Raw genomic sequence first — 144179 nt, 5'->3', positions numbered from 1 at the left:
CAAACTGATCTACAGAGGGCGCTATATAGCGAGATCTTCATATATTGCGGCTGTACAATGAATAAAAGTCACTTTTCACAGACACGCTTATCAATCTCAAAATGAAACTAGAGTTTTCTATTAAATGGACGTCTCGTAATTACCGATGAAATCGTTAAAATTTTTTTTAACATTTATATGTTTATTAATGAATCCATTATTTTTATGACATGTTTACATTCACCTTGGGCAATACCGTTGTCGAAAACGCCGCTGTGAATGAATTTTCCATGAGAGAACGGAAGATAGTGGATGATATGTAAATCTACAGAGTTCTTTGACTCGACAAGTCCTTGGTATTTGATAAAATTAATGTTAACCTTAACATGGTGTGTCCTTGTTTATCGAAAAGTGACAATGAACGACGCAAGAACTGTTCAGTTTATCGATACTCTTCATTCTCAAATATTTGTTTACCTTGAAACTATCGTTGCACCCGCATCTGTCAATGTATGTATGTGTTACCGTTTCGGTCACCTATAGCAGAGTCTATCCTAGTCTTGTTCTCTGTTTGTCAGTCTCTCTCTCTCTCTCTCTTCATCCTTCTTCGTATCTGTCTAGCCGAATGTCTAGCCCCGACTTGCCGTCTAACGTTAACTCTACATTACAGTCTCTATCCCTATGCCCTCTGCGCCCTCTCTCTCTCTCGAAAAAAAAAAAACAACAACAACAACAAAAAAACCAACATTTTCATGATCAATTAGACTTGCAAGGATTATCTCCAAATGTTCTTGTCACGTGTTGTTTCGGGGGCAGTGTCTTTCCCTAATAAATTATGTGGTTTCGCGGTCTTGGCCTAAATAGTTGGGTGTTGTACAAGCATCGTGGATGTACTGTCCACTTCGTTCAACAAATGCTCGATTGCAGGAGTTGTGTGTCGTTACTTTGGTAAAATACTGAAGCATGGAGGCTTGAGAAAGTTCGGATCATCGAGACAAATAGAAGGGAGGTGTTTATATAGAGTAATTATGACAAAGCAGATACCAAACATCACTCTTAGTGAGGACCTATTATTTATCCCGTCATACAAAGCATTTGAGATGTGTTATATATTGCCTTTAACAGTTTTGAAAGGATAAAGTGACCAGCATGGTCACTGGGACACCCTGGGGCAATGATTAAGGTTAAAATCTCGCTATCAGAGGATGGTGAGTTCGAGACCCGGTAAGTTCGATGTAACGGACTCACTGTTGGAGGATGGTGAGTTCGAGACCCGTAAGTCCGATGTAACAGACTCTCTGTTGGAGGATGGTGAGTTCGAGGCCCGGTAAGTCCGATGTAACGGACTCGCTGTTGGAGGATGGTGAGTTCGAGACCCGGTAAGTCCGATGTAACGGACTCGCTGTTGGAGGATGGTGAGTTCGAGGCCCGGTAAGTCCGATGTAACAGACTCTCTGTTGGAGGATGGTGAGTTCGAGGCCTGGTAAGTCCGATGTAACGGACTCACTGTTGGAGGATGGTGAGTTCGAGACCCGGTAAGTCCAATGTAACAGACTCACTGTTGGAGGATGGTGAGTTCGAGACCCGGTAAGTCCGATGTAACAGACTCTCTGTTGGAGGATGGTGAGTTCGAGACCAGGTAAGTCCGATGTAACGGACTCACTGTTGGAGGATGGTGAGTTCGAGACCAGGTAAGTCCGATGTAACGGACTCGCTGTTGGAGGATGGTGAGTTCGAGACCAGGTAAGTCCGATGTAACGGACTCACTGTTGGAGGATGGTGAGTTCGAGACCAGGTAAGTCCGATGTAACGGACTCACTGTTGGAGGATGGTGAGTTCGAGACCAGGTGAGTCCGATGTAACGGACTCACTGTTGGAGGATGGTGAGTTCGAGACCAGGTAAGTCCGATGTAACGGACTCGCTGTTGGAGGATGGTGAGTTCGAGACCAGGTAAGTCCGATGTAACGGACTCACTGTTGGAGGATGGTGAGTTCGAGACCCGGTAAGTCCGATGTAACGGACTCGCTGTTGGAGGATGGTGAGTTCTACGATGTTATACGAATGGGCAAGGGCCTTCGCCTGTTTGATGATAAGTTTAATAAAATAAAATAAAAATCACTGTTCTGTGCAAGTCCACTGCAGATTAGTGATATCTATGGATTTATTTAAATACAAGTTACAGGGCCGTTACTATGGTAGTGTGTCAAGAGAGCAACAAAAAATATCGCGAAAACCTTATGGCAATCGTGTATGACTGATAGCTCTATGCAGAAGAGATATGAATTGAGAGAAGAATAGAAACAAGAGTTGACAGGGTAAAAGTATTGAGACGTACACGAGTATATAGACACAGACCGCCATAGACAGATCAGTGTTCAGATAGTGACAGAGGCACAATAGGACGAAATACATGTACCTCTAAGAAAGACAAAGTGACGGACGGATACCTACTGATGGGGGAGTTTTTTAGGAAAATTAATTAGAGGAGTGACGTGTACAGTGACCCTACTAATTATCATATCATTAAAATCGACGTGTTTCATGTTTGAGAATAAAACACAAATATATTGAAAAGTATGATAAATACAGGGCGCTATTTCTCACACGATGTAAACAATATGTCACATGAACATTGGAAACTCCGTGATGCAGGCACGGCAAAGGTATGATGTGAAGTAAGCTACACCTATAGATATTTGAATGTGTTTGAACTTCAGTTAGATAAAAGACTGGTTTCTGAGTCAATGAGACGAACTAATAACACCAATAATGTTTTCATTTATTGGAAAGTATACAAAGCTGCGCTTTATATTGGAACTATTGTGATGTCAGTTGGTCATATTACATGCTATGAACTTCTGAGAAGCATGGAGTATCTATCTTAATTAATTTTGACAGTCTCTCAAGTGGTATTCAGATATAAAACACCCATTCGGTATCACACCTACCGGATATGTTCTGGTTAGATATAAAACACCCATTCCGTATCAAACGTATCGGCTATGTTCTTGTCAGATATAAAACACCAATTCCGTATCACACCTATCAGGTATTTTCTGGACAGATGTACCACACCCATTCCGTATCACACCTATCGGGTATGTTCTGGCCAGATGTACCGAATTCGAATAGAGTCGGACCCTTCGGCATCGACACAAAAGACGATTTCACTTCAGGTTGTATGTTTCATTAGTTGGCAAGAAAAAATTAATTTTTCGCCATTTTCGTTTGTTACGTTGTTTGTTTGTGTGCTTGCTTGTTTGCCTATTTGGTCAACTTCTCCTGTTAATTAACTAAAAACGGAACATCTGTCAAGGGAAAGTGAACGGATAACTTTATCGACAGGCAACGTAAGTGACGTCACCATAAAGAAACTTTACTCATGTATATCTAATGAAAATAAAAATGTAGTTGAAACGAAAGCTATAAAAGACTGGCATCATCACGAAAGCTTAACAACTCTGTAAAAATATTTAAACGCTCAGCAATTTGATTATATTGAACAGTCTCGTTCCTTTCCAATCAAGAATTGGCATTAAAATTTCATCGACAAGGATAAAAATTTGCAAGATGAGCAAAGTAACGTTTTTAGAAATGATCATCTCTTGCTTGTGAAATGTTAAGAGTTATTTGTTGATAGCCGACTTCGTTTAATGCAAAGGGAGTCTCCCTAAAATTAATATCTATCTACCTACCTACCTATCTATCTATCTATCTATCTATCTATCTATCTATCTATCTATCTATCTATCTATCTATCTGTCTATCTATCTATCTATCTATCTATCTATCTATCTATCTATCTATCTGTCTGTCTGTCTGTCTATCTATCTATCATTTATCTATCTATTATTTATCTATCAATCAATCAATCAACCAATCAATCGATCAATCGATCGATCAATCGAGCAACAGTTACACGTTAAGATCTAGATATACACAAACATAAAGACGAAATCGTTGCATATAGATTACACGGATCTTGAGACAGATAATAAGTTGCTACATTAACATGGGGGTGGGGGGAGAATAAACACACATTTGGCCTAAGGTACTGGCATGTAGGAGTGAAACAAATATTACACTTGTAGTTATGGTGGCATTTAGACAATCCGATTAAGAAACGTAGAGGGAAACGAAACTAACCATTACACTCAAAATTTAAAAGACGCCGAAACACGTGATCTGAATTATTTACTTGTATAATTCGCACATATACTTTTCAAAATACGACAGCCGAAGTCTCCAGAGTCTATCGTGTCTGGATTTAGATTTTGCTTCAAGCGTCTTGACAAAAGTTTACAATCACTTCGGGTATTCAACAATTTGTAATAATGTCAAGCTTTCCTTCAAGTACCATAGTTTATCATTACGCATGCGCAAAGGCTGTGTCAACGCAAGGGACATAAAGCCACCGCTGCAGTGGAAATGAGATAATCTGCCGGGAAATCGTTTGGGGAATTACTTCTCAAGCTTATTTCTTATAACAACAGAGAAAAATACTTGATAAATAACCAGGGTCATTAAATTTAATGTTAATATTCCGGCAACCAATCCTGATATAACCTTGGGCTAAAATGTAATCAACATCGAGTCGTCAATTTCAAACCCGGAAGCCATGATGACACTGGTACTCCACGGGTACAATTCATTTGTTGTAAATACGTAGACAATCGTTAGCCATTCTCAATAACGTGTGCTATTACCACTAACTACCCCCATGTAAAAAACAATACTGTACCTTCAATGTCGGATTAGATGCGTATATTGTTACTGTGGGGAATGATCGGCTCTCAGTAGTCTTGTAATAACTTGTGATTTTTTTCTTGTAAAAGTTTTGCGGGACAAATCTTTGCTTAAGGCAAACGAGCTCGTCAATCCTTTAAACAATTTCAAAACTTTTGAAATAAACCAACCATTCAGTCTGAGAGAAAATCTAGAGAATTTCCTTATCTTCTTTAAATATTATTTTAAACAGGAATCTTTCAGATTTTCAATGATTTCGCTAAATGTAGACTAATTTCTGGCTTTGCAATATTCATTCATTCTCAATAAAGTCCATATATACAAGGCGCTGAAATGTTTACTTTATATCAGCCTACTAGCTCTTCTAATACTGTGGTTTCACGCCATTAGGCGCGTTCTCACAAATCTGAGAACTACTGAAGTAATTGTAAATAATGAGCGAATCGTTTAGCCATGGTGGGCGTCTACGTGCAAACATGCTAGTTCGTGTTTCTCAATCAACCAAAACAAAAAAGACATGTTCATAATACGCAGATGCATGCATTCACACACACGTTCATGACACATACATATATTGAAAATATTTATACATATTATATGACAATATACTATCCTTATAATATGAGTAGAGAAACTCGATAATTTGAGTACAATAAATGATTGAAAGTTGATAATTTGGGTACATTGAATGATTGATAACTGGAGGTAATTGCTTTGGGACGTTGAGCAGTGCGATGCCCTTAAACTCATTTCAAGTGGAAGCCAATGACGGTCAAAATTTATTGGAAAAATTGCTGGAGGTATCCCGAGCAGGATGTATAAACCATCTTTGAAGAGAACGGACCTGTCTTGTCATCAGTGTCTGTGATTCATAATAGTCGCGGGAAATAGAGACAATTATAGAGAAAATAGAATATAATGACGAACGGGCTTCCAGACCATTGGTGCGACTTGTTTGGAACATACTTCATGTCGTTAATTTTCTAATTTTCATTGATACAAGTTGCTGATGTCTCACGTGTAAATCACACACACATTTAATTACCGGAACAGGCCCTTAGTAATTATGTGTTGGTGTGTAATACAGCAACTCACTGGACGATTGTGAACTCCAGATGCGTTACGACAACTCAGTGAAAAGGTACAGGCCTCTCAGGTACATAGCCACAGATAGCTGTCTCGTGTTCTGAAGGAGATGAATAGACTCGTTTTTACATGTCGCATCTGCTGTTTATTAATCTTAAGGCGGCCATAATTAGGTAGACTTCTCTGGTGGAAAGTAAAAACCCACGAAAGCTTGATATTGAAACTTGTGACGTTATTGTCTGTACGATTCACCACATTGTTAATGAAGTCATTCTGAACAGAAGTCTGTACCATGACACGGCGCTCTCTAGAGTGTTGTTGATCGATCATCACGTTGGGTACAAATCTCAGTCTAGTCGATAAACTATCATCGGAACGTTCCTCAAAAATTCATCTCCCGTGATTTTCATACACCTTGCTCATCATTGATGTGAATTTATTCAGTTTACAGGGCGTAATGAAAAGTTTGCACATAACGACTCCAATCTGCTCTAACATTTGCTTGGGTAACTGTATAACGGTATTTGCCTGTACATGTCTTTTATATTTGCGATCTTTTCACCCTTTTTCCGGGAAGCATGTCATTTTAACACAGTCTGCTTTATCGCATAGGTTTGAAAATTCGGGACCTATTTGTTTTACTTACTCCACCATCCAACATGTGAAAGCAGCATACAAATGCCTTGAACGAACCATTCTCTTATTTTAAGTCCGGTACATTGGCCATGCCGCGATAGGGTACTCACTATCTATAGATTATGCGTCACTAACTGCTTTAAAAATGCATCCTTTCTTTTATAATTGATTTGACCGACACTGTCAAAAATGATAGACAGCATGTTACTAATTGTGTCGGTTGTAAGCTGACATAATATCAAAATCTTATGTAAATGGTAGGTCGTGCATTACCCAACGTCCGAAATAAATTCAAGTCTGAGAATAATGTGTTTCCAACATTTTAAGCTCCGCGAATTTAAGCATCAGCGTATGGTATATAAAACTCGGGTTAAAGCAAGGCATACAATGTATTCAGATAGATAGATAGATAGATAGATAGATAGATAGATAGATAGATAGATAGATAGATAGAATTAGATTACTTGTGTATGAGTATTTTTTGTGTCTTGATGTGCAGCTTACAAGAAAAATTGCACTTTTTACAGATATCAAGAAATGTATAAACACGTGGTACACATATACATAGAATTTAATTATCAATGCCCTGTTAGATTCATCGAATGGTACTAAATACACTGTTGTCTGTTTAAACTGATGTGTTTGACACAATAATTTACTTCCTTTTGATCGGCAAATCGTATCAATCAATTAACAGTTTCATTTATAATGTCATTTGGAGTGCATTGACTTATTAAAGAAATAAACAAGGGTTGTATCACGTGTTGACATATCCGGATTGACTCAGCTTTGGGTGTTAATCTGAACGAACACATATTGAGTTATTGTTTAAAATAATATGATTATAAGTGATTCATCCAATTTGTTAGTCACTTAGTCTCCTATATGGGTCAAATACTTAGCAAACAATATTTGGCGCCTCGTCTACTTGTTTAGAGTATTGGGAGGTACGTATCGTGATATATTGTACAATAATTCGTCTATAGTGAAAAAGTGACGTCATAACAAAGTCAGTTGCTTTTATTCGAAAGACTGCACCATCACTGTATTTCTGTAGAAGATTCGAGTAATGTTATAACATGTTGTTAATATGACGATTCAGTATAAACTCGATTTTAGGTAGCTTTACGTTTCGATAATAACTTAACGTGATTGTTTGTTGGTGAAAAAACTGGTACTGTTGTCATTTTGGTCTAATTTGTCTCCTTCATCATTCTTTGTCTTTCTCTCACTCTAGCCATGTTTGTAATTTCCGGTTTTGTGTCATTTTCTCTTTGTGTATGTCAAATGTCATTCTGTCTCTCTGTCTGTCCTCTCTGGCTCTCCATGTCTGTCTTATGCCTGGCAGTGCCCGTATTTTCCTCTGTCTATGTTCATACTTGTCTTGGTCTCTATCTATCTGACTGTCTACCTATCTGTCCTTGTCCATTGCCGTCTCTCAGTCTGCCTCTCCCTAATGTATCTCATTATCTGTCTGTCCGCCTTTGTCTGTCTTTCGAATGTTATGATTCATTATTACATAGTGCGGCAGATCACAGAATTGGTTTGAATAAAGTAGTTCCCTTAATTCTTATATAGTCACTCTGACACACGCTGGTTTATCACAATAACTGTGATCACTATTCCTAACAAACTTAAATAGACGTAAATGGTACAGAGAGGATTCAATTTTCAACAATTCCCTTTCCAAACAGAAAGTGAGCAAACGATGATCCCTACCTCGTATTGGTATTAGCGACACGTACACGCAGACAATGTGTAAGTGATCTTATCGATCGCCAGATGGGGGCCGACGTTTTACTTGTTAATGACATCTAATTTGGAAAACAAGAACGATCCATATCCGCCTTTGCGGAGGAAGGAAGCGGGTTTTAAGATCTCTCAGCGATGAACGCTAACAGCATCTACGTTTTCTGCCAGACACGTTTGTTGATTAAAATGATAAGAAAGGAAGGTATTTGAAAAAACATTATAATTCATTAGATTAGTGCTAACTCTGCTGATACGCAATGTCAAATCATAGAAAGGATATCGCATGAATCATCCCAGAAGTTACTTTTTGCAAGACTTCAGATTTTGTCTTACCCTATTACACAATCTTAAAACACGCCCACTCAGAACAACGTATTTGCAAACGTAAAAGCAAGGCATACTATGTATGCAGATAGGTAGGTAGGAAATACTAATTGCTTAAAAATCTCTTTTGAAATTTAAATCACTGCGCATTCAAAGAGACAGATATAAATAACAAAGTATTTCAAATCATGAAACAATGTTTCAGAATACATGTAGGAAGGGTACCCTCTAAACTACGTCAAAGTTGAGAATGTTAACGTTCACATTAAAATGTAATCATTGTGGCATACATACCACAAACACTTTGCAAACTTTACTTACTTAAATGTTGTGGTAGCTTAATTGCCCATCTTTTGTTTTTATTGGATGTATATTTACCACACACACGCATTTTTCCGTTATTTAGAATAATGGTGGAGGTGATCATCATACTCACATCCTTGGTGGTCAAAATGTAAAATACGGTGATGGAAGTCAAAGTGAAGTTAGAGAGTAAAACAGTTCTAAGTACAATTCGTCCCGTTTGCCTTATGTACTTGAAATGCGAGTGGTTACTTATGCAAAGGTCATAGCAATATTAAACCAGCGGGTAGAACAACACGCTGAGCAGATTGAGTTAATAAGAGTGAGGAGAATGAAGACGTGTGCTTTTAGAATTACTGGAGAGGAGGATAAAGTTACAAGATAAAGTTATAACACTCAAGGATGTCCGCCTAGCTGAACAGGATTTGCGTATTCAGCATCTGAACAAACATCATATGATAGCACCCTGACATGGAAGATATCTGAGTTTGCTCAGATGCACACTGGCACGATAAAATCGGAAGAAAAATTGTTGACATTGCACGAAAACGGTCACTACTCTGACAATTTGATGCCCCAGTCAGGAATGTGAGATGTATAATAATAAGGTTATTACGAAAATACCGCAAAGGATGCACTCGGACATTGGCGCCGCGCATCGCCCTCCGCTTCGCGTCGGGCGATACGCTGCGCCAATGTCCTCGTGCATCCTTTGCGGTATTTTCGTAATAACCTCATAATATTCTTAGTAGACTAAGTCAAACTGCAACTATTGAAATCATCTGGAAGGAGCAGGAGTGCAGCAAAGTCTTGAAAAAGTTAGGGGAACGATGGACATCCTTAACCAGTAATGCAATCTTCATACGGTCTTTACTTTGAAACCAATGTTTCAGTAATACACAGATTGTTTTCCTCAGGGTAGAACCTAATAAAAGTGGATAAAGTTAAACCTGTTAAAGCAAAGTTGTACAGCTACAGAAAAGTAAAAAACAACACAATCTTCATAATATGGTAAAATACAAGGATGAAAAGTATATGTTTGATGTAAATAATGACATAAACAGGGGAACAAAAGTACAATATTTTGTCGTGGAAAACCTTGTAAATATATATATTTTACTTTAAAAAAATGAAATAGTAAATAATACCAAAATAATGAGATTGCTTAATCTTTATAAATACCGTATATAGGAATGATTGATGCTTAGAAATGTTAAGGTTTGACATAAGTTGTTCTACGTACAACTTAGATGTTAATGTATTTTCCTAATTTATATTTTTGTAGGTTGTTAGATGTTCACTGATATCTGATTGTGTGACAGTCACAACAGAAAATGTAATCTTTTTAAGAACTCACATAGTCTACCACAGACCCCTCATTTGGAGGTATGTCTGACACAAGTAGCAATTTAGCTGGACCTTTGACAAAGACAGTGTTTCATGATACCTGTTGTGTCATTACAAAAGGGGATGTTCAAATTTCATCACACTAATTACATTTTATTGGATATCTCTATTACTGTGTAATTCGTTTCCTTCCATTCTTTTTAAAATATCTAAAAGTTATTTAATCTTGAATATTTGAAATATTTATGCAGTTACATGTCAACCGTATTTATTTGTTACACAAGATCAAAAGAAAAAAAAAAATATTTAAACCAGCATTGCACCTCACAGAGCTCTGACGATCACATTCTGAACAAAATCATAGACAGTAGAAGCAAGATCAATTACCCACATCTTTCATAATTTATAAAATGATCAGAAAAGAATGCATTAACCATTAGCCTGTTTGACAATTAAGAGCAGCCATTAAAATACTCAGCAATAGCTGAAAGTCTGTGTGACCTTGAAGGACACTGTTACTTTTCAATAATGCAAATGGGAACTGACCACAAAAATGCTCCTAAAAATGTACGCTGTTTCATAATCTATACAATTATCTATGAACATTGCCACATATAATGGTAATGTTTGATGTTGTTGCCTACTTGACAATTAATTGAAAAATATGAGGAAAATTCTCTGCGAATCTGGGATCCAAGCACAGGGCTGGTCTCTATGATGCATTCACTGCTTGGAATTGTCAACCGATGGCGATCCATAAGTGTGTCATGTGATATTCTTAATGAGTATCTATCGTTGACTTGTGAGAATTTCCTGACACTGCAAAAAAGGGAAGAGAAACTGTTCCGAATCCTTGATTTTTTACAAAGTTCGCAGACTTGAACCACGTGTATGATAACCTGAAATTTTTATACAAAATTTCATGATTTGTCAAAAAATGGCTTCTACGAAAGAAAAGAAAGATAATTCATAAACACATAATCTTTGTGACTTCCATTACATACATTGCCTTGCCTTGACTGCAATTTGTTGTTTACTCTAAAACAGAGTATGCAGAGTAATTCACTGACTCTCACTTGAACTGGTACAAGTAATAAATATCTTCCAAAGGTCATATGCTATCTATAACTTTGTTTTCAAGTGAGTCTATGTGTGTCTCGTTTTTTCTAGATAGCGCCCTCTGCAGGTGAGTTTGCTAGACATTTTCCAAGTGGGGTTTAATGGAACTGTCATATCACAGGTGCTAACAGAAACTTGAACTAATTATTTGAAAGAATAGAAAAAAATACCAACAGCAAATACTGTAAAAAGGGTGACATTGACATGTGCACCAACCATAGCTTAGTCATCAAAATATACATATAGCTCATGGAAAAGCAGAGAAGAATGAGTATTTAATTTCTGTGGAATTTTTTGGCCAGACAACATCCATCACACTCTAGATACATTTGTCGTAGCATTGCAATGCTGAACACAAGATTGCCATGCTGTGAAATGTCACAAGAGAAATCACTATAGATTGATATGAATCTGCATGTGAATACTTCATGAAAATGCCAAATATATCGAGTCTAGATAATGTACCGGTACAGTGGTCACGTCTTTTCTGAAATGGTCATAAAATCCGATGATGGAAACAGTCAACAAATGGGCATGAGCATTTTCACAGCAACTGGGTCATTTTTAGTGAACGGTGGAGCTGCAAAGTAGCTTAATATGCAAACACAGGGGAAGACATATATTTAAGAAATGTATTGTAAGTTTTGTTCCAATTGCTTGCAATTTTGTTGTAGACTTTAAAACAGTACATTATTAGTTAATGTCATCTATGGTAGACTAATACTAGAAAATAATTGAATAAATATTTGCAAAAAGTGATATTTGAGCAAAATACGCTACGCTGGTGCAGTGCCCCCTTAATATTAAACTTTAAGAAAACTGCTCCTATAAATTCAAATGCCTTCAAAACAATAACTTCTGGAAACACATTGCCTAGTCCTGATTACTAAGCATGTATTACTATTATTAATTTTATTTCTAACACTTTCTATGAAACTCAGTGAAACCCTGATACCCAACATGACAGTAGCGAATGTGGCATTTTTGTTTTTAATGTGATGCCTGTATTCAAACTCTGGTACCCAAAGGCACAGTTGCCGGAAAGATTTTTGTGGATTACAAATTTGGTATATTGATTTGGTATCCGTTTGATATACAATACATCAACAATTATAATTAAAATTATATTGCCTGTTAAAGATGCATATCTCAGGTATGTTAATGCATGGTGTTATGTAGGTCATTCCCCCCACACTCATCATGACCTGAGTTCAATTAGTCTAGAACATTCTCAAGGTCACTGCCCTTGATGACCTCACAACCTTGAATTCAATTAGTCATGTTTGGAATGTTCTGGAAAGTTGATTAGTTGTGTAAGGGAGATAATTTTAGAACAGTAATTAGCATGTCAATAAAAGTTCTAGATTGTTCTTACATGCCTTTATAAAAGGGACGTGCACAGCTTCCAGTCTGACTTTTGGGATCGTGTCTCTTGTGTGTTACTAAACTCCAGCAGTAGTCATTCTCAAGACTTTTCAAGACCTTCACTGCCAACGCTGGATTTACACTGTGGACTTTGTGCAACTGCAAGCCTGCAAGCCAAAGGACTGTTCATTCGTCCGACAGACTGTTACAACTCTGAGACTGGAGCTTTGCCGTCCCAGCTGAGATAAGTAATCTGTACACTTTTAAAGCTTGTACTCTATCCCTGACTTAGCAATTAGTTTTATTTTCGTAATAAATTTTGCTCTAAACGTTAACTGCTGAGTTCACCCTTTTGTTCGTTTTCTCTGCACGTAACAAAATGGGGGCTTGTCCGGGAGACGAATATTTTGAGCCGTTTGACAACATTTTGACAGCCTTTTCAAACTACTGTATACTGTGAACTCAGCGAAATTTAATCATGGCGGAATTCAAGCCAGACGAATTTATGGATGACCTTGATCAGGACACATTTAATTCCCTCAGAAAAGACAACCTCATAGCACTGGCAAATTTCCTTAAAGTAGATGTCAAAAGATCTATGCGCAAGCGAGAAATACAGTTCAAGATTGCAAAACATTTAGTTAATTCTGGCCATTTTGAGGAGTCTGCCTTAAAAGATTATGAACCTGAGTCTTCCTTTGAACTCAGAAAATTAGAGTTAGAAATACAGGCAGATTTGGCACGTGAAAAGTTGCAAATGGAAGAAAGACAGAGAGAGAAAGATAGGCAGGAAAGATTAGAAATGGAAGAAAGACAGAGAGAAAAGGAATTGCGATTAGAAGAACAGCGATTACAGGTAGAAATAAAACGTTTAGAGCTTGGACAGTCAGGAAAATTCTTCCCTTCAGACAAGTTTGACATCACTAAGCATTTCAGGTTAGTTCCCCCTTTCCAAGAAAAGGATGTTGATAAATATTTCCTTCATTTTGAGAAAATTGCTCAGAGTCTGAATTGGCCTAAGGAGTCCTGGTCTATGCTTTTGCAGAGTGCTTTGGTGGGTAAAGCCAGAGAAATTTACATTCAGTTGTCAGTAGAGCAGGCTTCAAATTATGATTCTGTGAAGGAATTAATTCTCAAGGGCTATGAGTTGGTGCCTGAAGCTTACCGTCAGAAATTTAGGGATTGTGAGAAGGTGAAGGATCAAACTTATGTTGAATTTGCTCGAACAAAAGAACAACTGTTTGATCGTTGGTGTTCTTCTGAAAAGGTCAGTCAGAATTATGACAAATTACGACAACTTGTTTTGATTGAGGAATTTAAAAGGTGCATCCGGAGTGACATCAAGACGTTTATCAATGAACAAAAGGCAGATACATTGGAGGTTGCTGCACGTTTGGCCGATGATTATTCATTGACCCATAAATCTTCATTTCTCAGCAAACCATCCCAGTCCTTTTCATACAGAAACAATGCAGGTAAATTTAACTCGTCCTTTTCATCTAAGAATTTTTCAAAGGAGAGTAGGAAATCAAATGACAACAGTTCACAAAATTCAAGTAACACTTCCACATCATCAAATCCCAAGTCTCAATCTCCTTCTGACAAACAGTTCGGTACACTTTCTTGTAATTATTGCAAGAAAGACGGCCATTTAATGTCAGAGTGTTTCAAGTTGAAAAGAAAACGTGAAGGTCAAAGTGGTCAAAGTGGATCTAAGCCGACCGGCTTTATTTCTTCATCAACTCAATTAGAGTCTAAAAATTTGTGTAACACATTTTCTGAGGTTAAACCCCTCTTATCCCCAATTAATGAGGTCAAGGTCAATTCTTCTCAAGATAGCATTATGGGTATTTTCGAACCATTTATTCATAATGGTTTTATATCACTTTCTAGTGATTTTTCTTCCGCTACCCCTGTCAAAATTTTAAGAGATACCGGGGCTTCCCAGTCTCTTTTGTTGGCAGATACCCTGCCGTTTTCTGAAAAGTCATTTTCAGGTTCTAAAGTTCTTATTAAGGGGGTAGATTGTAATGACTACATTCCTGTTCCTCTCCATAATGTCTATTTGTCTTCGGACTTTGTTTCTGGACCTGTGGCTTTAGGTATTAGGCCTTTTTTGCCTTTTGAAGGGATTCACCTTCTTCTTGGAAACGACCTTGCTGGGGACAAGGTCATTACTAATCCACTTGTGACTGATAATCCTAGTTTAGATCAGGATCCAGAGCCAATTGAACAAGAGATACCCGATTATTTCCTTCATGTGCCATTACTCGAGCCATGTCAAAGAAAACTTCCGAGAATCAAAATACTCTCAAAAATAATGTCACAGATGTTGACTTAAATGACACCTTTCTCAGTCAGGTGTTTGACACGGATCATTCCGTTATCCCTCGAGGATTTGAAACTTCCAGTAAAACTTCTGCTGACCAAAGTCAGACATTTTCTAGATCAAATCTCATTGCAGAACAACACAAAGACCCAGATATTTTGTCTTTGTTTGACAGGGTAGATGATGAAGGTAAAACTTCAGATAGCTCTGTTTCCTATTATACAAAATCTGGTATTCTCATGCGTAAATGGAGACCTCCAGATGTTTTGGTTGATGACGATTGGGCTATAAAACATCAAATTGTGGTTCCAAAGCCCTACCGTGCTGAAATATTGCGCCTGGCCCATGAAACCCCCTGGGCTGGTCACTTAGGAGTCAGGAAAACTTATCATAAAATTCTCAGTCACTTTTATTGGCCTAATCTCAGGCAGGATGTAGCACATTTCTGTAAAACTTGTCACACATGTCAAATGGTAGGAAAGCCAAATCAGACCATTCCAAAGGCCCCTTTACAGCCAATTCCTGCATTTCAAGAACCATTTAGTAGGATACTAATAGACTGTGTTGGGCCCTACCAAAAACAAGATCAGGAAATGAGTACATGCTGACAATAATGTGTACATCAACTCGGTTCCCAGAAGCCATACCACTGAGAAATATAAAGACAAAGACTATAGTGAAAGCTTTAGTCAAATTTTTCACTTTATTTGGCCTCCCTAAATGTGTCCAGTCCGATCAAGGCTCCAACTTTATGTCTGGAATTTTCAACAAGTAATGGATCAGCTAGGCATTAAACAGTATAGGTCATCCGCCTATCATCCAGAAAGTCAGGGTGCTCTTGAGCGATTTCATCAAACTTTGAAAACATGATTAGGACCTACTGTTTTGACACAGAGAAGCAGTGGGATGAAGGAATTCATTTTCTGCTCTTTGCTGTTAGAGAGTCAATTCAGAGTCTCTTGGTTTTAGCCCATTTGAGCTTGTATTTGGACATACAGTCCGTGGCCCACTTAAGCTCGTTAAAGAGAAATTCTATCAGACGATGATGATTGTCTGAATATTTTGCAATATGTGTCAGATTTTCGTACGAAACTCTCTAAAGCATGTGAATTAGCCAGAGAAAATCTTGAGTCATCTCAGCAGTCAATGAAAACCAATATGATAAAAACACCTCAAAACGGAAGTTTGAACCAGGTCAAAAGTTCTTGTTCTACTTCCAATTCCTGGCAAACCACTCCATGCTCGTTACTTTGGGCCATACCTAATTGATAAGAAATTAAGTGATTTAAATTACATCATAATAACACCTGACAGGCGAAAACAAAACAGCTATGTCACATAAATATGCTTAAGCCATATTTGGATAGGGATAATCCTACTATAACTCAGCCTGTCAGTACCGTCAGTTCTGGCCATTATGAAGATAGTGATACTGAAACTGACTTGAGTGAAAATACTCTAAACTCAAAGCTGGGCTCGGTCAAGCTTCAGAACTCAGAAATCCTGGAGAAGCTGGAAGTCTACAAAGTTGGCACACCTCCAGCCAGAACAACAACAACAGGTGAAAGAACTGCTCCATGAATATAAACACCTGTTTCAAGATGTTTCAACGAGGACAAATGTCATCTATCACGACGATGATGTTGGGGACAGTACGCCTGTAAACAACATCCATACAGACTGAATCCAACAAAAGCGAAATATCTCCAGGAAGAAGTCAAATACCTGCTGGACAATGACTTTATTGAACCCAGTAAAAGTAACTGGAGTTCGCCGTGCATACTTGTTCCCAAATCAGATCACAGTTCTCGTATGTGCACAGACTTTGGGAAGGTCAACACTTTAACAAGACAGACACTTTCCCAATCCCGAGGATTGATGACTGCATCGACCGAGTGGGAAAAGCCAAGTATGTGACGAAATTTGACCTACTGAAGGGATTTTGGCAAGTCCCTTTGACGGATCGTGCTCGTGAAATATCCGCCTTTGTTACACCAGACGGATTGTTCCAGTACAAGGTGATGCCATTCGGAATGAAGAACTCTCCGGCAACGTTCCAACGGATGATCAACGACGTCATATCCGGGCTAGACGGGTGTGCAGCCTACGTTGACGACGTCGTCCTGTATAGTGACACCTGGGAGGAACACATCAAGCTCATGGGGAAGTTCTTTGAGAGACTGAGCAAAGCAATGTTGACTGTCAACCTTGCCAAATCTGAGTTTGGTTGGGCTAGGGTAACTTCTCCTCGGACATACTGTAGGACAGGGTGAGGTAAAACCTGTTGATGCTAAAATCAGTGCCATTTCAAGTTTTCCCATACCAAACTGCAAACGACAACTGATGCGCTTTCTCGGTATGGCTGGTTACTACAGAAAATTCTGTCCAAATTTCTCCACAATTACTGAGCCTTTGACTAACTTACTTAAAAAGAAAGTAAAGTTTGTTTGGTCAGAGCAATGCCAACAGGCATTTGATACACTTAAAGCCATACTGCAAAGTGCCCCAGTATTGTCTGCACCAGATTTCACTTTGCCATTCAAATTAGCTGTAGATGCTAGTGATACGGCTGCTGGTGCTGTTTTATTGCAAGAGGATAGTCATGGAATAGATCATCCTGTTTGCTATTTTCACGCACATTTAACAAATCCCAGAGAAACTACTCTACAATTGAAACATAGTGTTTATCTTTGATATTAGCTTTACAGCATTTTGAAGTTTATGTTACTTCTTCAAATCAGCCAATAGTGGTTTATATTGATCACAACCCTCTTGTTTTTCTGCAGAAATTTAAAGGCAAAAATCAGAGATTGCTAAGATGGAGTTTAATGTTACAGGAGTTTAATCTTGACATTAGACATATCAAAGGCAGAGACAATTTAATTGCAGACTGTCTCTCTCGTATTTAGAGTTTATTGTTGTTCACTTTCAAGAAATTTTATTGTTGTTCACTTTCAAGAAACTTTACTTTAGAGTAAAACAAAATTTAAATACTTAAATCCTTTTCAGATTACATTTGTAAAAGAAAGATTTTTCTTTGAAAAATTTTCTTTTTTTGAAGAGGGGGTGTGTTATGTAGGTCATTTCCCCCACACTCATCATGACCTGAGTTCAATTAGTCTAGAACATTCTCAAGGTCACTGCCCTTGATGACCTCACAACCTTGAATTCAATTAGTCATGTTTGGAATGTTCTGGAAAGTTGATTAGTTGTGTAAGGGAGATAATTTTAGAACAGTAATTAGCATGTCAATAAAAGTTCTAGATTGTTCTTATATGCCTTTATAAAAGGGAGTGCACAGCTTCCAGTCAGACTTTTGGGATCGTGTCTCTTGTGTGTTACTAAACTCCAGCAGTAGTCATTCTCAAGACTTTTCAAGACCTTCACTGCCAACGCTGGATTTACACTGTGGACTTTGTGCAACTTCAAGCCTGCAAGCCAAAGGACTGTTCATTCATCCGACAGACTGTTACAACTCTGAGACTGGAGCTTTGCCGTCCCAGCTGAGATAAGTGGTCTGTACACTTTTAAAGCTTGTACTCTATCCCTTACATAGCAATTAGTTTTATTTTCGTAATAAATTTTGTTTAAACGGAAACTGCTGAGTTCACCCTTTTATTCGTTTTCTCTGCACGTAACAATGGGCATAGCTTACATACATGTAAAATCAGTTTGAACATACTTTTTAATCAGACCTAGTCAGAAAATTGTGAAAATTGCCAAAAATACGTTTCGCATTTGATTAAGTTGAAATTTATCATAATATATTAACTAAGTCAGGTCACTTGACCATAATATGTTATTTTCCCGCCAAAATTGTATATTTCAAATAACTGAATATTCCAACCGTTAAACATCAAAATATTTAAAATATTATGACCAATTAATGTAAAATAGGATGGGAACTTGTGTTAGAACTAGTGGCAAATGCAAAATTATTGAATTTTGAATAACATTTCTTCACAAAAAACAACAATACAATATTTTTGACGTTTACATGAATATTTAAATATCAGAGAGAAGTATAGATAGAGTTTCATGAGTGCCATGTATTTTTGAAAGAATATGATAGATGTGTTTTCCAAAAATGCAAAGAAAATCAAGAAAATTTAACGGGTTACGGTTGGAATATTAAAATTAATAAAGACGTAAATTTTGGCGGGAAAATATCAGATTTGGTCACGTGACTCAACTCGTCAAGGTTTAGACAGACATTTTTTAAAGATTTAATAATTCCAATAATTAGGCCAAATATCAATGAAATCTGGTGGTTTTTAAATATAATTGATCATTTTCTTACTTTTGGGCTTGATGGGTACAAACACCCATGCATTAACTTACTTGATTGTTATGGAACAGCCATGAATTCATTACTTCAATTACAATTTATGAAGTTGAAGTGTATGTAACTTTTCCAGTTCGTATGATCTTCTAGAACGCTGGCCAGTATGGTACAGATTCAGACTATCCTATTATCTTTAAAAGGGATGATTTAATATAAATCGACAGCCACAAACTTAGTTTCTCTACTGTCTATGCTTAAATTTAACATATTCATGGATGAATCTGCACTAGCTAAAAGTTCAACAGGTCACAATAAACAGTTCAATATTGAAAATTTATGTAAAGTTGTTAAGTTGAGGTAATGTTACACCCCTAGCCAAATATTTGGAATGATCCATTGCAAGAGTGCCAGGCATTGTCTTGCTTGGAGGTAGAATCAAGTAAGTTTAACTATTCCATACAGTCTGCTTTGGTTAAACGTCAGGATATAAAAGTTGTGGTATACACAAATAGAGAATTTCTATTTTCAGAATGCGACCATACAGTATACATCAGAATGTAGTTCGTAGCTTACATTGTGAGTGGAATGATATGCCATTGTGCCTACCTATCTAGTGTGAAATTTATCATTCATCAGGACACTGTAGGTAATGTCTTTATCAGTAATGATTTACAAGATGACATGACTGCAAACAATCACCATGTCATACACTGGTTAACAAAACTGAACTTTAAACCCATTGCTGTTACAAATTAACACAGTCAGTTTGATATCAATCATGTGACAGAGTAATTTCAACATAGCTATGTGTAGTGAGCAAATACAGAAACCAAACTAAATTCTGGACAATTCTTTAGTCAAACTCTACCAAATTCAGGAATATTTCAAAAGTTTCTTGTTGTATTCTGGTACTCCAAGCTTCAATAGCACGATCGATCTATTCAGTAATTTCTTCTGTTGATAGAATCCATCAAGCCATATCAACCAAGGTATGTTATGTTCTCTCTACCAAGTGTCACTCATTTAATTATATGTTGGTGTTTTCATCAAAAGACAGCCTGGTTAAAGATCTCTCGAGGTTTCTTGATGAATTTTACTGAACATAAATTATTGAATATCTAGACACATTCAAAATGTAGACATGACTTATGACAGAATTATTCTATCATCTCTACATGAAATTCTCTCTGAAAATAAATTATAATCAAGTCATACATTGTAAATATGTTATTTATAAGAAACAATGCAGTTTGATAAAAAATCCTGTTTACTAATAGATTAATCAAACCCTATTGCAGTTGGAATTTAAGGATGTTGTTACAGAAATGGGAGTGGATAGATTAAATTCAATCACCAACTTCTGCCTAGGATATGGTGTGCCAACATAATGTCAGTTACTGTAAAAAGCATTGTCACAGTAGAGGAAATGACTTGATTATCCCATCTTGTTCATTTTCATATTTTGAAATCCGGCCACTCCAAACACTTTACTGTAGATATATTTCTAGTAATTATAGCAATCAACACAGTCAGGTAATAACAAAGACACAAATGGGCAAATTTGTCACATAAAAGTGTGCCCAGGGAGAGTCAACTTACAAACAGTATAGTGATATCTAATATGAGTTACAACAGACTGATCTAAACTTATCTTTCCTTGTGTTGACTCTGGTCCTTGCATTATGTTTTGCAATACATCAGCAAAAACACTAATCTCAAAAGCCACATGTGTGTACTAATTGTAAAGTAGATTTGCACAGCTCGATTTCTTTGAACAACAATAATTATTCATAAAGTAGTATTGGTACCAGGCACTATCTTATTTAACTGCTATGTTAGTTTTATCACTGGCAATAGACATGACCTTAGATACCCTTTCCACCTCACCTGTCTTTTTGTGTCTATATTTATCTGATTTGATGGTACCGGTAGTTTGACGGAATGTTGGCAAGCAAATCTTTTATGATAACCAAGTCGTCTGTACAATTTAATGAAAAGCAGTAATTTTGTGAAAGCATATTTCGGCTAACTTTTTCAAAACTACCTATCAGAAGTCTTTACATTACTGTTTTTATGCAATTCCCTTGTGATGACATAGTTTATAGACATGTGCAAATTGTGATGAAATCTGAAATGTGTTTAAGACTTAATGTACAGAATCAGCAAATTCTGAAGTTGCCATGTTTAATCATTATTCGCACACACTTTTTAAAACTTGTGTTGTCAACTCTATGAGTGTCGCCGTAATTACCATGATTTTTATTGAACCAATCTTTATGAGATTGGGGATTTTGTCTGTAGCTTTCTCTGCTAGGTGATTGGGTACCGTGCGTTGTGGGTTCGAACCCGGTTGAAACCATCGTATTCTCTAACATGGTTTGATAGTTCTGCTGGTGGACAGAATTGTCCCTGAGACTGTCTTCCACCCAGTAAAAAGATGTATTCATTGCTTCGCTTCGATAAAGTTTGTGTGTGCAATGTATTATAGTGTGTGTGCGAACGTGAATGCTTCACGAACTCTACAGCCAGTAGAGAGGGCGCAGTGAGAATTGTACCAACTTTAGCTCGGTTATTGATCCATTATTAATCTTTATGAGATTGGGGATTCAGCCGAGCGTTTTGTCTGTAGCTTTCTCCGCTACGTGATTGGTTGCCGTGCGTTGTGGGTTTGAGCCTGGTTGAAACAATCGTATTGATAAAGCTGCTCTTGATACCTTTTACAGACATACCAGTATCGTGGCACATCTTTCATTGAAAAATGACCACAGTCCTAAAAATTGAACAGTCCAGTCAATACTCTTTGACCTCAAATGAAAGTTTCAAGCCCAGTGACCATGTGGCCTTCATAAAACTGTACTTGTGTTTACTTAGGCTATATATCATAAGCATTAATGCATACCCTGTAAAAGTGGCCAAACTTTTATAGCAGGATGACGTTAATTCCTTTGTTTGTTTTCTGTTCTAGTGACAAGTAGTGAAAACAAGGATACATGATCATCAATGACTGTAGATATATTCAGCGTTCTCACCAGGCCGCGATTCCGCGACATTCTCGCATATATTTTTTTTGTCACGGATTTCTTGGGTGTTGCGCCAATAGTGGCGCACCTTTGAAATTCTAAACTTTCGTGGAGCCAGCCGTACTTCTCACCATGGACGTAAATGATTGACGCGAGTAATTGAAACCGAGGCAATCTGGAAGCAATGCCCATCAGAGGGCGTACTTAAACCACAGACACTTGTGATTCGATACACGACGGCCGATGTGTGGTATGCATTGTGTATACCACAGCGGCTATTGTGTAGTGAACCACAAGAGACTGCGGTAGTCTGAGGCACTGGACGTGTTGGCGTTACGTGCACACCGGTATGTCAACGGAATTTGCGGAAGCTGGAGGCGTCATTGGTCATATTTTCATAGGCTACGACAATAATAATCCAAACTAAGCTTGTATATCCCTAAGGAATTACATAAACATTTTTCGAAAACAACGAACTCGAAGCTGCTCGCATTATACCGTCGGTTACGCATGGCAACCAGGGTATGGACGGGCGCGATGTTATAGCGTTCAACCTGTTGAGATTCAGTCAATTTTTGTTCTCAAAAAATAACGCAACTTTGTCTGAGAAAATTTTAGATCTTTGCTATGTTTGAAATCATGTATAAACTTTACGGGAGGTATAGGTACGTGTTGTGTGATGTCATCAGGCATTTGCTCTGTTCCTCGTCCACGCGACCTAGTACCTATGACTGGAAATGATTGACAACTGGCCCACTGCCAATTGATGATATTATTCCAAAAGTAGTTCAGACCCGGGGTAACTCCATGGCTAATAGTACGGGGGGCTCCTCACGAACATGGAAACCCAAGCTGTTGTGATACCAGTTTTGAGCAAAAAAAACCTCCCCTTTCTGATACGTAGTTGTGGAAACGCAGCTATCTCTTGGCGGGGTTGCGTTAGTTGCTATGTGAGTGGCGGGGTTGACCTTTGACCCGCAATAGCAACTCCCGCTACCCCGCCAACAGATAGCTGCGTTTCCACAGCTATCTGATACCATACAATACCATACGTATACAGATACGACTCACTCGCCTTGCGTACCAGGGGTACCAACAGTCAAACCGACAGATCGGAAATATTGATGGTAGATCTGGGATGTAGATACATGGGTTTCCAGTGTTGACAGCATGATTTTTTAACAAATGTCAGTTTGTGTTTAAAACCGGACCCTTTCTCATACCAACACCTTGTGAAAAGTATACCCTTTCTGATACCAAACAGTGCAAAAAAACGACCCCTTTCGCGTGGACCCTCCCCGTATAGCCATCTATGGGAGTTACCCCCCCCCCCCCCCCGGGAGTTCAGAGGTTAAACGTGAACAGTAGGAGAAAAGTTCTCTTATTTTGCAAAAACTTATCAATTCTTGGCTTGCGCATGTGAGAAAGTACATTATTGGCTATTGACAAAGGTTGAGACGACCCAAACTAGCCAAAATTAGCCAAACCACCATAAACCACCAAAACGACCCATATCATCAAGTAAACGACCTAAAATAAGCACAGGGATGAAATATGTCTCAGATTTCTGGAGAAACCGCCCCAAAAACGGCGAAACCAGCCGGCATTTTCGATCATTGCAAATTCCTATACATGCCATCAACGAGTTAAGGGGTTCGGTTTGTTTCTTCAATAGAGGGCGCTGTGCAAGATTGTTACTGCTTTTACAATGTAAAGTGTAGCACAGGGAATTTCCCCGTTGTCGTGTTTAGTGGCTTACCAAGGAATGAGATCAAAGTTTTTAGTTTATTACATTTTTACAGCTCATTCACATTTTTTTTGATACCAACATTAATTTATTTGAATAAATTCTACAAACCAAATATTAAGATAACATGTGCCGTGGCCCTGGTTCCATACATGTACATACACATGCCTGCATATATGTGCATGCATGCATGCATGCACACAAACATATATATGCGTGCTTGCAGGTTACCATGGAAAGTTGAAGATCTAGCAAATAACAGATTAAGTGGGTGGTCGCTTTAAAAAAACAGCGCCCTCACATGGCCATATTGATACAAGGGCATATTACAGGAAACATGCATGTCTACATTTATATGTGGAGACACACACACATACACATACATACATACATACATACATACATACATACATACATACATACATACATACATACATACATACATACATACATACATACATACACATATACATGCATGCATGCATATACACACACATACATACATACATACATACATACATACATACATACATACATACATACACACGTTTTCGAAAATTCGTCAATTATGCCCCACTAGCACTGCACTGCACAAAGTTTGAAAAAGCGCCCTCCTTCGGTGAGCCCAGTTACGATGCTGAAGTTATTTTCGTTTTCAGTTGTGTCATCGAAATGAGCCCCACAACTTGGTAATTGATAGTACCAACAACATGGCTGCCCGCAATTCTGTCGACGGTTTCTCCAGAAGGTGGAGTTTTATTGTATCCCTGAATACCTAGAATGTTTGTTTTAGGTCGTTTACTTGATGATATGGGTCGTTTTTGGTGGTTTATGCTGGTTTGGCTAATTTTGGCTAGTTTGGGTCGTCTCAACCTTTGTCAATAGCCGTACATTATTCTAGGCGAACTCGACCAAAATTTCATGTCAAAATGTGATGATTGTTTACAAACATAGGGATACCATATGTTTCCTAATCTAAATAGATGCCATAGTACCGACTTGGCCTGTTCCTTCTGCTGACTGTGAAAGGGATTTAGTGTGCAAAACAACATAACTCATTACAGAAATCAACTTGGAGCTGATAACGGCTGGACACCCTAGCAACTATTATGGTAGAGAGCCCCAAAATGGACTTTCACACTGGAAAGAACAAAAGTCCCATAGACTTTCCATTAAAAGGCACTGATATTCATTATTACATGCCTCATATATCGAACGTCGCGCGCTTCCATAGGATTCAATGGTAACTCGCCGATGACGTTGCGGGCCACATAGTCATCACTGGACTGAAGTGAACCGAAATATTTTCAACTTGAAAACTTTTGGATGTAAAAACTTGAAATTTCATATTTTGTACAGAAAATCCAGTTTTTGGAAATTTGGCATAAAAATATTGATAAACCGCATAACAGTAGTTTAAATATATCGATGCGCCATTCGATGATGAAAATCGTTCTATTTTTAACCGTTTTTTGTCTAAAATGAAAATAAAGCATTTGACTATAATTTGCCAATAAATTAAATATTTTTGGTGCAAACTTAGTAAGAGAGGAATGTAATAAAAATAACATTATAGCCCAAACAAGAGACTATGTACCCTCAGGGCAGGAGACCATTTGCCCTCCTCACATTTGGCTAATGGTCACCTACCCTCGGGCACATAGTCCCATGTTTGGGCTATAATATATAATATTAGTCGATATGTTTTCCGAGTGTTTATAACAAAGTTTTTAAGCTGAATGAGTTGAGTCCTTTATTTTTTCCATGCAAGAATAAGGTTCGTAATTGCAGTTTGACTTTTTATAATATATTTATATATGTCTCACAAAAATCATCTGTTGTCCCACTTTTTTTTTGGTCAGCGGGACAAAATGTACCACAAATTTTTTCTGGTGAGAACACTGTATATTGGATGACAAATATTTTTAAGCATTTTGTTACTCTTAGACTACTATTAAACAATTAAAGATTTCAAAACAAACTACCCTACATTGCACTATATTCTGTGAAACATGTATGACATTCATTGTTCATTTCATAAAAATCATAATACAAAATAATGTTTACATATTTCCTATGTTATACGTCTGATAAATTTTCATTCCTCTAGAGACAATGGCAAACACACACTTTGAAGCACTGCTTGTATTGACATCATGGAATACAGCATCAGATGACCTTACATCACAACCAACTAGAACACTGGTCAAAGATTTCTGTAAAAACACACTGGTGTCTGATGAAGTTTCTAAACTCTACTGTACTGTCCTTGATGTTGAAGTCAGTGAAGACCAGAAGAAAGATGCAGAGAGTGTTGGAGTTACTTTGATTCCAGCTACAAGAGATAAATGGTCTAAACCTAATGAAGACCCAGCTGGAGTACACTGGCTTATCAACCACAACATGTATTATCCACAACTGAACATTTTGCAAGATGTGAGACATGTGGTCAGCTTTTCACCAAAGACAATGAATGCAGCAGCTGCTATTCATGAAAGACTTTTTCCCAAAGCTAAGCTACACCAGCTTGCTGCTCCAACTCCTCCTGGTGTGGTAATTGCACTTGATGCCTGGAGCAGACATGCATGTGGTCTGACTGGATATAACAGAGCATTAATCCAGGATTTCACAGCTAGGAAGGCAGAATCAGGAGAATATCTCAAAGCATATTCCACTGTGGTTGATGTAGAACTCAGTGCAGATCAGATAGAAGATGCTAAAGAGTGTGGTGTTACCTTGATAAAAGCACAAAGACAAAAAGGAGTTGATGAAACACCAAAAATTGATTGGTTGATGTACCACTACAGCCACTTCCCTGAGCTACAAAAGTTACAGAATATCAAGTATGTGGTCGGTTATGCTCCGAAAACTGGATGGGCTGCAGTAGAGATACGGCAGAAACTGTTCTGTGACGCAAAGCTGGTGTTGATAAACCATGCATACGAGGAACAAAACTGTCTCTTAGTAAAGGGTGAATTTTCAGATTTAGGAAAGGAGATGTTACAGATGGCAAGTCATGCTGACATACTGTTTTCCATTGGTCCTGGTATATATGAACACTTCAAGCGCGCATACAGAGCTGTGGTTGATGGTAGAAAGCTGTATGATATCCCCCACAAAGAAATTCTTCCAAAACCCAGGCAGAAATATTTTGACAATGAAAGACCAGACACTGAAATAGAGATTGATGGACGTAGCATAATAACATATGGTGAGCTGAACACAGAGGAAGCCTTGAAAAGATGTGACTCAATAGCAGCTTCCATTGGATCTGCAGCAAACAGACATAAAGAGTTTCACAAAAAGCCACTGGAATGGAATATACATGGAGTGTCTGAACAGGCATACACATCAACAAAGAACTTCCTCGTTGAAAAACTTAAAAGTAGCCATGTCATGCCAAAGCCCTACAAATATAAATCAGCAGATACATTATTACAATCTCTCCAACAGTGTGACCTTTGCCTTCCTCCATCATGCTACACTGACTACAGTTTTGAAGGCTTGGAAGCAATGGCAGCTGGTCTACCAACAACAGTCCAGGATGATTCACACATTGCTGCCATGATTGAAAGACACTTTGCAGAACACAAGGATTACTGTGTTGTCAGGAATGACACAGAAACACTGACCTCTAAGATAATTGAAAACCTAACAAAAAATAATGTAGCTGTCCAGAATGCAAAGCGTCTCAAAGAAGCTTTAGCTGAGAGTAAGGCTGTCACAGAAAGTTTAGCCAAGTTTGCTTCATCCTTGACTGATAATAGTGTTCAGAAACAAAACACTCCGATAAAAATGGTATGTATTTTCTTGATTGTTTAGCAGACATGCTGCCTATAGCACAATTTGTGAGCATATATATAAAATCGAAATAAATAATGTCTTTGTCTAATCTTGTTATATATGGAAACTTTCACAAACACATGACAAAAGGTCATATATTTTCAGCCAGTTTATTGGAATTCAACTTCAGCAGTTTCCTTGAATTACTTTACCAGGAGTTTTAATATAAAAAAATCTTGATTTATATCCAGATAAAACTAAAATGAAGGAGAAAAGACAAGAAATGGAGACAGCTCAGCTGACTGAACATGTATAGCAATGACAAAGGATATCAACAGAGAAGAAACTACAGAATTACCATTTCATCCATCGCTTAATAATAGGGAAACAGAAAAGCGACCTTAGGAGTACAAACAGATATGTCAGGCAAAGATGCCAGGACTATACAAACCACAGCAGGAGATAATTCAGACAGCAAATCTGAGATGACTGTCACAGGAGATACATGTTCAGAAATCAAAGCAGCGCAACCTGGGATCTCAGATACAGAAGATATGAAGATAACAGATACAACAGCAAAGACTAAAACTCTACAGAAACCACAGCTGCAATGCACTCTGGGATGTCAAGTATTGAAGATATGGAGACTACACAAAGTACAGCAATGCAATCTGGGACAACAGCCACAGGAAGTGTAGATACGACAAAACCCATAATGAGAGTGCAACATGAAGTGATGGAAACAGAAGAGGAAACTGATAATTCTGACAATATCACACAAGTTCAGATTACTGAAGATGAAAACAATGACATAACTTCTCAAAGACTAGCAATACCTGGGCATAAAGACCACAGCAAAACAAAGGACACCAACACTGATATGAAACACACACAGCCTATAATATTGAAGGAGAGAGATGGGATGAGTAGGAAAAGAAAATCATCAGGATTTGAAAAGTCTAGACAAAAAGAGAGTGAAGCCGTGAAACCAAATACACAGAGAATAGGCAGAGTCAATAGAAATCCTGGAACACCACCACCATCATCACAGTCAATAACAACAGAGAGTAGCAATGGTATGCAATATATGCTTTACATTTCACCATTTATAAACAATAATCTCTAAGCTGTGTGATGATTATGTTTTCATGTCTAACACAGCAAAAAGCAAAATGTACTGTCAGAGTGTAATCAAAACTTTCAGGGTTGCAAACAGTCATGACTGCCTTACTCTTTAATTATTGAGATGTCATGTCATTAGCAGATATTACAAAAAATAACAAATTCATCCATAACATTAAATTATAATGCATACCTTTCCCTTAATCACAATCTTTAGATTCTACTGAAGTTGTGGTGCGTATTGGACTTAATGAGAAATCCTATGAACAGCAGATGGGAGATCTTGATGAACAGGAACCAACAAGTAGTGTCAGGGAGAAAAGACAGAAACTCAATGCTATATGGAAGGAGTGCAATGAAGAATTTGAGACAAATGCAAATGAGGTGATCATCAATAAAGAAAGCCAGCAGATTATATGCTACCATTGTCAGAAACACTTAAGTAAAGTCAAAGTCAAAGGCACTGAACAGGGTTCATTAGCAATCCACGTGGACCTACCCACTGTGTATAACCTGTACAGATTAGAACACACATGCCTATCTGGTAGTTTTCCTGACTCATTTGAACCACTATTGATAACTGATAAGATGAGAGAGGTGGCCAGCAAAGTTGGATTACAACTCAAGTTGAAAGCAACGTATGACCAAGCCAGATTTGATGGACTGGAACGGTTCTTTATAAATAGTAAGTTAAAAGTGTATATTGATGTTCCATCTATGAGTAATTTAACTACTGGACTTGATCATATATACAACTGATGTTTCTGAATGTTTCATCCATTCTCTGAGGATGTTTACTTACATGGTTATCCGGTAGCTCTGACCCAGTATTTGAATGCAGGCAAAGGGTCTGTATCATGATTTGTCTGATATTATATCTAAATATCTGCCAGACATATACAATCTTAGACTTTGGATTACGTACCTCACGATGCAAATGATAACTGATGTCATTCCTACATTCACTTCAAATTCAGGATTGTGGCTGAATTGATTAAAGTGAACAATTACCCACCTTGAATATTTGCATAGTGGAAAAATCTAAACAGCAGTTTTCTGAACAGCTCATAATTTTTGTTATTCAGGAGATGGTGGTGGACTTAAACCAGTCAAAGTCTATGTTGATGTCATTGAAGGAAAGGATGCTGAGAGATACACATTGATGTAAGTTTCTTAGCATTCAATGCGACCAAGTGAACAGACACAATTAAAAAAGATACCTTCATTGTAGAGATTTTATGATCATACACCAACTTTTGTCATTGAGAGGCAAATGAAACAACAAACACATAAACCTTATTGTACTGTGACATTCACATTTCAGGGTATATGAAAAATAACGATGCCATTAAACCAATGAAACAACAAACACATAAACCTTTTGTATTTTGACATTAATATTTCAGGATGAAGACACTGATCAAAGATCTCACACAATGGTCACAGAAAGAGTTGATAGTAGTTCACAGACTGAGCAAGGACAGTGTAAGTAAAGTCACATTTACATGTAGGTTTGTGTATTTCAGTCGGAGAACGCCAGATATTCAAAATGTGCAATCACATAAAATTGACATTTTGATCAGTGTTAATAGTTTTCTTCTGACGAATGTATTGCTAATTACAGTATGAATCTTCGCATATCCCACGATGCCATTGTGATATTTTGCCACACTGCTTTTCACTCTAGACATCCACAGTACAGACAGATTTTGGACTCTACATTTCTACTTTTCTGATATACCGGTACCCATTGTGGGGTTTATTCTAAAGATCTTTGAGAAAGAAAAATTTCACCACCTAAAATTTTATAACAGCCATTTTAAATTTGAAATATCAGTAAATGTTAGGTAATTTCGTTCTCTTGTTCCAAACTTTTCATGGTGACTCCTAATTTCTATTTTTGATTGGTAAGAGAATGGTTTCAGTTTTGTTGGGGAAATTTTAATCACTTTTGAAGCACATACGAAGGCACCCAATAACACATTGGGGGACGTTTCCATCTAAAAAACAATGCATATTCAATGCACATTCACCCCTTCAATAGGGGTTTCAAGGGTATGGAGCTCCTAATTAAAGTAATGTTTGCCATCTCGTAAGCTGGTGGCAATATGTGATTAGAGATAGCGATTAAGTGGGTGTACAGGGAAGACATCTCTGCCTTATACACTTCACTCCATACAGATAATCGTTCGCCTTGAACTTCTTTGAACATTGTACCCTAATTTTCACAGAATAGGACCTGTAAATATACTACAAGCCATATGTTAGTTCAAAAGTAGGAACAAATTCCGATGTCCTGAAATGATAGTACTGTTGTCAAGGTTTACACGAGACTGAGTTTGTGCCGCTTCACTGTACAATACCTTGGCATAAAGTAGTACCGGCCAAGCTATTGGTATCTGAAGTTGTTGACTAAGCGTTATGTTATGTCTGATTATATCTGATATAACTACTTTAGATTGCATATTATCAGTGCAGACAGAGCCCAAAAAAGTGCACTGTATTTTAGATGCAAGCGTCCCATCATGATATATCACAGAAGTTCACAAACGTAGTAAATATATTCGTTGATTACATAATTAAACTCAATTATATAATTAATATTAATTATCCTTAATTACCATCATAAATTCATAAATTGAAATGTTTAACATTTATGATTGGTATAAATCAATCTGTTTTTGCAGCCCTTGAAGATATCCAATCTAAACTTGAGATGGTAAGGGCAACTCTAGAATCTCAACTGAAGGAGGCAAAGCAAGAGAAGGCTACTTTGGAAGAGAGATGTAATGAACTGACAGAAAAGCTAGAAAGCACTGAGCAGTCATTGGTCAGTCATCGTATTGGCACCAGTGTAAAGCAGATACATTACAGTCTGAACTTGAAGATAAGAAGACTCGGATCAAGGAACTTGAGAATAAAGTAGATGAATTAAAATATCAATTGCAACAATCTGATCTGAAGAAACCAGGAGAGAAAGGTAAAGTGTCTTTGACTTTGTGTGTTAAATTAATTTGGATGTCTTTGAATGCATCATTGCTGAAGTAAGTGGTTGACTCAATTCAGGTCAATGTGTGTCTTGTGATCGGTCAATGATGGTCTGCACTTGGTGAAATTTGGCATGGCTAAACTTTTAAAACGACAAACAGACACCTATCATTTCATTTTGCATCAATTATTCAACAACATCCTAAATAATTTGGAAAATCTGAAAATGCTACTATTCTTGAATATCATTTCATTTTCAACCTTTTTACAGATGTTTGTTTTGCTGGTAATGTCACTTCACAGTTACCTACTTTGAAAGCAATCATTATTAATTTGGATTTTAATTTCAGTACTTTGGTACTTGATGAAACCCACTAAATTAAATCCCAGTGAGCATGTTGAATAGCAAAAGATTATATTGTTTTACTGACAAAGCAGTGAAAATGTCTTCTACATTACAACATCGATATTCAAGCCAAGCGGAGTTAAAGAGGCGCTCCCACTTGGAAACATTTGTAAAACACATTTTTTAATGCCAACAGTTGATATTTGATGTGGCGACTGCGCACGGATTGCGGTATATCGATAAAACATGTCTTTAAAAAAATAAAAGTTTGAATTCCGGTGGCCCACCTAAATGCTTGGCGTCACCAAGCCTATGTTTCAGGCTCCTTGTCCAGTTTCATTCATTGTGAACAATGCTCTTGGACTCATTGTCTCACTGAGAATAAACAACGTTGCTATGGTTACCAGTCATGCATAATTGTATTTATGTCTGGATACATGATTAGAAAGTTTTCTTCAGTCTTTAATCTTTCGTACAAAATGTTTTCATTATTTTTGAACTCCTAAAGGAGTTTTGAAGGAAAGCAAATTTTGAACAATATGTAGCCATGGTTACTTGATTACACTACTGTACTAATATAGTTATGTATAGAAGTAAATCTTGGTCAAAATGACCAGAATATTCCAACAAAAAAATTCATTGAAACTTAACATTTAATATTTATATTCACACTCACAAATCTCAAGTAAAACACTACAGAATTTCTGCTTTATGCCAACAAATTCAAACACTGTTAACAAAATAAGAATTTTTGAACAATATTAATAAAATATTGTCATGGATACTAGCCATATATTCTATGAGTCTTTCAATTAATTAATAATCATTAAAAAGTGAACTACAGTATGTCCATATTTCCTGGAGAAGTTTCACTTTAACTTCAAAACATGTGTACAAAGAAATGATAATTTTAAGGAAATTGAATTAAATCTGTTGCCATGGAAACTAATAATACTAAAGTGTAGTATTGTATTGTTACACATTGAGCAAGGTTACTTCAGTCTTACAACTTTTTTGAAAGAATTTTCATTTTGCTTCAACAGCAAAACAGAATATAAAGAAAAGCAAATTTTGAACATTTATGTTGCCATGGTTACTTGTTATACATCCCTGTACTAAAGCGTTGATACATAATATACAAGCTTATGTTAGTCTGTACACTTTTGCAAAAAAAAAATTGGATCTTCTGCATGAAAAACAAAAGTTAAAGGAAAACAAATATTTTGAGCAATTGTGATCATAAAATGTACCATGGTTACAATAACATAGAATGAATTCGTATTTTGGTACATAATAGGTACATCTGTACTAATAAATAATTGTGATAATTATGAAGAATAAGAAATGTATAAGAAATTAAAATTACAACAAAAATACATATTTTGCCTATTTCTACTGAAAATGTTGCCATGGTAAATTTGCAAAATGACAATAATTGAGAAGATTTCCAAAAATAATATTATACTGTACTTCATAGAATTTATCTGAGTTTTGATTAAATTATTCGGCTGTGATAAAATTTTGAATAAAAGTATTGTTTCTTTTAACAGGAGAACAAAAAATAAGCTGTGTAACAGTGCACTTACTATAAATTTGACCTTTGACCTTTCAGGTGACTGGTCAGTGATATTGGTCTCTGGTCAACATCAAGGCAAGGGACAAAAGTTCAAAAGTCCAAGAGGTTTAGCCTTCAATCGTGATAAACTTGAGGTGTGTGACAGTGGTAACAATATTGTACAGATATTGAACAAAGATTACACCTGTGACAAAGTCATAGGAAGCTTTGATAGTCAGTTTGCCAAGCCATTCCAGCCAAAGAGTATAGCCATCTCTCGTTACAACCACTATTTCATACTTGATGATACAAATAAACAAATCGTTGTTTGTGATGAAAACGGTAAAATTATCAAAATAATTACTCTACCTGAAAACATCAAAGTAGTCTGGGACATAGCTCTGATGGATGACTTTGTGTTGGTCACTTTGAGTTTGACCTCTACGGACACCAGGGTGATACCTGAGGACAGAGGTGATAGACTGGTCAAGTACACTCAAAGTGGAGAGTATGTCAAAGAAGTCCATGTCAAATTGATGGCCAAGGACAATTCAACTGGCCGGTGTCTGTGGTTGTAAACAGCAACAATGTCATCATGGTTTATGACAATGGCAATGGCTGCATTAATGTTTTGACAGCAACCTGAATTTTTTATATCAATTCGGACAAAGTCAGCTACCAAGGGGCATTGTGGGATACGTTGGATCCATTGCTGTGGATGAAGATGATAATGTTTATGTTTGTGAATACTACTATAATAGGATCCTAAAATTTCGATGTGATGGAAAGTGGATCTGTGATCTATTGGAAGATGATGTGAGATCACCCAGGTACATTGCAGTCATGGTGATAAAATTGGTATTGCAGAGGATGGCAGAAACCATATCAAAGTATTTTCCAAGTAGATAAAATACACCAACATGAAGTGTATGTCTACATGACATCAAAGAGCTATGTGAGAGGTCAGAAATCGACAGTCTGCGCCCCCAATCTGCGCTAGCGCATTTCAATCTGCGCTATTGATCTGCGCTCCCATTCTGCGCTATCAATCTGCGCTCCCATTCTGCGCTCTCGAACTCTCAGGGTACAGATCATGTAGTGATTAGAATTCAAAGAATATCCAAGGTAAAAGGGACAACATATTACATTATTGTTTTGAAAACTTGTATTTTTGTCCATTTCTTTTTCCCGAACGACTTTGCTCAAACTGTCTATAGTTAACTTTGTGGTAGATGGTTTGTTGCGTTATATGTGTCCGCACAGTAGGTCAACCTAATGTCCCCAAATAAAAATACATGGGTGAATGCAAGTGTTTTCACTGGCTAACTAATTTTTCTCACTAAGATCTGCTTTACCTCAGTCAGAAAAGATCGGACTGAACAGTTTCCGAGTTTGCCGAATCGGCACAACATCTTGCTGAGACACGCGAAGACCGAATTTGACTGTCGTGTCTGTTTTCAAAAATATCTTCGCACAGACGTACGCATGAACTGTGTTCAGAAAGGTAGAACACTGCGGGACTAAACTGTGGTCACTGAAAAGCTAGAATTGTCATTGTGGAACAAAAAACAAAATTAAATGTCATCGTTGACGTGTCATTATGTTGAAAATCCAGTTCCAAAAATGACTGTAATAAGTCACCAAAGTATCGGGAAAGTCAACTGCACAACCTAACCGATCGGGTATTTCCTCATGAAGGAGCGACTTTGCACAATTTTTAAATATTGGTTATTTACTGTCCAGTATCGAAGTTTGACGTCCCATATATTTCTGTTATAGATAGATATATATTTCTGTTATAGATAACAGACTTGGAATATATGTTGAGTCCCATATCAATACTAGACGTCACCACAACGACGTACCTTGTGAATTATTTTGGCAAGTTAACTCCCAACCTACCTTCCTGATCAGTACATATAAACAGATAATAAACAGATAATAAAAGATAGCCATTGTGTCATGTCATCTACAGGTCACCGACCGCACACGCGTGTATTCAGCTAGCTTGACGTAACTGGACGTAACTTGTCAATCATCATCACGGACATTGCGAACTGGCCGCGCTAACGTCAGAATTGTCGGGCTCAAATGTTTCTTAACATGAACAGAAATGCTCAATATCGACAGAAAAATCGTAAAAAAAGGTTTTAAATAGTGACGGTAACCCAAACCAAAAGTTTGTATCCACTTGCGCTTCCGTAGGCCATCCTACAAACTGCTTCAATCAATGTCGCAAGGTTGCTGCAGTGCTGGTAGCAAGCCCTGCCACTCCCTCTGCTGTGCGTTGTTGGGCTGTCGACTAAGTCGTCGACTTGTAGCAAGGTCTACCATAATTGTAAGCGTACTTGACTTTGCGCTTACTACATGTCCTTGATCAGTTCTCAAGCTTTTTATATGAGAAAGAAAATTCATCGAATGTCTTCTTCATAGCCCTAGGATCCATGAGACTATAACTTTATGTCGCGCTTGATTCGGAATTGCATTCGATCGTACATTACTCAATAACCAGTCTTCCTGACACTCGGTATGGTGTACAAGTGTCGGTATGCTGTACAAAAGTACAAATCTATTTCAACACTAGGCCATGCCATGTCTTATCATCTAGCGGGCAGCTATATCGCGGCACTGTCATAAATGCCACCGTAATGACTAAAATCAAAACATTCATGGATCGAGAGCGCAGAATGGGAGCGCAGATTGATAGCGCAGATTGAAATGCGCTAGCGCAGATTGGGGGCGCAGACTGTCGATTTCTGACCTCTCACATACCTGATCAAAATGTCAGTTTTGGAGGAATTTTTTGAAAGGAATAATTTTGTGAGCGTTGAAATTTGAACGCATTGCATTGACTTGACTGCATTGTTAACAAGGATGTCATGCAGCAAGTTGATTGCAAGGTTATTTTTACAAATTTAGAAACATGGTTGTTGAAAAAAATTGTGATCTTTGTCAGTAGATTCATCTCAGGGATGTTAGAAACTCCAAAACGGAGATGTTTTGTGGATTATCATCTACAATTTTGACCAATTTTGTCATGGTTTTACATGGCATACCCCAATGACAACATTGGTCAAAAATGTTTGTTGATTTAAATATTGGCGTTATTTTTTGGGGGCCCAACCCTACCGGCTGGGCCCCTATTGTTTTTACAGGAGTTCAGCTTTCTTCTTCTTATTCTTCCGCTCTTTTTATGTCGACCTAGAACTCAAACACCGCTTACCGCAAACTTCTAAAACTTGCAGGTCTAATAGGTATCTATGAGATCTCGTGTACCTGGGTATACAAATTTTGATTGGTCACATGACCTGGTGGCCATATTGGATTTTCCAAAAACCTAAAAATGGCTTTACCTGATGATCCAGGGGTCTGGTGAATTTTTTCATATAGCAAGCATGACCTCAGGTCTTAAAATCGCGTGCGGTCACATGCTTTTGGCTGCCATATTGAATTTTCGAAAAATGCAAATTTAATCTTCAAAATTCTTCTTCTCCACAACCAACACACTGGTTGAGCTGAAAATTTACACATGTCATCCTTAGAGTGATCAATTTCAAGTTTGCAAAAGACTTTGGATAGGTCATGTGATTTGGCCGCCATATTGGATTTTCGAAAAATACCAATTTAATATTTACAAATCTTCTCCAGAACTAACACTAATGTCGATGGAATAATCTTGCAAATTTTGTGAAATTTTCGTCGAAAATTTGGTGAAATTTTGACAAGCGGTTGTCCACAGGCAATAATACAGATACACCTTCCATCATATCGCCATAAATATCGGTGGAATATCAATTGTGTGTGCAAAATAAGATGAGATAAAATACCTGCATATCTGATGATGTTAATTTTGTTGAAATCTGTCGATATTTCCATCCGATGGAGGAAGATTATTCCGATTTATGGTTTATAAACAACGACATCAACCTTAGCGATCAACGCCATCCTAAGTTCAAGAATTAGGTTGAGGGCTTTGTATCCAGGTCGATCTCACTATCTCGAGCGAGAGATAGGGGTCGCCTCGGATTTCTTCGTTGTACAGACTTTTATAGGGTAGTTTTGAAAAACTCACATTGCTTTCTTTTCGTGTACCAGTGTCTTGTTTGAACTTGTATTTTAAATAGTTTCTAGACAGTTAATTGACAGAGAATAATCGGTATTTCCTTCCTGGGAAAAGTGGTTGCTGCCGTATGAAATTACAATAGTGTCGAGAAACATTGTATCAAAGTTAGAGCAGTAACTAAGGACGCTTACATCCCAGACGTGTGTAAGATGTAAACAAACATGAAATGTGACACCAGCGTAGATCACGATTTATAACGTTGTCATTTATTTTTTGCTAAGTTCATGATGCCAAGTCTTTATGTTTTAGATTTCAACCCAACTTTTACCAACATGTACAGGAATAGGTGAGCGTCACCTCGTGATTTTGATATCTACAACAGCCATGTGATGATATTGTACTTTTATCTATACTGACTGTAGCATCAAGTTTTGATATGGAAAGTTCAATACTTTGTACTCTCCTACATAAAGATGTTGTTCGCAAAGATAGACATTTTGTTGGTAAGTTACAAAAACGTCACAAGTTCATTTTCAATGCATTGGTGTGCTGTTTACTGATGGAAATCAAGGTATCAACAATCTAAAGACGTAAGTTGTTTGAAAATTATTGCATAGACTGACTGTTCAGTAGAATTATTTGTCAGTCAGTACAATTTGAAGTGTAGTTTGAACACTAGATATTGTAATGTATTCTATGAGTTTTGCTGTGTAGTTTGAATACAATGAACTAGTGCCATAGTGTAGCAGTGGCAATATTTTTGTCTTATGGGAAGTCTTTAATAATCTTACAAAATAATGGATGTAAACAAACAAGTGGTTTCTTTGAGTATGTTCAGATTTTACTTTTTTACAGACTATGTTCGTATGTCAATTTTAGATATTAATCTGAAATAGAAATAAAATACTTTCATTTCATCGTTAATTTTCGAGTATCGGCATGTTTTATTGAGCTACTTTATTTTTTCTGAAAAAAAATCGCCCAATATTGCTACGTTTGCCGTGATGAACACACGGTTACGGTTCCTCGTTGTGCTAGCTGTGGAAACGCAGCTATCTGTGGCGGGGTACAGATGCTTCTATTGGAGTCATTAAAAGGTCACCCCCACCGTGGCAGATTGATCTTTTAATGACCCGTATAGACCCACCTGTACCCCGCCACAGATAGCCACGTTTCCACAGCTATCGTATCGTGGTGCGTGCGCGGTGATGGTGCGATCAGTGTTTAGGGGTCACCTCAGGTCACGCCAGTTATCATTTGCTGCGGATCCGTAGCCCTACCACTCCCTTTGCTGGTTATGTTGGGGGAGTGGCACCAGCAAAGGGAGTGGTAGGGCTACGGATCCGCAGCAATTTATCATTTGCATCAAGTTGATTAAACACTGTGGATCATGACATTGTGTTGTTGATATACAGGGACAGGTAGGTATTATTTAATTTACTGAATTCTCTGCAAGCGGATTTGTTTCTATTACAAGTTGAATCAACGACACGGATCAGTGTCACATCCATGGATCTGTTTACTATTAGAAGAACAGGGCTTTCTTGTATTTTGTGGCCATCGGCACATTGTACATCATGGAGAGTATAAGCCAGAATGTATATGGTTACGTCCGGGATGCTGATTGGATTAGATTAGTTAGTTAGTTACCCATTGAAGACTGTGTGTTGACGGCTGTAGGAGTGGAGTGTGACGAGTGTCTACTCTGCAATCCTGTACACTCGGTCTACAAGCCAGTAAATGTTCTACTAACAAATTCCCTGTTACACTCCTGAACTTATTTAAAAACGAAACAAAAAAACTGAAGTCAAAACAGAACGACATTATTGCATAACCGTCCGGCCTGCCTCATATGTATCGTAGTCTCTTCCATTCTGCTGCATTTGCAGCAATATTTGGCAGATTTAAACTTACAATGTATCAACATTTCCAATTTTCTGATTGGTAGCTATGACTTACAGTGTATCAAAGACTCAAGTTGATGTGATTATGATATGAAATTCGACTAGACTTTAGCACCATAAAAAGTTGCGGAATTTGATAGTACAGTGCTGTAAATTTTGCAGCGTGGTTCGTGCATGTTTTATAATTTGCTGTCAATTTGTGTACTTTAGTCATCAAAAGGAAAAGTTCACTTGATCGACATATCTATATCGTCTGCTGATTCATTGAACCAACGGAAAAGATTCTTGAGATTTTATGTAACTGTCTATGCAAGTTTTACATCAGTGACATTTTGGGTGAATTCAATGTAGGAGAAAGGAAGTTTTTTTGTTTGTTTGTTTGTTTGTTTTTGTTTTTTTGTTTGGGGGGTTTTTTGTTTTTGTTTTTTGGCAAAGATTACATCAGAAAACTGTCGTCAAGAAATCTTGGCAACTTCCTCCCCGAAAACAAGTCTCCCTGGCCCTGGACACAATGTATAGATCATCCACTATTAAACTGCATAACGCTCCCGGAAACGACCTAGCTATCTGGCATCTAGCTATCTAGCTATCTGGAATCTAGCTATCGAGCTATCTGGCATCGAACAATGCATCGAACAGACTGCATATATGTAGGCCTACTTTTATGCAGGGAGCTATCTGATCTGTAATTGTAAAGGCCTTTACATTTTTACACAAGATAAATCCGACAAACGGAAAGTGTTAGCTTTTCAAATACTTCACACACGGGGAAGTTTCTTTCCCTGCATTTCCATTTACAAAAATTACAGTTTTGAGTTATGAGCAACAGTCACTTGATGAAAAGAACCGAGTGAGCATCTTTGCGGGCCTGATGATTTGGCAGCGAGTGTATCAGGGCGCCCTCAGTAGTCAAATAGTGATAACTACTTTTGTTTGTTTCACAGAAAGTTTCACAGATATCAATCACGACGATCACTTCAGGTAAAATAGCAAATTAAATGTGTGTTCGATTAGAAAAACGGGTCGTCGTACTTATTGCAATTCTGAAAAAATAAAAAAAAAATTAGTCATAAAAAGATTTGTACGAATTGAAGAATCATAATTTTAGTATAATAGGCCTAAATAGTGTTAATGAAATGTTGAAATGTATTTTGGGACTACTGTATTATGAAATGTACATGACATAAAAACACAAATGTAATCCGACGACTAAATGGGATTTATAGTGATTTGAAGGACACTGACAAGTGTTAAATCATACCATTCAAAGATCTGCATTAAGGTAAGGGCGACGAATTCGGACGCGCACACGCTTTAGAACGTTTCTGCGCAGATTTAACTCCAGCCTGCCGCAAATGGGTTATTTTGTAGCGCATGTATTTAACATCACCTGTCATTGTTGAAATTGCGCTTATACCTAATTTTTTGACCCAGTGTCTTAGAAATACATGTGACCTATAACCTTGTCATATTTTGACCCCCTAGGAAGCTGGTTTTTATTCAGTATGAGCGAAAAATTAACATTTCTCTCCCATTTATATGGTGCAAATTACCCATTCACCTGGAGATATTGTAAAAAGTAGCGTGGTGACACCCTTTTATAAAAGTGTAAACTAAATGGTATTATGTCAGGAGTTTATTCGCCAAGTTTGGTCAAAATGACACCATTCAAAGCAACAGGAAGAAATTTTGAAAATTATGTAGTGATATAATTTCGATATTGTCATTTTGTAATCGATACTTATGTTAAAATTTTTCACAAACATCATGAAAACTATACATTCGATAGATATGGATCTTAAGTTTTGGTATTTATTAAAATTAACTCATTTGCTAAGCGTTTTATAATTGCTTTCTTTAGTTTAAGTGAATTATATCATTTTTATTTATTTCTAACGACGCCATTTTAACGTCCGTTTCCATGGAAACAAGCGTGGTGACCCCCATTTTTTATTTCATTTTTGCACTTGCACAACTTCCAAGAATATTTGTGCAAAGTTTCAAGAAAATGACACCACAACTTAATTTTGACGTAATTCGTAGTACTTCACCTTAAATGGATGGCTATTTCCGAATCGAGAACCGAAGTTCGTTCGGAAGACCTCGGATGTAAACAAGACATACCAAGATGGCGGCCTCCTCGTATACCCACGCTGCATCTATGTACTCGCCGATCGTCAGTGTTTATTGATCAGTGGAAAACTAACACGTAGTTGCTCATTTGAATTGCTGTTGACTCGTTAGAAGTGATTTTTCTACAGTGAAAATGTGAGTATTGCTGCAGTACAGCGGCCAGACGTTTTGTGTGTATGTACAACAAGTCTCTGTTATGGTCCACAAATCCGGATACCACTGATTACTGCCGTCGACTGTCCGTCAGGATATGAACCTTCCAATGACTGTAACCAGCCGATATCTTAGTACTAAAGACCACTACTCTGTATAAAATACCTACAATAATAGTCCCTAAAACGGTTGGTATTGAAAGAGTAGTAATGCTCGATCGTATTATGACTGCATTTTTCAGACTCGGTTTCTATAAACAGTAGTGGTCTTTGGTATTCAGGTATCGACTGATTACAGTCATAGGTCATTTTCCAGACGGGCAGTGGAAGATAAGTGACGAGTATTTGAAAGTTACTTGCTAGATATTTGAAAGTACTTGCTAGATATTTGAAAGTTACTTGCTGGATATAAGATCTTTTACCTATAGGAGGTGGCTGACAAAACTTAGAATTTCGGATCACAACCTACAAATAGACCTGGGTAGAAGGTCAATTCCAAAAGTTCCTGCAAATGAAATATTTTGCAAGGATTGTAAGTCTTTAGTTGAGGATGAATTTCACTTTTTAATAGAATGTCCAAAATACAGAACTTATCAAGATAGTCTATTTTCATCCACAAGTTTGTATAATCCTGGCTTTCTTGATTTGAATGACAGAGAAAAGTTCATCTCACAAAGATAAACTGTACCTCTTGCTAAATTTATTTCTTGTACTTTAGTTCCTCCCCCAGCAGCAGCTTCATCCAGTGTTTGCTGAGTTGTGTAATTTTTGCCTTACCACACTCCTTGAGTGTGTTGCTGAGCAATAAAGTAAAGTAAAGTGACAGGCAGTACTTAGCAGGACCGAAACGTCCACAGTTTCCCTTACCAAATTTTGTGTCCGGAAAGTGCCCGGAAAGCGCCCGGAAAGTGCCCGGTAATTGCCCGGAAAGCGCCTGGTTCAGTGTCCGGAAAGCGCCCGGTGCAATCTATCATGATGTGTAACTCAATAGTCGGGAAAGCGCCCGTTTATGGCACAAACCGGGCGCCCGTTTCTGCCGGTTTCTAGAAGTGTTCGGAAAGCGCCCGTTTTTATAATACAAACCGGGCAAAATCCGGACGCCCAGTTTCTGCCCGGTTTGCGTCCGGAAAGTACCCGTTTATGGCACAAACCGGGCGCCCGGTTTCTGCCCGGTTTCTAGAAGTGTCCGGAAAGCGCCCGTTGATGGTACACAAACCAGGCAAAAAACGGGCGCCCGGTTTCTAGAAGTGTCCGGAAAGCGCCCATTGATGGTACACAAACCAGGCAAAAACGGGCGCCCGGTTTCTGCCCAGTTTACAGAAGTGCTCTCCAGAAAGTGTTCGTTTATGGCACAAACTGACCAGTGCCAGTCTCCTGCCATTTTGGCGTAATTTTCAAAAACTCATGTCTTTAGCACATAAACTTGGCAAACTTGCTGCAAACTCTTTGCAGCAAATTTGCAGCACACTCCTTGCAGCAAACTTGCGGCAAATTAATTTAAATGTTACTGAAAATTTGCCGCAACTCCATGCAGCAAATTATTTTGCATGTTACTGAACATTTGCTGCAAATTACACATGCAGAATTTCCTTCAAAAGTTGGTATAATTTCACAACAGTCAGCTCTGGAATAAACTTTTACCAATTTCAGTAACAGTAAGAAAACTACATACATTACAATAGACAAGAGATACTGAAAACCAAAGAAGCAACACAATTAAGTGACAGCGAAATTTTTTGTATTGTACCACAAGTTTCAAACTTTTTATCTTCTCAAAAAATATAATAAGTTCAGTTCAGATATGTACACAGAAGTTGTAAAATCACTTGTGTAGACATGGCCAATGTCAGTGACATGGTTGAGAAAGAAAACCTGACAACGTAAGGCAGACAGCAGACTGTGGACAGCACAAGATGTGTTTTATCCAACTAAGCAGTGAAATACCAGTTTCACAAGAAACAATGGTCAGCGCAAATAAAGTTATTATTTAATAAAAAGACAACTGAGAAAAAAAGGTTAAATTCAAATTGTAGTACAATTTATTTTATATGCCATGTTCATTTCATGCCACATAAATGTCTTCCAGAGATTTTCTTTAGCTCGAGAAGTTTCATGTAACATTTACATTACTGTCAAAGGCTGCTATTTGGCTCTCTGGTCTCTGAATTTCTTGTCCCTTTAGAGTACCAGCAATGCATTCTGAAAATACAAATCGTTCAGGGAAGAGTGTAAGTCTTTACCGTGTGACCAAAGTTAAACATTGTAAATTTCATGAAAGAGATCAATAATTATTTAAAAACGAGACAAAAATCAAGTTGAAAAATTGAAGCAAACAAATGCATAAATATTTATGATCGAATTAATAATAATTAAAATGTCCGACAGCGGACAACTTGAACTCGCCGTATGTTGTTTACATACACGGCGGCGACAATCTGCAAAAATCTCAGCACTTACTATTGTGAAACGAAAGCGAGTTCAGTGTGAATCAGTACTCAAAGAAAATTTAACTGTAGGTAAAAATAGCAATACAACGATTACAGAACATAATAGCGATGTACAGACGAACGGTACATTGACTTACATTTGTGAACCGCTCGCAGACGATTCCCGGTTACCGGTTGCAGGTCTCTCCGTGCTGTGTGCACAAACTTAGAAAATATAGTCAGCATCTTCACTGCTTTTCGCGTTCACAAATTTAGAACTGCGTCTGTCCCTGGTACTGTATACACGTTTTTGCAACACTGTGATATCATTTGAATGGTGATTCCATAGAAAGATCACAAAATTGTCCACCAGATAACTCCCTGATCACAAGTACGCAGCCGATGGTACCAAAATCTAACTTCGCGCCGATCAAGCCTCATGACGATAACGGAAGTGCGATCTATAAATCATTACGCGATTGATAATGTAGTCCCGTTTTTAAACGCTTGAATTGACTCTACATCTGCACCAATCCGTTATATTAGTTTAATGCAAACGGTTATTGTTATCATAGAAAGACTAAAAAGAGAGTAAAAATTCTTTCAGCACGAAGAATTAATATCAATGCGCGAACTGAACTTGATGAACCGTGACCTGAGAGTGTAAACATGTCGACTGCTCAATGCAGGACGCGTTAGACGCTGGCGAAGTAGCGTATTGGATTTTCGTACAGCTGCTCGGGACGGAAGGTAATCCTAAACCTCAAATTTGTGCTCGGCAATATAACTCTAACGCTGAAAACCTGGACAAAAGCCTTTACCACAATTCATGTCATCAAAAGGCGAGATTTTGTTAGCGATATCGATGGGACCATGGACACAGACTGTAACTTACAGTGCATTGTACGCACCGTGTATAATACTATGATGGGATACATAGCTTGGAGCACCTGTACCACTACTCTGCTTGGAGGTAGTATATAGTAGCGGGTCCTTGCTTATACCAAACATTGAATGCATTGACATTTACTTGTCTGTTTCTACAATGAAAAGTTCTCATCAGTCGATATTTTTAAGGAACAGATTTGCAGTAAACAAAAGTCTACGACTTGTCCTTACAGACCATCAGACGCACATTTCGTTCGAAACTGCTTGCATCGTGGTATCATTCGTAGAAAATACAGGGTTTAACTTGGAAGACAGACAAGTCTCTGTTTTAAAAATTTGTTTTCCAAAAAATTCAGTTGTCGATCCAACCATAATTTACCCACGGTGATTTACCCAACCAGATTGGAAAGGGTACTCTTATTACATAATAATGTCACTACAGTATACTATGGATGCACTCAATAGATGCAATGTTGCTGAGTTATGTCACTTTCACCAGCTTAACTGAAGCTGTCCATTATCTACCAGTTATTATAATTTTAAAAAGTCGATTGTCTGTTATAAAAATAAATGAATATAAAATATACATGAAAGATCAATTTTGTGTTGCTTATATATGACCGGTCACAAAGTGCAATGGTACACGTGTGTACTCCCTGGTAATGACATAGTGGGCAATATGTCAATCATGTTGCTGCATATTTGCAGCAATAACCTTGTTTGCCGCAAATTTGCAGCAACTGAGTCGTTTACCCCGCAAATTTGCTGCAAACTGATTAACGGTTTGCAGGAGGGTCACAGCTAGCTGCAAACTTCTGCAACTCCTTCCTGCAAGGTATATGCTTGCTGCATAATTTGCAGCAAACTTATGGCAAATTTGCAGTAGAAATAATCTTCGGTAACGGAAGTTTAGGTTGTGTAAGCATCTATTTAAATTGGCAAAAATGATAGTTTCTCAATTCATGTAATTATACAGAAAGGTATAGCTTCCAAATGAAAAAAAATGCAATATCACAATTTGAAAATACCTCTAGTAGAAAGAAATGACATGAAAAATATCATGTTCCATGGTTAACGTAGTTTTGAGTCAAAGGACTGTTCATGCAATAGTTTGTGTGCAAGGAAAGAAATGCCAGTTGGTTGTGGTAAAAATCATTTCAGACATTTTTCCTTAGTCTGTTATGCTTCATTGATTTCTGCCAGAGTGAAGTGTTTGAGAAATTCTGATTTTTTGTTACACAAAAACGACTTGAAATAAAGTAGTCTGAATTGATTTTCCCATGATGCTTTACTCATCACTCATCTGGTACAGACCAGAAAATAAAGTTGATTTTTACATATGTACAGAGTGTGCGCACGTACCACAGGTATTTATATAGTAGTGCAAAGTACCAAGAACATTATTCCATACCTGTATGCAAATGAGTTGTTCAATTAGTGTCGCACAAGTTATTTGTGTTTTAGTTCTTTTGTTTTCTAGACAAAATAAACAGGACGAAACACATGTAATAATAATGGGACCAAATTGCCACTGTACCAGGGGTACTGTTTGCTTTGTATCCTGTTGTCCTTGAATTCACTCACTGCCACTCCTTAAAGCACGTCCCCAAGATTCCGCAAACACTCGTGCAAATACCCCTGGTACGGCGACTTGCACTCTCGCCATGGGTTCAAGCTGTCATATTCCTCCACTGTCTCTCACTGTGCACGACATTATACGAATGTAGGTACATATGATAAAGTATTATTCACTGGGTGCACTTACCAGACACCCTAAATACACTGTAGAGTAAAGTCCCATATTCATCAGGCGCTTTCGGACACTTTGAATGCAGTTGAGTTAAAGTCCCATATTCACTGGGTGCTTTCCGGACACTTTGAATACAGTCAGATTTAAAGTCCTGTATACACCGGGCGCTTTCCGGACACTTTGAATGCAGCAGAATTAAAGTCCCATATTCACCGGGCGCTTTCCGGACACTTTGAATGCAGCAGAATTAAAGTCCCATATTCACCGGGCGCTTTCTGGACACTTTGAATGCAGTCTGATGTAAAGTCCTATATTCACCGGGCGCTTTCCGGACACTTTGAATGCAACCGAGTTAAAGTTCCATATTCACTAGGCGCTTTCCGGACACTTTGAATGCAGTCATAGTTAAGTCCCATACTAAAAACGGGCGTTTTCCGGACACTTTGAATGTGATAGAGTTAAAGTCCCATACTTACCGGGCGCTTTCCGGACACTTTAAATGTGGTATTATTAAAGTCTGTTATTCAACGGGCACTTTCCGGACACCCTTGTTAGAGCAGAAATTAAGTCAAATCTAAAACGGGTGCTTTCCGGACACCCAAAATTATAAAGAGACTAAGTCAGCTTCTACCGGTGTGAGAAATTCTATTTCATGAGCAAACCGGGCAAAAACCGGACAGTAAATTGTAGTGAAAAAAACTAAGTCAGTAAAACTGGGCACTTTCCGGACGAAAACGGGCAGTTACCGGATGCATGTATTCACTGAAAAATCTAAGTCAACATCAAAACGGGCAGTTTCCGGACAGTGAAAATAGCAACCGGGCGCTTTCTGGGCGCTTACCGGGCACTTTCGGGGCGCTTTCCGGGCACTTTCCGGACACCAAAATTGGTAAGGGTTTTCAACATGTCAACACAGCTTCATGTACGTAAAGTGCAATTTCATATATTGCTTTACATTGGTATCTTAGAACGGACTAAAATTCACTTGTCAACGGTAGCAATGCATCCAGTCACATGTACAGACTGAGTTAACAAGCTAAATACTCTGTGTCTCAACATTCCTGATGTTGTGGAGTAGAAGTTACCAGAAAAGAAACTTATAAAGACAACATCAAAAACACCAACACATAAATCCCTGCAGTGTTTTTTTCAGACCTGTAAATTTTAACAGCCCCTGTTAAATTACTTTGGCTCTCCTCACAGTATCAATTATCTTACATGACAACAGATGCAGTACCTGGGTTCTCTCACCATTTTGACTCACCTTCCTAAACCTTAGCACAAACATTGTACCGTCCCTTTAGTGAAATAGAATGTCGGTGTCTCCCTCGGAATAAAAAATCAGGAATGTGGAAATGGAAGTGTTAGAGAGATATGTTAAGCTTCCTTCCAAAATTCAGCAATGAGGGGAGTTTTAAGATACATCACATTTGTGAAATAGTAGCACAGCAGAGATAGCATTGTGTACATACTAGCAACAGGTAGTTACTGACTGCCTAGAATTTGTATTTTAATCTTCTTGTTTTCCCAAACCAAAGACTGTTGAAAATCAATTGTACTCCCAGAAATGGTTCTACGGTGGGAAAGACGCTTGCTGTGTTCTGAACACTCAGTATGTATAAACAAACCCACATGTATAAACACATATACACATATTTTTATTTGTGTTTGTGCATGTAGTTTTGTTTGTATCATGGTCTATTTGAATTCCAGGTTTAACCCTTTAGGATATGTTGTTTATTGTTATAAGGTAACAGTAAAACAGACTCGGCTTTCACAGCGTACACCTTAAAATAACAAAAGTTTTTATTGTCAAACAAAAAGAAGAATATCAAAACTGAACATCTCAGTAGACTCTTGACATGTAGGAAAATCTAAAAAGAACACAACTAATGCAGTAAGTATTGTCATGACAACCATTATTGTGTCCAGTTTAATTGGGATATTATTGAACAGCTCCCTCTACCATCCAGGTTGAAGCTCTACACAATATTCAATAACACACCTACAGTTTTGTATGTTTCAACTTCATGGAATGAATGATATATATATGACTTATTATAAGCAGTCATATTCTTATAGTTCTATTATTTCTGTTGTTATACGGTGATGACTCAGTTTATTCTGTGATGACTCAGTTTATTCTGTTCCTATTCACAGGGGATCAGCTATTGCAAGAATTGTTGGAAACAATGAAAATTGTGTTGACATGTGAGTATAGGAAGAAACCAGTGAATGGGAAATATTGACAGAAATCATAAACATGGTATGAAAATGTCAAATATCTACCAGTCTTCAAGATGACACACAATGTGGTAAGTGTTGTAATGTTTTATCCAGATTTCTCACACAAGGGGCAATACCCCTCCCTACTTGACAATTTTGGGGGATTAGGTTCTGATATAGGTGTCAATAATACATTTTACAAATTTACACTGTGGAAGTTAAGTTTTCTGAGTATTAGTAAATAAGATTGTAATGTAGATCAAATATCTAAATTGTGCATATATCTCCAACAAGTAGATGTTTGATGTGTACCGGTATATAATTCATTCATACTACAATGTTACAAACACAGTTTTGTAATCTTTAAGCATCAAGTAGATGTTTGATATGTATAGAATCAATTCATACTACAATGTTACAAACACAGTTTTGTAATCTGTAAGCATCAAGTAGATGTTTGATATGTATATAATTCATTCATACTACAATGTTACAAACACAGTTTTGTAATCTTTAGGCAAACTCTAGTGATAGTCTAACTCTTTCAGCTCTTAACAGATCTTTCAACATATTGGTTTTATTTAGTCCAATAGGTGGTTAAACCAATTATGATGTAATCTTATGTTTTCAGTGGTAATCACAGTGCCTAATGCAACTATTAATATTCAATAAAAACATTAAATTACATAAAAGATTAAATTACATAAAATATGGAGGAGTTAATCAGCTTACCATAATTATTTTGTTTTGTGTAGCGAATTTATACTTATGAATTTTCAAATTTCAATTTTAGACTTCTACAAATGATGTTAAAGCACTGGAACATTGACAGATCAATTAAAGTGTACTTTGGTGTTAGAGGGCGCTGTTGACTGCAGTGTCCAATGGCATACAGAGGAAAAATCCAGACTTTCTATACCGCAACAATAGTAGGTACAGTTACACTCTATGAAAGCAATTCCCGGACACCTTGGTGGTAGAGGGCGCTGTTGACTGCTGCCAACAATGGCATCTAGAGAGAACAAATCCACACTTTCTGTAAAACAAGAATACAAGTACAGTGGCACTCTATGAAAGCATCTCTAGAGAAATACATTGCCTGAAATAATAATTCAGTCTTATGGACATTTGTTGTAATGTTCAGTTACAAAACTCAGAACAAAATTATTTCACCAATGGATAAATGCTGTGTTGTAAAGAATCTGACCTTTTAGAATTGTATCAAGTCAGAATATTCCAAGTTGGATCACTGTGAAATCTGAATATTCACTTCATTTGAATCAGAGTTCAACAAGTTCTTACCATTAACCTGTCGGATATTTTTATTTCAAGAAATGATAGCTTACAGTGTGTTTTTTAACAAAACACGTATATCTGGAAACTTTACATCAATTGAAAGAATTGTTGAAATTCTTTGCATCACCCCATATCTGTAAACCAATAAATCTGCTTCTGTTACAAGCAATTTGTTTGCATTTTAGCTTCGAGGACACACTGGTAGCTTATCAATTAGTCAGTTTGCCCTGAAATCAATATCTGGCTAAGCATGCATTTCAATGTTTTTCAAACCAGATTATAATTTTAAATTGAATCAAAGTAGACCTTTGGTCTATCCATTTAATTTACTGCCAGCCCTAATCCTAATGACTGCCAAGGCCCATCAGCTATGTGTTTTACTACCTGTACCTTTACTTCAGTCTTGCTAATAAATGTTTTGTAGGAACTCAGAATGAGCTGTAGAAATGTGCCATGTTTTGTCTGACTCTGTTATAAATATCTGTAAATGATATTCTTAGCTTTGTATCTACCTTTTGCATTTTAGGAAAGAAGATGAGAAGTGTTGAAGTGTTACTGGGAATTTTAGGAGTTTCTTGTGTGAAAACAAAACAAGACAACCAGACTGATCTCATCAAGTGGAAGAAATTCAGACACGCACTGTGTTCATCTCAGCTGAAGAAACAACCAAGACAGAAATAGGAAATCTAGAGGAACTCTGTATGTTGAATAAAGGATTCACATGATGTAAGTTTAACAACAAACATATGGGTCACCCTAGTAGAAATTGTGAATAATTGCAACAATATAGAATGAAGAAAATGAAGGAAATATGAAACAATGTTGCAGCTTGAACAATGTGAATTCACATTGAAGTACATGTTGTCAGCAAGGCACTCATGATTGTGATCACAATAATCATATACATCAGCCTATTTGATTGGCTGTGACCAAATTTTCTGTCAAGTTGTACTTTGACTTGATAAGAAGCTAATAAATAGCTTATCCATCATCTGACTGTTTTATTTTATTTTGCTCAAATTGATGATTAGTTAAAACAAATGAAACAAAGTTTTAAAGGTTGTGGAATTGCACACATCGATGACTGTGACTTTTGAACTTTAATCTCTGTAGAGGAAATCATATATATCGTGTTTGTAAAAGTATTTTGGGAAAAGAATGTTGACAGTTACTTTAATTAACTAAAGTTGCTTTCACTAGATCATCAGCTAGTGCATATGACAAAAGCCTGTGTTTTTTCCGACAACAATATATATTTGGGTCCTCTCCATGAGGTTTCTTCATTCAATGCTGGGGAAACACTACAAAGAGCAGTAAACCACGGAAAATTAGACTTGTTAAAGGCAGACTCATTGTGCAATAGATCCAAAGGATGCTAGAGCCATTGACATTAAATATCACAAAAGATGTTGGACCAAAAACGTTGAAAATTTATTGCGAAATTTAAAGACAAATGCAGACCCATTGTGTGAGACTGGATCTGCAAATGTCGGTAATGATAAATACCACCATGCTTGCTGCAGATATCAATTGTTTCCTTGTTGGAAAATTCTTTAGCTGAAGGTTCAGTTTTAAACCTGGGTGAAGTACATGACTCATATTTGGCAATACGTAAGGAACATGGAATTGTGAACCCATCAATTGGAAATAGGAAATTAAAGAAAATTATGACTGATCACATGAAAGTGTGGAATTTGGAAAATCTGCACGACACAATGAACCAGAATTGGTTTTGCTAAATGCTACTAAAGATGCAGCAATACAGGGAGTTGCTGAGGAAAGTACAGAGGAAAATGTAAGAGTACTGTTCAAAGCTGCCAAAATTTTGAGAAAAGCAATATCATTTTCAAGAAGTACACCAACCAAAGGCAATCTCATCCAAGCAATTCTCAGAGTCCATTATCAAACAATAATATCATGGAAAATGATATCATTGCCTAACCCGACTTGCCACCTCCAGCAAACTAACAATGGAAGCTGGAGGAAAACACATTCATAGTAAGCATGCTTCCTCCTTTCCCTGAAGCTGTTGTGCATTTGATCAGATGTTCTTGTAAACAAAATACATGTATATACAAAACAAATATCTGCTCTTGCAAGACGAATGCGTTGACATCACATGTACGGAAATGTGTCATTGTGAGGCTGATGAAATTTTTTGTCCGAACTGTTCACCTCCTGTAAAGTGACATTTGTGTTGATGATTTTGATAATGATTAACAACTTAAGCTTGGAAATCTTCTGTTTTTTTTCAAAGTCACTCATGCAGAGTTATCAAAGTTTTGAAGTTGCTGTGTGATCATATTACTTTTATAACAAAACTTTCTTCAGATTAGAGATTATGGCATTAAAAGTCATTGACCTTTGACAGGAAATGTTAGACATCTGACTTCCTGAAATTGTATACAAGATAATCATTTTGATGTTTTAAGATATGGAAGGCATTTCTACGAAAATAAGAAAGAAATTTCATACTGACCTTCAATTGACCTTTGGTAAAGTAGTTCTATATACGGTATTTTTAATACAATAACCAATTTTTTTTTCAAAAAACCTCAATTTTAATGATTGTAAGGAATAATTCACATCAAAATGCATGTTTCCAAAGGTAATATGGTTGCAAACTGGCCATAAAGTGTTTTCATGGCTAAGAAAAAAACGATTTTTGTCGATTTTAAGGAAATGACCTTGAAATGACCTTCACAGTTGTCAGAAAAAATGCCAACAATTTTTTTTAAAAAACTTGGCCATTAAGTAAATCGATGAGCTAGTTTGGCAAAAATCTTCATTCAAAACACACGGAATGACAATTGACCCCGGACTACATCGCAGCTTGCTTCAAAGTTTATGTAAGTTGTGGAAAAACAACACACAACAAAAGAGACACCTGTAAATCATTAACCCAGGCAGTGTTATCATACAATATGCATTGCTGTTGAAATTTCATGAATATGTTGTTGCAAACTTCAAGTCTGTTGTGACTAAGTGTACCACACACCATAGGCGGCCCATACATATTGATAAGCTTATTATTGAGTTTTTCTCAGTTTTCTCTGTCACTGTCAGTCCCTCTCCTTTTCTTCATGCTCTGACTGATCGTAGTAAATAAAATAAATGACTATATAGCCTAACCTATAGCCTCTTGACTCCTTATTCATTTTACACTCCATTACATGGACGTATATCTCTCATACACACATGCTGTAATGAATTAGTCAACACAACTAATTATGCTAATCCATGGACTTATCAGAGGTTGGTCAACATCGGAAAGATAGTGATGTTTTAGTAACCATTCCTATCTTTCGCGATGTTGACCACCCGTAAATCCCTGATAAGTCCATGGATTAGCATAATTAGTTGTGTTGACTAATTAATTACAGCATGTGTGTATGAGAGATATAAGGGCCGTTCACATTAGCCAAAAAGACTCGGTCCTTGTCCTAGCCAGGTTCGTGGCCGACCAAAAAAACAGGTGTGAACGGTTCTGCCGGCCACTGTCCGGACATTTCTGTCCTAGTCGAGAGGGTGGGTTTGTGGCCGACCCAGGTCTCTGGCGGAGCAGTAAACAGCGTATGTGAACGCGTTTTGTCCGACTCAGGTCCCAGTTGACGCCCTCTGTAGTTGACATGCAGTGTAGTCTTTGACCTATTCGACGATTCAGTATCATTTTAGACATGGTGAGTCGAGTAGTCAACTGGGCTACGGAAGAAACCAAGTGTCTTTTAGGCATTTGGAACGAAGATATGGTGAAAAATCTGATGGACGTGCGGCACGTCAAGGGATCGAATCGCCTACAATATCATCTCACAGCGTTTGTCAGAGCATGGATTTGAACGTAGCCCAGATCAATGCAAACGTAAGATCACGGTCCCTCGGGACTGTGGTAAGATGAAACATTTGAAGTCCGAATTCAAAAAGTTTCTGATAATAATAGGACAAGCGGTCGGGGAAGAAAGACCTGTATGTTTTACGAAGAACTTAGCCAGATTATGGGCAGCAGACCTGCAGTAAATCCCGCTGCAGGCTCGGTTGTGGACAGTTGCAGACGCTACCAAATGATCTAGGCTAGGACAGCGTTGAACGTAATGTGAACGCGGACAAAAGATTAGCTTATCTTCTCACATTCTGCCGGATTAGTTCTGGCCGGCCCTGGGCCTTGATGTGAACCCCATAATACGTCCTTGTAATGGAGTGTAAAATAATAAAGAGTCACAGAGGCTAGGTTATGTTATATAAAACATTTATTTTCTTTATTCCGATCATTCAGAGCATGAAGAAAGAAGAGAAAATGATAGAGAAAACACTTTGAAAAACTCAGTAATACTTATTGGGTCGCCTGTGCACACACATGAAACTATATACAGAGGCTGATACATTGTTTTCCCTATCATATTGACATCTGGACTGTCATCTAGCTGGAAACTTTTTTGTACTGATCTGAATCGGAAATCACACAGTCCCAGACCTCAAACCAGCATATTCATTAGTCCCTATTAAACAGGAACATTATTTTACATGAAATGCTAAATTCAATCACTTAGATAAAATATAAATGTATTGTACTGTGATGACACTCCCCCAGTTACATCTCAGTTTCAGAGAGTTGATCACATTCATGAATGTAGTACCAGTAGTTTTAGAGGAGTATCATACTTGTATTTACTCACCGAAGGCTATTTCAGTTTTAGATTGTGATCATATTTACCCATGCATTGGTGTCTGAACTTTAGAACATGGTCATATTCACTCATCTTGGTATATCTCTGTTTTAAAATGTAGTCATATTAATTCTCATTTGTGCAGCTCAGTGTTAGAGTGTGGTCACAATTTACTGGCCTTGGCACAGGGAAGCCAGGAAACACAGACATACTGATGTCACATTTTGAATATGTTTCATGTGTTGTTTTGTCAATTATTGTACTTCTTATTCAATTTACCGTTTTCACTTTTTTCCTTTATTTGTTTAGTTATTGTTTGTGTTTTGGTTTTTAGTTGGTGTATTGGTTTCTTTATCTGCTATTTATTTATTACATGTATGTTAGTTTGGTCCATTTTTTTTAATTTTTTCTTTGTTATTTGTTTGTTTATTGTGGCTTCACTCTGATCTAAATGCAAGGGGGTTTTGGTGCTATTGCAGTGTTGAAAATGCAGTCGTATTCACTCATTTCAGTGTACCTCAATCAGGTCAAAGGTCACAAGCAATGATCTGGACCACTATTTTGAATGAGGATGCACAAAGTTTTGTTCTATCCTGTTTATTATGTTAGAGTTAAAATTCTATTTTATCTCTCTATGATAAGATTTATGCAGAGAAAGAAGTGATGTAATTTACCGTGGATATTGAAGATGTGAAAGATAAAGACCAAACTATCATTCTGTCCTTTCTGATTGTCAGAACAGAAATCACAGTGACACAGAGAATACAGCTTTTAATAGTCTTCCAGGTAAAGACCAATGTACCTCATTAATCATATCTTATACATAGAATACTGTTACACGTTTTGCCTTGATCATAAATGTATACAGTACACACAAGTAAATTACACATTAGTTTTAGTTCTTGTAATGTTGATTGTTACAGATAGTCAAAGACAAGACAAAGTTGTGTATTATGAGGGAAGTCTATGCGATACAAGCATCAGTGAGATATTCTCTTCATCATTTATAATACATAACTTTTTTTAAGAAGTCCATCATCCACAGGCACTAGCCCATTTACTGGATGCTCAGGTACCCATAACCCACTACCCCAACAGAGCACAGAGGAGTAAAGTGCCTTGCTCAAGGGCACAACACCGTGCTAGAGTCTCGAATTCACCGTCCTCTGACAGCGAATCCGCTACTCTGGATCTACTGGGACTTGAATCGGGTCTCGAACTCACCATCCTCTGATAGTGAGTCCGTTACTCTAACCACTGTTCCGCGGGGCCTCCTTCAGAAAAAAATATGTCCCATAATACCACTGTAGTGACTTCAATTTCAATGACTATGTCACCTGTTTTCCTTTATATTTTCTGATAATATGGTTCAAAAACGGTCATTTCTACATTGAAATGTGTAACCCAATGCTTTTGAATGATTTAATATAATTATATTCCAGTTTGTTTTGAAGTTTGTATACATTTAAAGTTTGCCAGACATGCTGAAATTCCATTGACAAGAAAAATCCTGCTGTTGTGTACATGTAATTTTTCCACTGATTAGTGTGGGCTGACACTGACCATAATTCCCGTAGGAAACGTGCAGATCTTCATTTAGCTGCAGCAGATCGGTTTCAGAGCTGTGACAGCTCAAACCAGCTTTAATGCAGATCTGCACAGAGCGTTTGGAGCTGTCATTTGTCTGCTGCAGATTCGAGTGTCTCTGGAAGACGAAATGCAGACTTGTGCAGCTCTTGGCCGATCGGTCAACAGCCGTTATGCAGCTCAAAATCGTTCGAAGTAAAACTTTGTTGACACTACAATTGTCACAGCTCTATGGCAGCTCGAAACAGTTCACTGGCAGCAAAACATGAGCCAGTCAAGGTATACATCGTACGTATAGTTGAGTTTTCGTTTCTAGTAGAGTGAAGTTATAAGGACGGTCAGGTATTTAATGAGTTCAGTCCATTTTCAAATTAAAATTTGCGTGCGTCCGTTTTGCGATCTCGGCTCAGAAAATTGATCGAGTACGCGTGTACGTGTACATGTAGTCTATCAGCGTAATCCACACGGCATATATATGTATGCACACGTATAAAAACGCCGGGAAAGCCCTGTGCATCAATGAGAAGTTGCCTTATAATTATCAACGTGTCTTCCTCAGAATCATTGTTCATTCGATGTTAAGCTGTGCTCCGTTTTACCTTTGATATTTGTAGGTCCGAGCACCGCTACTTTTGCTACTCCCCACAGGTCGAACATCAAATCATAGACCCTTGAGAAAAACGTGTACGGTGCATGTTGTTGTTGGTTAGGCTGCATCACGCATGATGACGTCATTTATCATGTGAAAAATTGTCCGCGATTGGTCAGATTCGCTTCGCTAAATGACCCAGGTCACGCAGGTCAAAGTGTTAGCGGCAAGACACATCGACCGTTAATCTACACGTATTGAATTAGCTTCAGGTTACTCTGTCATGTTTCTTTGCTAAACTTTGGATGAAATTTCGCCGAAAACGGTATCCAAACTCTGATAAAATGGTAGCAAATTGAACGAGTATACTTGACGACATATTCAACGTACCAAAGGTCTCGCCGTCAGGAGAAATGACGTCAAACCATGGATATATTGCCTGCAATTGCAAACGGCATTGCAAACCGCATACCGATCCCAATGATACTATTATAGGTAAGTTACTTTGACATATCTCCTTCATATGCGGTTTTTATTTGTACAGACTTTTCTGAAGATTACATTCGGTATATCGAGGATATCTAGTTGCTTCAAAGTTCAAGCCAGGCATCAGTAAAACTGCCAATTTGCGATTGTACGGTTCAAGAAGACAGGGTGCTGAAATAATATACACAGTCAATCCAACACAATTGTCATCAATAAAATTGCCGATTTTCGATCACCATGTAATCAGTGTTTCATCTAGGCTTTTGATCTGCTTCATGAAAATGCTGTTGAAACAATATACCACGCGTAAATTTTCCGTACGCTGATTTTGCATATGAAAGCCTGCCAGTTGAGAGTTACGTGTACGTTCACAAAGTTCATTGCCCTCGCCCGATACGGTTTCTGTGTCACATTATCTCTGTATCGATTGAGAAAAGGAGACAAACTGAAGTTTTTATGCATTGTATGGATGTCCATAACACTCTGAAAATAATTCTGATAGCAAAATCGACACGAACAATCGGACTATAATTGTCACAGAAACGTGTTCAGTGCAGACGGCATGCAATGAAAGTCACAAGCAAACTGTGGTGTCAATGGCCCACACAATGGGTCCTGTTTTTGAATTCAGTGAACAGACAAACTTATTTTTCGGGGCAAATAAACCCGTACAAGTTACAAGTTAAGTTCCCCAAAATTTTAAAATCCCATTGAAAATTCCAGTGGAAGGGGACCAATCCCCCCACCCTGGTGTAGTATCCTAGATGAAACACTGTGTAATATGGTTGTCTTTGCCAGCCTGCTGCCTTGCTTCACTTTCTTTTTCATCGACAGGCCTTAACTGGCTTATTGATAAGTTCGCTAATGTAAATTCTCACTGGATTTTAAAAGCTACGTGAACCTTTTGTCTGCACTTAAGCACTGTAAATCATATATTTTCACATTTCAGTAACTTGTGTTTCTCATTCTTCTATCATTTCAGAGCTCATCTGTGACTGGTATTAAGGCTTCACGTTGAAGGAAAACTTCACAGTTTTACACTATAAAAGTATCAAAAACGCGAGCGATTAAATTTAGAGCGTAGCCCTACATGTAGCATTGTGTCGTTTCAGCATGGAAATCCCTTGGTTTGAGTGAGTAAACAGAATTTGTAAACATGTTTGCTGCAAAGTGATGTTACATAAAGTAACACTTTTATTTCCCATGGTCCATCTAGGTGAATTGTATCTATTTAAATTACGCCCTCGCGATTCTTGTTTCTCATTAAATGCCAAAACAAATGTGTATTGCTTGATATATACAGTTTGATGTCCTTTCCATATAGGATCTCAATTTCATTACTACTACCGGTATTTGTTCAAAGCTTCCCATATTTATTCTATACATCAGAATAACTTTTGTTGGAATTGATAAGTACTGGAAATATTTAATAAACTACAAGAACTTTGATCTATTTTACAATGCTGAGATTAACTCTTCACAATTTCTCAGAAGAAGTTTGATTCATCAAACAATGCTGAGGTAAGCATCTCACAATATCTCCAACATCAGTTGTTCATGACAGTAAACTTGGACTAGTTTGTACTATTATTTTATTTTTATTTTTATTTATAATATTCATCCACAGCGGACACGATACGTGTACCGACATAGGATAGGATGACTGAAACAGGTGCGAACCACCTATACAAAGCCAGTCACCCTAATGAAATGAAATATGTACAAATGAAAAAAGCAAACAACAATAACATACAGGAGATAAAAAATGAAGAAAGTCTAAAACAAATCAAATAAAATCTACATAGGTCTACACCTGCTACACAGACAACGAGAAATCCACGTACAAGTGTTGTCTGGATCAAAACATTATAAAATTTATCCCAATACCATTTCGTCAATGTTACTCTAAATGTACAAAGTGAAGCAGTGGTTCTAATTGTCGCCGGTAAATTGTTCCAGAGAATGACAATTCTATTAAAGAGAAGGTGTTGGAAAGTGACAGTTTTACAATGGTTTCTATCCAGTGCATTTGTATCAGCACTAGAACGTGTATTAATTTTAGATGAGTGAGTTTTGACATACTTATGAACATTTAAAGAGTATTTCCCAGTAGTGCATTTATAAAAGAAAATCAGATCAAGAATCTCCCTGCGAAATGACAACGGTAAAAGGTTTACAGCAACTAATCTTTGTTTATAATCAATGTCAGTGGGATAATTAAGAATATACCTTGTTGCTGCTCTTTGGATTTTTTCAATTTTTACTAAGTTGCGCTTAGACTTGGCTGCCCAAACGACACTTCCGTACTCCAGATGACTACGCATTAGTGAACAGTAAAGAGCTTTAAGTGTTTTAGAGTCACATTTGTAGCCACAAGTGCGCTTGATCATGCCAAGCAATCTATGAGATTTCATGCAAATACGATCAATGTGAGTATTCCAATTCAAGTCGAAGTGAGATCAACACCTAAATCACAGTATTTTTTAACTGATGCTAAGTCATTACCATTCATGATATAATCAAAATTCAGAAAATTTTTACATCGTGTAAAGTGGAGGACACTGCACTTTCCTGTATTAAAAGTCATACCCCATTTGACACCTCCAGCTATAAAGAGAATGAATATCTCTCTGTAAAGCTTCACAATCTTGTGAATTTTTTATCACACGAAAACACTTGGAGTCATCAGCAAAGAGAGCTAAGGTAGTCTTAGGAGATACACAGACGGGCATATCATTGACATATAATAAAAATAAAAAGGACCCAAAATGGATCCCTGGGGAACTCCTGAAGGAACAGGCAACCAATCTGAGCATTCACCTTCAACTACCGCTCTCTGTCTTCGATGTGACAAATAATTAGAGAACCAATTATGCAGCATACCATTAAAACCAAAAGAATGCAACTTATTTGATAATTTGTCATGAGGTACTTTGTCAAATGCCTTTGAGAAGTCCAGATAAAGCATATCCACCTGTCCTCCTTTATCTAAGACTTCTCCGATGTCATGAACAATTTGTACAAGTTGGGTACTACATGACTTCCCTTTGCAGAAATCATGTTGTAAACTATAAATTTTTTCAGATAAGATTGGATAAACTCTATTGATAAACACCTTTCCATCACTTTGCTGGCTGAGCTCAACAAAGAAACAGGTCTATAATTACAAACGTCTTCCCTCAGACCTTTCTTATACACAGGAATAACATTAACATGTTTCCACTGTGATGGTAGCTTTCCTGCATTCAATGACATGTTAAAAAGGTCACACAGAGAAGGGGATAACTCCCTGGCACATTCCCGAAGAAGACGGGGAGATAACTTGCCATTGCCCACAGCCTTATTGGGATCTAAATTTTTAAGAACATTGTAAACTTCATCAACTGTAAAAACAATATCACCCAAGGCAGTACTAGTTTTGATATAACATTATGCTAGCTTCATAAAGGTTTTAGACCTTTTTCCTCTGTTGTATTCAATGCAATTTTCCCGTAACCTTTAGTAATAAATGAGTGTTTCTTCATCCTACATCAGGTGTTATCTTTTTTTACTCACGTGTGAGCTAGTTCACTGTATGGAAACTTTGATGAGGTGTGTCACATTTATCTAACAGGGTGACGAGGATCTCCAGCTGCTTGTGTTGTATTGTTGTGAGCCATTGAAGTGAGCATGACATGAGGTAGAAATAAATATATTTTTGTGTGTACAAATAAAATGTGACCCATTACATGTAGTATGATAATGGTGAATGAGCAATGTCCATTTTGAGCTGTTATATGTCTTCAAGTGGTCTTATATGAACTGCTGTATGTCTGCAGGTCAAAATTCATGGGCTGAAAGTTGTCTGCTATGAGCTGTGGCATGTCTGCAGGTCAAAAGTCATGGGCTGAAAGTTGTCTGCTATGAGCTGCTGTATGTCTGCAGGTCAAAAGTCACGGGCTGCATTTGAGCTGTCATGTGTATGTCATTGATCTGCATACCATGCCCCATGAGCTGCAATTTGCAGCTCAAAGCTAATTATAAATGCACAAAATCAGACCATTTGCAGATATCTGCAAGTGATCTGCTTCAGCCGAGCTGCGAAGATCTGCAACAGCCATCTGGCAGGTCTGCAGGTTTAGTAAGGGATTTCATGTACTGACAAGATAATGTTTACACAATCATAATATGTGATGTAGTTAAGTTTACTGAATTGACCGTCCATATCCCTTAGTGAAATTAAATCAGCGACAGGGATTATTCTCGTTGTAAACTCTACCGTACGTTTTCAACAGTTGACTTTTTATTTGTTATTGTACCAACTTAATCCTTTCTGTCTGGTCAGAGAGTGAAGACTTGTTTTTCAAACATCTGGGTCACACTTTGCATATGAATGAGACTTGAAAGCAAAGAGTGGAGAAGGGACTGTGCTTGGTTCAATGCTGTGTATAGATTCTGAGGTGAAAATTCTTCCTAAACTTCAAACCCAACAGACTATGTAATCACTTGATGTCTTTCCATAGTTTTACTTCCCACTGGATGATACTATGCCTCAGCTTGCTGCCTTTTCCAGTGTTTACCATTTGTAAAGATGTTGTGGTGCAATGTGACATAAGACTCGCGGGCATAATGCCAACAACTGTGTTTGCACAGATCCATAGTACTCCTAAGAAGGTTAGATGACTCAAAGACAATGAGTCTTAATTATGTCTACAAAGGCATTGTATTTTGTGAAACAGTCCAATTTTATATCTGCACTGTGCACAATAAATCTGTGCTCTGGTTACCCACATTTATTACATTCTAACAGAGACGCTTTGCTGAGATACATTATTTTGTTCTCACTAGAATTCCCTGCAATAAAATGGTTGATAGCCTATGACCTTTGACCTTACCTGATGACAAGTTGCTGCCTTGCTGTTCTGGAAACTTTCCTGGGATGACTTGTACATTCCATGTGAAAGTGGACGCTACATGGATTTCAGTTGACATATTTGAATCACCCACTACCAGCTAAAGGACAGAATTTGTCACTGAACAACAATAAATTAGGTATGTTGAATTGTGTCATGTTTTCTGTGGATTAATGTTGTTTTTTGTTTGCCACACCCAATGTAATGTCATTTTGCTGATCACTTACAATAGGCCTTCAAGACTTTGATACACCTGGGGACAACAACCATCATCAAACTTTCTTTTCTTGTTAACTCCACTGTCTGTGATACAGAGCTAATCAGAAAGGTGGTTGTCTGCCATTGTCCTTCATGAAGTGGCAGCGTCAATGTCCACAAACCTTTCTAGTATCAAGTTTCTTCTCCAAAACAGCTAGTGCTATACCTTAAAATTTTATAGGATATTCCTTAGGATGACCTTTGTAAAATTTGTGTAAATTGTGTCAAAATTTGAATGTTTTAATTTTGGGGGAAAATTTCTAATTCAATTGTTTGACAAAAAATTTTCCCTGAAATAACTTTTCTAGTTGCTTTGAAATTTGGCATTAGATTCTTTACTGTGATCTGAGTCAGTATCGTTCAAATTATCTGAAAAGCTGAATGTATGTTTTTGATAATTTTAATTTTTGGTCAAAAATTCCTGTATGAAACTCTTTGTCTGTTCCTTTTTCACTTACAACACAGCTTCAAGACACATACACCACCAACAATCTTTTACTTGTTGAGCTACAATCATTTACAGTTACAGTCAATTCAAAAGGATGTACAGGCAGAAAAAATAAGCATTTCTTCAAAAAGATAATTTTGACTCTAGCTTTTTACAATGCTCCATTAAATTTTCTTTGGTTATGGAGATGTTGTCAGGAGTTCTTAAATTGGTTCAACTTTTTTGTGTTTACTTTTTCGCTTTTTTGTTATTCATAAATGCATGAGTGAACTTCTGGATCTCTTAATTTTATGACTTGAGTTACTCCAAATTAAGCTAGGTCAATAATACCCACTGAGGAGTTCCCTAATTGATAATCATGAGACAATATGCAATTTGTTAGTTTTTTGATACATTTCACTGAACAGTGAATAACTGAGCAAAAACCAACAAAAGTACAAGACAAAACAAAGAATTTGTATAAGAAAAAAATTGACTCTACTAAAAGATTGTAATATTCCAACAAATAAAACTGAATCTCTGAAATTTTGAGGTTATTGTAAAATGGGTTAAAAGTAAATAAGTCTGGTTATTCATGTTTTTTCTTTTAAGATAATAATCTTTGCTGTTCAAGGTTTTAACAGTTACAATGTAGAAATTTTATTCCCTTGCATGCTTGAAATGAATAGCTTGTTATATTAATCACTTTAATCACTTTATTGCATAACAACACACTTCGGAAGTGCAGTATAGCAAGAACAAAACTAAACATTGCATAAAACATTGTTGTCTATGTCTTTACCTGCAGCTGCTGGGGGAAACATAGTGTTTGTAATATATTTCATGAGAGACAGCGTATCATCTGAAGTTAAAATGTACAAAAACTTATCTCTTTCATTTAAACTATCAAATATAGGATAATACAACTTCATTGCAGAAAAGAGAACTTCTCTATCACTATTATATTTTTGACACTTCATTAAATAGTGAAATTCATCCTCGACGGAAGACTTACAAAACTTACAAAATCTGGATTCAGGTGGAATTCTTGGTTTTGACCTTCTGCCCAACTCGATTTGTAAACAGTGATCAGAAATACGAAGTTTTGTGACCAATTTTCTACAGCGTAAGTTCTTAATATCCAGTAAGTAATTCTCTAAACCAAACTTAGTTTTAAATTCTCTGTACGTTCTGAGCTTATTATTTCCCTTCCCAAGAGACTTATTATCATTGTGTAAATCACTGTACCAAGAAACTTGATAATGCTTGCGTAAGTTATTCTGTACAATTTTAATAGTGGCATTAATGTTACACACAGCTGACCAAATATTACCCTCGCTATAAGTATCTAGTATGTTTTGAATGAACTCAAACCACTTTGAATGATATCTTGCAGAAAGATACGCTGAACGTAACAGAATGTCATCACTGAAAACTAACTTATGCCAATATTTAACATGCGTTTGACTATGGCAATTTGATAGGATATCTACCAAGTTCACCTATAATACCTGCCTGGGGAGCATGTTTTGAAACTCCCAGTAAATATCTGTAGAAAGAAAAGCTAACATCATTTAAGAAATTACTCTTATCATTAATTTCATTCCCCCAAATTTCACAACCATAGGTAAGAATGGGAACAATCAAATGATCAAAAAGATCTAAAGCAACTTTCACAGAAAAATTCCCATTGTAAGAAATACCTTTAGAAGACTAAAAAGAGCTTTAGTAGCTTTCATCTTAAGATTGTGAAAATTTGCTTTAAATTTGCCATTGGGAGTTATAACAAAACCGAGATAACAATACTCTTTCACAACATCAAGGGCAAGTCCATTATAGGTAAGTAATGTACCTTTCAGTAAGTGATTACTTTTGTTAAAAACCATGACTTTTGACTTCTTTGTACTAATAGAAAGCTTCCACTTCAAACAATAAGAGTGTAATTTATCAAGACAACTTTGCAAACCTTCTTGAGTTTCTGAAATCAACAGCAGATCATCAGCATATGAAAGACAGTTGATGTGCAATGAATCTAATGTAATGGGTCTGTCCTCACTGGAGCCAAAAGTACCTGGAAGGTCATTTATGTAAATGTTAAATAACGTAGGGCTCAGATTACACCCCTGTTTAACTCCTACTTTAGATTCAAACATGTCAGTGAGGCTATTGTTAGATTTAACACAATAGTTAACATTTTCATACATAGACTTAATCACAGAAAAGAAATTACCATTGATACCATAATTCCTAAGTTTCCAAAGCAAACCTGGTCTCCAAACTTTATCAAATGCTTTATGAAGATCAATAAAACAACAAAAAAGATACTTGTTTCTTAAGTTGCAATCAGCTTTGTTCATATACGAAGAATAAATATACTTATCAACAGCAGATCTCAAAACAAAAATATTATCTGAAGTAGATCTCATGACTCTGAAACCAGACTGAAATGGAGTGTAAATTCCCTTATCATTCAAGTACTTAACAAGCGACAATTGAGAACGGAAGTGAACAATTTTGCCAGACAGCTATTAATTGAGATTCCTCGATAATTGGATGGATCACTTCTGTCACCTGACTTGTAAACAGGAACTAAAAAAGCTGATTTCCAAGAACTGGGAAACTTACCGGATCTAAGAATGGTGTTAAATAAAGAGCAAATTGGAGTACGCAAACTTTGTCCACCAAACTTCAACATTTCATTCAAGATACCATCTGCACCTGGGGACTTTTTTGATTTCAACTTACAGAGGGCTTTAAGTAATTCTGCTTCAGAAAAAGGACAATTGAGAATAGGACACTCATTATCATAATTACTCTTTACCATGCAATGCAGATCAGAAAGTACTTGTACAGAAAAGTTATCAGAAACATCATGACCACCATCAGCTAAATTTCTAAAATGATTAAACCATTCCCCTTGAGAAATTGAAACGTCACTTCTGTCAGTAACACTATCACCTATGATTTCTTTCCATAACTTCCAATGATTCTGCGTACTTTCAGAATGAGAATTCTCTAACTGTTCAAGCAAGTTCTTTTTGTAAATATACTTCTTTTGCTTGATAAGCTTTTTATAATGCTTTTTTAAAGTAAAGCATCTACCTCTAATGAAAGGATCACAAGGGAAACGACTTAAAAGTTTACAAGCCTCATTTAACTCTGTGCGTACTGCATAACAAGAATTATCAAACCAAGGTTTCTTTTTCTTTGCTTTTGATTTCGATTTTTTGGAACTAGGTCTTGGTGTAAATTTTTTCAAAGAACAATCGGCAACTTTGTGGATAATAGCTTCAAAGGTAGCAACAGACTCATCGCATGAAGTAGAACTATTACAGACAGTACTGAAATTACTGAGCTCAGCTTGAATGGATGAACTCTGCAAAGATTCTAAAAATTGTTGTTTTGCATCATCATTCCAAATATATCTGCTTGGACATGGATTACAAACAGTGCTATCAACTGCGGAAGAGGAACAAGTATCTAAAACAATAGAAATACCAACTGGACAATGATCAGAAAAACGTGTGTAATCATATACTCTAAAATATTGAATATCATCAAGAAGGTTCTTAGCAGCAATACAATAATCTACTGTACTGTATCCATTATTTTTATAGCAAGTGGGTTTACCATTTAAATCTCCAACAGTTCTACCATTCAAAATTAATAAATTGTTCTTAAAACACAATTCAGAAAGTTGTCTACCAAAATAGTTACTACAAGATTTCCCATTATCCATTGAAATCCTTTCCTGAATAATGTCAGGTACATAACCCATAGGTGTTGGACAAAAGTCTACAGTGACATAATCTACAGTCTATTGAGTCCCAATGATTTCCAAGAAAGTTACTGTTAATCCTCATTCTGTAGAAAATCAAGCCTAGTGCTCCTATCCTTTTCCTTTAATACTTTATTTTTCTAATACGGTATAACAGAATTCAACAATCCTTCATTCAAAACTACGACAACAGTTTATCATACAAGCATGTTTGAAGGGGCATAATATTCATACATTTGCAGATGAGTCACCAAATTTTTTGCAACTGTAAGATGGCAAGATGTGGCTGATATAGTGCTTCGTAAAAATTATCAAATCATACATTCTTGCGAGCCAGAGCAATAATTCCGCTCCGCTTACCTACGCAAAAATCAAACTCTGGCAGATTACGGCGGGAAACTGTGGAAGTGTGAATGGGGGTTAATTAATTATTCATGAGAATATGTCATCAGAGTTAGCCAATCACGAATCTGTTTTACAAAGTCATGTCAGGTCGTAAACCACAGACAAGATTCTCGTTGTCTGTGTGTACACGATCAAACTTTCAGGCTCTGAGACCTCTGGTTCCGTTGCATTTCTTCTGATATATGTTGCATTAAATCCAACAGCTTTCAAAATTTTGACAGTTTTTCTGTCATGATCGAGAGCAGCGGCGACACCATGGGAATACAGTATGGCTTTGGTATGAACACAAGAGACGTCGGCCTGCAGCGAACCTGGCCTGCTCCCACTTCAACGGCGTTCCCAAACGCGTACACGTGTTTGCACCCGGCTGAACTGCAAACCCAAGGAACAAACTAAACCTCTTGGTTTGATTCATTTGTTAGCGTAACTTTTGTGATGAATTAATGAAACATAATTGGACTTGAACAACTGTGCAATTTGCCGAGGACTGTGATTTCGGCTGTACCGGTACAGACGATCGGGAGCCTAGTGCACATTTGAATAGTGGAGTAGATGCACTAGTAGCTCAAATGAAAGGGCCCAATATTTATAGCGATACCCTTTGATATACCGCTTGTGAAACACAGTGGGGACGGCCTGCCTGGTAGCATACAGACTTGCCACCGCTGGTCCTCGTGCAGAGAAACCTGTCTTTTTCTTGTAAAATAATTATCAATGACGTCTGTTTGGTGTGAATAGAGCAGTTGAATCCAAAAACATTACACATTTACACATTGTGCGTTCTTCATCGACAGTGAGGGTGGAGCGGTGGTGAGCACCAAGATCGGCCACGTCGTTTTGTATTGCAAATTACAATAATTTATTTGCTTTTATGAGACCTACTTTCTGATTGGCTCCGTTCAGCCAGCGCTGGAAACCAGTGATAGATCCGTGAATCTCTGCGTATAATCAACCACAGCCTCTTAACGGGTAGCGATAAGCTGTTGCCATAAAGAGGCACGTGGTTTACGACAATGCAAATCATAATACATGGAGTCAATCAGGCAATTTTCCCCACAGGCAGGCTACATGTATATCTATACATTTAATATGTTTGACTATATATTTCAATGTACTTTGCTTGAAGTGGGAATCAAAAGGTGCATTTGTGTACACGATATTAGTTTTTAAAATTTTGTCGAAAATGTTGATTCACTATGCATAGTAGTCTATGAGAGAACTATGAACAAGTTTTTTCAAACATAAAACTAGAAATATCTGTGTAACATGCCCCTACATGCATGAAGTGTGTACAGCTGACTAAAATGAAAAACGGTAACGCTGACAAGTTAACAAAGTCTCTAGCTAATTACAAAGTGAAATCCCGATGTGGCTGGTAATACAGCTGGGTAATTTGCTAATTAGGTGTCCCATTTCTAGTCACCACCACAGTAAGACTAGCTAATCTGTGACCCACACTAATAAAGCTATAAAGAAAGGCAGTGGTTTGACCTGATTTTAAATATGGCATCCCTCTGAGCCATGAATGGCAAAACGGAAGTGTGCAACTGATTTGTCAAACCAATTCAAGGTGTCAGAATGGTGGTCACTCAAACTACTTCAAAGAACATCCAAGAGAATGTACAATGTACTTCTCTTGATTCAAGTAAATTTAACAGTATCTTTCACTGCTTGTTGCCAACCACTGATAACTAACTTATGCACTAAATGGCATTTTTACACAGGCATATAATCAATTACGGAGGATGTTATCTCAGAGTATTACATCAAAAGTGAAACTACTACTTTGAAGTTAACTCATTATATATTGCATTTAAATGTTTTTTTCATTGAACATAACATTTTGATAAAGTGCATTTTCTATTCAGGTTACCATCACTTTTTCTCTAATGAAGTGACCTAAGCTTCAATGATGAGTGAAGGCAGTTTACATCTGTTAAGTATGGCAGAATCAATTTGTATATGTAACACACCCAATTCAACAGCTACTTTTGGTGGATTTGTATAGTGACATTTTCTAAAGGCTGGTGTATTACTGTAGCAGCTAATACGTTACCAAATAGAGATAATTATAGTAATCAGGGACAACCAGAACTACATTATTATCGCTTAATAACTGTTTGTTTTGTTGGCAAATGGTGTTTTCTAATTCAAGTGCATATTCACCAATGTCTGCCAGTAATACTTCTGTGGATATCTGTTACAAGAAAAAAAAACAGAAAAACAGAAATTTAATTTATAGCATCTTTGAACATTATTAAATGTTTTCTGTGACCAAGACTGGTACAACTGACATCAAATAGTCACAGCATGTAAATATTGAAAGTTTGAGATTTTTTACCATAGTGATTCATGTACAGAGCAGAATATCAGTCTATCTTGGCGAAGTTAATTCTTTCTGTCAAGAATAATGTTACAGCATACAACTTTGTAGTGCATAGGATAAATGGTAAGACAGGTAATATTACGAAGAAAGGTGTGGACAACATCAATAGTGTTTTAATAAGCTAATTGCACTGTTTTAAATGAAATGTGTTTACAATATGTATGTTACCAAGCATAGCACAGACAAAAAAGTCCCAATTGAGATTCTATCCATATCGGGTACGGCGAACTGCAAAACGAGGACTATGAGAAACATACTTGAAGTCATGATTATTTAAGCTTACAGTCTATACATTTTGTTTCTCAAGTTTTCTGTCACACAAAATGAAACCTTGATAACCAATGTAGTGCCAGTAGCAAAGAGTACTTTCAAGCATAACTCGCTGTATTTTTAATGCCATGCCAAATTCACACTGTGGTAACCAAAGAAACAATGGTCGTTAAGAATTGTGTGCATAAACTTAGAACTTTACTATTGTCATTTGATCTAAAATTCTTTGAAAATTATAGATAAAAGGATATTGCCTGTGGTTAAACTTGTCATGGAACGGCCGTAAATTACCCTGACTACAATCTGTAAATTTTACATGTACTTCAGTGTCTATACATGTGGTTGGCACGCTGTTCTAGAACTGTGCATTTTTGCTCTGTTGAAGACTATCCTATTATTTTCAAAGGGGAATGATGTAATTTTAAATGTAATATTTGAATTCCTTTGATCAATAATCAGACAAGAGTCAAAGGCAACATAATATTTCTTGTTGAATCTGAACATGAAAGTTACAAAAAGCAAGAATAAACAGTTTTACTTTGAAAATGTCAAGTTTTCGCTATGTTACACCCCTAGCCATAATTTGGAATGAGCCATTGGAAGATTGCCAAGTTATTTCTAACTAACAGGTAGAATCACGTGAGTTGATTCTTGTCTACTATCCACTTTGGTATTCATTATTGATTTGCTGTACCAAATTGATGATTCTAAACTAATAGCAGCCTTTAAGTTAACACAGATGAGCATTGTTATTTTAACTACAGGACTACATACAGAATCAGAATGCAGACTTGTACATTGCTCTCTGGTTTGAGTAGAATGATATGCGAATGTGATTGTGCCAGCCTACTTTTGTGGCATTTTTGGTGATATCTACTGATTGTATATCAACATTGATAAACGACTTCAGATGAAAAGGTCGCACTGTAGTGCTGGTTGAATCCTACCTAGTCGAACCAGAGGTGTGTCTGTAAACAATCACCCTGTCATACCACATTGGTTGACCTAAACTGAACTTTGAACCCATTTTTCTACTGTATAAACAAAGTAGCACAGCCATTTTGTTATATAATAATAATAATAATAATAATAATAATAATATAACAATAATAACTTTATTGACGTTATTCCCTCAAAGGTGAACATAGTCAAGAACTAATACTACTGAAATAAGAAAAGGATACTTATCAAAAAATAATAAATATATATATATATATATATATATATATATATATATATATATATATATTATATATATATATATGTATATATATATATATGTATATATATATATATATATATATATATTATACATATATATATAAATATAAGATATAACTTTATGCAGAATATGAAATGTTGGGTAATCTTAAAAAATATCTCTTTCTTGGATAAATGTTGTGAGGTATATCATGCTATCTGTATTGCTCATTATGTAGCAAAATTGGCTTGCAAATCCCAGTTGTTGAAGTTTTCATTGTTGACTGCTATCGAGTCTAACAATTTTTGTCGTGCTTGTGTATGACATGGACAACACATGATATAATGAAATTCGTCCTCAACTGAGTTAGTATCACACCTATTACAAATTCTGTCCTCAGCTTTTAGTTTTGGTCTCATGTGTCTACCTTTCTCAATCATCAGATTATGGTCACTTATTCTCAGCTTGGTAATGTATTTTCTGTCATTTTTATCTTTGATACAGCTTAAATACTTTTCCATTTTAAAATCTGTTTTAAACTTTCTATAAATGCGTAATTTGTTATTCTCTCCTGATGATGTCTTTTCTGCATTAACTTCATTTTTCCATTTTAAAATGTAGTCATTACTTATCTTATCTGTTAAGTATTTCACACTATGTTTATCATTTTGCCAAAATTACCAACACTCTCCAATCCTGTAATTTCTTGCATTGCAGTTGCCCAGGCCATGTTATTGTTAGTACAAAATACCATCACCTCATGGATCAAAGTATTTTCTTTCTTAGTGTATGTTCTATACCAATATTTAACCATCATTTTCTTGATAAAAGTTAAAAGAGGATGCCTGCCCATCTCACCTCTCACTGCTAAATTTGTTGCTGACTGATTAACTTGGAGAAGTATTTTACACAACTTAAGATTCAATTTTTCAATTGGTGTCCTATCTGAATATTTCTCAGTTCCCCAAATTTCACATCCATAAGTTAGTATAGGCCTAATAACATGGTCAAAAATATGAATCCATGCATGAATATTTATGTTAGCTGATGAACTGACCACTTTCTAATATAAAAGAACGCTTTCAGTGCCTTCTTGTATAGAGTCTCCTTTGCAATGTCAAACTTCCCATTACATTTGAAGTCTATGCCTAAGTATTTGTAGCTTTGAACAATTTCTAATTTCATACTATTATAATAAAAGTTATATCTATGACGAAGGACCCTAGCATTCTTGTTGAAAACAATGACTTTGGTTTTGTTAGTGTTGACTTCTAAATTCCAGTCATTACAATATGAATGAAGTTTATCAAAGCAACGCTGTAATCCAGCCTCTGATTCTGAAATTAATACAAGATCATCAGCATATAATAGAAAATTGATCAGAGACTGTCCTAAATTAACTGGTTCACACCTATCATCAAAGTAACCTGATAAATCGTTAACAAACAGATTAAAAAGAATGGGACTAATATTGCAACCTTGCCTAACTCCTCGCATTGATTTGAACTGTCGTGTGATTCCACCATTAAGTTTTATACTGTATTTGACTTCGTCATACATACTTTTAATTATTTGATAAATATTGCCATTAATATTGTGTGTTAGTAACTTATAATAGAGCCCTTGACGCCAAATACTATCAAATGCCTTTCTAAAATCAACAAATCCTACAAACAACCTATTTACATTTTTCCTTTTATCCTTCGCATTTTCAATGTTTGATTTATTAATATACTTATCAATAACCGATTTTAAGATGAACATGTTGTCTGTTGTTCGAAATCCAGGCCTAAACCCAGCCTGATATTGACTTAGAATATCATGGCTCTCAACATATTTATGTAATCTGTTATTCAAAACTGAAGTGAAAAGTTTTGAGAGACAACTTGATAGAGCTATCCCTCTGTAGTTATTTGGGTTATTTTTATCCCTGATTTGAAAAGTGGTTTTATAATGCTAGTGCGCCACATGTCTGGAAACTTTTTGAATTTAAAATACTATTAAAGAGTTTTGTTATTGGTTTCAGAAGGACAGACTGACCACTTATTAACATTTCATTGATTATTTTATCATCACCTGGCGACTTTTTCTTTTTTAACTGTTTAATTGCCTTCATGATTTCAGTGGAAGTAATATCCACATTCAATTCTTCATTAATTTCCTTACTTTCTAGCTCCTTTATAATTTTGTCTAATTTTGAACTATGGTTATATTTCTTATTTTGATTTGAGAAATGCTTGATCCATTCTTCAACACTTATACTATTACTGATATCATCATTTGTTGGTAAGGAATTGTTGGTTTTTAATTCTTTCAATGCACTCCAGAATTGATCTAAGTTACCACCATTCACTTCCGTGATATTATTTAAAAGATTCTCCTGGTACATTCTCTTTTTAGTTCTAATTAACTTTTTATACTCCTTCTTAAGTTGAAAATAGCAACCTCTCACATATGGGTCATTTGGATATTTCACAATCAGTTTACCCATTGCTCTAACTTCACGTTTTATTATAAAACATGATTTGTCATACCATCGACGACATGTTTTCTTTTTCACATTGCCTTTCTTTATAACTTTATGAGTGCAGGTTTTGAGTGACATGTCTGCAGCCGTGTAAATTATATCATTCAAGCCTTCACAGCATCATCAATATTACCAGTCAAATAATTAGTGTGTAAATACTGAGTAATTTTGGAACTGACTGGTGGGCTTTGGAGAGCCGCTTGATACTTCTCAGTTGAACTTTGTTCCCATAAATATCTTTTGGGAAGGGGTTAAGACCTGTACTGTTGTCCACATTTTCAGTTCTGACTTGCCCAGTGATTGCAAAAAATAGTGGACAATGGTCTGATAAGTGGGTCAATTGGTGAACTCTCAAGTATTGAATTTTAAAGTGAAGGCTTGATTGTGCGATTACATAGTCCACAAGGCTTGAGCCGTTATATGTGTAACATGTAAAATCTCCATACAAGTCGCCAATTTTTCTGCCATTGACAATTTTCATGTCTGTTGATAAACAGAGAACACCTTCTGATCTAATTTGGGATTTTCTGATCTTGACCAAATCATGATATTTTCACGTAAATTATTGCAATTTCACACTCTCTCTAATTAACTGACATTTTAAAGTATTAAAAACTGACAAATAGAAATCTTCAACCTTTAACATCAAAAATCTTATTTTTGGCAGGTAAAAAATCAACTTTTTCTGACAGGTTTCATTATGACATCTTTGAAACACAAAATAACCTGCATTTAAAGTCTCAGAAATTTTAATTTGAAAAATTAAAAATTATTACGTATATTGTTGAAGATTTCTAACATCGGCTGTGTAGACACAGTAGCAGGTGCCTGGTACAGTCTTTTTGGAAGAATGCTAGCTGACCCTGCTTGAGATGGCGTTCAATTGAACGCCATCTCAAAGCACAGCCTGGCCCTGCTTGAGATGGCGTTCAATTGAACGCCATCTCAAAGCACAGGCTGGCCCTGCTTGAGATGGCGTTCAAATGAACGCCATCTCAAAGCACAGGCTGACCCTGCTTGAGATGGCGTTCAATTGAACGCCATCTCAAAGCACAGCCTGGCCCTGCTTGAGATGGCGTTCAATTGAACGCCATCTCAAAGCACAGCCTGGCCCTGCTTGAGGTGGTGTTCAAATGAACGCCATTTCAAAGCACAGCCTGACCCTGCCTGAGATGGTGTTCAATTTAAGGCCGTCTCGAAGCACAAGCAGGCCATGTCAATGTTGGAGAATGAACATTTCTGATGAACAAATAGGCCACCTTGTGTTATCATTGGTGAATAAAACTGGTATGTTTGAGAGAGTGTTTGTACTGTTTCAAAGTAAAAAAGCATTTAATAAAAGACTAGGTAACAGCATTTCAAAAATTCAGCAAATCTAAGTGAACTGATCATTAATTTAAGAAAATTTAATATGTACCTGACAATATTATGTAAACACAAAAAATTAGACATTTTGGCTACCAGCATAACACCAGCTTTTCCCGAACATTGTGTAGAGACAATGGTAAAGACCACACAAATCCTGCACATACAGGCAGCAATTTCTTAACTTTTGACTGTTAATTGTTGCAAAGGCTGCCTCCAGAAATTTGATTATTAGTGACTGATCACAAAATAAACAAATCAATGTTGTAAACCATGTAATGTACCATACACTTTGGCTAGAAATCCTCTCTTGTTAAAAGTAACAAACTAGTTTGCAAGTTCCCAGAAGAAATTATTATCAATACACAGCACAGAGTGTTTCCTTTTAAGAATACAGTATTTAAGAATACATGCATCTTTCACCAATGCCAATTACACAACTACTGCTATAGAATCTAGATACATGTGGCAAATTTTGATTATGGAATAGTGAAAATAAAATTAACAGTTATAAACTAGCGTCCCTACGGCTGATACAGCTTCACTGTGTTACATGTACAGAATAACTATAATTTGTGATACTTGTGTTGATGATGAAGGTGGAAATCTTTGTTAGCTCATTTCAGGATGGCCTGACAAAAAGTGACAAAAAATAATAGCAAAAATTCACATGGACGATTTCACCATAATTTGAACAAATTATATTAAGATCATTCTTAAGAACATGTTAACCGAAGCTATCAGGTGAGTAGTTTATCGAGAAACATATTTTTTGACCAAAAATGGCTAATATTGCCAGAAAAATACAAACGTGTTGATCTTATAACAATTTTAATACATCACATTGAGATAACCCCCAGGAACCTGTATATAAATGTCAAAGCTATCACAAAAGCAGTTTTTGAGAAACAATTTTTCGGCAAAAATTGCCCCCTGATTACAAAATTTTTAGATTTCATGATTTTTTAATACATAAATAACCCTTAGGAACCTGTTGACAAAATATATCAAGCTATTGAATGAGTAGTACTTAAGTAACAAATTTTTGATGAAAAAGTATAAAATTAGCCTTAAAAATACAAATTTGCATATTTCATCACAATTTGAACAAATCTGATTAAAGTCATCCCTGGTTAACTGTACTCCACATTTTAAAGGAATCAGAAGAGTCATTTTGAAGATGCTGGGAATGTAAAAAGGTGACATACTCCAGACAACGAATGCCTGACAACAGACAATCGACATCCATCAGTTTGATAAACTTTGCATCGTTAACAGTGAAGCTTAAAATAGAAGTGAAAGATTGGCAAACAATGCTGCATGTCATTTTGATTAAACATCAGTCCTTCACTAGAACATAATTGATACTATGTTCCACTATATTCGAGGTGTTGGTATATATACTGTATGCATCAAAATAGTCACCTACATGTACAAGTACAGCAGTACAGAAGTTTATGTTGATATCACCTAGCTGACAATGCACATGTAATACACACTTTCCCAGAGGTTAAGCTTGAAAATTGTAAACTTTCAGAGCAGAATTTATCACCTACTTTCTTTAGCAATATTGCTGCATGTATTAAAAAAAGGTCTGATTGCAATGTCTGATTGCCGCATTTGATTGCCTTTCTTCCGATTGTCTTCCTTCTGATTATCTGGTGTGCTGGATGTAATGCAGTGTTCAACAATATCCTGCTGGATGCAGTGTCGGTGGACTTTAAACTCATAATTCTTCACTTCAACATGTTTATCAATCTGAAGAACCCGTTCGCATGCTGGACAAAGAACACTTCTACTATCACACCTGGCTTAAGAGTGCTGTAGGTCTCCATCTCTTATCTTTTCTTCAGTCTGTGTTTTCCCATAGAAACCTTAAAATGAATATTTAAAATTTCAAATTAGGAGAAAATTCAAAAGTGATAGGAAAAAATGAAATTTGACATTTTACAATTTACTAAAGAACAATAAAATTAAAGATGTAAAAATTTAAAGCTATTATTATCAAAGGGAAGCAGTCATAGAAACTGTGTTCAAGGGTCGTATCTGACCCGTACAACCAATGTTAACAGTGTAACTAAGGTATGATGGTGATTGGTGAAAGTTAAAAGTCTGTCATAATCTACAACATCATATAATTTAAAAGTTGCAGCTCACATGATGAGGGACATCTGGATATCTTTAACAAAATACCGGTACATTGTTTGTAAACAAGAAACTCATGCAGTTTCAACGATGGTTTCCATTGAGCTAAAGATGGTTACTGGAGGGAGGGTCACCATATTTTGTGCAACCATAAGAAGGAAAGATGTGGCTCATTTAGTGCTTCATCCAAAAATATCGAATCATAATACATGGAGTCTATCTGGCAAATTGTTGACAATTTTCCCCCACAAAACATGCCGTATCTGCATGTAATATATATTTGTTTGATAATGTATTTAAATGTACTTTGCTTGAATTGGGAAGTAAAATGTGCATTTGTGTACGAGAAATTGATTTCTGAATTTCATCTAAAAAGCTGGTTCACTACTGTATCCATGGTGTCTATGATGAAACTATGAATATTTTTTTTGCAGTACAAAATTAGATAAATCTGTGCATTTATGTATGCCTGATTATTTACATTATTGTTTTTGATTAGACTAGAGTGGTTACAAGTCCATGGTTGTGCAAGAAATTTGATTTTGGAATTTCACCGAAATGTTGATTCACTATGCATGGCGGTCTATGATGAAACTATGAATAATTTTTTTTTCCAATACAAAACTAGGTAAATCTGTGCATGTATGTGTGCTTGATTATTTGTATTAATGTTTTTGATTAAACTAGTAAACTAGAGTGGTTGTAAGTCCATGGTTGTGCAAGAACTTTGATATTGGAATTTCACTGAAATGTTAATTCACTATGCATGGCGGTCTATGATGAAACAATGAATAATTTTTTTTCCAATACAAAACTAGGTAAATCTGTGCATGTATGTGTGCTTGATTATTTATATTAATGTTTTTGATGAAACTAGAGTGGTTGTAAGTCCATGATTGAGCAAGAAATTTGATTTTGGAATTTCACTGAAATGTCAATTCACTATGCATGGCGGTCTATGAGGAAACAATGAATAATTTTTTTTCCAATACAAAACTAGGTAAATCTGTGCATGTATGTGTGCTTGATTATTTATATTAATGTTTTTGATTAAACTAGAATGGTTACAAGTCCATGGTTGTGCAAGAAATTTGATTTTGGAATTTCACCGAAATGTCAATTCACTATGCATGGCGGTCTATGATGAAACTATGAAACTATAAATATTTTTTTTTTCAAATACAAAACTAGGTAAATCTGTGCATGTATGTGTGCTTGATTATTGTATTAATGTTTTAGATTAAACTAGTAAACTAGAGTGGTTGTAAGGCCATGGTTGTGCAAGAACTTTGATATTGGAATTTCACTGAAATGTTACATGTAATTCACTATGCATGGCGGTCTATGATGAAATAGTGAATAATTTTTTTTCCAATACAAAACTAGGTAAATCTGTGCACATATGTGTGCTTGATTATTTGTATTAATGTTTTAGATTAAACGAGTAAACTAGAGTGGTTGTAAGGCCATGGTTGTGCAAGAATTTTGATATTGGAATTTCACTGAAATGTTACATGTAATTCACTATGCATGGCGGTCTATGATGAAACAATGAATAATTTTTTTCCAATACAAAACTAGATAAATCTGTGCATGTAATAATAATAGTATTATTGCTTGATTATTTATATTAATGTTTTTGATTAAACTAGAGTGGTTGTAAGTCCATGGTTGTGCACTTGAAGAAATTTGATTTTTGAATTTCACTCAAAAGTTGATTTACTGTACATGGTACGTAGCCTATGAGAGAACTATGCACAAGTTTTCCAATATAAAACTGACAATATCTTTGAATTTATGTACATTTGATAATAGATATACACTTTTCCACCTGTTGCATATGTTTTTGCCTCTTGTCTTTTATCAGTTTTAACTGTTCAAGATGTGTAGGATACCACTTTATCTTCTTTGCTTGTGAAACTTGTGGATAATGTGTACATATTTTGTTGGTGATTTCCTATTCAGGAAATATCACATGGACAATCAAAGTTTTGGCCATAAAATCAGCTTCTGTCAAAAGTGACCCCCCCCCCACCGATAGGTTTATAAAAAGTGACCCTCCCCTTGAACTGTTTTCTAAAAAGTGACCCTCCCCCAATTGCCCCCCCCCCTCTGTAATTTCTGAAGGCTCCCTAATGATGAGTCCCTATCGTCGGTGACTGTCACTGTGTCAGGTAAAATCATTTCAATGGAGATGCCCTAACCACTGATATAACTGAAAATATAGCTTTTTACGTACCATCCTCTCAAACATAACTCCAAAGGGTCCGTTTGGCAGTGCTTTCACCTCTTAACGTTCACGCTACGATCACAATTCCTTTCGCTCTGCATGCTCTGCAAGTGCTGACATCATTTCTCGGGAACAGCACGGTCACTCCAGCTCCACAACATGTTGGCAGACATCAAAGTCATCGGCGATATCCAGGTTTCCGTTGCAATTTCTATGTAGTCCTGCCATTAAATCGTCGGAGTAATGGATGTTCTACATTCGGAATCAGTAACCTTTCCCAACTAAGAAATAAGTGCAGTGGACATAACAAAATCATTCGAATGCCGCGCCGTTTACTTTACACGTTCGACTTGAAACAATGCAAAAGCCTCACAGCTGGGTGACCCGTGACCTTTACTATGTTAATTTGCAAAGACCATCTTACTTGGTGTAAGAGTTGCCGTCTCGCTTAACGAGAAACATATGATTGACTACACCTCCACAACAATCATGAAGACTGTACCACACTACCCAGTATTTTACACAGTAGGAAAACTTTACGGCGTAAGAAAACAACATGTACCTTTAACACAACCGCGCGGCAAGCCCTATGTGTACCTGTATATTAAAATGGAATATGCCGCCATGAAATGATTGTTTACAGTTTGTGTAAGACCAGCGACTTCAGTATACAGCTAGCAGCGTTCATCAGCGAGAGTCTCAGTACACTACCACTAATTTATCTAGACTGCTCATCGAAGTTGACTGACAGTTGAACTACTGCCCAGTTCATCACATTTATGCCAGGGAGAACATGTATTGTAGATCTCGTAGCGTGATAAATGCGCAAAGACGGGTTCCAGCGCTGACCGATCAGCCACACATCGGAGCAATGAGGACGGGTTAAACCCATTACATAACACATTGGCTCGACTTTTGAGGTGCGGAATGGAATGTAAACATCCATGGGAATATTGACGCTGTGTATCCAGCAAGTTTGGCCAAATCTTTTCAATGATTCCTCAGCCTGTGAGCTTTACCAAGAAATGCTTGTGAATGCACTAGCTGGCGAGCGAAACTTGAATGAAGGTAAATGTTATATTTTGTTTAACCTATTGTTAAACCATTGTTTACAAATCCAAGCTCCTCTGATTGTGGGGAAAAAAGGCTGCAGTCTGTATACAGTGGGAGGGGGTATGTCAATATACTGGCCATTAGAAAACCATTTATGCGACCAAACAGAACTTTAAAATGTGATCCATATTTTTATTACATTGTAGAGAGATCACTTGATTGCTTTTCTCAGCTGTAATCATTATTTGTAAATCATTACTTGTGTGACAAGAACAGTAGAGGTTGAGATAGAGAATTAATCACTACATCATCAACTCTGTATTTGATCCATCAGCATACTGTATGTACTTTTGCCATACAAACTGTGAAGTTTGAGCTTCAGTGATCTAAGGAGAGACAAACTGCCCAGTTATTATCAGGATCTATAATTCATAAGGGCATAATTCACAAAAGAAGCCCATCTTTATATTCATCATGGATGCAGTGTCATCTTCAACAAAAGTAAATATTAAGAAAATTGAGTAACAAACGAGTAAAAAATCACCCATATGTTCATTTATCTGCACAAGATTGTATTTTTTACGAGCATCTTATTAATTATTTGTTCTAGCAAGATCTCTGCCACAGATGGAAATGCTTGGGATGCATCTTTCTGTATAAACTTATACTTATTTTGACACTGTACATAGAAAGATAAGAAATGATGTCAGAGAATTTATATGACATACATGTAAAGTCAGTGGTGGCTAGCATAGAGTAGATATTTCATAAATGTGAGTGGAACTTTGTCATTTCTCATACCATACATGTATACTGTAATTATTAATTTTATAGACAACAGTCCAACTCTATCTGTGATGTAATAATAAACTACTGGTATATCATGTAAGTGTTCAGTGAGGGACCATGATTTAGACATATGACTCCTGTAAAATTTTCTTTTTCAGGATTTTGACACAGAGATGATGTATGGGAGACTTATTACCTGTAAGAAAAGACCACCAGTCCACCAGCCTTTCATTAACCCTTAAAATGTAAGTGTGATTATCTGACAAAGATCAAATCTGTCCAACATTCTCTCTCTTTCCAGTAATAAGACTTTGTTCACAAACACTTCAGGACGGGGAATGGCGGGGACTTGAAAACAGTTATATGTACTACATGCAGGGGTGGGGGTGTCTGAGAAAAAATTGACATTGCAAAGGAGGAACTTAAAACATTTCTGAATATCAAATTCCTTTCCAAATATGTTATAGCACTTTCATTTCCTGCCATTTCATTTTCAGCACACCCTTTGGGCACTGTAAGTGATTAAAGCATAATAATGCACTTTTCATGCACATGTAATATTTAATTTTTGCTAACTGGAGACCACTAAAACTAATGGTATATGTATGTGTTATTACATTTGGATCATAAATTAAGCTCACAGACAGTTTTAATCATTATGAAAGCCAAGTCAGAATATTGTTTATTTCTACACAAAATTTAGCTTATTGGACAATTTCACAATCGTCATGAAAGCTAAACCAATAATATTTTTCTGCTTAAAATTTTCCAATTTTTTACTTCCCATTTGCCATACACATGGCAACTGGGAGGTTGTATGCAATGGCATCAAAATATCTGCATGTGATATGTCTGACTATACATTGTATGTCCGTACAGTGTTTGTATGTCTGTCTATCTGTCTGTCCAGATCAAAAACTTCCAAACCTCTGCTCATGTTGAGCTGATTTTTGAGTAGTCATGCCATGTGTGATGTACCGGTAGATGTACCGTTGTTTAAATGAACCTCATCATTGAATTGATGGCAAATTCTCATATTTGTATTTTTGTGGCAATATTTTCCACTTTTTGATCAAACTATCTTCTTCTTTGAAAGTGTTTATCCCATTTCTTACAAATTAGGTGCCCAGGTCATTATGAGATGAAGTACTTCATATATGCTTCAGTATAAGAATGATTTGCAGTCGAATTTTCTTAGTAATCATTCTGTAGGAATACAATGTTGCTGTATGTGTTTGCTAGCACTGAGTATTTCTATAAAATGGGAGTGCAGTGTCATCAACAGTTTTTGTTGTATTTTTCATGACATATCATTACATGTTGTTTTTTTCAAAGTCAATATCATGACCATTTGTTTATCTTTTCTGATCACAGCTTCTGGCCAAAAGAAGTCACCAATGACAACACATACAGACAGAAAAAACAATGTAGACATTTTGTCAACAAAAGGATACAATAATTCAAATAAGAGATAGACACCTTGGAAGCGTTAACCATTGTGGTCTGTGTAAGTCACATGTACAGAAACTACGTGTAGATGAGAAGTGAACATCAAATCTACAGCGATATTTTTTCCTATGATAAGCCCAAGACCTGAAAGTATGTAGACCTGGAAACTGGACATGTTTAACAACCACGTGTTGAGCAATGAAACTTCATCGGATGAATGATCTGGTGGAATCAACGTAAACATGTACTCAGAGACTGTAGTGACAGTGATGTAACGGGATGTAATGGAGGAATTCTTCTTGTATTACTGACAAAAGTTTGTTAATTTTCTTTCTGTACATTTCTTAAATTAGATTAAGTTGTATAAGTTGTATACAATTGAGCTTGTCATTTTCTTGTGGCACATGTAGCCAATGCAGCTGCCCTTCTCACTGTCTGCTCTCTTATTCGGTAGTTTAGTGAAACAGCAACAGTACACAGCAAAACTTCCATTCAGAAAGGCATGTCCAGGGCTAGCAGAAAACAAGCCTAAGGCCAGTCTTAAGCTTGTTTAAGGCTAGCCTAAAGCAAGCCCGCGGCATACCCAGCTTGACAGCAAAGTCTGCATGTCTCATTCTCACCTTGTCTGGGGCCATTGAGTCTAAAGGTGATAACTATCATTGCCACTGAATTACATTTATATGTGATTTCCTGCACATTGTAAGAGATAATGTAGTGTTGAAAGCTATTCTGTGGGTCTCAGACTTACTTTGGGCTTGTTTTGGGCTTATCTAAGTCATGCCCAAAGCAGGACTTAATTGAACACAAGTTTTGCTGTGTACTGTATCAGGTGTTTGTGTGAAGGTCTCATGTATTCAGTAAAATTCACTTGTTTGGAAAGGTATAGGTCATTTCTTAACAAGTACAAGGCCTTGTGTCCTAGAATTATTCCTGTCATTTGCTATTGAAAATTGTAACACATACAATTTCATATTTCTATGCTTTGACCATGACAACATCAGATATCAATAAATTTGCCTAGACACAGTGCACAATTGAACATCATCTCTACAAGGTTTGAGACGGTGTTCAATTGAACGCCATCTCAAAGAATGCTTGAGATGGCGTTCAATTGAATGCCGTCTCAAACATTCTTTGAGATGGCGTTCGCCATCTCAAAGAATGCTTGAGATGGCGTTCAATGGAACGCCTTCTCAAAGAATGCTTGAGATGGCGTTCAATTGAACGCCGTCTCAAGCATTCTTTGAGATGGCGTTCAATTGAACGCCATCTCAAGCATTCTTTGAGACGGCGTTCAATTGAACGCCGTCTCAAATATCAATTGCCTGTTTTATTCTTCCAAAAATGTAATTATTTTTTATGACAGAGGTAATAATGCCAGACTGATAATAATATGCTGCGCAAATTCCAAAAAAGATTTGTTTTTGAGAAAGCCGATGCAAAGTTAGTTTTTTGCCTGTAAAATATCTCAGTTCAATTTTCTTGTTGTAAATCTGTATTATTTTATTCATTAATTGTTGAATAAAAATGATAGTCAATAATAATGTGTTTTTTTACTGTCAATTTTTGTGTTTCACTTTTGCAAGTATGTCTTACATCTGAATTTATTTCATGAAATTGTAAATTATTTGGACATATATAAAAATGTGATTTTTAAACATGCAAATTTTAAAATATATTACATGGACTGAATGGAAATTTTGAATTGTTATTTTTATGTCAATCATTATGAAGAACTTTCAAACAGGCGAATTTTGCAAACTAAAGAATTATGCAGGAAATTTTAGCAGCCTGAAATTATAAACCATAAACATAACTTTTTATAACAAAATTTTGCAAAATAGTAGTCAATTACAGTGAAACTAACAAATTCATCATGTAAATAACAGAAAACCTCAAGATCAGAAAATCCAAAATAGATCAGAAGGTGTTAGAGGTCAATAAGTTTCCTTCCATATGAATTGATATTATTATCCTTATTCAATCTTGCTCTGAAATTATCTATAGCATACATATTTGGTAATGTAATATGTTCTCTTGAGTCATCTGTAACGTAATCATCAAGTCTTCCTGTACGTGCATTGAAATCACCCATAATAATTATTTCACCCTCGGATGAGTAATTGATTATTTCTTTTTCAATATCTTCAAAGAGAGTATTTACCTTCTCTTTGTAAATGGATGAATTGCGACAACTTTCTCTCTTTCTGGCCTTTGTGTCGTGAGTCGGGTTCGTACAGGGCTTAACACAGTGAGTATATCTTAACAGGAAAGTGGTAGCTGGCCTGAGTAATACTACACTGCTTAGAGGCCCCGTAAGGGATTCTGACTTAATGGTACCTGCCGGCGAAGTTCTGCTGGGGTTAATTGGCCCAACCCAGGCCAATAAAACACTGGGAGTCGTGTATTACAGCTCTCTGCCATTCGGCTTATATTTCTTTAATGGTTAAATACAGCATTCAACAGGAACTACACAGCAACAGCTTACTGGAACTAAAGCAACAGCTTTACTGCTAAACTCTCTGCTCTCTAAACTCTCTGCTTACTTTACTCAGGATCGTACGTAGCTCCACTCAGCAGGGAATGAATGTCTGGAATGCCAAGTATGCCCACTGGAACTATATATCATGTGACATGTAATTGTGCGGACCAAACACAGATACTTCCCTAACGCTTTCAGTGTCAAATTATACCAATTTTCTCAGGAATATTTCAAAACTTTCTATTCATATGCTGGCACTGCAACCTTCAATAGAGTGATCTGTATCAGTAACTCCTTCTGTTGATAGAATACATCAAGCCATATCAACCAAGGTATGTAATTCTAAGACCAAGTGTCACATTTTAATAATTATATGTTTGTGTTTTCATCAAAATGCAGCTTGGGCCAGATCTCAAGGACTTCCTGATTTTCAGTGAATATTAATAGTTGTGAATATTCTACACATTCGAAATGTAAACCATGTTTTGAGTGAATTTGTAATTGTTACTACTAACATGTATTTGAAATTCTCTTTGGAGAAATTATCTGGGTTGCCAAAGGCATACATTAGAAATAAACTATTTTTAGCAAAATCGGCTCAAGACCGTTTTCTTATTTAGTACATTAGGTTGACCAAAACATTTTGCAATTAATTATGATTGTTGATGTTACCTGCAGTAAATGGGAGTAAACAGGTTATTTTGATTACCAACTTTTGCTTAAATCATGTTATATCAAGATATCATGTCAGTTACTATAAAAAGCATTAATGTACAGAAAATGGCTTCTGCCAAGACTGGCTCATTTTGATATTTTGAAATCTGCCTTCCTAAAATTTTGACATATTGCAGTTAATATAGCAACCAACAGAATCAGGTAATGACAAAGACATAAACCAGCAAATTTGACATGTTAAGATAGTGTGTTTAGGGAGCGTCAATTACCGAGAGTACCGGTAGTACCAGACAGTAACAAACAGCAAAGGACTGACAGCATAAAATTACAACTATCTGGTATGCGTTACACACAGATTGATCTAGCATTTTCGTTTTGTGGTTTGAGATATTATTTGACTGTGGTTGTTCTGTGAAACTAAAATGCACAAGTGTGTATTAATTGTTAAATACATTTGCACACCTCCATTTCTTTAACTAAGGAATGTAATCATTATTTATTGTGTTGTATTCAGGTACCAGGCACTCTTTCCCTTTGAAATCTGTTTTCAAAATAAACAAACTGAATTATAATTATCAATATGAAACAGGCAAATAGACAACTGCCATGTTAGTTTCAATACATGCCATAAGCATGACCTCAGGTAACCTTTTGAACTCATCTGTCTTTTCATGTCTTATATATTCATCTGGTCTGACCGAAAATTGGCATGCAAATCTCTTGCAATATTCAAGTTCAAATTTATTCAAATTGTGTGAATCTGAAACTTTTCTTTTTAATGAATATATCTGCTAACTTTGGCCAAACATCTTATTATTCAAAACTATCCACAATCTTTTTATGTAAGTCCACAGTGATGAAATATTTCAGATGTGAAAATTGTGAAGAAATCTGCAGTGTGTGTTAGAACTCACTCATTATTCTGAATTCCGTCCACTCCAGTCTGGCAAAACTGAAATTGATGAGAAAATGAAACATGTCAATTTTTCTTCTGATATGTATGTTTCTCCTGAGGAAGTGCTTAATGCTATACAAAAGTTACCAGATAGCAAGACAGGTGGTATTGACAGAATTACTGCAGTAGGAGTGGCAGAAAGACTACTGCATCATGTACTTGAATGTAGTAGGAGTGACAGAAAGACTACTGCATCATGTAATTGAATGTAGTAGGAGTGACTGAAAGACTACTGCATCATGTAATTGAATGTAGTAGGAGTGACAGAAAGACTACTGCATCATGTAATTGAATGTAGTAGGAGTGACTGAAAGACTACTGCATCATGTAATTGAATGTAGTAAGAGTGACAGAGAGACTACTGTATCATGTAATTGAATGTAGTAGGAGTGACAGAAAGACTACCGCATCATGTAATTGAATGTAGTAGCAGTGACAGAAAGACTACTAATCATGTAATTGAATGTAGTAGGAGTGACAGAAAGACTACTGCATCATGTAATTGAATGTAGTAGGAGTGACTGAAAGACTACTGCATCATGTAATTGAATGTAGTAGGAGTGACAGAAAGACAACTACATCATGTAATTGAATGTAATAGGAGTGACTGAAAGACTAATGCATCATGTAATTGAATGTAGTAGGAGTGGTAGAAAGACTACTACATCATGTAATTGAATGTAGTAGGAGTGACAGAAAGACTACTACATCATGTAATTGAATGTAGTAGGAGTGACAGAAAGACTACTGCATCATGTAATTGAATGAAGTAGGAGTGACTGAAAGACTACTGCATCATGTAATTGAATGTAGTAGGAGTGACAGAAAGACTGCTGTATCATGTAATTGAATGTAGTAGGAGTGACAGAAAGACTACTGCATCATGTAATTGAATGTAGTAGGAGTGACTGAAAGACTATGCATCATGTAATTGAATGTAGTAGAAGTAACTGAAAGACTACTGCATCATGTAATTGAATATAGTAGGAGTTACAGAAAGACAACTGTATCATGTAATTGAATGTAGTAGGAGTGACTGAAAGACTAATGCATCATGTAATTGAATGTAGTAGGAGTGACTGAAAGACTACTACATCATGTAATTGAATGTAGTAGGAGTGACAGAAAGACTACTGCATCATGTAATTGAATGTAGTAGGAGTGACAGAAAGACTACTGCATCATGTAATTGAATGTAGTAGGAGTGACTGAAAGACTACTGCATCATGTAATTGACTGTAGTAGGAGTGACAGAAAGACTACTGCATCATGTAATTGAATGTAGTAGGAGTGACAGAAAGACTACTGCATCATGTAATTGAATGTAGTAGGAGTGACAGAAAGACTACTGCATCATGTAATTGAATGTAGTAGGAGTGACAGAAAGACTACTGCATCATGTAATTGAATGTAGTAGGAGTGACAGATAGACTACTGCATCATGTAATTGAATGTAGTAGGAGTGACTGAAAGACTACTGCATCATGTAATTGAATGTAGTAGGAGTGACTGAAAGACTACTGCATCATGTAATTAAATGTAGTAGGAGTGACTGAAAGACTACTGCATCATGTAATTGAATGTAGTAGGAGTGACTGAAAGACTACTGCATCATGTAATTGAATGTAGTAGGAGTGACAGAAAGACTACTGCATCATGTAATTGAATGTAGTAGGAGTGACTGAAAGACTACTGCATCATGTAATTGAATGTAGTAGCAGTGACAGAAAGACTACTGCATCATGTAATTGAATGTAGTAGGAGTGGCTGAAAGACTACTGTATCATGTAATTGAATGTAGTAGCAGTGACAGAAAGACTACTACATCATGTAATTGAATGTAGTAGGAGTGACAGAAAGACTACTACATCATGTAATTGAATGTAGTAGGAGTGACAGAAAGACTACTACATCATGTAATTGAATGTAGTAGGAGTGACTGAAAGACTACTGTATCATGTAATTGAATGTAGTAGCAGTGACAGAAAGACTACTACATCATGTAATTGAATGTAGTAGGAGTGACTGAAAGACAACTGCATCATGTAATTGAATGTAGTAGGAGTGACAGAAAGACTACTGCATCATGTAATTGAATGTAGTAGGAGTGACAGAAAGACTACTGCATCATGTAATTGAATGTAGTAGGAGTGACTGAAAGACTACTGTATCATGTAATTGAATGTAGTAGGAGTGACTGAAAGACTAATGCATCATGTAATTGAATGTAGTAGGAGTGACTGAAAGACTACTGCATCATGTCATTGAATGTAGTAGGAGTGGCAGAAAGACTACTGCATCATGTAATTGAATGTAGTAGGAGTGACAGAAAGACTACTGCATCATGTAATTGAATGTAGTAGGAGTGACTGAAAGACTACTACATCATGTAATTGAATGTAGTAGGAGTGACTGAAAGACTAATGCATCATGTAATTGAATGTAGTAGGAGCGACTGAAAGACTACTGCATCATGTAATTGAATGTAGTAGGAGTGACTGAAAGACTACTGCATCATGTAATTGAATGTAGTAGGAGTGACTGAAAGACTACTGCATCATGTAATTGAATGTAGTAGGAGTGACAGAAAGACTACTGCATCATGTAATTGAATGTAGTAGGAGTGACTGAAAGTACTTATGCATCATGTAATTGAATGCAGTAGGAGTGGCAGAAAGACTACTGCATCATGTAATTGAATGTAGTAGGAGTGAGTGAAAGACTACTGCATCATGTCATTGAATGTAGTAGGAGTGACTGAAAGATTACTGTATCATGTAATTGAATGTAGTAGGAGTGACTGAAAGACTACTACATCATGTAATTGAATGTAGTAGGAGTGACTGAAAGACTACTGTATCATGTAATTGAATGTAGTAGGAGTGACTGAAAGACTACTGCATCATGTAATTGAATGTAGTAGGAGTGACAGAAAGACTACTGCATCATGTAATTGAATGTAGTAGGAGTGACTGAAAGACTACTACATAATGTAATTGAATGTAGTAGGAGTGACAGAAAGACTACTGCATCATGTCATTGAATGTAGTAGGAGTAGCAGAAAGACTACTGCATCATGTCATTGAATGTAGTAGGAGTGACTGAAAGACTACTGCATCATGTAATTGAATGTAGTAGGAGTGGCAGAAAGACTACTGCATCATGTAATTGAATGTAGTAGGAGTGACTGAAAGACTACTGCATCATGTCATTGAATGTAGTAGGAGTGACTGAAAGACTACTGCATCATGTAATTGAATTTATTAGGAGTGACAGAAAGACTACTGCATCATGTAATTGAATGTAGTAGGAGTGACTGAAAGACTACTGCATCATGTCATTGAATGTAGTAGGAGTGACAGAAAGACTAATGCATCATGTAATATGCTTGGCAAGTAAGCCACCAACTTAATGCAGTGCTAGCTGCATGTAATTCATTTACCACACACAAAGCAAATTGAACAATGGTGTTTTGGAAATATTGCCCATAGTCATGATTATTCAGTGTATATTTGATTTATTAAGATTCTAAAGTTTTCTGCGACACACTGTGAAGCCTTGATAACAGACATGAAACTACTGATATATTATTTTTCATTCACACCACAGAATATGCTGACACATTACGACACAAATACTTGGGACTGACTGCTTTTGATGATTCTGTCAATCTTTCAAGTACATCACATACTGTGGGGCCATGTGTTAAAAATAGTAGAACAGATTTTAACCCTTACAAAAATTTAAGGTTTCTGGCACATACCGTAGTTGTGGTTAAAAGTCCCCACATTGCCTGCCATATTTCTCATGATTTGTTGCGGTATATAAATTAATAAATGTGCATGAGGGGTAAGCTTTATTTAGTCTCGCAGATTAAGATGCACTTTTGACTTACAGTCTAAAAACTCTGTTTCATTGAACATGTATTGTAGATAGGTGTACACTCCAAATACTTGGTACAAGTGGTGAGTGAAGCAAATGTCTTTTAGTCAATGGCCCAAATTTATTTTCTATTCGATGGACAATAGATACATGTGTAATCAATGCCAACAATCCAATTTAAGTAATTTGGTTTAGATTAGTCATGTCCATTATGGTACAATAGTTTGTTGCTAAATTTTTTCTCCCCTTCTGCATTATATTAGTTCACCATTTCCTGTATTAGATATTGTTGATCTGATTGAGTCCCGTGCCTTAATACTCTTTCACACATATCATACCTGTTGATACTTAGACTCCACTTTTGAACGTTTGCTGGAGCTGTAACCAACCAGTTCAAATAACTTTCATTTATATCCAAAAAATTTGACTTCTCATTTATGGGCGAATAATATTATATAGGGCTCAGCCCTTGGTGTCGCGCCAGGGTTAAGATTGGCAATGTTATTTGTATTGATTCATGATAAAATGTAATTAATTGTTATTTCATAAACGTTTATATGACAACTATGTCCAGTTTCCCTCTGATGAAAGCAGTTCACGTACGTACACTACGACAAACCCTGCAGCAGTGCAGGTGTAGATTTTCTGTAACGTGTAAAAGTTTTGGACAAATTTTGGCAATTTTTACAATGATAACAGCCTATTGCGTTAAACAAGGGACGTATTATGCAACCATTATCATTGCAATGGTAACTGCACTGCCCACCTTCCACTTGCAAGCTGAAAACTATAGCGTTCCGTCTAAACAATCTGGCAATTTTGAATCTAATTATTGACACAGGGGGCACTTTCTAAAATTCAATCCCAGCATTCTTTGCGTATGCCCCCGTTCATATGCACGACAGTTTTCTCCCTTTATCTATATTAACGATATTTTGTATCAGCGACAAGGTGCATAATAACATTTACTGGCTAATAAAAGAGGTATATTTTATAAATGGCATGTTATATAATGGTAATTTGTTTCGCATTTGTTTATTTACGAGTACTCAAAAAAAAAACATGGCAGCGCCCATGAAAGAAGGGTACACTTCCGGTTACTCGCATAGTATATTATGAATAAGCGCATGCGTAGTCAGTAAGCCGCTGGCGCGACTAATAAACATTAGTACCGGTACAGGATGGCGGTGCTCCCGGGCACTTCAATGGTATGTTGTAAATCCATGAATTCCTTACAATGAACCAGAAAAATTTACAGCTTACATTTAACCAGATATGAACTGTAAATGCTCACGTGTTTCATTATATATTGCAGTTATGTGTAAATTTGAACCTTTGCCACATGTTTGCAACTTCATTGAAATAATTATGATCAACATAATAAACAATATTCACCACAGATTAACTCTATAGGTCATTAAGTATTCAAATATGTAATTAGCTGAAATAAAAATAATTGATTTCTTTGACTGCTATCATTGTATCACCACTTTATATAGCAAGTGTAATTAATTGCCTTTGGTCAAGTCCTTCAAACTATATATTCCAAACTTTGAAAGCTCATTAGATATGCAAACTATAAATTAGCTGACATGAAAACTTAAGTGTGAAATGATTCCTATATTGGTATAACCAGGTATAATCATCAATGTACATAGCATGTTATGCCAACTTAAATCCAAGTATATATCCCTAATTAGGAAAGTTAATTAAATACACACATTAGGAATTGGCTGAAGCAAAAATGCTTAATGCTTTTCAATAATGTTAGCCTACATAATAGTATCTTTAACGTACATAGCAAGTTTCATCAATTTTGATTATGTAAATTCAAATATATATCCCTAATTTCAAAAATTCATTAAATATGCAAATTATGAGCTGGATGAAGTAAAAATGCTTAATGACTTTCAATAATGACGTATCGTAGCATCTTTAATGTACATAGCAAGTTTTGTCAACTTTGGTTTAGTCCATACAGATAAATATCCCTGATTATGAAAGTTCGTTAAATATGCAAATAAGGAATTGGCTGAAGTTTAAATGCTTAGTGACTTTCAATAATGTTCTATCATAGTATCTTTAATGTGCATAGCCAGTTTCATCAACTTTGGTCTCGTCAATTCAGATAAATACCCCTAATTAGGAAAGTTCATAAAATATGCAAATTAGGAATTGGCCGATGTAAAAATACTGAATTACATGTAATAATGTTTTATCATAGTATCTTCAATGCACATAGCAAGTTTCATCGATTTTGGTCATGTAACTTCAAATATATATCCTTAATTTCAAAAATTCATTAAATATGCAAATTGGGATAAAGATGTAGTAAAAATGCTTAATGACTTTCAAAAGGTTAAATCATAGTATCTTCAATATGCATACCAAGTTTCGTCAATTTTGATCGAGTAAATTCAGATATACTCCTAATTAGGAAATTTCATTAAACATGCAAATTAGTAATTATCTTTCATGTCATCCCTTAATATCTTTCAAAGCTGATATATCTTGGTGTGATCAAGATTTGTAGCGAATCTCATCAAATTTTGTGTGGTCGTTGTCAATATATATCAGTTTTTTCTAAAATCATTAATTATGCAAATGAGCAAAAAGTAAGCAAGCCACACCCACCAAAAACTAATCAGTTCTTGCCATTTGCAAACTGAATCTATGTACCAGATTTAATTCTGATCTGATGAGCCGTTTTTGAGATATTGAGTACACAGACAGACAGACAGACAGACAGACAGACAGACACACAGACAGACAGACAGACAGACAGACAGACATCGCTGCGACATATGCCCACGTGTGTCAACACGTGAGCAAAAAGAGACGAAACTTTCAGAATGATTTCATAAATGGACAGGGTTATCTACAGCTCCTCAGTGATTTCAAAATATTTGTTCACAAACACTGACGCAGCTCGAAAGATGACTAGAAATCATAATGTACTGTATTTCAATGAATTCCAATGTTTTTTTCTGATAGTTGTTGGTGAATGTTAGGTACATTACTTATTGTGTGCCAAGTAGCAAAGTATTTTTACCTCTTTTAATATCAATACATATACTTGTATTCAAACTCTGGCACTCAAAGTTACAATGGCTGGAAAGAATTTTGTCCATAAATTAGAACTTTGGTAAGTTGGTTTGACATAAAATACTTCACCAAATATGAAAAAAGGATATTGGCTGTAATTAAACTCGTTATCGAACACAGCTTCGAATTTATTTCCCTATTACAGTCTGTAAATTTGCAGTTATCATTCTCTTCTAGAAGTGTGCAGTTTGACACTCTTGAAAACTATCCGATTATTTTCAAAGGGGAGCAATTTCATATTCAACAGTTTAACTCCTTAAATTAATAACCACACACAAATTAAGTATATATTCCTTAGTGAATCTGCAACACCTAAAAGTTTAAAAAGCAAGAATAGATTGTTCATTATGGAAATTTACATAAAGATGTTAAGCTCAGGTAATGTTACATCCCTAGCCACAATATGGAATGATCCATTGGAATGCCAGGCATTGTCTTTGTGTGGAGGTAGAATCAAGTGAGTTATCTATTGCATACAGTCTGCTGTGTTTGATGTCATGATATAAATCTGATCGTACCATACACTAGATTAGCATTGTTACTTTCAGAATGTGACATTGTGTTTTGTGAGCTCTACTGATAAAAAAAGACAAACAATAAACAATTAAAATGTCACAATGCTGTGCTGGTTGACATTTATCAATGTCTCTATCAGCAATGATTTACCAGATGTGTGTCTGTAAACAATCACCATATCATGCACAGGTTGACCTAAACTGAACTTTAAACTCATTGCTTTAGTAACACAATAATTTTGTTATAAATCATTAAAGACTTGGCAGCTACATGTTCTGAGCAGACACAGAAAAATTCCAGACATCTTCAGAGTCGAACTCTGCTAAACTCAGGGTTATTCCAAAATAGTCAAACTCTACCAACCCAGGAATATTTCAAAACTTTCTATTCATATTCTGGTACTCCGAGTTTGAACAGATTTATCAGGGTATGTCTGTAAACAATTACCATGTCATGCACAGGTTGACCTAAACTGAACTTTAGATCTATTTTTGTATTGTTTAATCAAAGTAGCACAGTCAGTTTGTTATACCGGTAAATCACATGACAGGTACTACATAGCTAGGTGTGATGACCAAACACAAAACCTTCCTGACACCTTTCAGGTCAAATTATACCAAATTCAGGAATATATATTTCAAAACTTTTTAGTCATATTGTGGTACTCCATCTGTATCAGTACCTCCTTCTGTTGATAGAATTTATCAAGCCATATCAACCAAGGTATGTTACATTCTCTTTAATGGCTGTCATATTGTAATTGTATGTTTGTGTTTTCATCAAAGGCAGCCCAGTCACAGATCTCAAGGCTTTCTTGTTGAATTTTAGTGAACATTAACAGCTGAATATTTCTACATATTGAAAATGTAAAATGTGCTATTGCAGGAATTTACAATAATTTCTCAGCCGAAAATCACATGAGCTTTTTTCCAAGAATCATTAGCATGAGGCAAACATCGGAAATAATATATTATTTATTGCAAACTCAGTTTCATGAAACTACTCTTATTTACCAATAGGTCAACTAAAACTGAATGCAACTGTTAGTGATTGGGGATTTTTTCTTACAGAAATGGGAGTGAACTAAATTTATCAACAACTTCTGCTTTCGTTTTGGTTATCAATATAATAAGTTATTATGTTAGTTACTATAAAAAAGCACTTTTAACATACCGGTAAAGAAATTGGCTTATTTAACTGAGCTGGTTCATTTTGATATTTTGAAATCCGGAAATCCCAAAAGATATTTGACATATCACTTGCAATTATAGCAATCAAAATATTCAGGTAATAACAATGACATTAGCAAATTTGTCATTTGAAAAAGTGAGAAGCAGTCAGTAACTGCAAAGAATTGACAGCATAAAATTACTTCAGCCCCGTTATTAGTTACACACAGATTGAATGTTGAGATGTTATTTGCCTGTGCTTGCATAAATCAGAATGAGCACTTATCTCAAAATGCACAAGTGTGCATTAATTGTAAAATACATTTTCACAGCTCTATTTCTCTGAACTATTTTTTAAAGCAATGTAACCATTATCGTATTTGGTACCAGACACTATCATTTGTCCTGAAATCTGTTTACAAAAAATACAAACTGAATTGAAAATACTAATGAGTAACAGGCAAAGTAGCAGAAAAACTGCTACATGTTAGTTTTAATACTGGCAATAGATATGGCCTCGAGTAGCCCTTTGGCCTCATCTGTCTTTTCACATCTTATATATTTGTCTGATTTTACAGCTAGTTTGACCGAAAGTTGGCATGCAAATCTCTTAGCATAACCAAAATCAGGCGTCTTCAAATTGTGACGAAATCTAGAAGTTTTCTTTTTAAAGAATACTTCTGCTAATTTGTTAAAACATCTTGGTATGTTATTTTGAGTTTGTTAAGACAGAAATTACCTGTAAAAATTGCCAATATCTACAGAAGGATGAAATGATTTCTTTTCCTCTTTGCTGTTCTAGTAACATTTTAATGTAGTGAAACCATGATACATAAAGAAGCTTAAGATATTAGATTGCAAATATTTTAAGTACATATTAAATCCACACATCATACATGGACACTAATATGAATCAAACAAACAAACATTCCACTATATTTGTGAAGCATGTTTGAGACTCATTTCTAATTTCACCAAAATTGTTTTATCTAGATTCAGATATTTTCTGTCTTATTCTATTAATCTGATAACAGTTTCATTCCTTCAGGAACAATGGACAGTACATCTTCATCAGCACTGCTTGTATCTACATCATGGCATACAGCATCAGATGACCTGACATCACAACCAACTAGAACACTGGTCAAAGATTTCTGTGAAAACACACTAAAGTCTGATGAAGTTTCTAAATTCTACTGTACTGTCCTTGATGTTGAAGTCAGTGAAGACCAGAAGAAAGATGCAGAGAGTGTTGGTGTCACTTTAATCCCAGCAACAAGAAGCAAATGGTTGGATCCTCAAGAAGACCCACCAGGCATTCCCTGGCTTGTACACCATGACAAATACTACCCACAACTGAAGGATATGCAGAACATTAAACACGTGGTCAGCTTTTCTCTAAAGACACAGAAAGCAGCAGCTGCAATTCACACAAGTCTTTTTTATGAGGCTAAACTTCATCAACTTTCTCCTTCTGAGCCGAATGGTGTGTTGTTTACCTTTGATGTCTGGAGTAAAGATGCCTGTGGACTGGCAGGATGTCACAGATCTATAATTCACGACTTCTGTGTAAGGAAGGGGAGAACAGGAGAACTACTAAAAGCATACTCCACTGTGCTTGATGTAAAGCTTACTGAAGACCAGAAGAAAGATGCTGAGAAATGTGGTGTTACCTTGATTCCTGCACAAAAGAAGAAGAGAGCTAATAAGAAAAAAGATTTGCCAAAGCTAGAGTGGTTGATGGAACATCAGAGCCGCTTTCCGGACCTTAGAAAGTTAGAGAACGTCAAGTATGTGGTTGGTTTATGCCCCAAAGACTGGATGGGCTGCTGCAGATATTAAGGAGACACTGTTTCCCGATGCAAAGCTAGTTCTGATTAACCATGTTTTTCCAGAGAAAAACCGTCTCCTTGAAAATGGTGATGAAGAAGATTCTGAATTAGAAGAGGAGATGTTAAACATGGCAAGTGTAGCTGATGTGTTGTTCTCCATTGGTCCTACAATATATGAGTATTTTCAAATGCTTACAGGGCAATCATTGATGGAAGACAGCTTTCAGATATACCTCATGAAGAGATTCTTCCAAAACCTGGACAAGTTTACTTTGATAGTCAACCTGTAATTGTTAAAGAAATGAGAGCACGTAGCATACTAACATATGGACAACTAGACTCACTTGAAGCCGTAGAAAGATGTTTTTCAATGGCACATGCTGTCAGAACTGTAGCAAACAACTGTGATGAATTGGAAAAGAAGCTCCCAGAATGGAAACTCTGTGGAGTTTCTTCAAAGATGAGCAAGCAGGCACAAAAAATCCTGAGCGAAAAAATGGAAAGTAGTAAAGTTCTGCCAAAACTCTACCCAACATCTTCAGCACCAACACTCTTACGATCGATTCAACAGTCTCACCTCTGTCTTCCTCCATCATGCTACACTGACTACAGTTTTGAAGGCTTGGAAGCAATGGCAGCTGGTCTACCAACAACAGTCCAGGATGATTCACACATTGCTGCTATGATTGAAAAACACTTTGAAGAACACAAGGATTACTGTGTTGTTAAAATGCATCAACTAATCTCGCAGCCAAAATCACCAAAAACCTAATCCAAAACATTGAAGCTTTCCAGAAAGCAGAAAAACTGAAAGAAGACTTTGCTAAAAGTGAAGCTGTGACAAAAAGCCTGGCAAAATTTGCTTCTATATTCATAGCAAAAGGAGCTGACACACAAGATTCTGATGAACAAGGTAGACAAACAGCAGCTTTAATTGTGTGATAGGAGTAATATTTAAAGCAACAGTCACAGTTTAGTGAATGCAATTTATCATTTAAGATAAAGATGAATGAATTTAATGCAATAATATAATCACTAAATTATAATTTTTAAGATGATTTGCGATTACAGAATATGTTCATCAAAGTGTATGTGAATGCATGTGTGTAAACGTTTTAATACTAAATTTGAAGGGGTAAAAATTGATCTATTAAAAAACAACCATGAGCAATTTATTTTTGAATTTTACAGTCACTGAAGTGAATTCTACAATGGGAGAAGTGGTAAGTGGCAGAGGGACAATAATACAATCAACATTACAACAACAGAAAGTATACAAAGTACAGTTGCTACAGTAAAGGGACCAAATATACTTGAGGCTGACACAAAGAGAACAGATAGTCGAACAATGTCATCTTGGAAGCCACTTTCTGAAGATAAGGAATGTGAAGAAACTACAACAACAAGGCAAGCTGAAATGCCTATCAAAGAGAATATAGAGATACCAGGGAGTACAACTTTGAAGGTTGAGATTTCAGCTACAAAGGACAGAGAGACAAGAAAAACCACAGCAGTGCATCCTGTCATGTCAAATACAGAAGATGTGGGGACTATAATGGAAACTGCTGATGTGCAATCTAGTTGGAAGTCAAAAACAGAAGATGAGGGGACTACGGAAAACACAGCAGTGCAATCTAGGATGTCAGTCACAGAAGATAAGGAGACTAAAGAAAATAAAGCCGTGCATCATGTGTCCATGTCAGTCACGGAAGATATGGAGACTACAGAGAATAAAGCAGTACACCATGGGTGTCAGTCGCAGCAGATGAGAAGATTACAGGAACAACAGCAGTGCACCCTGGGATATCAGTTACAGAAGATAAGGAGACTACAGAGGCTACAGCAGTGTACCATGGGAAAGTCGGACATAAAAATCAAAAACCCAAGAAACATCAAACAGACTGAGACACTTGAAAATAAAGAAACTTCCATAAAAACAAAACATAGATCCCAAAGGAAAGAAAGCCAATCCATGAAAGTGACAAAACAATAAACCCTAAGATGGCGAGAGGAGAAGAAATTAGAAGTGGACAATGCAAACAATCCAAACATGAACAGACTGAAATGAATGAAAATGGTCATATAAAAACCAAACAGACGAAACAACAGACACAAAGGACAGAAAAAATCAGCACCAGTGCAAGCAAACAACACCTTAGATTCTACAATGGCTAAACACAACACAGGTAAGTAATGATTAAGATTTTTCTTCACTGTTAAAATTACACTGTGATTGAATATTTTCCTGTGCTGCAAAATGTACAATATTGGAATAACAGTTGAGTAAATATGATTTCAAAGTACGGTATATGGTCAATTAAAGGTCTGGTGAAATGCCCATGTTGCAAAATCACAGAAATACAGTTGATGGTCTATAAAACAGTTGCATTCATTTCTTTTTTCGTTTAGCGCGCGTGATTATGAAATATGGCAAAAGAAAAATGCAATGTGGGCGTGTCCCCCGAGCCTCTCCAGTCGACTTTTTTCGGCTTTCAGAAGTTTGCCCGACTCCGTATCTCATAACGGGAATTAAAGTATTTCACACCTCCGTAAACTTCTAGGGTTTCCGCTTACATGATCAGGACAGTGTCCTCCTTCACTATGGGAAGACGTTGTTCTTTTGGTGGCTATGACAGCGCTAGCGGCAAGAACATGAACGGCTCAACTGTAAACTTTTTCAGTGTTGAGTGTTTGAACCATAATGTGCTTGTCTCTTCTGGTTCGTACAATCGGCCACGGTCCCTCGGCTGAGCCTGCCTCGCTACTCGCTACACAGAAGGTTGCAAATCAACTGCATGAACACCAACACTGAACGTTGTGACTGCCACTTATAAAATGCACTAGTCTACAACACGGAACGTCGAGACCGCAATGCAAATCGACAGTAACTTAAAACGTAAGCTTAAATGGGACCATGATTAAAATGAACTACAACACGGAAGGTTGGGACCCCGATGCAAATCAGCTGCATGAACAGCAACACTGAACGTTGAGACTACCATTAAAACAAACAACAACACGGAACGTAGAGATCGCGATACAAATCATGGAGGTAGAGTCCCCCCTGATACAAATCGACAGCAACACGGAACGCGTCATTGGGACGGCGATTAAATTGAAGAACGGGGAATACCGGACCATGAGGACCGCGATGCAAATCGACTGCAACATGGAATGTTGAAGACCGTGATTAAAATCACGGTCCCTCCACAAATGCACAACACAGACCATCTAGACCGCAATGTAAATCAACTGCACACCGAACCTTGTTGCCTCGATTAAAATGCGTATGTCTGCTATGTATAGCAAAAGTTTCAATTCTCGCGAGCGAGCGTTCCTATGCCTGCTGTACACTAGACAAAATGACGTCAAATTTATCGCGAGGGCTCGATTGCGTGTGTCAAGTTTCAATTCTCGCGAGAGCCATTTATGCATGTTGTACACTAGACTAAATGACGTCAAATCTCTCGCGAGACTTGGCTCGATTGCAAATATGTACGACGGAAGGAACGCAATAATACGGAAGTAGACACAGTTTTAGTTTGAGAGAGAAGCGCAGAGTAAACAAAAGACTAAAACAACCACGTTTTTCTTTATTTTACCATATTTTTTAAACAAAATCAGTTTCGCCACTGTGGCGAATTAGGATCGATTTTTTTCGCCACTTCGGATTTCGATTCGCATTGGCGAAGAACGTGGCGAATGGGCAGCGCGAACACTGCCGGCTGTTTTGTTAGCGGATACCGGGCAAAGATAAGGCGGCGTTGGACCGCTATTCAATGTAAATGAACACACCTGTGACGTCACAGACGGCCAACCATGATCCCTGCTGCGGGCGTGACCTGAGTGTCGCAAAATGACCCCATGAAAGCCGCGCATAGAAATATCAAAAAATACCGTCAATGACGCTGTACCTTCTCTAATGTGTGGCCAGGTCAGGTAATTGGTTGTTGGCATGGAGTTGTTGGTAAATAGTTGATGATGTAGGGGCATGAGGTGGGATATGGACCCAAAGAACCCAAAAGATGATTAAATACATCAATCAAAAAAATTCTAAGCTACAGTATAAACTGTCTAAAGATAGATAGTTCAATGTGGAAAAAAGTTGAACAATTCAGAAATAAGAATTAACAGTCCAAAATAGTAATGACGCACTTCCTTACTGACCTGAGTGCATGTGAAATACACAACCTGGCATCTGTAAATTAAATGTATACCAAGTGATCATTTCCAGTCACTTTTAACTGTTTTTAATGGATTTTCCAAAGAGTCCTGTGGAAATGATGAAAAACGCCTATCTGGTCTTGTGTTTGTATAACCTCATGGCTGATAATTGTCATAGTATTGAAAAAAAATTGAAAGTGAAGAAATTACTGTTTTTAATAGGCATATTTTCCTTGAAATACATGACCGTGTAAAGAATATATGCTAAAAGTGTTTAAGAGTAAATTTCTTTTCAAATAAATAATTTAATTTGTGACCAAAGGATTTTTATTCTTTGAGTTTACAAATTCAAACATTGCAATTTGTTCAATCATCTTGTGCAGTGCAAAATTAATAAAATGACTGAAAAACAAAAAAAATTGGCAGAATTACAGTCTTTGTGATGTAAAATTATGGGTTGACATCACGATAACTGTTAATCTGTTTGACGTACTAATATACTATAATTTAAAAAAGAAAAATTCATGCAGAAACGGTAAAATATATTGTCAGCAATGTAGTGTTAATTTTGACTTTACATCAAAATATGCCTTTGCTGGATACCAAATATATAGGGCGAAATATCAGCCATGTTCAGCAAAATCCACACAACAGCATCGATCCTTTTCTAATTGATTTGATTTGCTTATGTTATCCTTGTATGACAGTCAGTACAATATGGAACTTGAACACAACACAGTGACTAAGTATGCTGTAAATGAAATGGTGTGGCTGCATCCACATGCAGCAATAGGAGTGCCTTTGTCTCTCACCCCTCATTTCCGACCTGTCCCATCCCTGAAAAATAGTTTGGTCTTATATTTATAATGTTAATAATTTCTGTATTTGTTAAAATGTGCGCATCTCAAAAACTTTTGATCATAAACATTTTCATTGTTTTTATAGCTGACCAATCAGTTAACCTGTTTATTTTGAATATTTGCGCATTTTTCCTCAGTATTTGACATTTTCTGAATACCTTCTTATTCAGTTTGTCATTTTCTAAAAGTTTAAATGCTCCATTGTGTGGTCAAGCTTTCCACAAGCATCAAATGTGGTACTTCATATAGGAGGGTTGCCTCTAGAGGGCGGGCATCATGAACACTCCTGTGTTTGTTGGTTAATTCCTCCACGTAAACTTCTGATTGTACTGTAAACATTGAACATGGCCGACGTCCGATTTTCCTGTCTAAAACTTTCACTCATTTTCGTTCATATGACTCTGAAACTCCAGGAAACGATTGGGAAGAAAGGGTTACCTTGAAATATTGAGGTACTCGCCGATATTTTGCAAAATTAAATGAGAAAAAATGCAAGGAAAATGCCGACAGGCTTACACAATGACAGTTTTCAGACTCGGAGGCATATGATCATCTCTGCAGATTATGCAACAGGCACAGATCACGTGAGGCCATGGGGGGATATCCACGCAACTCAGTACCAAACACTAGCGCTCACAGAGTGAGCAAACACAAAGTGAGTACCCCTAACGTCAGCTCAGTAGTCTGTAATAGATTGTAGTCAACTAAGAAACCTTGGAGAAAGGCTTAACACTGTGGCTATGCCGCTAAGTCCCTTTTGATTTTTGTCATAGCTCAAAATCGTTCTCCCACACCTCAACCTGAGCGATGAACACCCCCACCAGTTTATGATATGACCCATCACAATGGCATGACGTCACGGATCTGACAGACGGAAGTCTTGACAGACGGAAGTTCTTGACAGCAGCATATTGGTTTTCAACTCTAATACCTTCTCTGTCTATAAATAGACACGAGAAGGTAAAAAATTAACACTTGCGCGTACTTTTAGGTTGCAATTATGTTGCGAGTGTAATAGTATTGACCCCCTGGAAGATATTCAGTCACATGAACGGGACCATTTCACCAGACCTTACATTGCAGTGTTTGACAGTTTGTGTACGGAGCAATGTGGATAATTTTATTTACACAATTTTGCCTTAGAGGGCCTGTAATTTATGCAATAATGCATTCAATTTCATTGATTTTTATTATGACTGAGCCCCCTGGCAAAACAGTGTGTTGCGGGGGTGGGAGTGGCTGTGCAAAATGTATTTGCAAAAGGGCTTTCAGTGTATTCTGCAGCCATCCTGGCATGAGAATCTAACACATGCAGGGACAACAAAATTATACTGCCAGCCACAGTACAAATATCATGAGTACAGCACACTTGCACTTCTTGCCATGTGGGTCAGTTATCACTTCATATTGTCCTAGGAAAACAAAAATAATGATGCCCAGCATATTATGTTTTGATGTCGGAGGTTGGTTGAACACATAAACAAACTTCTTATTGTGTAATCAGATTTGGCATTGAATGTTGTCATTGACTTCTCATTGGCTAGTTACACTAGATAAAACTTAAGGTTCTGACTGGGTAAATATGTTGTTTACAATCGGGATCAAACTCACAACATAAGGCTCCAGTCACCTAGCAGAGAAGCAGCAGACAGAACTGCTCGGCCAAATCCCTACTGTTAAAAAGAATGGTTCAGTAATCAGGCTAGGTTGTTACATTTTTTTCTGACTGTGACCCCTTCATAGATTGTAGAGTTCATGAAGCACTCTCATATACTCACTGTCTCACATTGCACCCAAACTTTATTGAAGCAATGAATACATCGCTTAAACTGGGCTACAGTTTAAACTGGGAGTTGTTTAATTGTTTACAGGTCAAATTCTGGTCTAAAGGCTGTACATGATTTGCACTACAGGTTGCGCTTTGGTCTGCTAGTTATCATGGTTAGAAAGAAAAGTGCAGAACTACTTATATGTTTTCATTGAAGGCTAAAGTTTACAGGGTCTACTAGATTCTTTACAAACATTTAGAAAGGAAGAAACAGAGAAATGCAGTTGAATTAGTTTTAAGTGAATGAGCTTTAGCCTACTGGGACAGGTGTGATCACAAGGGAAGGGAATGTAGAAATACACCACAACCTAAAATGATACATGCTTTCAGATACATAAGCTTACTGTCTTTGAAACAAATAAATAGCCTTGTCATAGCCATCGCCTTTGAAGTCTCCATGCTGAAAAGTCGTTTCTCTTGCAAAGAGCTTGCAGACATCAATTTGGTTTGTTTATTAAATACATCCAAGTACTGAAATTTAAAAATAGTGGCAGGTATGCATGCAATTTACATAGGATTATTTTCATAGGATTTTAGAATTTGCATTGTTGTACAAATACTGATGGTTAACATGCACTCCAGGTGTAAGTAAATTATGGTACATATATGATAAAGTAATAACTTAATTACATTATTTATCAGGAGCGGGCACACACAATTGACATTTGCACAGCAGTGCAAAATATAATGACCAGTTGTAAACTCAACCTCTTTTGTTTGTGTAGTATCTTAAATAAATTTGTTTCTTCGCTTCGATAAAGTTTGTATGTGCAAAGTGTGATAGTGAGCATGCGTGAGTGAGTGCTTCACAAACTCTACAACGTGTGGAGCGGTCTCAGTCAGAAAAATGTAACAACTTAGCCGGCTATTGAACCACTCTTTTTGGGAGTGGAGATTTAGCCGAGCGGTTCTCTCTGTGGCCTCTCAGCTAGGCGACTGATGCCGTATGTTGTGGGTTCGAACCCCATTGAAAACTAGCCGTATTATAGGCAAACTGAGAATGGTCATCTACAAGCTGTACTACTTCACAAAAGAAACAACTTTCGGCACGGAATATTTCAAAGATGATAACTATGACAAAGCATGCTGTATATATTGTTACAAGAGAAAATCATATTTCTGAACATTTTTATATATTTAGATCGTAGTGTTATCCCATATTCCTTTCGCACACAATCATGTTAGCTCTAAAGGGCTCCAGCTCAAGCACTTACTTAGCTCTTTCATGAAATGATAATTGTTCAACTGTATTTCTTTGCTATACATCTACCATGTTTGTAAAGAATTTAGCACAGACCCCGTAAATTATAAATGAGTTGCTACTTGGTCTGTTCTTTCCTGCTATGATTGCAGCCAAAGCAGGACAATGTTGAAGCTAAACGCATGAGAGATACTGATTTTAGTGCCCCAGACGAAGTCCAGGGGACTTATGGTTTGGGTTCCGTTCCTCCGTGTGTCTGTCCATCAACGCAGATATCTCAGACATGTCTGTGCCAATTCCTTTCGAACTTGGTACAAGGATGATACACTATAGCATACATATGCACACCAATTGTTTTGGGTATGGCACCTATAATTAGCGCTAATTTGCATAATTAGTTATTTTTGAAAAAGAGCTCTGTTTCTTAAGAGATTGCACCAAGTTTGATGAAACCTTTTACACATGTTGGTCACATGTACATGTAGCTCTAATAGTGCACAAAGACATTTGTCAGTATTATGTCCATTAATTGCTAATTTGCATATTTTATGAACTTTCATAATTCACCTAATATTTCAATAAAAGCTGACTCAAATGTGATGAAACTTATTACAGATGTATACATACCAGAGCTCTAACTTTATGCAAAGGTATTTAGCAAAATCATGGCAATTAATAGCTTATTTGCATATTTGACAAATTTTGTAACTTAGATGCTATGTCGAAAAAAACGAAAAATACCCGCTCAAATTTGATGAAACATGGTACAGATGTTGATATACCAGAGCTGTAACAGTATGCAAAGACATTTAGCAGGATCATGTCATTTAATTGCTAATTTACATATTCAATGAATTTTCATAATTCCGATTTTATGTCAAAAAATACTTACTCAAATTTCATGAAACTTGGTACAGATAGTCATATATCAAAGCTGTAACTGAGTGCAAAAGCATTTTGCAGGTTCATGTCATTACATTGTTAATTTACATATTTTATGAATTTCTGTAATTAAGGAAATGTGTCTCGAAATGCAGCAGTAAATTTGATGAAACTTGGTAAATGTGTTGATCTCAAAGTGTTGTAATAAAAAACAAGACATTCAGCAGTATCTTGTCAATTAATTGATAATTTGCATATTTGATGAACTTTACTAATTAGTGTGCTGTGTCCAGAAATATTGCACCAAATTTGATGAAACTCGGTACAGATGTTGATCTCAAAGTATTGTAGTAGCATGCAAAGACCTTAATCATATCATGTCAATTAATTGCGTATTTGCATATTTAATGAATTTTCAGAATTAGGCTGATGTGTCGAGAAGTACTTCATCAGATTTGTTGAAACTTGGTATAGATGTTAGCTCATGTTGCTTTAACTGTGTATGAGGACATTTATCAGTATCATATTAATTGATTTTTAATTTGCATATTTAATGACTTTTACGTCCAGAAATTCTGCAATTTTATGAAACATGGTACAGATGTTGATCTTCCAGTAGTGTAAAAGTGAATCGTGACATCCTGTTGATAAATTATTCATTGACTCATTTAATGACCTTTTGTGATTAGAGTGGCAGCTCAGATTGGCTGAAAAGGGAAAGAATGTTTGTAATGAGAGATCTATATTCTGAATGACTGCACTAAATCTGATGACACTTGCTGCAGATGTTCATCATTCAAAGATTTATCAGTCAAGAAAGGTATTTTAATCTTAGAAGTTTCAATAGCTAATGAAAGGAAGTCTCTTCTGTACTGAACATGAGGACATTTTTGGTTCACATCTGGCGCTCTGACTTTTTATGTCAAGAGCCATTACACAGACTTGCCTGGACCAGTTTCTCCTATATTAGTTGAATTTTGACATTTAAAAGCCAGGGCATGACATACCTGATTCTGTCCAACTTGGTAAAAGGACATATCCCTTGGGCATTTCTACTATGAATGATGTCTACTAGCTTGTTTACAATCCAACCCAATTTGGGCATCAGTCACAGACAGGGCTTTGGTAACCGCATCTATTTTTTTATGCCATCGACTTGAATTTTTAGTCACTTCCAGTGACAAAGTCCAATTACAAGGGGGACTATGTCATTATCAATGACTTGTCATAAATGTAACCAGGCTTGAGATGTAGTCTGCTATCCCCATGAGTGTCTAGCTTATATTGGAATAGCAGAATACACGACAGGTCCTTATGCAAATACCCTGAGTACGTCTTGTGCTGTCTCACCATGGGGATTTGTCATAGTATTGCTTACCCTCAAGTTTGACAGCACTGAGTCAAAGGTGTTACGGAGTGAAGATCCAAAAGCCTGGCTGCATGTATGATTCTAGTGGAGAGGTAATTTATACAAAATAAAATAGTTCCACCTGGTTTTTGTACTCCAGATTCAAATGCTTTCACAGTTCATGTTGGACTTACTGAAGAATCCTACCAGCAACAAATGAGAGATCTTGACAGTCAAGTCCAAACGATAAGTGTCAGGGAGAAAAAGGAGCAATTGAAATCAGCATGGGAGAAGATCCAAGCAGAAATGGACAAAACTGAATGTGAAGCTGTAGTAGATAACAATTCTGTCCAAAGAGTAGATCAAAACTGTAGGGACAACTTTGGTGAAGTTTCAGTGACCAGTATGAAACAAGATTCCTTGGCAATCTCACTTGACCTACCTACTCTGTATAACCTGTACAGATTGAAACAAACATGCCTATCTGGTAGTTTTCCTGACTCATTTGAACCACTATTGATAACTGATAAGATGAGAGAGGAAGCTGACAAAGTTGGATTACAACTCAAGTTGAAAGCAATATATGACCAAGCCAGATTTGATGAACTGGAACTGTTCTTCATAAACAGTAAGCTTGAAATGTCTTTATTAAACTAATTGGTTAAGCTTAATGGCACAGTTGATGTTTCAAGAGTTTATGACAATAACATACTGTTACTGATAATATTCAGATTTTGTCCAATATTTTTATAATGTATATGACAACAGTCAGATACAAGTCAATGTGTGAGCTGCTACAACTTCTTGTTTTTTTTCTTCTTGAGCATATTTTTAGAGCGACTATCACCAAAGCGTATTTTTTTTTATAGTTCTTTTTAGTTTTTTTTTTGAGCCACTATTTCTTCATTCTTTTTAAGGCAACTTAACGATTCATGAATTATTTGCACTAAAGATGTAATACCAGGTATATCTAGTCAATCTGCCTCACAGGGCACTCTAAATCTTACACATATCTATGCTCCTGTCAGACATACAATACAGACACCTTCTTGATACAATTTATTGCGTTTCTATACTCTCCCCTTCATTATAAGTCCAAAAGATTACATATATCTTAATCTTGTATACACTTCCCACCAAGTGTCAGAGTTTCATTTTAATTTAAAGAACAATTACATAACTATCAACATTGGTAATTTTACAAAGCATATTAGCTTTCAAAAGGCAAGTTGTCATGATAGTTTCTATATCTTGTCATTCAGGAGATGGTGGTGGACTTGAACCAGTCAAACTCTATGATGATTTCAATGTAGCAAAGGATGCTGAAGAGATAACGGTACACATTGATGTTAGTTTTTGATTGAAAAGCAAACCGGTCATCAAGAATTATTGCTCATGTAATAAAGCAGACCTGATATAGGACATGTAAATTCATTGTTGCTCTGAAGTGCTGTACGAGACCCTGTCAATAAGATGTTTATGAAGGGAATGTGTAGAATTGAGGGGGGGGGGGGGGGGGGGGGAGATAAAAAGGAAATGTCTTGTCAACTGTAGCCTATCACAACATCAACCAAAATTGCCACAATTCCTCTTTTGTTAAGAACATCTTTGGAGGCCCAACTGATAGAAAACAATTTATTTACTTATTTGTTTATTTTCTTATCAACAGCGCCATCAGGCAGCCACTTACAGACAATAAAATAAAGAAAAAGGATAATATACACTAAAATTTAAATAAAAAACTAAGTACCCTAAACATCAAACAATGACAAAAACAAAATTAACATGCAGAGTTCGCGTTTACGCAAAAATCGTGCGTATTTACGCATTGAAATTGACTCCCTACCCATTTTTTTCATCGTTATGCGTTTTCTGTATGCAAAGGATAACACCGAAAGCACTCCCCATGACTGAGCTTAGGCGACAACCAGACGAAATTTGTTGCAACACATTTCTGTCAATCACTCATTTTGTGTGGAAAGTTCGAATTCTCTGGGCGTTGTCTGAAAAATCGGCATCGTAGTCCACACATTATCACGTTAGGCACGTTATCATGTCAGCTGTGCCTATGAATTACGTTGCTAATTTTCAGGCGAGCGATAGTTTCTGAAAGTGAGTGATTGACAGAAATGTTGCGACAAATTATATAAAGGCCAACCGTGCACGATCATCGCGTCACGCTGTTCCCAAATTTTGATCAAGCACACATGCAGCATGGCGTCGAAGCAGACAAATCTGTTTTAATTTCTTTCAACTTTGCTCTACGAGTCCGTGAAAAAAATGATTCATTGGTAGAGCTCGTCGGAATCCCGATAAATGTTGAACACTGCAGAAGTGTCTGGATGGTAACTGGTCGTTCAGCCACCAAGTCATTTCGGCCAAGTCGTTTCGGCCTCTCAATTTCCGGTCCCAAGTCACTTCGGCACCGCAACCCAAGACGTTTCGGCATCTGTGTTTCGATTTTTTTTCAAACTGTTTAGTAATTGACTGATCCGTCATATTCGTAAGCGTGGCCTTTGCGTTCTGACCAGTACTTTATGTGCATTTTGTGTGAATTTTGCCGTGCTGTTTCCTCACCGCTTTCAAACTTTTTCCGTGTCGGCGGCTATTGATATCGATAAACTTGTGTCACAGATTTATAAATGATATGAAGTTTTTTCTTACGGTAACTTCCCATGTTCTCACATGTACGTGAATGTTAGTTGACACTATACTTTTTAGTACTTTGATTTGTAACATTACGCTCCAGCACTAGTTCCCACAGGTAGCCTTCAGCGGTGTCGAAACGTCTTGGGTTGCGGTGCCGAAACGACTCGGACTTGGGGCCTGAAACTGGAAGGCCGAAACGTCTTGGGCCGAAACGACTTGGTGCCAAAACGTCCAGAAACCGTCTGGATAAGCTGCCATAACTCTAACTTTTGGGTTGCCCGATGTGTTGTGACGGTTGTATGTATACCCTTTGCTGTTACGTTTCAACATTGTTCAAGTTGTTCGTTAAACTGTTTTCATTAAAATAATGTTACATCGTACAATCCGAATATGTAGTGTAGGTTTATTCAACGGCACATTGTATTTTGCTGTCGGTTTTTTCATCAATCGAGTGCGGAAGTGAAATTACGCACTCAAATCCAGCCATTACGCAATTTTAGCAGACTAATGCGTATGCCGTACGCGAGGAGAAAAAAGTCACCGCGAACACTGACATGTATTTAAAAGTTGAATGAAATCAAACAAAAACATCGACATTGCAAACCTTATCAATAAAATCATTAAAAAGTCATGACGTACGTCCAATCAGGCCATTTTTGTAACATCAACTCTACAGTGAGGGATGTGTAATAGAGGTCGATGTTTAGCAGAGTATCTAGGTACCCTTAGGCCATAAAAACCTGTACAATCTGTAGAGTCATAAGAAGATAAAAGGCATTTACAAACAAACATTCCTACGTGAGAACAAAGGTTGAATTTTGAATAAATTACAGAGCAATTTATAGTCACAATGACACCAAGATGAAGAGTCACTGTGATATACCTGCTTACGATGTAAATATCTTAGAAAACATTTCTGAATTGACCCAGTACGGTTTGCCTGACTGTCAGAAATTGAATTGAAACTAACTGTATTATATTCTAAATATATTCCATATATATATCATATATATATATATATATATATATATATATATATATATATATATATATATATAGTGGTGAATGTCAAGTGGGATAGTCCAACAGTCCATATGTGAAATTTGCAGCGGGTACTTGTAGATAATGGATACTTCTGGTGTGAAAAATAGTTGACAAGACCCATCTGCTACTATACAATAGATGTTTATTCTTCCTTACATTTGGGACGTATATAGATGACCTTCATCAGAGGCTATACAGGCCCAATGGAAAAAAGGGGACGAAAATTGCATTTTTGTTCTACTCTGTCGATGAATATGAGAACAATACGCAGATATTTAGCGTATATTAGGCAATGTAGAAATGGTGTGGTAACATGTAAAGTCTATAGTACAAATTGACTACTTTAAAAAAGTAATAAACAAAAAATGAAATAGCTGAAAACGGCAATGAAGTTGAGTAGGAAAATTAAACAATGCAATATATTGAAAGGTGAATACTGTAATTCCTAAAAGAAACCAGAAAGGAACTTACAAGTTTGTGGAACACGTCTGTTTGGTTTGAGCTGTGACAGTGAACCAAAAAAAAGTGAACTCAGCAATTTTCCTATATAACGAAATTTATTACAAAAATTAAACTAATCTCTAAGTCAGGGATAGAATACAAACTGTAAAAGTGTACAGACTACTTATCTCAGCTGGGATGGCAAAGCTCCAGTCTCAGAGTTGTAACAGTCAGTCGGATGAATGAACAGTCCTTTGGCTTGCAGGCTTGAAGTTGCACAAAGTCCACAGTATAAATCCAGCATGGTAGTGAAGGTCTTGAGCAGTCTTGAAATTAATACTGCTGGAGCTTCCAAAGACTTGAAGTAACACGCATGAGACACGATCCCAAAATGTCTGACTGCAAGCTTGCTGTCCCAGTATTTATACTTTTATGGTTATATAAAAGAATATAAGAACAATCTGGAACTTCTATTGATATGCTAATTGCTGTTCCAAAAAAACTCCACTTCTTGTAAACACAAGACAAATTAAATTTCCAAAACTTTCCAAACACGACTAATTGAATTAAAGGTCATGAAGGACAGTGACCTTAAGAATGTTCTAGATTAATTAAACCCAGGTCATGAGTATGGGGGAAAATGACCTACATAACTATATATATATATATATATATATATATATATATATATATATATATATATATATATATATATATATATATATTGAAGTATACAGATGTCCTCATGGAAATTACAGTGCTCGATGCTAAAGTAGAGCGTTATAATGATAATACAAATTACTGCAAGTACAAAGTAATAATATCTGTTACTTAAGTTTCATGCATCCTGCAATCACCAGACTGAATAATATATATATATATATATATATATATATATATATATATATATATATATATATATATATATATATATATATATATATATATATATATATATATAAGTGAGTTTTCTATCATTGCGCTGGGTGACCCATTTGTTGTGTGCTTTTATAATACTGTCCATGTTCTGCATGCAGCTGTAGCCTAATTTGACTTATTAAATCACACAACAAACGGGTCACCCAGCGCAATGATAGAAAACTCACTGACGTATATAAATGCTGCATCAAGACCAATTGCCCACTCCAGGGGGCTTGCCAATCTAAATCCATAATCTATAAAGCTACTGTTACAAGCGATGCCAATGAGGCGAAACATTACATGGGTCTAACTGACAACACATTTAAAACATGCTATGCAAATCATGTCCAATCTTTCGGAGTAAGGCATACGCTAACAGCACAGAATTGTCAAAATATGTCTGTCACTTGAACTCCCATAGAAGGTCGCGTTCAAATCTCATGCTCTGGCCAGAACAGATGACCTATCAGAAGGCGCCTTACAGAGAACAATAGGTATGACTCGCGAGCGAGAAGACACATGAAAATTGAATCAAAGTGTGCAACCGAGCCATCCACTCAGTTATAAACACAGGTGCACAGAAAATTTTAAAATCACTTGTCTGTTGTTTCAATGTTGAAACATGCATTTTATTAATAACTGTGTAAACGGAAATCATGCAGGCAGCTTTTGAGACTAGCCCTGTGTACAATTTGTGTTCTGGCGGAACCGCGGCTTCCCCGCCCTGCTGACTCTCATAAGAATACACGGCGACCACGGCTCCGATTTTGACAGTGCACGAAAAACCTCTTCTAACTACTTTCAGCCAAAATCAACTCGATTTCGATGTATGCCTACCCGAATCACTCAATCGCTTACAGACTGCAAACAAAATTGCTCTCGTGACATCCCAAACCATTAGTTTACCAGCGGTTCACTGTCAAGGGTCCAGTAGCTGGCCATACCGGTATCTTGCATTAACATATCTAATTGCGAGCCACTTGGCCTTTGACCATGTGTCACCGGCAAACTAACAGGTTGGGACATCAGGAGAGCAATTTTTGCAGTCTGTGAGCGGTTGAGTTATTCGGTCTAAATCAGGACAGCGATTGGCATGTTTTCTTATGAGAGTCAGGGCTGTGGTGGGAGGCCATAAAAATGCTGGGAACACACAGCCATCGTACAGGGCTACTTTTAAGACATACAGTGAGCAGCGCTCAGTGCACGGCTTTGGCTGCTCAGCTCTACTGTTACTGATACACTCCAGTGTAATGTGTACAAGACAGCCAAGCAGCCGCAAATTTCTAGACTAAAAATTTGAAAGTATGTGGTGTTGTGTAATTGTCTCTGCAGATTTGAACAGCGATCGGATGTTTACATAGATATCGCCTCGCATCGACAAACTTGACCTCACGTAACATACAATCTGATTTGCAGCATCAGAGAGTGAAATTTGAACACGACCTATGGGAGTTGCTCAGATGTAGTGAGAAAAGCAGGAGAATATCGCTTAAGGATAGACGTCACCGTTCTCTACATCTGATTTAATCAGATTGGCATAATTATATTAAGTCATCAAAGTAACCTGACAAAATCTTCCAATGTGATATCTGTATAATTTGCATCTATTAGAGTATCTCAATTTCTAGCCGCTTCTTGCCCCAGCAACTTGTGGTCAGCTACCTTTTGCTGTCTTGCACCTATTGTGCTTGTGTCCTTGCACATGTGCTACAGAATGGCATATGATGCCATTAAAACCAACGAGACTTCAATCATACATATCACAGCTCTTGTACTTTTACATCAACATTTCAGGATGACGACATGGTCGCTGATCAGAAATCTCACACAATGGTCACAGAAAGAGTTGATAGTAGTTCTGAGAATGAACAAGGAAAATGTAAGTGACTGATATTTAGATTTGTGTATTTCAGTGGGAGCATAATCTTTACGGCCTGATACGGCTTTTGCGGCCCGAGGTCGTACGGGGGAAGGGGCCCGAGCGTGCGAGGGCCCGTACGCCATACGACCCAGGGCCGCAAAAAGCCGTATCAGGGCCGTAAAGGTTTTATCATATACCTTATTGAATGATAAATATGTAGTTTACATAATATTCAACATTATGTAGGAGATGTGAGCGATATCAAAAATCATCGCCATTTGTGTCAGCTTTCAGAAATACGACGGCCGCTTCCCGTCGCGGATTGACATACATAATGACGTCATTTGTTTACCTGCAGAATTCTAGAACGCGCAAAGCAACATCCATACTGTACGTGACCAACAGAGATCAAGGCTGAAATCGAGGTGTAAGAAGGACAAAAGCGTAATGTCAGTTTCTGGTAATTTATACTGAACAGGCACACACTTAGGATACACAGGATTTCACTAGAATTTAGAAATAAAAGCCGATGTCACCTGCGTGGCTCCACTGTCGCCACGCGCAACTACGATCTGAGCGAGCAGACATTTTCCTTATCTCGCGCTGGCTTTGTGTACGAATGGAACGTTTGCGGATAGCAACGCGCATAGTAACCAGAATCGAGATAGTTCAGAAATGCACGCGATTGCCCATATTTGGGCACCGGGCCGGGGCGTGATACGTAAAAAAAATGCACGGATCTGAGGGCGCTTTCTCCCATAGCTTTACACAGGCACGTGAATCTAGGTATATGATAATACCAGATATTCAAGTCCAAAATTACACAAAATTTATATTCTGATCAGTTTTTATAATTGTCTACTGAGGAGTGTATCGTTATTGGCATTTGAATCCTCACAGTGTAACCCACAATGCAATTGTGATCTTTTAACACACTCCGGTGACTCCCACTGACCCTGGACATACAGTACTGTTAGATCCAATGACACAGTGTAAATTAGTCACTGAATTGCTATACAATCAAATGATGCCATGAAATGTTAAACATTTATTATTATTATATTTAAAAATCTGTACATTTTGTTTCTGCCAGCCCTGGAAGATATCCAATCTAAACTTGAGATGAAAAGGGTAACTCTTGAATCTCAAACTGAAGGAGGCAAAGGAAGAGAAGGCTACTTTGGAAGAGAGATGTAAGGAACTGACACAGAAGTTGAGAGCACCAAGCAGTCATTGGTCAGTCAACGAATTAACAACAGTATGGAGAAAGAGAAATTACAGAGCGAACTTAAACAGAACCAGAAGCTGATCAAGGAACTTCAGGACAAAGTAGCAGAATTAGAACATCATTGGAACAATCTGATCTGAAGAAACAAGGAAAGAAAGGTATTAAGGAGTGTTTGATTTCATATGTTAGATTACTAACATTAGTCCAGTGTTTCATCTAGACAGGGGGGTTGGGGGATTCCCCTCTTTGATACGCTGGCACCCCTAGTTAAATTTGTCAAGGGGGGACAGAAGTTAGAGAGTACTGAGCAGTCATTGGTCAGTCAACGTATTTGGAACAGTGTGGAGAGACAGAAATTACAGTCTGAACTTGAAAAGAAGGAAAAGCAGAAAAAGGAACTTCAGGATACGGTGGATGATTTAGAATTGAAATTGGAACCATCTAGCCTTAAGAAAGCAGGAGAAAAAGGTACAGTATCTTGGACATTGTGTTTTCGATTCACCAGGGGTGAAAACTTCATTTATAGACAGGAGCTTAGTAACGGTTTACCACAAGGTTACCAGGACTTATGCCCTATGCAATTACATTTCACCGATGCCCTCCTAGCCCACTATTTTGGCCAAAATGTTTTTATTACATTCCACTCATACATAGGTTTCACTCCAAATGTCCAGGTTTGTTGGCAAATGAAAATCATTTGCTTTATTTCCATTTTAGAGGAGAATCAGTTTGAAAAATGGAATCTTTTTTCAACATCAAATGATGCATCTGTATTTTAAAATTTCTGTTATGCAGTTTATCAATTTTTAGCTATAAGTTTTTTACCAACCTGATTTACTATGTAAAATATGTAATTTGAATATTTTAAATCTTACAGCTGTCAAGTTTAAAATAGTTCTGATTCATTTTCAGTCAAATGATGACGGTATGGGCCATGTAGTAAAGACTCTAATTTTATAGAAAGTAACTCAAATGCTGGTTTCACCTCATCATTTACTAAGTTTATTTGGGATAACACTGCCGTCTAACTTTATTGATTATTGGAATTTATCGCAAACAAGTGTGCCTATAGCAGAGTTTAATACTGTTGTTGCAAATTTGAATATTGATTACGCTACGCCCTTGATTTGCTGGAAATGTTAGTATATGCAGAGTTCTGACAGAGTTGTACAACACCCTGAAAACTCATGGTATGACAGTAAGTACGTGCCAGAGAATTAAATGTATCGTAAATCGTCAGATGAATAGATTTAGAAACAACAGATCTGTGTACAACTCATACGAGTAAAAATTGTTGAAATTTGATTCAAGAGTTGGTAAAGAGAAAAAAGAGGAGCTACAATCTTCGCAATCTAGACAAATTTGAAATTGGAGCCAAACAAACCAACTTCAAGTATTTCTAGTTATTTCTAAGGGGCAAAGCAATTTCCTCATCAAGTAAGATTGATAATGATAGTTGGATTCACTATTTTGCAAATCATTGAATATAGGTGGAATGGAACAAACGATTTTCGTGATTTTTGTGATGAGGCGAATCAAGAATTGGTGACAATGTATATGCGAGCAAAAGTGCAACTATTGATGTAAACCATAAAGATGATGTTATTACTTCAGAAGAAGTAGATTCAAGTATCAATAAGCTTAAAATAGACAAGGCTCCTTGTAAACTGGTAGATGGTTTCACTCCGGATATTTTTAAACATTATCAACTTTTTTTGAAAAATGTTATGTAGACTTTTCAATGCCATTTCCATTGTGGAACTTTCCCTTCTCAATGGGTTTAAGGAATCTTTGCTCCAATCTACAAAAATGGTGATAAAGATTGTGTCAACAACCACAGGGGAATTATATTACTACAGATATTGGGGAAAATATTTGCAATATTATTGAAAATAAGCTCGATTTGGCTGGAACGTAACCACCCATTGTTGGAGAACAGGCTGGTTTTTCATAAATCTTTCTGTACTTCTGATAATATCCGTATTACTTTATCTTGCCAATAATCAGACGGAGAGTGTACATCGCCTTTATCAATTTTTAGAAGGCATTTCATCGTATTGATCACTGCTGTCTCTTCTACAAATTGTTTAACTATGGAGTAAAGAGAAAAATGTACAGAGTTATTTATTCCATGTATCAAAATGTTAAATCCTTCATGAGAACCAAACAATGTTTCAAAAGACTGCTTGGCCTTTAGCTTTGATGTTCAATAAGTCTCAGTATTATCTCCTTTTTATTCAGTACTTTCTTCAATGACATTGGTAAAACATTGAGTAATAGGCACCGATATTCTGATATTGAGATTGTTTTTATTGAAATCATGTAACATTTTTATTTGCACATGATCTCACCCTTGTCAGCGATTCTAGAATAGAGCTACATAAACTACTCAACCAGTTACATGGATATTAGTGTCAATGGAGACTCAGTGTTAGCATTGATAAAACTAAAATTATTGTCTTAAGGAGAGGTGGACGCTAAAAGCATTATGAAAAAAACGGTTTTATGGTGATCATCTTTTATTTTTGCTGATACGTTATCAACCAGCCTGATAACCTATCTGATTCTTGAAACATGAACATTTTTCCTAATCTCAGAAAACAATCAATGCTTGTATGAGGATTGATAAACATCTTGCCCTTTGTGAAACCTCTCAGATGCTCATTTCATCCGACAAACCAGAGTATGTCGAACTAATTTTCACAAAACATTTAGTTAACTTCACATTGAATATTTTGATAATGATAGAATTAATTTGACTGTGTCACATCATGGTACAAAAGACTTGTCAAAGTCTCAGTCCTAACTCACGTTAACTCTTTTCAAAGTCTCAGTCCTAACTCACTTCAACATCTAAAAGTATCAGTCCTAAGTCACCTTAACTCTTCAAAGTATCAAAGTCTTAGTCTTTACTCACATTAACTCTTCAACGTCTCAGTCCTAACTCACCTTAAGTGGAATCTATGTTTTTTCACAGATGTGTTTTGTGATTACACCTAGCTATCTGCCTTCCTTACATCTTCACTGTCTTCCCTTCACCAATCGGCTCTTCTACCCATGACTTTTATCAATCCTCCTTCCCAGCCAATCAGCCACGTTTGCACACGACACTACATAATCAAGCCTTTGTCTCATCGCTCCCATTCATTCATTCATTCATCCAGCCACTGGGTTCATGCCATTCCAACTCAGCCAATTTCTCTACGTCCGGATTCACTTACGATCCCTTCCATTGAACAACTATGCCAGCCAAAGGATATTGTCCAAAGACAGCCAAGAAATCTCAGTGTCCGAATGCTCGACCAGCTTCAAGACCCAGCACGCAGCCTTACACAAGGCCGGCCACTCGATCCCTGTCCCGCTCCGCTGCAAGTGCAACATTGGATACTCTAGCTGCAAATACGGAACACGTCCGCGGTACTACGCGTATTACTCACAATGCTTCTAATTGGCCTCAGGCGAATGACGGTCCTGGCATTCAAACCAAGTTCGGAACCAGGTCACCTTCCGAAGTTCCATTTCTGCAATGGTCCCTTCGGCCAGCATTTCGGAAGGCAGCGTCCCAAGCCAACATTACCACCAGAAGATAGTTATGTAACAACTGCCATGTTTACCCAGCTGCAAGACTCGGTCAACACGCTATCCAATATCCTGCAACAGCAACTTCGACCAGCGGCCACTGAGTCACCTATGAACTCCCTGATGTACAGTTCCACTCCAGAAGGTAAACAACACAATCCAAGATGGCGGCGCCCAACATTCTAACAACGTTGATGTCATCCCCTCCTCATTGTTGTCCAACAACTTTCTACGGACCCGCGTAACGCCTTCAGAAAGCCTACCACATATTGAAATGGTGTCTCCAGCGATTCGCCACAATATTCTGGCACGTAAGGATGTGAATCTTGCATGTTTACTCATCCCATGCTCTGGTTCAAGCGACGGCCAAAGTCACATCGTGATCGGCGACGAAGCACTATCACTAAAACCGCTATACGATTCGAGAGTAGCCCGCTTGCTTACTATCCAGGAATTCATCCTAGCCTTCTCCATCTATGTGCAAGGCTTTCCCGAACCGTCGCGCAGTTAGATGCGTATCAACGTGAAATCATGGACATGTCCAGCCATTTCAGTGGCCTAGCATTTTACGAGTACCAACAGCGTTTTTCCGCAGGGCGGCAGCTTTACTTCTCAATCACAATACCAAAGTCGATTTGGACCATCATCATAACAGCCTCTTCTGCTCTATTTTTTCTGGTCTACGGGCGGTATTGTGTAACCTCTGCGGCAGCGTTTCCCATGCTACAGAAATCTGCCCTCAACTGGCCCCAGACAGTAAGAAACCGGTTTCTTCCGCAGCTACCACTCGATCATCGTCACAAGACAGAAAAGGGCGACTGCGCATATTCCATCAAGGTAGAGAACTATGCAATAATTTCAATGCCTCCAGCGGCTGCACCAAGGTGAACTGTCCATATGCGCACTACTGTTCTCAATGTTTCTCATATAAACACAGTAAAGCCCAAGGAAAATGCTCTAGCAAAAACCCCACAACGAACTGACTACCATTAAAGGTCTCTACTCCAATTAATATTGCAAGTCTGATTGACCATTTAGCCCTTCATCCGGATTGGAACTTTGTCAACGCTCTAATTTCAGGCTTGCAAGATGGCTTCCACACAGGTGTCCGCAATGCACCGTTGTAAACTTACATCGGCCGTAACTTACTTTCAGCCCGCTCTCAGCCACAACCTGTCTCAGAACTAATAGATTCTGAAGTAAGCAAGGGGTATTTGCTCGGCCCGTTTGAGCAGCCACCCTTTGCTAACTTCCACTGTAGTCCTATTAGTCTCACCGAGAAGAAATACTCTTTGAAGAAACCTCTCATTGTTGATCTATCCTTGCCGCGTAACGACCCAGTCACTTCGAGCATAAACTGCAAAACGGACATTGTTGATGCCTTCAAGTTGATCCCTATCCATCCATCGCTATGGCATCTATACGTTATCCCGTGGCAAGGCCATTTTACTTCTTAGTATGTCTTCCCTTTGGCTCTCGTTCTAGCCCAAAGATTTTGGACCAACTTTCAACCGCCATCTCTTGGATAGCAGAGAAGGTGTACGATATATTTTCCATCTCCTTGATGATTTCCTCACCGTCGACCCTCCATCATTTGATGCCAACAAAACAATGGCCCTCCTGACCTTGATATTCCATCGTCTCGTATCCCGATTGCACCGCACATAACGGTTGGGCACACCACCTGCCTAGAATACCTCGGCATTGAATTAGACACCATAAAGATGCAAGCCCGCCTGCCACAAGAGAAACTTGACAGAATACTCGATCTCGTCACTTCTTTCCTAAATTGTAAATCCTGCACGAAAAGGCAACTACTCAGTCTACTCGGTCATCTCACATTTGCATGTCGCGTCGTGGTTCCAGGAAGAACTTTCATTTCTAGACTTATTGAATTGTCCAAGGCCACACAAAAACTCGACTATCACATCACCATTTCATCAGAAAGCAGGCTTGATCTCACAATGTGGCACCATTTTCTCGTAAGCTTGAACGGCATTTCCATGTTCCTTGACACAAGTACAACAGCGGCATCAGACATGGAACTTTATACAGATGACAGTGGCATAGGTCACGGCGGCTAGTTTATCGGCCACTGGTTCCAAGAACACTGGGACAGCAACTTGCGTTTAGACTCTGACCCTGCACTTTCTATAGCCTTCCAAGAACTGTATCCTATTGTCATTGCCGCTCTCCTGTGGGGCCATCTCTAGGCGCGCAAACGCATACTGTTCCACTGTACAATTCAGCTCCCGTCCACATCATCAACAAAGGACGCTCCAAGTCACCCATCATCATGAAATTAATGAGGCACCTCGTTCTTCTGGCAGCCATTCATCACTTCATGTTTCATGCAGAACACATCCCTGGGAAGTTGAACACTATTGCTGACTCTCTGTCTTGTTTCCAGATGCAGCGTTTTCGGGACAAGGCACCACACGCAGATCAAGCCCCCTGCCAGGTGCCCTCAGAAGTAATGTTCCACCGAATGAAGCTGTGGCAATCTTCCAACAAGCATCACTTAGCAAGAGGACAATCGGATCCTATGCATCGGGGTTGGCGCATGGAAAATTTCTGCTCGTTGTCAAACATTTCTGTAAGTTCTACGTCTCTGCCTGATGTGTCTTAAGAACTTTTAGTCTATTTTGTTTCCCACTGTGCCACCTTCCTTCACCTGAAATTGTCCACTATCAAACTGTATCTAGCAGGAATACGCTCCTATTACATTATGAATGGCCATCGCAATCCCCTCGTGTCAGAATACGGCCATCCTTACCCGCGCCTCAAGAATGTTCTCAAGGGGATCCATCGTGTACAAGGTTCAAGCGCAAGACCACGCCTCCCTATTACAGCCGACATTCTCCGGCGCATTTTCTACATCCTCATATGTAGACTTTCTGTTGCAATCGGCATTCCTCCTCGCCTTCTTCGGGTTTCTGCGCTGTAGTGAGTTCACATCCACCACTCATAAGTTTGACCTTCAGTGTAACCTCTGCTTTGGGGACGTTACCACCACTGCATCCAACGGATGGGTCTCCTGTCTGTCAGTACGACTGAAGTCATCAAAAACTGACCAATTTCGCCACCGCTGCAACCTGCGCCTCTTCCCAACGGGTATCGCGATCTGTCCTTTTTCCGCACTACTCTTTTTCATGTCTGTCCATCAAGCTATGTCTCCCAGTGCATCCGAACCCTTTTTCCTCCTGCCAGAAAGAGCACCATTAGACCGCAAAACGTTCACAGCATTTCTGCGGACTGTTTTATCACGTACCATTCTTCGGCCAGATATCTTCGCCAGCAATTCCTTCCGCATTGGGGCAGCCACTTCAGCCGCAGCATCACAAATCCCAGACCACCTGATCCAGACATTGGGCAGATGGTCCAGCAACTGCTACCGACTTTACATAAGAACATCAGAAACTTCCTTGAGTCATGCTTTTCAACGGCTAGCCTCCTAATTCTCATAGCGCTACCTTGTTTAATTCTGGACTCACTGCGTGAACACTCAAACACTTTTTAGCTGCTGTCTATTTCGTCACTGCAAGTCAGCCTCATTTTATTGCATTATGACTCGCACATTATATGTCTTGTCCTGTTTCATGTCTGTGTTCTGTCATCTAACGTTCCTACATGTACGTTGTTTCCACCTGGGCTCGCACACTTTACCTGTCCCCCAGGACCCCCTCCCCCCAAGCCATATCACCACTGCAGTGATCCCTTGGGCACGAGACACCCTTTTGTTCCATTCATGTTCCCACCTTGGCTCGTACAGTTTACCTGTCCCCCAGGACCCCCTCCCCCAAGCCGTATCACCACCGCAGTGATCCCTTGGGCGCGAGAACCTTGTCTTGTTCCATCCTTGTTTCCTGCTGGGCTCGTACAGTTTACCTGTCCCCCGGGACCCCCTTCCCCCCAAGCCGTATCATCACTGCGGTGATCCCTTGGGCGTGAGAACCTTGTCTTTGTTCCGTGTGGCCATCCGGGCTAGTAAAGTTTACCTGTCCCCCAGGACCCTCTCCCCAAAGGCGTATCACCACCGCGGTGATCCCTTAGGTGCGAGAACCTCGTCTTCGTTTCATCATGTTTCCACCTGGGCTCATACAGTTTACCTGTCCCCCAGGACCCCCTCCCCCAGGCTGTATCACCACCACGGTGATCTCCTGGGTGCAAGAACCCCTTTACTAACATCAAACTATGCAGATGACCATTTTATATGACTGAAATTAGTATTTTTACGGGTAAATACTTCCGTGAAAGTGCACAAGAAAAACCTGGCTGTACAAAGTAAGGAGAATTGGTAAAATAATAACTGCAGTGTATCATATACTAGTTTAACACATACGGTGATGCCGCCATGAATTCTCCTAACACTTTACACAGTGACCTTTACCACAGTGACTCGATTGACATAAATAAATTATTACGTAGAAGGAAGTCTGTGACCTTTAGTCGCAACATATTGATAACAGTCAGATTGCGGGAACCTGCAAGTGTTTCAATAATTGCTACACAATTCATACTATAGAGTTACACTCTGCAACCAATTATCCATCAAAAAAAAAATAATTTTGATAATCTTTCAATCTTTTCAAGCGACAAATGCTTTCCAGACTGACTTCTACTTGTGTTTTCTAACTTTGTCGCCATATGTATGCCCTAGTTTAACCTCTAATTTACCGTCAATGAAATTTCAAAGTGTCTGTGTAAACACGATTTACAATATTTTGACTACTAGGCCCTACAACGCCACATGCAAGCGCCTGTGCGTCTGAAATATATAATAACACTTGTCACTTACATAATCTCAAGTACTTTTGTGTCTCTTAAATTGAAAAAAGTCATTTTGGCGACAGGTATATAGGTAGACGGCTATCACATAACGTAGTTTATAGAACACAGCTCATAAATCATTCTAACGTTGTAACATGGCAGTGACCTAATTACGTTACCTTATTTTCAACACCAACTTTTACATTCAAGTTAACCATAGCTAAGTGTAGTAAAACTGTCTGAATTTATTTTTGGTCACTTTTCCAAGTAAAATGAAATGAGTATAAATTTGGATATCCTGGTTGTACATATGGTAAGCACAGCTCTCTGGCCCGCATTCTTTCTTGGCTGGTCTTTCAAACGACCTGTTTCTCGGTATCGTTTCAAAAACTTTCCGATCACACATCGAGACGCTATGATCCCCTCCCCTTGCGAATACAAGAGAAGTCGGCCAGTTGCGAGCTCGGCCAGTGGGAGAAGTCTGCCAGTGTGCGAACTCGGCCATTACAGTATGCACCCAATTAGAATATATGCTCTATAATAGCGTTCCTTTTTTGAATTCTCACCAAAGTTATATGCGAAAGCGATCTAAATGTCATGCATAAGGTGAGCGTAATGTTTGCAAACTTCACAGATCACAGTTCAACGCACGTATGATAATACACACATTGGGTAAAATTAAAGATGGCAGTGTATCTGCGATCGTGGCAGCGAGTTTGCAGCCTTTGTCATGTGTACACTTGAAGTTCGTTAAAAAGTCATAGGAGATGGTGAAGCAAATTAGTTAAGGGTCTTCAAGCCATGAAGAAATGGCATAATGTTTGCCTGAACTTTAATACGGTATGCGCACGATCTGCAGAAACACTGAGGCAGACCGTACATGTTTTGCAGGGTGGACATGGGAGCTCTTTTAGTTGTTTTCTGAATGTTCGTAGTAATATCAAACCGACAAAATAACAAAAAATATGGTAGTAAAAAAGTTAAAACTGGCTTGTGCCGATTAAGTATTAAACTGTAAAGAGAATGCGTATGCAATCATATTGCTTTGTTGCGAGTGGCCGACTTCTCCTCGCTGACTTCTCCCACTGGCTGAGTTGGTTGGCACCGGCGCTGGCCGAGTTCGCAAATGGCTGACTTCTCCGGTTACCCTTCTTGCTCTAGGCGAAGTTTTATATCCACTGTTCGCAGACCAATGTTTTTCAGAGCGACTATTCTTCTGCGTTAGTACATATTCAGGCGATTTATTCGAACTGGTTGCATTGCGTTTGAATTCATAATGGAGAATGATGTTGCAGCGTGAACAAACGAGTTTTTTTTGCCTGGGGCGGTAATTGATATTCAAATTTTTGAACTTCACTCTATAGACAACTTGTATCGTTCTCTTTATTGTTCGACGCGATGCAAGTTTAAAATGAAAGGACACACCTTTTATGGGCGGGAATGAGGCGATGCGCTAGTGAAAGGATACGTAAACAATACGGAAACGATGTGGAAACAATGTGGAAACGATACGAAACAACCGAGTGAGTGATGTTAGATTGGGGTCGGGCGATGCGGAAAAAGATACGGAAACGATACGGAAACGATAATGAGGCTAAAAAAACGAAGCTTTGAGTGATACTTTATCTGTACCGGTATATTTGCCGTTTCATTTTGTGCTTTATTCTATACTTTGTCAGTGTTTCTGTTCTTCTTTTGCAATAAGCCTTCCTCTTTTTCCCTCAACTTAGTGGTAGTGTATTCAAACTCTATACAGTCTCAGTCCTTACTCACCTTAACTCTATACAGTCTCAGTACTGAGTCACCAATGTCTCAGTGCTTAATCACATTAACTCTTGAAAGTCCCAGTCCTAACTAACGTTAATGTTTCAAAGTCTGAGTCCTCTCCTCTGAACTCTTGAAAGCCTCAGTCCAAACTCACCTTAACTTTTACTCTTCAAAGTGTCAGTCCTAACTCACCTTGGTTCTTCAAAGCCTCAGTCCGAACTCATCTTAACTCTTTAAAGTGTTACATTGAAAAAATGGTGAAGTCAGTGATTTTCTTTAAATAAAATTTAATAAAAATATTACCTATTCATTAAGTCAAGTGATAAAGTACAGCTGGGAGGGTACAAAGTTCCAGAGTTTGAAAGACTTATGAGTGAGCAGTCCGTTGGCTTGTAGTCTTGAGGTCGATCCGTGCAAAGCTCACAAAAGAGTGAAGGTCTTGAAAAGCCTTTCAATTAACATTGCTGAAGTGCTCCCAAAGTGTCTCTGAAAATCTGTACCGTCCTGGTATTTATACTGAAATGATTATATAAAATATCAGAGCAATCTGGAATTTCTATTGATATGCTAATTACTGCTCTAAAGTATCTTCACTTGTACTAAACATGAATTTCTAGAACATTATAAACATGAATAATTGAATGCAAGCTCATAAGAGTAGAATGACCTGGAATGACCTTCAGAATGTTCTTGACATTAAACTCAGGTCATGGGTGGAGGAAAATCACCTACATTACACACTTCTCTCTCAGTTTGCACATGTAGCCCAGGAAAACTCCAAAACTTATGATATTTACAGTGCTAAACCCGACCTTATCATGAAATATGGCTGATATTTTACATTACATGTCACCAAGATGGAGAGATACGGGCATTGGTATATATACCAATGCCCATATCTCTCCATCTTGGTGACATGTGATGTGATCATATATGATAATGGCGTTTATGTTGAATGACCTGATGAACTGTCAATGTCAAATATTGTAAATTACCTATATACTTTTGCAAGAATTAGATACTTACAAGGATATTGTCTTCACAAAATATCTCAAAGATCTCTAAAACCGTAACACCATGCCTGACAATCTGTACGACTAAAATGGAAGAAAATCGCAATATGAAATAGATTCAATGTAATATTTGTTTATATTTCTACTAAGGCACTAAGGTTATAGCAATATGTAAATGACCTAGAAACTTCGTTGACAGTACAAGTGTCTATGAGCAAATATAATTATGTACAGTACTGGTCAGAAATTCCGAGAAAATCGATTTCAAATGTTTCAAGGAAAAGCAAAAGTTATGAAAAGAAAATATATTTTTTTGAGTTTCAATCATGAAACTTTTGCCATGCATGGACAACAGTCAGACATTCCATGACTGTATCTTGACAACAGTATGATAACTGTTCATACTAGAGTATAATCATCATATTTTGAATAAGAGAAATGTTATGAAGAAATGTGAAATTTTGATGTAATCATATGTGATGACACAGATCTAGTTGGTAAGTTCACCGATCTAACCACGTCCTTTCAGGATGCAGCAGTCCTTAAGCTACATACTTATGCTGACGTTGACATTCTGCTATGTGTGATATTTAATTACCTCTCTAATTATTGCATATGAACATTATTGTCACAAAGGATCTACTACAATTATGTCATGTGCTACGTACCTGGAAAATGTCATGCATTATCCCTAGAAAGCCTTCCGCAACCACTTTGAATGATTTCAGACCAGTTGCTCTTACGTCAGCAGTGATGAAGGTCTGTGAGAGAATTGTTTTAAACCATTTACAAGGAAAAGTTTCTCAATTTATTGATCCACTTCAATTTGCATAGAGAACAAAAAATGGTGTTGATGACGCCATATTACAGGTGTTAAAAGTACAGTTTATTCACAATTGGATCGACGTGGAAATTCTGTCCATCTGATGATTTTAGATTTTTCTAGCGCATTTAACACTATCCAACCACATATCTTAGTCCAAAAGTTGCGGAAAATGAATGTATCTCCTTCAATAGTCGCATGGATTTTTGATTCTCTCACCAACAGGCCCCAGTTTGTTAGACTTGGCTCTGGTAAGCATAGCACCATTCTTTCCAAGATTCTGAACACAAATACAGGTGCACCCCAGGGCATGGTACTTGCCCCATTCTGAAAGCCTAGATATTGGGAAACATTTTGGTAACCATAGTGTCACCATTGTTTACATAACTATCACGTGAAAGGTAATTTGCATAACCTTTCCAAAATCGGTTTTCCCTATGTTTTGTCTCAATATTCCAAATATCTGACTCAAACTTGCAAGCTGTCACGACGCTCTTCCAAAGCGTTCTCAGATTTTTTTTATATCTTGCTTAGTTTTTTAGAGCACAATTTTAAAGAAATCAGTTGGGTTAAATTAAAAGCTCTGGAAGTTTCTCTGGCATAAAAAAAGTTCAAGAAGGTTTGTAAATGTTCTGAGACGCACTGTAGAAGATCCTTAGGACAGCTTGCGCTTACACAAATTTCAGCCATATATCTCAGCAAAACATAGGGAACAAAACATAGGAAAACCAGCAAAATTACCTGTAGATACAAATTAACTGAAGAGAATTTATGTATTCAAAAAGTTTTGTCGCAGTCAAAAAAGTGTGAGGAAAAGTATGTTTCTTTTTACAGCAGAACAAAAAATAGTTGTGCAACAATGCATTGAGTAATGTGACTTTGACCTTTCAGGTGACTGGTCTTTGAAATTAATCAATGGTCAACATCAAGACCAAGGACAAAAGTTCAAGAGTCCAAGAGGTTTAGCTTTCCACCGAGATAAACTTGTGGTGTGTGACAGTGGTAACAATATTGTACAGATATTGAACAAAGATTATATCTGTGACAAAGTTCTAGGAAGCTTTGATGGTCAGTTTGCAAAGCCATTCCGGCCAAAGAATGTAGCCATCTCACATTTCAACCACTATTTCATACTTGATGATGAAAATAAACAAATTGTGTTTGTGATGAAACGGTGGAATTATACAAATAATTACTCTACCTGAAAACACCAAAGAAGTCTGGGACATAGCTCTGATGGATGACTTTGTTTTGGTAACTTTGCGCTTGATCTCTCCAGACATCCACGTGAGACATGAAAGAGATGACAGACTGGTCAAGTACACTCCAAATGGACGGTTTGTTGCAGAGGTTGGTGGTCAAAGTAGTGGCCAAACACAGTTCAAATGGCCCATGTCTGTGGCTGTAAACAGCAAAAATGTCATCATGGTTTATGACAATGGCAATCGGTGCATAAAGTGTTTTGACAGTGAACTGAATTTTTTACATCAATACGGGCAAATTCGGCTACCAGGGGAGATTGAGGGCTACATTAGTGTGGATGAAGATGATAATATTTATGTTTGTGATGTCAGAGATAGGATCAGAAAATATCAATGTGATGGAAATTTGATATGTGATCTATTGAAAGATGATGTGATACAACCAATGTGGATTGCAGTCATGGGTAATACAATTTGTGTTGTAGAGAGGAACAGAGATCAATCAAAGTATTTTCCCAGTAGATGAATACACCAATATGAAGTGTATTTCTACATGACATCAAAATGTCAGACTTTGGAGGAACGTTTTGAAAGAAATAATATCGTGAGCGTTGAAGTTTGAACACATTGCATCGACGGCATCGTTGACAACAACGTCATGGCAACAAGTTGATTGCAAGGTTATTTTTCAAATTTAGAAATACCAAAATTGATTGTGATTTGGTCATTTCATTCATCTCTGGGATATTAGAAATCGAAAACGGAGATGTAATGTGGTGATTATCAACAATTTTGACAAATTTGACAAAGTTGTCATGGAGGTATTTGACTGCCATTGTACACGGCATACACCAATGAAAACATTGGTCAAAAATGTTTGTTGATGTTTAAATATTGGTGTTATTTTTCACTTTGAAATTAAAATTGTGGATTTGACAATCTCAGAGATGCAGTCGCTCACATCATCTGTGTACTGACCATACAATCTTGCAAATTTGAGACATTTTTGCCGAAAACGTCCACAACAACTTTACCCTTAGTGATCTACGCCATTCCAAGTTCAAGAACTACATGATATATTCCCTTTGATCTCACTATGTTGACAGAGAGGTCTACTTGAGTCATTTCTTCGTTGTACAGACTTTTATGGGGTAGTTTTGAAAAATTCACAGTGGTTTCTTCATGTACCATATTTTGTACTTGTATTTTAGATATTTTCTGGACAGCTTAATCTCGATCGTTAGGGAGAGAATAATCTGTCTCCTTCCTGAGAAAAGTGGTTGCTGCCAGATGAAATTGCAATAGTTTCGAGAAACAATGTATCAAAGTTAGAGCAGTAATTAAGAACTCTTACATTCCAGACGTGTGTAAGATGTAAACAAACATGAAATATGATCACGAGCTTAGATCACGATTTATGTCATTGTTGTTTATTTCTTGTGAAATTCATGATACCAAATCTTTATATTTTAGATTTCAATCCAACTTTTACCAATATGTACAAGAATATATGAACGTCACCTCGTGATTTTTATATATACAACAGTCATGTGATCGCATTGTACTTTTATCTGTACTAACTTTAGCATTAAGTTTTGAAGCGAAAATTAAATACTTTGTACTGTCATACATAAAGATTTTTCCGAGAAACATCACAGCTGTTTCAGTTAACGACGAATTTCACAGATGTATATTTATGTGATGAATTATGCTCCTTCAGAGTTTTTACAGTCATTTTGTTGGTAAGTTACAAAAATATTATGAGTTATATTTTCAATGCGTTTTTGTGTTGCTTATTGGTGGAAATTGATGTATCAATACTTTAAGGAAGCACGTCGTTTGTAACTTATTGAATAGACTGACTGTTTGGTAGGCTTATTTGTCAGCCAGTACAATTTTGAATTTCTAATTTTAAATTTCAAGTGTATTTTGAATATTAGAGAGAAATATATATTTTATAAATTTTACTGTGAAGTTTGGATGTATTCAACCAGTTGTGAAGATTTGTAGTCGCGGCAATTATTCTTGTCTGGCGGGAAATATTGCATAATCCTAAAAGATAATGCATGTAAATCAATAGTTGTTTGTTATGAGTATGTTCAGGTCTCTATTAATACACATCTATGTACCCATGGCAATTTTAAATGATCTGAATAAAAAGCATGTTTTATTGTTAATTTTCAAGTGTCGGCGGGTTTTATTGGTCAATTGTTATATTTTCTATAAAAAAGTAAGAGCAAAATATGCCTACTTTTGTCATTTTGAACATGTTATACTGGGTTTTTTCAATTACGCAATTGCGCAAACTGCTCATTTCGAGTTATTGTTAGCCCTGAATAAGTTACTGACAACACGAAAATTGCGTATAACACACAGCAAGCAAAGACGTCCTCATGATGGCGACCCGATCACATAGTGTAGAGCCCTGTGAATTTGTTGTTGTTTCTAATTATAATACCCCCTTGGAAAAGACAAAATATTGCCTGTCATTGAGTTTTGGTGACTGCATGACAGGTAGTGTATGCATCCAAAAGAACAGCTGGCGAGGTAGTTTTGGTTCAGTATCCATGGATACTAGTTCAATTAGTTTATATTCATGTTGTGATAGTGGTAAAGTTTGAATGCATAACTTGAAACACTGTATCAATGATGGAATTATGGAAAATTCTAGCTTTGTAGGCGCGCTGCAGTAACTATCTTGATCATAGTGGAACGCCATGGTTTGATCACCGCATATTATCATGGATTTAAACTAATGCAAGAAATACGTCATCTTGCTTTAGGATTTTCGTGGCGATGCGTACTCCACTTCTGCCTCCCCATTGGATTGTGGGTAATGTGGACTTGATGTGGTGCATTGGAATTCATACTTTCTGTCTGCCGAACTCTTGGAAATCTGCTGATGAAAACTGCAGACTATTGTTGGAGAATATTTCTTCTGGAATTCTCCATCTGGAAAACACATTTGGCAGCTTTCCAATTACTCGTTCACTGTCATATGTCATATGTACAATTTCTAAGTATGCAAGTGAGTTAAGTCAGGGGCCCTGACCAAATTTCGAGCTGAATTTCGTTTCTAAAAAACTACCAGTCATATTGTGATGAAATTTGGTACACATATGTAGTTTAGACAGCTCTTTCAGTTTATGTCACTTAAATTTGCATAAAAGGTGTCACATGAGTGTTATATCGACACGTTCCCGCCAAAATCGAGTATATTATTTACTGGCATATTCCAACTTGTAAACCACATTTAAACTATATTTTTTCGGCATATGACAGTAGATTGGGTTCAGTACAATCGATCAGCATCCTTTTCAAAGAAATATTTCTGAGTTAATCGCTTCATATTTTTGCCAAATGCGTACGAATCGTAGGAAAAGTCTATTCTTTTATATTTATATATTTTATATATTTTAAAGCAACTTTACCAAATCATATATGTTAAAGGTATGGTTGTAGAGGTATTTTAAGCCTTAGTTCGAGAATAGCAAACTTTCTGGGGGGAAATGCGATCTACAAATTGGAGTTTTCGAAAGAAATCTGGTCGCTTTGTACGCAATCGGGCCATCTCGCAAGCTATCCAAAAGGTCATGACCCCATCGCCTGTTACTAAAACTGTTTATAATTGTAAATTGGAAAGTGGTTTCGCACATCATCCCTCTTGTCTTGTATGTGCTTTAATGTGTTTCTGTCTGTATAGGGTAAGATTGTTGATGTGAAAATGAACAAATGGGTTTTTAAAGCCATAGTGAGAAGTGGAAGTATGTCTTAGACCACCATGACCTTTAGACCCCACATTTCCTAACCAGTTCATTCCTTACTGGCTTATAAACATGGAGGTACCTAATGTACCTCCATGACATAAGCATATCTCTTCCTTAATTTTATATTGTATCTATGTTGTTGATCTCTGCATTCTTCTTGCAGAGAAACAAGAATACTCATGTTTTGATAGTTTTGTGTCCGACTCTGTTCATTAACACTTGTCACGTCATTTCTGATGCCGTGGACTTTGGCCTTAGCATGGCTGATGGATGGATTTTGTTTGTATGCGATGATCGGCCTTGTGTTCCAATTTCCACACTGCTTATGGGCTATATTTTGTTGTGAACACTAGTGCGTTCTTTGCCAATCCATTGGCTCGATGATGTTCCCGTTAGGACCTTCGTTTGTGATGTAATTTTAGAGATTTTCTGTTGTTATCTCATTTTTAGGCAGTGTTGTTTTAGTAATATAATATTCACGAGCCCTAATGCATATTCATGACAAGGGACTGGTCAGTTTCTTTGGCCTGGGAGGGGGAGGTGGATTATTTTTTGCCGACGTCAAAAAGTGGCTGCCCCCCCCCATTCCAACTTTCGAAAAAAAAGGGTGACCCCCCTGCGCGCAAAAAAGGTAAAACAAAAGATGTAGTATAATTTGAATAATTAAGTGTGAAAAAGTATGAGTAGTAAGAAGTATTTGACCTTTGGGATTATCTTGTTTTTTCCTACAAAACATCTTGTTTTTTCTACAAAACATCTTGTTTTTTTAACACAGGGAACTCCCTCTTACGCACATGCGCGTAAGAGTTCCCTGAGTCACTCAGCGCTAGCTATGACTGCGCCTAACATCAATATATACTATACTAAAAAGAAAAAATAATTCCCAGAACTGCTCCAATATGCGGTAACCCCCGGAGCCGGAACGGGCTTTGTCATTGATATGGCTAACAGATGGTTATCTAAAAATAATCCAGTGTGGTATGTATAGACATGAAAGCTGCTGGTAGGTCACCCTACATTAAGTGAGGATGACCTCACGTACGTGGACAGTCGGCACTGACGTCACTCATTGACAGATTACTCATTGTAATAGCTACCGGAAACTGACGTCAGTGTTTTCCTGGTATTTCAACATCTGTATAGAAAGAAATAGCCACATTTCAATAATGGACGGAGACTCTTCAACACAGACTGGCACTTTCAAGCTCTACAGACGGAGTCCAAATAGCTCTGAATGAGCGAATTAGGCGTGTGTGATATAGTTATTGGAACCAACACTGAAAGAACCGGTAGAATTTGAATGGTTGTTATATTTGATGACCAGTGGATCCATCCTCTACAGTGTACATGTAATTTATGCGCAGCTACATACCCTACCGGAACCGTAGGGATGTTGCACAATACCCCTATCGGAACGTTTTCCAGTGGGACTTTCGCAATACCGTTCCGGTTGCTTAGTAACTTGTGATGTCATGATTGAGATGAAACATTCTAGGTTTCATATCCATTTAATCCATAATGTCTTAGGTATCTTTCCAGAGGTGGACTAAATCCTTCTTGTTTTTGTATTTCTAATGCCTGCTTGAAAATGTTCTGAATAAGTTCTGACCCGTTTTCTGTTGTTGCGCCTTTTTCTTGTACTTGTGTAAGGAGCTGTTTATACTGAACGTAATAATGTTTATATTTCTCTCGCCTTTTGATACTCCTGTTTTTCCTTGTATTACATCAATAATAACACCTGGTATAGGAGTTAAAGCTAAAAGAACTGGAACTGTTGGAATTGCTGCTATTACAGCAGAGCTTACAAGAATTCCTTTAGTAATATAAGAGCCATATCAATTCGACCCATTAATTTATAACTGCGACGATATGCAGCGCTAGTTCTTTCGATATAGTCGGCCAATTGTTCAACGCTTTCAACAACTGAGATGTGCATTTTTTTAACTGTATATGTAAGGGATTATAAAAATAATTGTAGTAATATAGAAATACAATATGGCAGAAGGAGGAGAAGAAAATATACCACTCCAGGATTTCGATGATGCAAATTTAAATGATGATGACGCTACTGCTGAAACAACTTTTTTTGATGATTATGCTCTTGCAGAAGCCGATCCTTTCCAGGATAGCTCAAGCGCGCGGAGCCCGCAGGTAGATACTTCGATTAGACATAGAGTAGAACTTAAAATACAAATGGCTAAACAATTCTTAGATGAGAATAATATTACTGATGAAGCAGCACGAATTGAAATGATTACTAATGCTGAGATTGAGAATGGAAAGCTGTATTATAAAAACCTCAGGCTATCAAAAGATACAGGACGTGGATTTAGATCGCTCAAGACAGTAAAAAAAGTAACGGGAGGACATGAATTTGTAACTAAAGTATACAGTAAGACGGGGGACAGCGCAGAGCCCGAATTTGTAAGTTCTACATTGTATTCTGAAGATGTGAAAAACGATAAAATACCGGCTGAGAAGATGACGCCAGAAGACATGGGTTATACAAAGATGAACTGACATTCTTACGACAAGATGCTTCCGGTAATGCACACAAAATACAAGCTTTTGAAAATAATATCGAACAATAGAACAATCTAAACCCAGAATATAGAGCTATTAATGATGAATTAAAGATTGCGAATATGCGTATTAGCGACCTTAACAATGAAAAAGTTAAAATAAGGCTAGAGAAAAGAGAAGTTGAAAAACAGTTAAAGGAAATTCCTGAAGATCACACCCAAGGAAAAGAAAAAGCCAAGAAACTACTAGCTGAACTCATAACAAGAGAAGCTAAAATTGACAATCGAATTGAATACGAAAATGGTAAGATTAGCGGGGCACGTGAAAGTCTGGCTACGACTAGGTCTCTTCGTGATGTAATTTCCGATCCAGAATTGTCACTCAGGCTGAAGCTGACAGAGTTATTTAAACGAAATGGTATAACAATCGCTGCAATACTGACTGCCCTTGGAATGGCAATATCAACAATTGCCCTGGCTGTGACTAAAGGAGGAGGGGGAGCAGGAGCAGGAACTGGCGGGTCTGGTTCAGGTCCGCCCAAAGTATATACAAAAGCGAAAGAAATTGTAAAGCAATTTGGCGAATGGTTAAAAACATTGGCCGCAAAAAGTGCTGCTGCAATACCAGGTTTAATCGGTTCACTTGTCAGTTTTCTATTAAAAACAGCGGGATCGGTGGTCGGATTTGTTGGAGAACAGCTATGGATATTTTTGACTGGATTAACATTAGTCATTATAAATAAAATTATGTATTAATATATGGCCCTGCATGTTTGGTGAAAAGAATATTGCAAAGTTTCTTTCTAAAAATAAAGACCTGTTTGGTTTCTCTGTCGAATTGGAATGGTGCAAACTTCGGCGGGTAAATCGCCATATCCTTCGAGCAAATCCAGGTGTCCGACTCAAAGATGATAATCTATATCATAACATATTAGCTTTCGTGAAGGAATGTCAAAAGACTAACTTCTTTAAGCGACTAGAATTCATAAACGTCTTTCAGGAGATTGACAATGATGAAATGGAAGTCCAACATTTACAAGAATATTGGGTCCTTCGATTGATTCGCGACACAGGCAATCGATTTATCTTTCAGTCAGACGGAAATATTTATGTAAAGATGTGATTAATTTTCTTTTTTTCTTCTACTATATACATTACACGAAAATGGGGTACGATAGATCATTATTACCGGAATTCACCAACCGAATACCGAAGGGAACGAAGTCAGAAAGAACTCATCATGTGATTGCTCATAATCCAAGTGAGGCAGATCCAGGCCAGACACTTATCATACGATGTCCAAAGTTAGAAAGCGGAGTAGTACTAGTTCCAGATACTTTCGACCTGGTTTTTGATCTCGAAGTAACGGGACATGAAGATAACCGAGTAGTACAAAATGTTGCAAAAAATTTGGTGGAGCGTATGGAACTCAAATTTGAGGGTCAGACACTTTTCAATTTGAATAAATATAACCTTATTGAATGTTATCGCGATCTCTTCAAACATAAAAAGGAGAGAACGAACATGACACTGTACGGAATTCAGAACGAAAATCTAAGAAAATTGAGAAGTGGCGCGGCCGATGCAAATGCTTTCAAAATGGGACGATCTTTTACTTTTCGACACATATAAAACAAAATATGCTATTCGTCTCACTCACCCCCTCATAACAGGTCATGGGGTTGCATATCCAAAAGCGTTAGGGAGTCATATCGAATGGGAAATTACGTTGGCACCCGCCTCCCAATTACTTGTCAGTAATAATGTTGTTACACCCAATTATAAATTAAAAAACATTCAAATGGAATACGAAACAATTTCTGACCCCAAACTCGCGATAGAAACTGCTGGTTATTACAACGGTGGAAAAAGTTACCTTTACGAGCATATACATTATTTTAGAACAATCCCATTCAAAGAATCAACCACGGTTATCAATGAAAATATAAATGTACCACGACGTAGCATTAGAGGTATCGCTATACTCTTCACTAAAAATCAGAATCAGACAGAACTGAACAGTGAACTTTTCTTTAACCCATCCATTGAATCTGTGTCTGTATCAATCGAAGGCATTGCAAATAAAGTGTACGCTCAGAAGATGATACCAAGACAATTTTGGCGAGAGGTGCGACGGTATTTTGCTGAAGATAAAGATTGGTGTGAAATTGATATAGATGAGGTTGATTATTTGAAGAATAAATTTTGTCTGTTTATCGATCTGCGTAGTTTTAAAGATATTGAGTTTCATGGAAATGGTCTTAAAGTAATGAACACAAAGGATGGAATTCAACTTGAGATAATAAAAATGGACACTTCAGTAAAAGTTGGCGACGACGCTCGCGATGATAATATATTTGCCCACGTTTATGTTATCAGTGATGCCCAGGTCTCTGTTGAAAATAGTAAATTAAAGTCTTTACAATTTTAACCGTAGGTCATTCCTATCGGCCACGCTTCTGCCAACCATTCGCCCGTGTCCAGATCGTATAACTGCACACGTTTGATATCATTTGGCGCCATCATAATTTTACTACGCTTTTCACTACGGATTTCTCCAGCCTTTTTCCGTACAAACTGTACAAATTGTGCCTGCTCGGGCTCCTTCCCAGTTTTAAACAGATCATAATAGTCTTCAAAGTTCAAATGTTTTCTAACACAAACATCTTTCACCCCTTTATTTTTTTCGTCTCCGAAGTTGGAGTCCGAAAAGCATACACTTTCGAGCGTATGCCGACAAAATCAAGAATAGGTACACCATTCAACTCATCTTTAAATTTACCTATCACTTTTTATTAATCTTCGGAACTCCCATCTCATCTTTCATCCCACTTGTATCGTAGATCGACTCCTTACCATTCTTTTCCACATCTTCCCGAACTATATCATTGAAAGTTACGTCCGGGGAGGGTATCGCACACTGTAAACAAAACTGTCAGTATCCATGTAGGCTAATCGTATTCCAGGGAACTGCTTTCGAAAGTAATTGTAATGCGTCTCATACATAAGCAGTTTAGAAAGTTCCAGTACTGCGGCGCCGATGAAAACTGGTTTTACATATCTATGCTCATCCGTTTTCAGTTCCAGTAGGGCACTGTCGCAGGAATCGCCATCCTCTTCGGAAGTTATGAAAGTTATATGTTTCGTCTTTGGATTATACTTCTGAATCTTTTTACTGCCACTATCCGTACCGTTCCGGTCCGAAACAAATTTAAAGTCTCTGTACTTTCGAACATCCTCTATTGTCTTACCGAACATCGCGTTATTCATCAGCTTATAGAAATTCTTTTCAAAATCTGTCGTCCCCTTTGTCCTCATTTCAGTGTTAAAGTCAATATATTGTTTGAGACACGCCCTCTCATTGAAAGCAAGCACCTGGTGCACCTTTTTCAGTCGCATTCCCATCCGAAGATAGAATTCCAGCAACCGGTAGTGTAAGATGTATCTCTCTCTGTCCAACACACTTGTAATCAGTCGAGTGCCCTGCCTCGGAAATTCATAGTGATGTGGCGCTAATGGCAAATCGCTGTGTTCTTCATGTAATTCGGCTGGATATTCTAAGTCTACTTCTAGAAAACTTGGTGGAAAGGTGGCGCCAGGTCCCCACCCTCCGGAACCTGCTCCGCCAGCTCCGCCGTCTCGGGCATACCATTCCTCCCACTCTTCCCTCGTCATCCAATGAAGTCCGCCCGTGGGCATTGGTTGACTCATTGCCCAGCCATAAAGATTATTAGCATCGAGATATTTTATTTCGGACAATGGTTTATCCGGATCCCAGTTCCCACCAGCTCCGCCAGGCTCATCTGTTGCATAAGCCGGATGATTTGTCTGTAAATAATGAATATTACACTGGCTGATGCCGCCTCGAATCCCCCTCTGTACGAAATTCATCTGCTCAGCATCTTGAATGAGCCCAAATTTATTACCTGTGTAAAGTAACATAGCATCCCATGTCAAGCCGGGCGCCGACATATAGTGGGCTGGATCTAACTTGTACGCTTCTAAACATGTGTCACGGAAATTTTCGAATATATTTGCAAGAAGTAGAACGTCAGTCTCACAATAGAATTCCATATAATCACGAATCGTCTTACATTCAACTTCGTCCCATACTCGCAAAGCATGTTCGTAATCGGACTCTGAAATCCCCTCTTCCGTCAATTCGCTATAAAATTTATCCCTCTCCGGGAGCTCACCCTCTTCTAATCTGTCAACCGAGTCTAAATATTCGTAGGGGAAGAAACCTTTCGCCCTTTGAATGTCCGGGTACGTAAGTGGTACTGCCGTCCATCCGTGGTCCGACACAGTCGTTGCCAACTTCGCGAGCGACCCCATCATCAACTGAGCACTGTCCATAAACTTTATAGAAAAGAAACGTTTCTTTATCTCCCTCTTCCGGTTCGGCCACTCTCCGCCGACAACAACTGAGGCACTAAAGATAAATGTTTTCGAGAGACCCATAATTCCTCCATTGCTCGTCTTAGCTATGATATTTGGCTCTGGTCCGGGACCATCATCTATTTCATGTAATTCTTTCAAAATAAAAGAACCATCGTATCCCTTGAGGTTGTGAAAGTAGATAGGAATGGTTCTCGACGGCCGGCATCCCTCGCAATAAAAAGTCGTTTCCTCCTTCACTACTCGGTATCCTGCCGGCTCTCCACATGCAATACAGACTGGATTGTCGTAATTAGAAGGATCTTTCATCGGTTTTATTTTCCAATAATACGATTTCGAATAATTCTCAGCCCGTTCTTTCATATCCTTTAGAAAGTCTGTAACACAGGAGAGCCCCGTGAATGTTCTTTTACCATAAACTTTTGGCCGGCCGCCCCACCGTTCCACCATAACATACGAAAGACAAATTGGAATGTGTCGGCCGGTCCCCTTCTCAATAATTGCCTCAGTATCTGCATAGACGACGTAGGGGGCGGGGACCTTCTTCCGATGTCCTTCGAATTGACATACTTCCTTAGGAAAAACTGGCTGGGCGGCGTCTGTTCCACAGTATACCTGATGTTTTTCTAATTCTTCTGTTGACTTAAAACCTCTTTTACAAACCTGGCACATACACTTCCGTCTGTGCTCATTCTTACGATTAGTATGAGAATTAAGAAGACGATTTAACGAAGTAATTGGCACGAAGTGACCCCCGCCCTCTTCACCAACTATCAGTAATATATTTGCTACCCGATCCGCTCCGCCAGGTCCCTCGGCTCCGCTATATAACACAGTTATGTCTGACGGGTCGGGATCGGACTCATAGATCTGAAACACTTGAAGTTTCGTGCTCGGATTTTGCTGCTCGAAGCGCCTGAATACAGTCAGATCGGCGGGCGTGGGAAATGGTACCTCATCCCAACAGTAGTCAGCAATAAATTTGTCAAACGTATTCCATTTTCTCCTTACCTGACCACATTTCTTTTTGCGAAACTCGGGATTGGCCAACTTTATACTTGCTACGACAGCATATTGAAAACAATTCTCTGCCCCCACCGGTAGAATAAGTTCGCTAACACAATGCTTATTTTTTAACCATCCGGGAAGTTGGACTGCGCCAGCCCCGGCACCGAGTAAAACTTCTACTAGAATTACTTCAAAATTAAGTATCTCCTCGAGAACGAGGCCAGAACCCTCAACAGCTTCAATTGTATCAAGCATATTGTCGTAGCGTTTTACTAATTGTTGTTTCACATCCGACCCACCTACATCTTTTGTGTATGTATCTTTTAATTTAACAGGCAATGTACGATTTTGTGTATTACCAGTTTTCGGATCCGATAATTTGACTTCCATTTCAGTATAAACAGAGTACATCTTTCTTTCTTTGGCCATACCTTCAATATCCACCAGCTCCCCGATATCCTCGACTCGCTTGACTTCAGGAAATTCTTTTCGTAAAACAGGCAGCATTTATTTGTTTATATATCTCGCTTAATCTTTCTAAGTCGACTAGTTCTTCCGCATCTTGAATTTCTGGTTTATTAGGCGCAGCACAAAATAACCTCTCAACAGTGAAAGAAAGGGCACGCTTACTTAAGCGCGGTTTAAATGCTAAGAATTCTATCTTACTACCTTTCCTGATATTACGAGGTACAATAGCAGGATTTTCTCGGACTGGCAATGGACTCACTGCTTTAAAACCACAATCAATTTCTTTAACCATATCAATACATGTAGCGAAATCGGCCCCTCTTTTAAACCGAAATTTAAAATACGCAACTGGCTGCGCCCCGCTCCCTCGCTTCTGATACACTTTAGATGGATTGTAAAATCCGATAGTATTCTTGGAGTGAGCGGCTAGGCTTGCAGCATAACTTTTAGCAGTGCTTGCATCGAAACTTTCACCTAGGGTACGGAATATTATTAAATCAGTAAACTTTTGAAGACTCGGTTGCCAACGGACACACATTTCATCGCATGTAGCAGGATCTTTAGAACCGTACTTAGGTCCGATGGGGAAAACCACTTCTAGCTCACTGTCTACGTATATGAAAGGATCTACCAAAGATTCCTCAAATATGAGTTTGCCGTCACTGATTTGAATTTCTCCGGTTTCAAGTATTTTTATTGCATTTGAAATAGAAAGGATTGTCATTGTCTTATCGTATATATCTTAATAAAAATATTTTAAAAAAAAATTTTTCTATGATATAGTATCCCCAAAATGTCATACATATTCATAAATGGACCAATTGGAAGTGGTAAGAGTTACGATGCAGTAAATTTGGCGGAGGGAGTTGCTACGGTGACTCACGTACCAGAATTTGACACTAGTTTTTCCAGCAACATTGCCGACTTTTATAATGGGCGCCACGTTTCGATTGCCGATTTTCAGAATCAGTTTATAGAACATACTCTTAGTTTACAATGTCAGGCTGGGAGGGAGGAGGGCATCCCTTCGGAACGCTACATTATTTGTGACTCTTCCATAATTCAACATCTAACTTTTTCTCGAATCCGAGGCATGGCAGCGGAAGAAAAAAAGATTGTTTCTAGAGCATTTGACCATTTACATAGTTTCATTATCATATTCAAAGATATGCCTTGGGATTATTGCAGGCGGAATGTGTTGACTCGAGCCAGGTCGTACGAAATAACCGCCTTAAAAGAACTAGAAGAGATTCACAACAAGTTCAAACAGACTTTCTTAGAAATTTGCCACGACTACAGGCTTCCATGTTTGGTAATTCATCAATCTCTTACCCCCCTCCTTCTCAAGAATATACTTAATCCAACAATTGATACCGAGACAGTCGGGTCAGTAGAATATCCACGAGCTTTTGACTTTGGAATTGCATGGAGCGGCGGCCCTTCGGCACGCGATAGCGGTGGCCAGGGATTTTTAATAGACGGTTTCAGCAAGGAGGAACTTGAAAAAGCTTACTATCCACCTAATCAAGAACAACTAGAACAACCTCGAGTCTCACTCAAGAACCTACACAAACTTCTTAATGCTTGTGAATCTGTGTGTGCTTATAATGCTCCATTTGACTTACGAGCACTTGATATGATGAAAAGGGGGGACTTTGAAGTTACTTGTCTATGGCTCATGTCAGTTGTGTACATTATACTTCAGCCAGAACTTATAGATAAAGCTGAAAAAGGGGGACTCGAAAGAACGGATAAGGGCAACATGCACAGTCGCTTTGAAGATCTTGCAAACTTAATATGTTCAGGAACCGAGGTACCACCTCATCCACATACTGCCGAAAAAGATGCAATAAGTGAACATTACTTACGACAGTACATGATAAATACTTGGCCAGGTGGTTGGAAGCGGGGTGGTAAACTGACACTTTCGGCTTTCAAGAAATTAAGACTTCTTCCATGGTACTTATTGAATAACTTTCGTAAATGCTTACGTTAGTACTTGCGTTAGTACTTACGTTAGTACTTGCGTTAGTACTTGACAAGTACCAGCACAGGAACTTACGAAGTACTTACGTTAGTACTAATAACATTTTCCTCTGGCTCCCAACTATTGAAACTTTCTGGATAACCTTTCCATTTTATCAGATAATATTTCTTTCCTCTAATTTTTTTCGTCTTCAAAATTCGTTCTACTCTGTACAGCTCGTCGAGGCCTTGTTCCGAAAGGGCACTCTGAAGTTCATCGGAATAGAAAGTGCCAAGTATTTCCTCTCCATTCAGATCTTTTATTTTGTAAACTGGCGGCGTTCCCAAGCCAGCTGCGTACACAACTTTTGAAACCACGAAAATCTCCTCTGTCCAATTTGGTAAATATCCTTTCTTGAAAGTGGTCTTGTATTTTGTAATTCGGACCCGTTCTCCCGGCTTGAATTCAGGGTCAACTCCCATGGCTGCCAACTCAGGGTAAGTGTATAAAATGCCTGCCAATCGTTCTCCTCTGTTACGTCGACGGGTTTCATTTTGATACTTCCGTGTACGGTGTTATTGTAATTCTCAAGAAGTTCTGGTAGAATAGAAAGCCATTCTCGTGTCTGTCTGTATGTGAAGTATTTCCACATCATCGTCTTAAGGGTCCGATTAAAACGTTCAA

The 144179-nt window shown here is 37.3% G+C and overlaps 1 protein-coding gene and 2 long non-coding RNA genes across 10 annotated transcripts; all 3 read left to right on the top strand.

Moving 5' to 3' along the window:
- Positions 1 to 41929: 41929 nt before the first annotated feature.
- Positions 41930 to 50417, top strand: LOC139123448 (uncharacterized). 3 transcript variants are annotated; one of them, XR_011549679.1, is made up of 3 exons: positions 41930 to 42068; positions 49310 to 49464; positions 50169 to 50417. It is a non-coding gene; the product is annotated as an uncharacterized lncRNA (long non-coding RNA). The 3 variants fall into 3 exon arrangements; XR_011549678.1 differs by having other exon boundaries at positions 50208 to 50412; XR_011549680.1 differs by lacking the exon at positions 41930 to 42068 and adding an exon at positions 48655 to 49046 and having other exon boundaries at positions 50208 to 50414.
- A 695-nt stretch (positions 50418 to 51112) lies between these two features.
- LOC139123444 (uncharacterized) lies at positions 51113 to 131543 on the top strand. 6 transcript variants are annotated; one of them, XM_070689580.1, is made up of 11 exons: positions 51113 to 51397; positions 55975 to 56118; positions 62822 to 63025; positions 85725 to 85983; positions 97002 to 98698; positions 98977 to 99971; positions 108229 to 108696; positions 109331 to 109404; positions 114918 to 115002; positions 116078 to 116370; positions 129056 to 131543. In XM_070689580.1, exons 6-10 carry the CDS (start codon positions 99953 to 99955, stop codon positions 116179 to 116181), a joined length of 750 nt encoding a protein of 249 aa, XP_070545681.1. In that variant the 5' UTR covers positions 51113 to 51397; positions 55975 to 56118; positions 62822 to 63025; positions 85725 to 85983; positions 97002 to 98698; positions 98977 to 99952; the 3' UTR covers positions 116182 to 116370; positions 129056 to 131543. The 6 variants fall into 6 exon arrangements, with proteins under 6 accessions (XP_070545681.1, XP_070545679.1, XP_070545677.1 ...); XM_070689576.1 differs by lacking the exons at positions 108229 to 108696; positions 109331 to 109404; positions 114918 to 115002; positions 116078 to 116370; positions 129056 to 131543 and having other exon boundaries at positions 51180 to 51397; positions 85925 to 85983; positions 98977 to 99954; XM_070689574.1 differs by lacking the exons at positions 108229 to 108696; positions 109331 to 109404; positions 114918 to 115002; positions 116078 to 116370; positions 129056 to 131543 and having other exon boundaries at positions 51181 to 51397; positions 98977 to 99954.
- Positions 80560 to 84249, top strand: LOC139123711 (uncharacterized). The gene is made up of 3 exons (XR_011549775.1): positions 80560 to 80946; positions 81879 to 81965; positions 83095 to 84249. It is a non-coding gene; the product is annotated as an uncharacterized lncRNA (long non-coding RNA).
- Positions 131544 to 144179: the final 12636 nt, after the last annotated feature.

The sequence above is a fragment of the Ptychodera flava genome (assembly GCF_041260155.1).
Source record: "Ptychodera flava strain L36383 chromosome 23 unlocalized genomic scaffold, AS_Pfla_20210202 Scaffold_23__1_contigs__length_28996876_pilon, whole genome shotgun sequence".
In the NCBI taxonomy this organism is placed as follows: Eukaryota; Metazoa; Hemichordata; class Enteropneusta; family Ptychoderidae; genus Ptychodera; species Ptychodera flava.
Note: the sequence above shows the minus strand (reverse complement) of the source record. Positions and strands in the feature narration are given on the sequence as shown.

What these genes read in the sequence shown, in the direction of transcription:
- LOC139123444 (XM_070689578.1), top strand. Translation starts at nt 97,007, where the DNA reads ATGGACAGTACATCTTCATCAGCACTGCTTGTATCTACATCATGGCAT.